Genomic DNA, 133,700 nt, shown 5'->3' on the forward strand with positions numbered 1-133,700 from the left:
TCCACGTGGCCCACACGTTTTAAGCACGTTTTGGGATTTTTGAAAGAAAAAAATCTTTATACTTCTGTATTGAACTTAAAATTTCTGAACCTTGCAAAATCTCTTAACCTAAGACCTTAACTTGGAACTGATTTACTTGAATGGATTTTAAATGTATTAAATATCGGATAATGTGCTTGAAAAAATATATATATATATAAGTGCTCAAAACGTCTAATCAAAACTCAAAAATGTAAAATAGAGGTATTATAATCATATAATATTACTTGTTTAACTTATCACCCAGGTTATCTTGTAAAGACTGCACAAATGTGAGTTAAATATGCGTTATTGCGGTTTTTTTTAAAAGTGAAAGGTGTTATACAAGCCATATATTCTTTACATATAAGCATACCGAAACTCACTAAATAAAAATAATTTATTAAAAGTGCCTGAGAGGCAAGCAAATCTCAGTCAGATGAACTATGAGCACATATTTATTCATATAGATTTAAATAAGCTCCTTTCAGATGACGAAGTCAGATTAACAGATGATGTAAGTAACAGAAATGACTCATTCTGGGGTGACTTGCACATATTACTTTATTTCTGTTTTGTCCACATGAATAAGAAAAGTGATTCATTGGTTATTTTCCCCGCATCATATGGTTATGTGCTGTCCAAGGTGCTGACGGGAGTGCCAGGTCTATAAGCTTCAAAACAGCTTGTGGCCACCATGTGAAGATGTGGTTGACGTCTACCTCATTAAAGATCATGTCTATAGTGAATACATCAGTATTTTTCTTAACTTAATTAAATTTGATTTTTTAGTTAAAGGGTTTATTTCCTACATAGAACAGTAAATGCATACATCATTCAAGTATTCGACATAAATAACTCGATCAAGTTTTTTTCTTATACATCCATCAAAACATCAGGCACATTTAAATGGATCTCCAACAATTCATATACAGACAGTGGCATTTAATGTATACATTCAAAATAGGAAATGCAAATCTTTGACATTTTGTATGAATGCAGAGAAATATTTCAATTGCTTCAATTTTTGTAAACATTTCACACATTAGTGCACATTATTCTTCACTTTACATAGCACTCGTGAGACAACACGTTGTTTTAACAGCCTACCTGAAATTTAACTAGCTAACCATCATGTCTTTCACACATATGTACAAAATCAGTCACAACCATCAGAAATTAGTGATTACTTGAAGGATGAAATGTTTCAGACGCACAGTTAAATCAATTAGTGCAAGTTTTCAATCCATCTCACATCTTCTTGTTTCACAGTGGACCATCTGGAGTAAATGCTGGATGTTGGATTCCTGAAGGGCTGTGATTGACCACCTCAGTTATTAATAGCTCCATGGCCTCAGTTTTTGCAGCAGATGTTGACAGTGATTTTCTTCCACACTTTTGATCATTGCTAGGAACCTGGTTACAGAGAAATGAAAACAAAAATGTCACTTTATGTAATCTGCATTACCACGCCTTGTTCATTCCCATAGTCATTGTTTTATGTTTTGAATTTTGACCTGTGCCTGTTATTTGGATTACATCTTTGGATTACCCTTTTGTCTTGTTTGCCTGGCGTTATTAATAAACTTCTGCATTTGGATTCTACCATTAGTCTCAGCATGTTACACTTTAAATAACAATACCACGTGAGTTGTCCAATTGATGTTAGCAATGTACAAAATCATATTTGCTATGGGAACAAGAACGATAATTTGGTTTTCATTGCTACACTGTAAAAAAAGAAAAGTTGATTCAACAAGTTTGCCTTGCAATTTTGAGTTAATTCAACTTAAAAATATTTGTTGATTTAAAAAATTTGTGTAAAAACCAATGTTTTAAAGTTGATTTACCTAAAAATGTTAAGGCAACCTGGTCCTTACTTTTTTAAGTTGAACCAACAAATCATTTTTACAGTGTACTGTATAATAGTCAGTGTATTACTATTTAAGTTAAAACAATATTTACATTATTAGCAGATTTAAGAATGACAAGCGATGTCTGGGTTTAATTGAAGCCTCTGAAGTATAAAATGTGCTTTCAAATGATGTTAAAGGGGTCATGGCACAAGACTTTTTTAAGATGTCAAATAAATCTTTGGTGTCTCCAGAGTACATATGTGAAGTTTTAGCTCAAAATACCATATAATTTATTATAGCATGTTAAAATTGCCACTTTGTAGGTGTGTGCAAAAATGTGCCGTTTTGGGTGTGTCCTTCAAAATGCAAATGAGCTGATGAAATTCAAACACTGATCACAATGATGGTGGTTTGTTGCAATTGAAACTCAGTTGTGCTGTGAATTATTTTCTCTCTCTCTCTTTTTCTCTGCACTAAATGGCAGTGCTGTGATTGGATAGTGCAGATAAAGGGGTGGTATTATAATAAGAGCTCCTTATGACATCATAAGGAGAGCCAAATTTCAACTACCTATTTTTTCACTTGCTTGTAGAGAATGGTTTACCAAAACTAAGTTACTGGGTTGATATTTTTCACATTTTATAGGTTGATAGAAGCACTGGGGACCCAATCATAGCACAATCAGATTTTCATGCCATGGCAAATAAAAATTTTGTGTGCCCTGAGTTTATGTTGTTTTCATAAACATTACTGCTCCTATCTAACCACCTCATGTTTGTTTGGTGACTGCAAATACCAACTTAACTATCTATATGCAGCTATCAATCCATTTTCAGATGAACATGTCTTATATTGAATATTCTGAATGAATGGTTCTCTTGGAAATAGCAGAATGAAACTGCAATGCAAAACACACGTTTAAGCCACACTTTGTTTTGATAGTTATTGTATTTTTCTGCAAATAGATGGAAGTGGTTTATGGGTTTGAATTGCATTGCAAAGGTTGAAGATTTCGGAGAGGTTGGAGTTTATTCTGTTGGAGTTGCTCATTTTAATGAGAACAATCAGGCATCTAAATCGCAGTGTGGGATAATAACGATCGGCTTTTCGTGTCTGTTATTTCACACTTTTACTACACCGCCACGTTCATTCAGTTTAGTGGTCATTATAGTCTTAAAGAGGATGGCATTTTGAGTATGGCTTCATATATTGATCCAATTAATGCAGTCAGTAAAACAAATTTGTCTAGTGCATGGTCGTGTATACAGCTATTACAATATTTGTAATTTCATTTGCTTTTAAAAGTTGTAAAAAAATCTGAATCTACATACTATGTGTTCCAACACCATTACCAGTTTTCCCAAATTATATGTAGAGAGGTTTCTGGACAATTTAATCCCTGCAGGAGACTTGGCAAAACCCTTTCTCTGTCAATTTTCACCCTCTGCCTCATTCAAACCCTTCTCTTTCTGCGCCTCCACAATGTGGGGTTTCTTTCTCTTTTTTATATTCCCTCATATCTTTTTTTTTCTCGAACCCCCCTCCCCAAACTCCTCAGACAGCATGCAGCTTATGCAAATCACTGGCCTTTTATTCCCATTTCTCGTCCTTAGCCTTGAATGAGACCTCAAGAAAACACACACAGACACACTCGCATTCATTCTCACGGCTTTATACTGTAATAGGGACAAAGTCATCCGTGACAATCTATGTACATATAAAATGACCACATGACTCTGGTAATTATATGCTGTAGGAAACAATCGTGTGGAGAAAAGTTTGTAAATCTACAAAATCATGGTTCGTCTAACAAATGCTTGCCTAATATTAGTTATAGAGAAGTTATTTTTTTACCAAAAGCCAAAGTCAGTGAACTTGCAATGAGAGCGGATTATGGCATGGAAGTGGACTAGACGGTGGAGACGAGGGGGGGCTGTTTACCAAAGTCACTCAGACAAGGGGAGGGGGGACTGATGAATATAAAGTGCTTGCCACCATTCCCAGGGTCTGGAACACACACACACACACATTCACACTGTATATATAAGTGTGTGTGTGTATAGAGGGGGAGCCAACCAGCCTGACTTCCCTCAGACACTTTGACAGGCGGGCCTTTTCACCAGCGCATTGCTGGGCCAGTCAGCCCTCGCTCCCTTAGCAACGGCACAGAGCGCAGAACCCCCTCCAGCCGGCCACCAAAACGACAGGGGTGCGGATAGGGTGTGGGTTACAGGGGGTGAGCTGGTTCACAGGGGTGGATGAAGAAGTTCCCAGCCTGGCGGGACTCCCACAGGCAATGAACTTGAACTTGATTCTGATACCAGTAATGAGGATCGCACGTCCTTATGCCCTATTTGCATATGTTTGGCGAGAAGCATCAGGCCTCATTTGGGAATTCCCACATGTAAAGTAACAGCGATGATCACTAACTAACTAACAAAACACAATATCCTCGATATGTTGACACTTAGTTCTTAAATTATAAAAGCTGATGACTTTCCTAATATTTCACATAATGGTAATTATCTGATTACAGATATAAAACAGAAAACGAAAACACAACCAACAGCCTTTTACAATGGTGGGGTCATGAAAAGGTTTAAATGACCCTGCGTGGGCTCTTTACTTTTTTTTACAGAGACTGCAGTTAGGATCCATAGAGAAGCCTCTTTATTTTTTCATTTTCTTTATTTACATTAATGCATTTGGCAGATGCTTTAGAAATGTTTATAATTTTTTTTTAAATCTGTGCGTGCATTCCTTGGGATCGAACCCAATGTTTTACCAAATAAGCTACACGTGGGACACATTTCAAAATGTGACTGTATAGAGTCATTCAAACCACTTCTTCATTATCCAAACATCATTGTCACTCTGACTGGTGACCTTGTTTTTTATTTTGAGGCTATGCCCTCAATACTGATGATAGGACTTTAATGACATAGACCTGAAAATCAAGGGCAAATCCTAGGAAAAAAATATGCACTAAACCAGTCTGACCTCACAAGAATTTGTACGCATTTTACGAGTTGGTTAATTCATATTAAGTTAATCGTACAAAAACATACGATTATCATAAAAAATAATAACCCCCCTCCAACCTCAATGCACAGGGGCAAAAGAAAATCTTACAAAAATGTACAAAAGTGGTTTACGAATTAGCCACCTCATAAAATATGTACGAAATGCCCTTGAAATAACATTGTCTGAACTGATTTAAAGACAGTTGCGTCTGCCCAACCACATCTCTTCATCAGTGTATTACATATAATAACTCTAGTAAATATAGAAATACACTTTAAAAAGTGAAAAGTTGGATCAACTTAAAGTCGCTGAAAACAGAAGTAGCGATTGTCTTTTCCCCGTGGTGACGTCTTTTGACATGAAATAAGCAGGACTGGACTTGAATTCGTCCTTCGAGAATTGATTGGTTGTTTGAAGTTGGGTCATGTTGCTAATTGCTAATCGCCACAATTTTTCCCGGACCCGCCCACCTGCCATACCATATGACTGGAAATAAAGAAAGATTGTTTCGAGGATGGGAGGAGATTTGTGTTTCTAATCTAAGATTATAGAGTTTTTAAATAATAACGCTCATAGATAAGTTATTTGTAAAAAAAATTACTTTATTCAACTTAAAATTTCACTTTAGTTTCACATTAGATGTGAATTTGAATTCTTTAGGTGTCACCAATTGAACTAACTTTGTAAATTTTTTACAGTGTAGGAGACTTTTTGCCATGTGTTTCTTGTAGCTTCATGCTATTCCGACTAGAGTCCTACTCGTGAATCCCACGTCTTTTCACGAGCACTCGTACGAGGAGGGGCCTTAAAAGGTGGGGGGAACTATTTTAAAGCTCCCCCGTAGGTGATACAAAGCTGAGAACGACCCTTTCCTGGATAATCATGTTTATCCCAAGATTAAGACGGGATCGACAGCTGAGGTATCCACGAGAGGGAAAAAAGGGCATTTTGCTGTAAAACACACAATCGCCTTAAACGCAAACCCAATAGATGCTTCTGTGATAAGCTGGGTGCGCTTTCTCACCCCACAGGGATTCGTAATTATCTCCCACCCTCGTTAAATGTCTTTGTTAACACTATATATATCATCAACTTGTTCTCTAAAGCGGGTGAAAAACAATAAATAACTTCTGTAAAAGATATAAATACATGAAATGGCCCAGTTAGTATGTTTGCTCACTTATCTAACCTGGCACAAAGTTTTAAGCACAAAAGCAAAGATTGAGATCAACAAAGATTGGGCCACGTTGTAGAAACAAATCTTTAAAATCGCACAACGCCAGACATAAAGATGACACATGACGGGGAGAAAACTGTTAGTATGCCAGACAAATATTCCCAGCTAGCCACCTCCCATAGGCCTTTGATATTAACATGCCAGCTGCAGTAAGAGCCTCATGGGGCCACAGATTGAGGCAGACAGTAAAGGCCCTCCCCCCCATTACACACCACATCTATTCTGCTCCAAACACTTTTTCTCATCAGTGATTTTATTAATGTCATTTGTTTATCGCACACTAACTTTCATGCATTTTCATGCATCTGTATCGGATTTGGAAAAGCTCATTGGCTCCGACGGTGGCTCATGGTTCTGTATATTTCCATCAAGACTTGCAACTGTAAGATTTTCATTTTATTTTATCCCATTCTCTTTAGTTTTTGTCCCAGTATAAACTTTCTTTCTGTTTTTCAGGCTCAATTTTATGTAATGGAGCTTTAATTAATAGCTGTCCAACTGCTGTGCTCCAGCAGCAAGTGTGGAAAGGAACAAACTATCCTTCGAATTTGCCTTGAATTGTTGGGATTGTGCATAATAATACACTCAGTTCTAGCAAATTAAAACATTAATACACAAAAAACTTGATGCATATATTTTCTGCACCATATCACATGAGTATAAAATAAAAGTTTAAAGTGCATAGGACACTGGAATCTTCATTAAACATATACGCTACTTCCAATGAACCCATGTGTAGTCTGCAGGCACACGCAATTCCTGATTAGTCTGCACAAACATGTACTCACGATCCAGTCGCATGCACCCAGAGAAAACTAAAGCCCTGTCGTCATTCATTCCCTGAGGGCCGTCTCTTATAGGGTTTTGGTGGTAATTTAGGCATCTGGCTCTGTCTGAGCATCTTTCTCAGCTTATTACCCTCCACTGTCTCTGCACTCCATCCATACAGACAATGGTGAGAAACAGGGGGGACCGTGGAACCACGTCAAGTGCTTCACATACAATGCTGCCATTGTAGAAGAGGAGAGGGGTCTGGAATAATAATGTGGGCACCATCACACTGTTTACCAACACGGAGCATGCAAATGCTGCAAATTTTCCTGTAATTCCCACAGATTAAACACGTTTTAAAAGCATTGTTGCCGGTGATCATTTTGTTTTGGGTGTAAAGAAGTTGGCCTATCTCTGGCATCATTTCACTTGCCCACACACACACACACACACATGCAATCTGCCTTGTCTTAAAATGAATGCAGATATATATATATTAAATAATCACAAGTCAGACCTACAAACTGACATATGCCATATAAAGCACTTTTAGATCGGCTGCTACTGCGTAATTCAATAATACGAGGAATAGGATTTGTGTTCATCTGAATCACTAGAATTCCTTGAATATGCAAAATCACTCAATAATTGCACATAGGGAAATAAAAATTGTTTTTTTGTTGTTGTTTTTTATCTGGTTAATGTTCCATTCAACAAAAACAAAATGTTTACATATCTATATACACTGAGGTGTGTTACGCAGAAAGGTGTATTGGTAAACCCCAAAAACAATACACAGTTCAGCGCACGATTTGCATATTGAAAACTGGAAAAATCTGGTATGGGTTTGGCACTGTGCCAAGCGGCATAATTAACACTTTCAGCCACTGCGCCGCAGCAGTCATATTATGCATTGACAAGCATCCACTCCCCCTGCCCGACTGCTTACGTACACACACACACACCAAACACATCAACATTTATTCTTGCATCTGTACATTCCTGTATTTTTGCAAGCCATAAATTGGTTGTTAAATCATCTACAGCTATGATGATTTGCTACCATTTGAGCAAATGTGGTTTTGCTGTACAACACTGCTGCATTAGTCTCTCGCTTCCAGTGTATAAAATGTGTTTTGTGGCCATGCCTGAGATATTTAAGCAGTGAAGGTCTTTTACATAAACCCTGAGAGATGCAGAAGGAGGAACCCCTCCCCCTCGCTGCAAGATACACTGCCTAATTAGAAATTCCCTATTAAAGGCACAGCCTCGCATTTACAGGGCACTATTTTGTACAAGGATATGGGTCGAGTTTGTGGCCATAAATGACATATCTTCGAACGATCAATGTATGCATGATATATTATTAAAATAACAATTGTCACTGACTCAAATGCCAGATTTCATTTTAATTTCCATGCCCACTAAAGGTCCACATAAACTTATTTATTTAAAATATGAGAATAATATATAATGTTGTGTGTGTGTGTCTGTGTGTCACATGCAAACATTAGAAAGAAATTGCGTTGCTTAAACAATTTTTTACGTGTTTGCAATACATCCTATGTTTCTTACGGAAAGAACCATGGTTAATTTTCCTAAGGGTTTAGCATCCTATCACATGTAGCCAATATCTACCAAATTTGAAGCATGCAAGCTTAAAACGAATATCTATAAACGCGTCTCAAACAAAAAACAAGCACGGTATTCGTTTAAGAATTCGAATATACTATCTTAAAAATCGAATCAAAAACCGTTTCCTCGCGCAGTTGCTTAAATGTTACTGCGCCTTTAATTGGGGGGCTCAGTCCTCGCGGCTTGTTCCTATGCAATTATGTTAATATGCGGTGCTCGTCTGCTTCTTTCATTAACACAAGCGCGTGCATCATTGTTTCCTTTATTTGTGAGCTCTGCGGGCGCCATTCGTACATTACTGATCTTTAAACACGTCTGTTTTGACGGAAACCTCATCTTTTAGGATAAAACATATATTTTAAACAAAACAATCTCATCTAAAAATCATTTTCCGTGATTGCGATGAATTTAAGGACAACGAGGTGGGGTTTTTTAGGCAGACGTGGTTTCCACTCTCAGTAAGTATGCAAAACCGCTTTTCTGCTCTTATATGAGGAGCCTCGTGGCTTTAAATATTCAATAGATGACGGCATGACGTTTTCATTTGTCTTATCCTTGCATTTTAATGCATGTAGTCAAAATCGTCGATTTTAAAGATTGTGTATAAAACTCAGAAACAGAAGCTTAATATGTTAAACGTGCACCACGTTTATTTGCATATCATCAGCATCACCATCATCAGTCCATTATGACGCAACCAGTCACCTTTCTGCACATTTTCGTCTTTCATCCATTTCATAAGGATGACTAAATTTTGTTTCCTCTTGACTAACTGACACATACTGTGTGTATTTTGAGAGTCTCCATACATTTAAACACACGGTACAGTTTCAATGCCACAGCAAGACATTAAAGTTGGGCAGGACAAGGTGCATGCTAACATTGTAATAAAAATTGCTGTAGTTATGCAGCTGTTTGCCAGTAACTTACTGTAGATTTACTGGCAACAGTTTGTTCAAAGTTTAATGAACATTAAACATTAAAAGGATAATAAAATAAAAACAGCCTCATGCAAAGCATTCTAGTTTCATATTCAGATTTTGGTTCACAGAATCTTTGCATAAGGCTGTTATTTAATAGTTTTATTCTGTAAAGATAAAGACTGGTTAATGTTTATTGTTCATTTAACAAACTGTTGCAAAAATATAACATACATTTAAATCTACAGTAAGTTACTGGCAAACAGCTGCCAGTAATACTGTAATTTCTACAGGCATTTTTAAAGTGTATTGTACATGGGACCCTTCGTGTAAGTGTAGCCTACCAATAAACAGCAGAACGAGTCCTTTTCAATACTATTAGCAGAGTGCTCTTCAGTCTATGTCGACTGTCTTGGTCAAGAGGAAGCTGTACATCAATTAACTTCTATAATTAGTTGAATAGTGTTCAAGCAGCTCTAAAAATGTGATATTGAAAACCTTTTTTCAACCCCTAGGGAGTCAGCTGACATTGGCTTAACTTAGAACTCTCTTCTATACGTTACATTATTATTATGCTCACCAGTACGGTTTAATCTTAGTCGCTGTACTCTGCTTCTTAAGTTGTTAATCGTTTTATCCTGTATTTTTTCCTGTTTTTAATGTAAAGGTGCTTTAAAACAATTAAACAATTGTGAAAAGCGCTATATAAATAAAAACATTTTTAATTGAACCTTGATGTAAGAGGAGCAGCTGTATTGTATTGGCACGGCTTATGATTTAGTTCATATATTTCATATTTATATACGGAGCATTTTTGTGGGTTATAAAATGAATAGCTGCTTTCACTCTCATCTCAAAGGTTTTTGTGTATATCAGAGTTTGTGCTACTTAATGTGATCATATTTCTTTGAAAGATATTATATAAATTAGTTTAAAGGGCTCAAAAACAAGGCTTAACCATGCTTTGCCAGTTGCCAAGTCATCACACTCGAGCGTAAGATTTTGCTTGGTGATTGGCCCATTCGTTTGCTTTACATTTAAATCGACATTGCAGAATGACCGATGGGCTAAAATCAGTGTTGCGAGGTCAAAATACGGCGGTGACTAGGTCTGATATAGGCAACGATGCAGCTTACCTCATGCCAACACAGCCATTTTAGGGAGCAGCAGGCAGTTTCTCCATCAAGATGGCTTCCTGTAAGCACACCCCTCATTCAGTGTTGCAGTCTCCCAGCATCTGGTGGTCCATGGCAACTGGCAGCCTCTTTGTCCCCATTGGCACTTGGGATGTAGAGTCTCGCTCCTTTCTTTTTGCTTTTCTCCGGGGGCACAGATGGCACTAAATGCTTCCGTTGACGAAGGGAAGGGAGGGGAGCTGGTAGGAGAAGGATGAGGGTTGACTATTATTTTTCTTTTCCTTTTCTTTCATTTGGACAATTGTGCCATTTTTCCTCTCCCCCTCTTACTCCAAAAAGGCAGCGTGTAAATGGCTGGCAGTTGCTAAGGGGAAACAAGAAAATAAAGCACAAAAAGCCTCTTTTATCACTGCCAAAAGCAGATGTCATGGCAACATTTCTTTAGAAAATTTGAACTGTAAATTACAATTCCCTTCATTAGTAAGACAAATATGTGCATTAATAATGTGAATTGTGCAAAGGTATTCACCCCTGAGTCTATAGTTTTATAGTAGCCGGCTATGTGATTGCCAAAGCTGGTGTGCTGAATCAGCCAACATCAATTGCTGTCCACCCATAATTTCATTGCATAACCTTTATTCAATTGTATTGGCTAACCAGTTTAGTTGGAAAAGATCATTGTTAATGAATGATGACAGAATTTCTTTGCTCGTATTAATTTTACATGACGTAATATGCAATGTGATAGTGGCCCATACATTCTTATCATTATTAAGATGGAGACGGATGTGTAATTTCCTCTTTCTGATCATTTATCGCATTAAATTCCTGGCTTAATGTCTTGCAATCACACTACGTATTCCCAACCATGTTCAAATATATTCTTATGTGGACTACCTTTTTTTTCAACACAGATGTAAACCTAATGCTTTTAGGGGACTTTTTTAAAGAATAATGCTAACATAGCATGAACCGCAAAAGCTCTTTCTGATATCTTAAAAGAAAAAACGAATAACATACAGTATACAGCATCATACAATATTATTTGTGACCTGCACACATTTTAAAGAAACTTATTCACTGGCAAGCAGCACTGATATTAGAGGAGTGCATATATGCTGTATCTGATCTATGGTCTATATTATATATAATTTGTTAAAGAATCCATACGTTATAGATATATTTATTAATATATTGTGTATATTTATGTGCTTAAGTTGTGATCTTTTCCATAGTTATTCTGATGAAAGATAGGCTAATTTTAATGCACAAGCTGAAAACTTGATTGAGGATTAACATTTGCATTTGGCTCCTTTCAAATGAATGCATTCATTAGCACTTTATGAATACTTTATGATTTACTGTGTGTATGTGGCTACATTATCAGATTAACTCTACAACTAATTGTTCTCATTATAATGTTGCAATGCAATAAGCTTTGATTGCACTTACCAGATGATGATTTTTAGGTTTAGTCCTCTGGTCTCTTACAAACCCACTTTACTTTAAGAGGCTGGAGTGAGTTGAATAAAGTAGAAATAAAGACACCAGAATTAGAAAATATTCAGGTCTTTTTCTTTTAGCTGTAATAAGGATGTAAATATTTTACATAATTTGCAAATGAATGCAGGCAGATAGTTACATTTGAAAGTATTACCAAGGTCTAAATTAACAGCACTTGACAAATTAAATGCATTCCTTTAAAAAAAATGAAGAAAATTCTCTTTTTTTAAATTCCTTTATTTAATTATTTCTGTTCAAGATGCATACATCCAGATATTAATTTGCTTTCATTAAGTTTACTGATCTGTACACTCTTGCCTTGTCTTTTATTTAAGATGTTTATTTTTATACTTTTATCTCATGAAAAACACCACATGTATTTTGTTTAATTTACTAATGGATCATTAGGTAAATCGAATTAAATTATTTTGGGCTATGCATTACTAAAATATCGTAACGGATGATGCATTGTATGTTGTTGTTGTTGTTGTTTTTTTTTTGCATTGCGTAAATAGATTTTGGACTAAAAAATGTTACGATAATATTAACAAAGTTTATTTTTAACAATGAATAAGGAGCGTATTGCCTTACAATACTGCGTTATGTCACACGAACAAACACGGGGACAAAATCTAGTACACTGGTTTTAAATGCGCTTTCATTTCGCATTAGTTCCAGCTTCTGTCTTTACCTTTGATGTGTACAGCCAGATTAATATGGCCATGCATAATGAAGCTGCTTCTGTATGATGTAACGTGTGTGTGCGTGTGTGTGTGTGTGTGTGTGTGTGTGTGTGTGCGTGCGTGCGTGCGTGCGCGCGCGTGTTGTGAAGAAAGATTTTGGGTGCTCATTTATAGTCAAGTTCAATGTAACCCTAGATTAGAACAATTAAAGTGACCCTGGCCTGCCCATGCACGACGCAACCAGTTAAGCGTGCAGTGTAGGCCTCATTTTTAGGAGTGTTCCTCTGTCAGGTAGCTAAACTAAAGGAGACAGATGTCTTATAGTGTTTAAGTTTCAGTTATCTGATTCGTTAAAACCTGTTGGGAAGGTAATTAAAATCTCATTTTGTGTAAAGTTAACAGCGCATAACACACTTGGTTTCGTTAGCCTCCAAAGAGTTTTCGTAAAATCAAATTCACCAAATGCTCAATTTTGATTTTGTCAAATAAAGGTAGAAAATAAAATTTACTGCGCATTTTTTCATTTAGAACAATACATATTCCTCGTTAAAATAATTATTTAAACTAAAATGATCTATTTCCATAATTACCTCTTTTTATTTTTCTCTTTTTAATGCTGTATTTGACAAAATTACACACACTACGGCAAATAACAAAACTGAACGTAAATTAAATAAAATATATAACTTTAACAACGTCTACACAATTGATTTAGCGTAAAGCAAATTCTCAATCCACGAAATATTTAGATATAAACGCACCTTCAGAAGAACACACCTTTTTGACCACGTTTAAAAATGTGTAAACTTTTCAACTCTGTCTTATTACTGAATATTAGCTGATCAGTATGAAATCTACTGTGACGTAAGCCAAAACACATTATATTGCAAAGATTTAATTGGCTAGTAGCTATTACTCGCTTCGTGTGACGTTTCATACAGTTTCCACTTACCGTAACTCTCACAATTTTCCCGCGTGATCACTGTTTCCCGGTAAACGTGTCTAGTGTGCCGTTAAGGAGGACGTTTCTACTTTCGGTTATCTAGCTTTATGAAGGAAGATAAACACTCATACAGCTAGATAACCAAAGATAGCAACCACCTCCCGTCAAACCGTTGTAATGCGGAACATCTCGTAAAGTTGACCTGATGAACGAAAACAGGGTTAATGCGCAATGAACCAGACAAATACACGAAAATCCCATTTAATAGACTCAAAGCTCTTTTTCATTGACCTGTAAATACTGTTAACAGGTCAGTTGTTGAATAGGCTTATGAGATTCGCCAGACCATCACCACGTGGTGAAAATGCTGCGTTACCTTCATTTATTATTCACAATATTGTAGGCCTGAAGCTGCAGTTTCTTCCTGGAAGTGTTATATATTTACCATTGTGTAAATATTGTCGGGTTTTCAGCTAAATTTTGTTCATTTTAGTTATTTATTGTTTTTTAAAAATCATGATAAGGTGCAAGAATGTTAATCTTGCTCTTAAGGGCCCAGTCATCACTACCACAAGCCTATTGTTTTATTTCACCTTATTCGCATTATAGTTCCTACACAAAGCAGGACATTTTATTAATTGCAATCTTGATAAATCGGTTTAATCTGTTAAATGTTTGTTTCAAGACATGGGAATAAATAGTAGAACATGTTCAGGTCGTCTGGTAATGTTTATTAACATTGTAAAACATATAAAGAGGTCTGTTTTTGATTAACGATATGAAAAACTGGATGACGTCACAGAGCTTATTATATATGTTAAGATTTAATAAACAAACCTATTGTTGTTTCTAAATATAGCAAGCCTTGGTGCATACACTTTTTCAACATTCTGTATTAACACACAACACACAGGACTACAAAACACCACTTCGTTGTTTTAAAATAAGCATGCATTACAAGAAAATATTTTCGTATTATTAGATATCAAAATAGACTAAATGTACACAAAGCTGTGTCAATAATTAAACGTATGCCAATATTTCTGAAATAAATCTGTGTTTTGCATACGTGTGTAATTCAAAAGCTAATCTGAAATGGCTACAGACAACCTACTTATATTAAAGGAGTGCACACTTAATATTTTATTAAGATTGTGGTACCAAAAAGTTTCATCACGTTCAGGTCTGGTTCGTCTGCACATAAGAGTGATCGAAAACGAAGGGCCACAGTTGCCATTGAACGTGGCCTTGTCTGTCACATGGGGTCAGTTATACAGGCACTTGTTAGAACTTAACATTTGCATGCAGTTTGCTTATTGTGCATTAGGCATTACATTAAAATGTATTAATTATCTTGAATATAGTCTACTGAAGTCAATATAAATCACAACACATGTACAATGAAAAAGTACAAAGAGAAATCATTTCACTAAACTGTAAAAGGCTTACTTTTTTAAACGACGTGGATATTCCTCTGTATTAGAAAGTGAGCTGCGAGTGTCAGTGTGTTGGGGACAAATAAAGGATCCCGTGCGTCTTGCGTTTAGGAGCACGACGCGAAATCTCTGCACAGCATCGGAGCGTCTTTTGTTAAAACCACACTCGCCTGTCCTGTCTCCCCGGTGATGCATTTCCCTTTTAAATAGTCGCAGTCCTTAAGTATTCAACCCTTGAATGTTGATCCACTGAACGGAAAAGGCACTTTTATTTCCAAGATGGGGAATTTCTCCCATGAGAAATGCATGGATGCAAGAGAAGACGCAGGCTTTTACTTTATTAAACCACGAATGCACGTAACCTGTGCGCGATGTTCTCGTTCGGTCGCAAGCCTCTGCGCTGCCTCTGAGCTCCGTGGATATGATGATCTCTCTCTCCAGCCTGGATGTGTCTAGTTTCTCACTAAATGCATCCTCCGCTGTCAGTCCTCTCCTGCAGTGACGTCACTCTGGCAGCAGGCAGCCAAGCGGCCAATCACATTTACGCGCGCAGAACGCACGCACCTCGCGCTCCCTTGCGCACTCTCTCTCTCTCTCCATCGGCCGCACGCTTTTCACAGTGACACAGAGCGATGCTATGTCGCCTATAGGTTGCACAGTTCCTATAGTAACCTATATGAATTAAACCCACTAGTTTTCAGCATTCTCAGTCGACGTCTCTAGAATTATTGATCTATTTAATACTTAATGGTTTATTAAAATATACAGATAGCCTAATTTACAGTGATGATATAAACAGATCTAATGTCATGTTGTGAATATTTCTAAAAGTCACTACTTTTTTTAATAGGAAGCCTACGGTTTTTAATAACGGAAAAAATAAGTGAATCCGCAAAATTGCACAAGATAGGGCTACCGTATGCAAAGGTTTTATCCAATAGAAAATGTCATTATTAAATTATGTAATATTACAACGTAAAAATCTGACAACTCGCCCTGGCCTGACATTTATTAAAACTATATATATGCTTTAAACACAGTCTGCTCTTAAGTCGTCTTTATATCGAGCCCAGACAGCAGACGACTCTGGGCCGGATCCGCACCGGATCAGCTCCAGAGCTGTTGACTTCGGCACAGATCCGGAGCAGATCCGGAGCGGATCCTGCAGTCGTCTGCTGTCTGGGAGGTTTTATTGCTAACATAAATATCCCGTTATTGAATTTCTTGAATGCAGTATTGACCAAAATGTCATAAATTATGAGTAGATGTTTGAATTAACATGAGGCAACTTTTCATTTAGATGGCACAGGTACGTCTGTAAGATGTTTTCTAAAGATCTGGAATATATCTACTGTGTAAAAACATCTGATTGGTCGTAGAAACATCGTATAAAATTTAGTTTTACATAGGCCTACATTCTGAATCATAAACATCTTACAGACATCTTCTAAATGTTTAAATGACATCTGACAGGAAACGTCTCAGAGATCTTGCAAATATAAATGCAGACATCATATAGACGTCTCCGAGATGTATGTGTGCTGTCTGGGTTAAATATAACTAGGAACTAGCCTTGATAAAAGCAAGTAAAAGATGAGTTTTCAGCACAGTTACCTTTCCAAAGTTAAAGTACACAATTTAATATAGCCTAACACAGAACAATTTTTTTTTAACAAACACATTTCCTGTTTGTTAAAATACATTTGTCAGATAAATGGTTTGTTTTAGCTTGATTCAATATCAATTCGTTTAAAATTAAACGATTTTTAAGGGAAAAGCAGAAACGACAGAAAACACAATGCGCGTTTGTGCGAAAGATTTAGTTAGATAACATAGTACTCTTTATACTTAACTATAGTTCTCTTCAAGCATAAATATTTTTACATGTATTTAAACCTAGCTATTAAATGTAGTTTAGGCTATTTTCTCCTCATCTGATTGTATTTCATTTCATTGCTGAATGCCATTCTGGATAAAGATCATTGCCTGCTGTATAAAATAATGTCGTTTTAGTTTTAAGTAGAAAGCCATTAGCATTGGTGTAGTGCAGGGTATACGCAGGTATACCCACTTCTTTATTTGATGGCATGGGGTATACCCACTTCTACTTAAAAAAAAATGAGGGCTTAACTTAAGAGTATACCAACTTCTCCAGGCACCACTACACCATTATTCTTTTTTATTATTTTCACAATGTCATTTTAAATTTTTACTAAGAAGTATTAAAAAAAATCCAAATGTCAATATGCATATTACACACATCGAGTGTCAGTTTATACTTGACCAGAGATGGTGATGAGGCTGACGACACTGAAATAAGGAGAAACCGGCTACCAAATGTCCATTCCGATAGTGGATGGAGATGTTTGCTTGACTTCGGTCTTTTGAAGGGTGTTTAAGAAGCCCGCTCACTTGTTTCAGATAGGTCACTTGGGTTAAATAAATGAATGATTCGTGACTCTCAATCTAACGAAATGTCCTCCAGCACTGTGGTATTTTCATATGGTATGGTATTGTCAAATAACGTTTAAACAGTAACTTAGCATTCAGTCATATAATTCTTATTTTTAAGAATTATATGACATGTGCTACGCGATGCCACCATGCCATTTTTTACTAAAACGGTTCTTCTACGGCATCGCTGTGCAGAAGCTTTTGTACCACCTTTATTATTTAAGTTTAGTCGTTTTTATTTTCATAGCCTAAATAGTGTTATTAGTTTGTTTAATTGTTAAATTTAAATAACTGGGAAATTTGGCTTTATGCACATATAAATTAGCTACATTATTTCCTAAGCTTTTTAATTAAGTCAATACAAATTAACGTGTATTTAATAATATGTAGGCTATTCATTTTTCGCTGCGGCTGGTTTTACGCATTTTTATTCTCAATGCTATTGGAGTTAATGTATATGTGTGGACACTAATGTAAAATGTTACTGAGGCGCTTTATCGCCATGTACTATATAATAAGGGTAGGATGGTTCCTATGTTCTTTGTTTGTATCTGTATGGTTCCATAAGAGAACCTTTAACATCCACAGAACATTTATGTTGCATAAAAGATTCAGACCAGGGTTAGGAAAACGGTAAGAAATAAATGCTTCTTTTAAAAAAATTGACTAAAATATTCTTTGGGGAATCTAAAATTATTCCTCATATGGAGCGGTGCAAATAACCCTATTTTTTAAAGTCTTTATAGTAAGTTTTTGCCAGCATTTATTGTCATGTTACATAGCAAAATGAAATGTATGTTCGACAACAGCGACTTCTAGCGGTGAGTTTGGTCATAATCGTTTACACTGTGTTGGGTGATACTTGACATGCAATTCCAAATAATACATGACTGCGTTTACATATGTAGCCGTGTAGAGGTCTATGTGAAGCTTCTTATTTTTGTTGATTTCTGTAAATTTACACTTACACATGATTTAGTGACAGCACAGGTGGGTCTATATAAGAACATGTTCTCGTCAATTTCAATTTAATATAGGCGTTATGGTGATAATGTTTTTATACATTGTATTTTTGTCTTATCTTTTAGGAAATATACTTTTTTAAGTAATTTCGCATCTGCAATGTAGCCATCCTCCATAGTTTTGTTTAATGCGCTATTGTTGTTTAATATTGAATTAAATAACGCGTTATGGCGCGGATTAGGTGTTGCAACACTGAGTGAGTTGGTAAATAATCAGTTTAGACTTACACGGGTAAAACATAAACTGATAAGCGTTTGAGAAGCGTCTGTAGAGTATATAAAAATTTGCGATAATGTTAATGAAAGGTAATAATCAGCAGGTTATCTTTATAAATGTTATAACATCATGGTTTAACTTTAATTAATGGATAGACTTCGTGATTTTTATGATTTGCAAATGTTCTTCTTAAAAATGAAATAAATAAATTATTTTAGTAATCACGATAAACTATATGAACATCATGTACAATCGATGTTTTCAATCTGTGTTGAAAAAAACACCACACCTACGTTTCAATCCACCTATAATGACTGTGGTTGTACCAACATCACTCTTTGTACTTGCCATTATTTACACAATATTAAAGAATATTTTAATTTGTTGAATTTCTTTTCAAATTTTGAGATTGACTCCGCAAACGAAACACATTTGGGTTACAGAGTTTGGAACAAAACAAGCATTGCATCAACACATGAGGATCTTTATTAGTTTAAACCTGAATTTATTATGGCTGTAATATATATCACATGTGATAAAGGTACACTGTAAAAAATGCAGCATGAAGGTAAACCAACAATTTTAAGTTTTGTCTTAACAAATTTAGTTAAACAATTTCAAATTGATTTTATACATTATGTGAACAATTTTTAAGTTAAAGTAACATAAAACAATATGTTGATTTGACAAAAATGCTGCGTATTTTTTAAAGTGTAATGTTTGAAATGTGCCTTTTAAGCAAATCTTTCATTAACAGCTATATATATTTGCAAGCAGATCATCTGTTAATAAAAACATTTACTAGAGCCTATTTCTGTTTCTCTATGAACTTTCAAAATACACAAATCGGTACCATTTACTGAATCGATTTTTCACGTCTGTATGTGTGTTTCTGTCTATCCAGTCACTCCTTCGATAAACATAGGCATCTTCAACATGTGATGTCCCTCTGTGTGTTTAAATAAATCTACTGAAACCAAGTTAATGCTGATATAAATCATTTTCTCATAGACGCCAATTTCCCCCACTCTTTAATTATTTAGCCCAAATTATTCAATTTTCCCTAGATAATTTTTGCTTTTTGAATTAACCTATACAAATATGCCTATTTTATTGTATATATTATCTGCACATTATCTTCTATTTCCAAACATTCTTTATCAAAGTTTCAGACGGAAAATGAAACGTCATTAAAGTGTTGTTGTTAAATGTGGTGTTATGTCGCCACCTGGTGGTTATTCCTGCGCTGCCATTCACTGGATCTGTAAAATACATGAAGTTAATAATAAATTATTTATTTTAATACAAATCAATTTGTCTTTGTTTGTTGTATTTGGCTTTTGTTTAACACGCTGCATCTAAAGAATATTTAAACTAGGTTCCTGCAGAAACTATGGTTTTCACAGTCTGTGGTAAATAAAACATTTTAATGAAATTAAGAGAATATAACGGGATGAATTGCTAGAACATTTACGCACAAACTCTAGTAAATTTTAAAACTGCGACCCCGGCAGGACTCGAACCTGCAATCTTCCGATCCGAAGTCAGACGCCCCATCCACTAGGCCACGAGGCCCACAGAAGCCACGTGGGAACATCACGTGTCACTCATCGACAAGGAATATTGAGCAAAAGATAGATTATTTTTAACGATAGATAGATAGATAGATAGATAGATAGATAGATAGATAGATAGATAGATAGATAGATAGATAGATAGATAGATAGATAGATAGATAGATAGATAGATAGATAGATAGATAGATAGATAGATAGATAGACAATGAAGATAGATAGACAATGAAGATAGATAGATAGATAGATAGATAGATAGATAGATAGATAGATAGATAGATAGATAGATAGATAGATAGCAAGTGTAGTAACAAGTGTTACTGTCACGCATGCACCAGCAGAGGGCGCAAACAGATCAATAAATACGAGTTGTTTAAATTAGATTATTTGAGTTTACAGAGAAAACCACACATTAACAAACGTGCTATTTTGTATTTCTTTGATTCAGTACTGGCCAAACCAAACAAAATGGCGTCAGATGTTTAAGATTGCGATAATCATCGAGTAACGTCTGTGCTAACGGTAACAGTTAGCATGTTGAATGCCATTCTAACGGATCGAGTTTAAATTATTTATGATTACACATATTCCAAGACATTGTGCTAAACAGTTGCAATTTATTTGTCGATAACCGAAAATATCGTCCCACAAACCGTTACCTCACACGGGCCAGTGGCGCAATGGATAACGCGTCTGACTACGGATCAGAAGATTCTAGGTTCGACTCCTGGCTGGCTCGATCGTTTTTTCCTCTTGTATGAAATATAAATGTCTTTTAAAATAATAAGAAATGCTTAGTAAATTATAACACAAATAGTTTTTTACAACTGGTTTTATTCCATCTCTTATAGAACAAGCCTTATAAAATTACTAAAATATGTCAAAGAGGGTCTGAAACTTGAAACAGCTCCATGAAAAATACTTGAAATCTGCCCAAATGAGATCAAACATACATTTCAAGGATAACGACTAATATTTATCAAAAACAACATATTATTGGTCTAATACACAGGTTGTCAACTGTACAAGGTTATGCAGTCCTACACCGGATTTCTTCGAACATCAATAATTGCTGAATTGTTATGAAGTGGTCCCGTATTGAGGCTGGATCTTCTAAATTCACGTCTGGGTCTCGTGAGAGGCAGAGAGGTTGTCCCATTCCAGTGTCCGGACTGAATAATTCTGTTATTATCACAGACTGCTCTCTGTCCTAGTTCCTCCACATTGTACTGGTCTTCTGTAGGGAGAGAAGAGCGCCTCCATGTGGGGGGTAAAGGGGCGTTCACGAGGTCCCGCATCTCTTCTCTAGACTTCTGAATTCTTTCAGTCTCATGGGAAGACCTGACCATGTCTTCAGCGACTCTGCCCGAGACCCTTTCCATAGAACCTGTGGGCCGACTGTCACAACTTACACCTAAGGAAAAGAAAGTGTCAGACGAGTCAGACATAAAATACAGCTAAAAGGACCAATTAGTGTGTACTGAAGACTATTATAAAGTAGACTAAATTGATTTGTATATTTAAACATTTAGGAAAAGTAATGCTGAAAGTCCACTTAAATGGTAAATGAACTGCATTTATATAGCGCTTTTAACAGATCTATGGCCATCCAAAGCGCTTTACAATTTAGCCTCACATTCACCCATTCACACACAAACGGCAGTGTCAGCCATGCAAGGCGCCAGCCAGCTCGTCAAGAGCAACTGGGGTTAGGTGTCTTGCTCAAGGACACCTCGACACTTGGGCCGGTTGAGCCAGGGATTGAACCACCAACCTTCTGATTTGCAAACAACCTACATGAACCACTGAGCCACTGGCTCATTGTAATTGTGAGTAAGTCCTACGGCATAGCCTCGCCATCGGTTTTTATTTATACATATGTAGACCACTAGTAGGCAGTATCCACTCGTGTAACCCACAGTAGCAGTGCAACAGCCAGAGAAGCAGCAACTTGGCCAGTATACCCACAAACGAAGAAGACGAAGCAGCTTATGTATGATTTGAGAGTTCAGCAGTGATGGAGGTAAATAAACAGCGACTGTTTGTCAACTTGGCCCATCTTTGTTGTTACTAGTGATGGGGACAAGACCACCTATGCCGAGTCAGAGTCAAGACCGAGTCTTTAAAGGGTCGAGACCGAGTCCGTTGGTTTTCAAATAGAGTCCAAGTCAAGACCAAGGCTGCGTTCCACTCCAGTTTTAAACAGGCACTCGCTAACTTCCCTAAGCACTTCCCCTCGGGGGAATCCCTGTCGCCATTTTGAAGTACGTTCCACTTCGTCAAGTGAACAAGGGAAGTTTATATGGACAGACCCTCGCTTCCTCAATTTTGACAGAGGGAGCGAGTCTACTTCATATGTACACTTCAGGCAGCTTCATATCCCACAATGCAACACGATTGTGACGTCACTTCGGCAGCTCGCGCTTTGTCCAGTTCAAATGATGCAGGGGCGGTCTCCACTTTCCATGTGATCAAGGGCTTAGGGTGATCCATTTGAACCTACTTCAAGTGTTCCAGCAGTAGTGGGCACTCGTACAACGTAAGCAATGACGTACATTCGAGTGAACGAGACTGAGGGAAGTTAGCGAGGGAAGGTCATAAAAAACGAACTGGAACGGAGGGCAAGTCTTTGAGGATGCAAGTCTGAGTCGAGACAGAGTCCTTTAGGAGTCGAGACCGAGACCATAAAAACATGTCAGTTTTCATACTCATGATTTAATATTACCCCAGTAAATAATCAACAGTAAGGCCTACAGACTAAGCTAGATTGGGAATTGTTTAGAGGAGCAGTCTTAACGTCTTAATATGGACTATAGTTTTAATGTCTTAAAAAAGTCCCTACCACATGCATTATCTTCTGCCTATTTTTCTAGAGATAAACAGCTCTGATGGCAGTATCTTTGCATTGCACCATGGGATGTCATTTTCAAATAATGCCCGTCAACATTGCATTTTATTATTAGTATTGTGTGTTGTGTGTTTTTTATATGAACATAAAAAATGCGTTGGTCTCGAGGACTTGAGTCCTTCTCCTCCCACTGTGGTCCGAGACAGAGTCTTTTTGAAGGGACAAGTCCGAGACAAGTCAGAGAAAGCCGAAATCGGTTTTGAGACCGGACTCGAGCAATACATCACTAGTTGTTAACGTTGCAAGTGGAAATGCCTACGATGAAATGCGAAGCAGATATTTTTGACCTGATAGGAGGGGTTTTTGTGGACCAATCACAGAACTTGCGGTCCGCGCAGAACAGACGCGTTGTTACAATTTTGGCGAGGTGTGCTTCAGGCTATGCACAGCCTACGCATAACCTACGGCGTGGATCTCACGCACGACTATAAATTACACTTAATACCAACGCAGTTGGATGCTTAATTCTGATTGGCTAAGAAACGTACTAATGGTGTGCATTATTTTTCAGTAAACACACACCTATAAAGTAGTTCCAGGTCTGTCGACCACATTACAGTTCCATATCACTGCTGGAAGGGACACTCAATTTTTTTTAAAAATTGGCTCATTTTACCGTTTTGGAATCCATTCAGCCGATCTTGGGTCTGGTGGTAGCACTTTTAGCATAATTCATTGAATCTGATTAGACCATTAGCATTGCGCTCAAAAATGACCAAAGAGTTTCGATATTTTTCCTATTTAAAACTTGACTCTTCTGTAATTACATTATGTACTAAGACCGACGGAAAATTAAAAGTTGAAATTTTCTAGACCGATATGGCTAGGAAATATGCTCTCATTCTGGCGTAATAATCAAGAAACTTTGGCGCAGCAGGCGCAATATTACGCAGCTCCCAAAAATAGTCCCCAGCTAGGTAAATTTGAATGTAACTTAGTGCCGGTCACCTTGAAAGTTACCTAGCTGGGGACTATTTTCAGGCACTGTGTTATATCATTGCGTGATTACTTAATACGTTAGTTCGGCTTGGCGCAAAAGTGGGGTAACCCTTATATAATATTTACACATTTGTTGAATTGGGGTGGTACTCACCTTTGCCCTGTTCTCCAGCCTGGTTTACGGGGTTGCACATTTCTCTCAGTTTAATGCTCAGCTCCTGATTGGCTGCTCTGCAGAGGTTCAGCTCTTTGCTAAGGTTGTGGATCAGACCTTCATACTGTCTCTGTCTACCAGCAATACCTTCATCCATTTGCTCTGCAGACACAATAAACAATCGAGACTAATTTTTTTGTCTGGCCAACATGTTTTATTAATTAGCATTATCTGGTTAAGAACTGAGCTTGCAGCATCAAAAAAGCAGGTTCAATCCTACAAAAGCACTTTAGTCACTTTAGATAAGCATCTTCCAATGGCATAATTGTAAGCCTATGATCTATAACCACAGCCAATGCCTGATCCACAGATATGTGTTTTATGTCTGGGTGTGCGCAACACCAAGCAATTGCAAATAACAATTATTGTGATAATCGTGGGGTGTGTAAATGATATCGAGACCTCGACACTGTTGCAGCAGTAGCTGGATGTTTCTCTCGTGTTCCTTCTGCTGTTGGGTGAGTCTGCGATCGGCCTCCAGCTGCTGTCTCTCCAGAGCTGCTTGCAGCCAATCCACCAGATTCTGCTGTTCCTCGACTCGGAGCTCCAGCTCGGCCAGAGCAAGCTGAAGCCTCCTCTCCTCCTCGCGGAGACACACCACCTGCACCAGCGCATACTGCGTTACAACCTCGATCTGAACTTTTACACCTTCACATTTAGGGTGACCACCACCCAACAAACCAAATGTGGGACAAGTAATAAGTTGAAACATTGAAAGATAACCTAAACCTGTGATACAATCTATAATAATATAATGGAATAAAAACATTTGGCTTTTTAGCTCATAACAATACTTACAGAACACACCAGCAGACCTTACAATAATATAGGCTACAGATTTCTTAAGGGTGAGGACTGCAGCATTTTTGTGATATAGTTGTGATATAGTATACTTGTAGAAAAAAGGTGTGTGTCTTTATATCAAGGGACGGAGAGATACAACCACTCCACAGTTTGATTGACGACCATCACAGTGCTCCCTGATTTCCTCTCAACTATTGGCAAAACAATTGGTTGCGGTATTTAGGTGTGTTCAGAATCATGCGTCGCCGCAAGAGCGATTTGAGAAATCATACAAAGAAGTCTGTTTTTAAATCAATCTTGCGGTACTTTGATGTCATCCCCCTGCGGCACACAGTAAAGTCTAATACCCCTATTTGATGTAGCGCTGTCAACTACGCCATGATTTAAAGAACGCATAACCAGCAGCCATGTCACCCCGTAGCCCAAGACAGCTTGCCCACTGAAGCTAAGCAGGGCTGAGCCTGGTCAGTACTTGGATGGTCACCTGGGAAAATAAGGTTGCAACTATATTTTATGGCGTAATAGCACTTTTGGGAGTACTTCGACTCGCCTGAAAAGTCCGCTCCCCTTCTCACTCTCATAATGGGAGAGGGAGGGTGTTACTGCGCCGAGTCGAAGTACTCCCAAAAGTGCTATTACGCCATAAAATATAGTTCCTCTTTTAAATCAGCTTAGAAAAGCGCTACATTTATTTTGTACCACCAAACTTGCTCGTATAACTACTCGTCTTAAATAGGAAAAACGTTGATGTGTTTGGTCACTTCTAACTTTATCTCTAAATGGTACAATTGAATGAATGGGGCTAAGCTAAATGCTATCGAAACGTCGCAGCGCGCTCCAGCGCTTACGTGCACGCACACAGATGATAGAGGGATGTATCAACAGTTCTTAGTTAAGGTAATAACATATTTTAATATTGAAAATGAGTAGACTATTCCTTTAATTTGCAAAAAAACTTTTTACGCTCGCTCTAGGTGGTTTTTGAATTGAGCGAAAAAGAGTAAATGCGAATAATGAGAGATGGACACGCATTTGCCGAATAAAATCTGACGTAGGGAACATTAAACCCACTTGATTGATCGTCTAGCTGTATCAGCTGTTGATGTCTTTACCATATATGGGGCTCTACATCACATCGTTGCAATGCCCTTGCTGCTAGTCTGCATTCCTTTTTCTGTGCATGGCATTCAGTTATAGTTGGCAATTACAAGCTGCACTTGTTTAAAATTAAAATTTTTAAAATTTAACTAAATGCATTCATGTCTCAATTTTTTAAGCATGCTTGTTTTATTTACTGTTGTTACTAGGTTACCAATACCACGGTCATTTGCTCGAACAACTTGATGGAAATGCACCTAATTCGACTTTTGTTTGTTTTTCTTTTTTTGCGAATTTTGAAAAGATTCCCTTCACATTTGGATGGAAACCCCACTACTGATAAAAATGCAGGACATTTTACCTAATATGTGATGTGCGGGACAAAGGCAAAACGCAAAGCAAAGCAGGTGGTCACCCTATTATTTTTGGCATTTCTGTTATAAAGTAGCAAGTAAATAAAAGCATTAACAACAAAAAGAAATTCTAGGCTTTCATCTGCATGATTATTAGCTAACTTAATATTAACATAAGGTTATAAAAAGCTGTCTCTTCCCTCGCCATAAGGGGGCGTGTACACCAAATCATTTACACCGGTGTATGTTTTAAATTGTTTCCAATGGAAGTGAAGCGCTTTCAAAAAAACATTTTGAGTTGAAAAATTTCAAACTTTAAGTGAAACGCTCAGCTTGTCAATGTCACTTTTCATGCCGCCCTCCAATCACAGTGGAAGAGGTGCGGGACAAATTTCACAACCACCAATAAACAAAGCAGAAGTATCACAGCAAACAAAGTGCTAGCTGAAAAACAGTCGGCACCCGCCAGGCATTTTAAGACGTGTTTAAACGCTTTGGTGTACATGTCCCCTACAGGCTAAATGTCTGTCAATAAACACCATTGGTTATAAACACAGGTGTTATTGTTTGTCAGGGATTTGGCAACCACAACAAACACACACATACTACAAGTTCATAAATAGCGGGGAAACTCAGATAACGACTGACCTTATCGAAGTATTTACAAAGCAGTGCTCGAGTTTCTGAGCCAGACAGGTAGCTGAGCTTTGCCATCAAGTTCATCTCCCACTGCGTAAGCATGCTTCCTGATGCCCGCAGCTGCCTCTGTCTCTGGGTGATCGCTTCGTTTTTGTACTCTATAGCTGCATCCAGAGCCTCGATGGCTTCGTCCAACTGGAAGAGAGTTCGTTCTTCCTGATGATATACAGAAGACAATACAGATTTAGTAGAGGTAGCCTGCTCAACTACTGGACTACCAACACCAAAGTCATTAAATGTTTTTTGCTCATCATACCAATACCCCCCGCTAGCAAGTTTATAATACCAAAGCTCATGTGCATCTTTTATCAATGCTAAAATACTTTTAATCCTAGCTTGTGCTAAAAATATGTGCAGAAAAAGAAAATGTGTGTCAAAGTGTAACTACATATAGCTGTTGAGGCAGTTGTCACTGCTTCTTTTACATGACATAACAGCTTCCAACTTGTAATTACGAGTTGGACGAAGATGTGAGTGGTTACAGGTTAGGATGTCGTGTTTATGTTAATATTGTCGCGCTGTAGACGCATCATTACTACAAATGCAAGAATGACACATTTTACTGCATGTAAACAAGATTTGAATAAAGCGCTCTCACTCCTGTCCACAATGTGTCAGAATTACAGTAATTATGACAACTCGGGAGATTTCATTCTAAGCCGCCCTGGTATGTTTAGACAGTGTTTGTTACCAAGGCAATGCTCATAATGCCAAAATAAATCAATGTGTGGCTTTAGTCATGTCCTCATCACATTTTTTGTGCTCCCAATCAAAGTCTTTTCATTTTAAGGATCATCTGATACCGAGTCCCGATCCAATACTTGGATTTTTCTAGTGCTAGATGCACACCTTAAGAACATTAAGGTTATTAAAATCCACCTAATGTATGCTTGACACAAATTTCACTGCAATAACAACAGTTGTTATTATCAGTTTTATTATGCTTTTTTGTAATTAAACGATAAAAATATACTTTCTCTAAATGTGCTTTATTTCATCGGGTGCTTCCATTTTGAGGTGTCTTATCTATATGACAGTATTAGACGGCACTTTGTTGCTATACTGCTTCGTAAAATGCTCGCATTACAGACATTACAAGCGTGTGTTGCGATGCTTTCACAATTACACAAAGCAGATAAGTTTTATCACATATTCAGTCGCAACGTGCACTCTCTGTTTCCAAAACTGTATGACAGCTAAAATAAATAAAAGATCGAACAGCCGATCCGATTAGGGATAGGCATTTTTTCTAATAATATAATATTTGAGCTAATAAAAAAACAGATATTTGAATATTCGTTTATCAAGGCATAATTATTTTACGTTTATGTATTTTTCATTGTCACGATTTCACAAAATGCTTATAATTGAGAAACATTAAAAAGACACTAAAATTATATTCTGTATGTGTGTTTTTAAGTTTTTTTATTTTAAAATCTTGACAAACAAACGGAGCGAACAAGAAGTCGCTACATAAAAGAACATATAGTCGGCATATGGTCATCTTTTTTATTAACTCTTTCCACGCCATTGACGAGTTATCTCGTCAATTATGAGAAAACACTTCCCTGCCAATGATGAGTTCTTACGGCAATCCGCACAACCAATTTTAGGGTTTACAAAGAATGGTGTAAAAAAAGGGAAAAACATCTAGTATGCGGCATTCCTGTGGGGGAAAATGCTTTGTTGATGCTAGAGGTCAGAGGAGAATGGGCCGACTGATTCAAGCTGATAGAAGAGCAACTTTGACTGAAATAACCACTCGTTACAACCGAGGTATGCAGCAAAGCATTTGTGAAGCCACAACACGCACAACCTTGAGGCGGATGGACTACAACAGCAGAATACCCCACTGGGTACAACTCAATAGGAAAAAGAGACTACAATTTGCATGAGCTCACCAAAATTGGACAGTTGAAGAATGGAAAAATGTTGCCTGGTCTGATGAGTCTCAATTTCTGTTGAGACATTCAGATGGTAGAGTCAGAATTTGGCATAAACAGAATGAGAACATGGATCCATCACTGTGCAGGCTGGTGGTGATGGTGTAATGGTGTGGGGGATGTTTTTTTTTGGCACACTTTAGGCCCCTTAAGTGCCAATTAGGCATTGTTTAAATGCCATGGCCTACCTGAGCATTGTTTCTGACCATGTCCATCTCTTTATGACCACCATGTACTCATCCTCTGATGGCTACTTCCAGCAGGATAATGGACCATGTCACAAACCTCAAATCATTTCAAATTGGTTTCTTGAGCATGACAATGAGTTCACTGTACTAAAATGGCCCCCACAGTCACCAGATCTCAACCCAATAGAGGATCTTTGGGATGTGGTGGAACGGGAGCTTCGTGCTCTAGATGTGCATCCCACAAATCTCCATCAACAGCAAGATGCTATCCTATCAATATGGGCCAACATTTCTAAAGAATGCTTTCAGCACCTTGTTGAATCAATGCCACGTAGAATTAAGGCAGTTCTGAGGGCGAAAAGGGGTCAAACACAGTATTAGTATGTTGTTCCTAATAATCCTTTAGGTGAGTGCATGTTTTGATTATTGTCCTTTACAAAAATGCAATTATTTTAGTTTTTAGCTCAAAATTTGGTATTTTTGAAGAAACCTACCTATATTTGAGAGGGGATAAAAGAGAACAAATGAAGATATTTTTTTTGTTTGAAAGCAGTCTGTTCTTTCATTTGATATATTGTATGTTTAAAGAGGAACAATGGGGAAAGAGTTAAAGGCGCTCTAAGCGAATTCACGCGTTTTAGACCATAAAACATTTTTTGTTACATACAGCAAACATCTCCTCACTATCTGCTTGCTGCCTGTCCGCTGATCAAACTGTAAAAAACGCGATCTCTGTAGACTAGGGTTGTGCCGATAGACGATAGTATCGACGATCTTCAGACATATCGCCAATGGCAGGTTTTCATGTCAATAGTCATGATGATAGTTGGCGAATGGTTACTATTATTATCATCATAATTTTATATTAAAACCGACAATGCATGCTTTTCCTCACATGAGGGTTTGTGGGCTTCACTTTACGCGGAGAGCTTGTAAAGAGAGAATTCCTTGTTACACGTACCTGCACTTAATGCGCGCGTCTTGGTCTCCTTCTACCACTAAATCCAGCGCGCCGCGTCATGAGAAGCTGCGCTTCTCTCTGTCTCACGTGCACGCGCTCTCGCGTCTGTCCGCAGTCTAAACATAAACTAAAGTAGTAATCCTTATTTGTTCAGTTTAATGCGTTTCATGCGAGCTGATGCAAACTTTACTTTTTGTTTAAAATATGACCCGCTGCATATTAGCGCCTCTCTCTCACTCTCGCGTACGTGCAGAGAGCTGCGCTCTGTCCGAAGTCAGATCACTAGGTATTAATCCTGTTTATGATATGCATTTCAATGAGTTGTAGCAACACGTCCCTCGTGTTTAATATATGATTGTGTTTAAAATATGATCGCGTTCCGCTGGACCGATGCGTTTAAAAAGGCACCTCATGAGAGCACCACTGCTTGACACGTGTAGTCTTCTGCAACAGCACTAAATAAATGCATTGAATAGTTTGTATGTGCGCGCACGTGTGTGTGCGTGCGCAGATGCATGTTTTTACAGTTATTAAGTAATCATGATAGGGTTTTAATGACGCGCTCGCTTTAATGGCATCAGTTTTAAGAAGGTTGCGGTCATGACGGTGTTACGGTCTTGTTTTTTTTGTCCACCCATCAAGTGACTTGTTATAATGAGTAAAAATTAACAAATAAAAAAAGAGTAAACTACTGCCACGCCCCCGATAATATCGTGTATCGCCGATCTCACAGGCTGACGATAGAACGATCTGAAAATAGGGCATATCGCCCAACACTACTGTAGACAGCCCAGGCTCTACAAACTTCAATATAAACACAGTGGCCAAACCTGCACCATGAAACAAAACAAAGTTTTCCAGCCAATAAACGCCAAGAAGGATTTGGGGGTTGGGTTTGGGCGCGTTCATGAAAGCACGGAAGGGAGAGGGAGGAGTTAACTACGCTCAGTTTGTTTGAAAACACATTTCAAAAATCAACACACCGATTCGCTTAGAACGGCTTTAAAGTTTGTAAAAAACAGTACAGATGAAGTGAAAAAGTATTAAATGAACATTCGATAGCAGTATGCCATAATCTGCGTTGACACAATTTTTATTTAAAAGCTTACATTTTTTTAATTTTCTAATAATTAATGGAGATTGAATATTCGAATACTCGACTAGTAATTTCTAATCCTGATCTGTTTAAAAATGCCTTGGTCAATTTTCATTTTTGGGTGAACTATTGCTGAAAAGCCTAAATATTTTGATAACTGTATAAGCAACATTTCAAAATTTTGTAGCGCACAAACAAACATTGCTTTGTTGCATGTACGCAATGTTGATCTCTCAAATACAATAAACACCAGTGGGATTTCTACCTCAGGAGACAGCAGGTTTCCCTGTCTCAGTTTATCGTCCAGCTCCACCCTCTGTTTGAGAAGCAGCTCCTTTTCTTGTCTGAGGTTAGAGATCTCTTGTCTGATCTGCTGGGAGTCTTGAGCGCTGCTGCTCCTCAGGAGACCATTCCTCTCGATGAGCTCCCGTTCCAAAGATTCAATTCGGTTTGACAGGGTCGCCAGATCTTTACTGAGAGCCTGCAGAGCAACAAAATCACAAGGTTATCAAACGAAATGGGTGTAAGTCATGGCAGGGCAGCAAAGTGAGAAAGTTAATGCAGACCTGACTCGATCGAAGCTTTTTGGATTCCAGTCCGCTGCGTTCCATCAGCAAAGCCTCCTTCTTGGCCAAGATCTCCTCTCTCTTGGTCAGCTCTCCTTCCAAGTCCTCTAGACCTCGCCGTTGATCCAAAACCTTCTCCATTTCTTCGTCAAGCCAGCGTTTCTGTTCCTCTATCTTCTGCTCGATGACATATAAATACTTTTACATTTTAATGAAACAACCATTTTAATATCTGAAATTGCCATAAACGATCATGAAGAAATGATAACAACATTCTTTCAAACATCTGTTAGTGTATGAAACACCAATATTATTGAAGGAATAGTCTACTCATTTTCAATATTAAAATATGTTATTACCTTAACTAAGAATTGTTGATACATCCCTCTATCATCTGTGTGCGTGCACGTAAGCGCTGGAGCGCGCTGCGACGCTACGATAGCATTTAGCTTAGCCCCATTCATTCAATGGTACCAGTAGAGATAAAGTTAGAAGTGACCAAACACATCAACGTTTTTCCTATTTAAGACGAGTAGTTATACGAGCAAGTTTGGTGGTACAAAATAAAACGTAGCGCTTTTCTAAGCGGATTTAAAAGAGGAGCTACATTTTATGGCGTAATAGCACTTTTGGGAGTACTTCGACTCGGCGCAGTAACACCCTCCCTCTCCCATTATGAGAGTGAGAAGGGGAGCGGACTTTTCAGGCGAGTCAAAGTACTCACAAAAGTGCTATTACGCCATAAAATATATTTCCTCTTTTAAATCCGCTTAGAAAAGCGCTACGTTTTATTTTGTACCACCAAACTTGCTCGTATAACTACTCGTCTTAAATAGGAAAAACGTTGATGTGTTTGGTCACTTCTAACTTTATCTCTAAATGGTACCATTGAATGAATGGGGCTAAGCTAAATGCTATCGAAGCGTCGCAGCGCGCTCCAGCGCTTACCTACATGCACACAGATGATAGAGGGATGTATCAACAATTCTTAGTTAAGGTAATAACATATTTTAATATTGAAAATGAGTAGACTATTCCTTTAAAGTAAACAGAGATCTATAAACAGGGAAATAGCTCTCTTGTCCGAAAACCTACCTGCTGTTCCTCTAATGAAATAACAGAGCCGTTACTTCCGCTCCTCCTCTGCCTCTGGAATGCAGCGATTTCCTCCGTCTTTATCCTCAAGATCTTCTGCTGCTGTTCGTTCTTGAGCTCCAGCTCCTGTTGAAAGATAATGAGATGGTCGGACACAAAATCTACTACTGTAAAAAAATAGGTGTAACTGAGAAACTTAAGTTGCATAAAGAATTACTCCACTTTCATAGAAAAAATTCAGATAACTTACTCACCCCCATGCCATCCAAGATGATTATGTCTTTCTTTCTTCAGTCGAGAAGAAGTAAAATATTTGGAGGAAAACATTCCAGGATTTTTCTCCATATAGTGGACCTCAACAGTTTGCAGTTTCATTGCAGCTTCAAATGGCTCTAAACTAGAGCTCCAGAGGTCCAATCCGTGCAGGTTGGGTCTAAAATTTTACATGTGCCTCAGACATGGGTCAGGTATAACATTAGCGGCATCTGGTCTCAGGTAATTTAAAATGAATGTGTTTTGTCAAATGGACCAGAGAAGACCCAAACTAACTTGTGACATTGTGTGGCTGACGGTAGGTTAATTTTCATTGAGCCAGACCTCTCAATCAATTTTGAAGGCACGTTTTAGCAGTTAGTGGTGTCGTCATCAGATGACAAATGAAAATAAATGGAGCAGCGGGCCAAATTGGTTGCGAGGCCACTGGGTTTTTTTCTGTTCGACTGGAGCGTGCAGGGCTACAGACTGCACACGTCTGTGCCATTTACATTTAGGTTAAAAAAATGCCACTGGGTCGGTCGGACTCAAGTCAAATTTTCTCAGGTTTGTCTCGGGTCGGGTCTTTCTTTTCTTTAAAAAAAAAATTATGCATGTCAGGTTCAGTTAAAATGTGATTCAGGTCGGGTACATTTCTTTGACCTTTACTCTAAATAATCCCAACCGAGGCATAAGGGTCTTTTCTAGCAGAGCAATCGTCATTTTCCCTTCAAAAAAAGTACTTTTAAAGGAAAACACCACCGGCTTTCAATATTTTACTATGTTCTTAGCTCAACTTAGATGAATTAATACATACCTATCTTTTTTTAATGCGTGCACTTTTAATCTTTGTACAGCACGTTGTGAATGTGTTAGCATTTAGCCAAGCCCCATTCACTCCTTAGGATCCAAACAGGGATGAGTATAAAAGCCACCAAACACTTCCATGTTTTCCCTATTTAAAGACTGTTACATGAGTAGTTACACGAGTAAGTATTGTGGCACATTCTTAACACGTTTCTCGTCTTCTATAGATGTTCTCCCGTTCTCTCTTTCCCTCATCTAATTAAACCCATGCGGGCGCGTCTTCTCGCGGTTCAGGGTGAGATGTGTTGACTTTACCCAGGCTGTGTAGATTCAATTGAGTGCATGTTGACATAAAACTTTTGACGCGTAATGCAAATGTGCATAAAAACCTGATCGTGCATTCCATATTTTTGTCATGGGTGCCTGCACATGCGCGAGAACTTCGTTTGTTGCCACTGACTGGACAGGGCGGAGTCACGTAACCTCACACGTGGTAGTATGTTTTAAAGGGAGTATTAACAGGATTAAAAAACGAAAATAAATGACAGGATAAAATAAGGTTTCTGAATTTCGGTTTTGATTACTTTTCAATTAATCGGCCAGCCCTATTCCACATACAACAATGTCTGAACGGTCCTCTTTCTCCACACTTGTAAACACTGGAGCGGTAGTTTCACATACATCATGAGTGACCTTCCAATTTTTTTAAACAAAATTGCTTTGCTATACAAGATCCTTATGCTTCAGGTAGGATCGTTTAGAGCCCTTTGAAGCTGCACTGAAACTGAAAACCGTTTAGGACTAAAGTCCACTATATGGAGAAAAATCCTGGAATGTTTTCCTCAGAAAACTAAATTTCTTCTCAACTGAAGAAAGAAAAACATAAACATCTTGGATGACATGGGAGTGAGTAAATTATCAGAATTTTTTTATGAAAGTGGAGTAATCCTTTAAAAAAGCAAAGATGAAGGCACCCTCAGGTATGTTAGCAAAAAAACAGGAATCTGTTTAGATGGCACACTCCTCCAATAATCTGACCTCCATTTAAAAAAAAATGTTGGTGCTACAAGTGGCATTAAGTGGGCTCACCTTGACTCTGTGTTTTCCCTTCTGCATCTCACTTTCCAGTCGTCTCTTCTGCTGGCTCTCCTCTCGCAAACGTCTCTGGAGCAGGTCCTGCTGCTGTCTCATGTTCTGCACATTTCTCTCCAGTTCCTGCACGCGCCTCTCGCTCTGCGCAGACAGACAGGCGAGTTGAGCGGTGTCCCGCTGCTTCTGCTTTAACACCTAAAATAAAACACATGAACATTTACAAGAATCATGCATGGTCGAGAGAAGAATTTTAAAGAGATAGTTCACCCAAAAACATTTTCTCATTCTCATGTTGTGCTAAACCTGTATGAATTTCTTTTTTCGACACAAAAGCAGCAGCCCACAGCTGATTGTACCCATTGACTTCCATAGTAGGAAAAACAAATACGATGGAATTCAACTGTGAGCTTACCATAATTTATCAAAATATCTTCTTCATCATTTATTACAATACTTCAATAGTATTTGATCTCACAGGCTGACGATAGGATAATCTCACTATGGGGCATATCCCACAACACTAACTTGTACAGAACACTTGTACATAAAGATGTGACAACCTTACAGAAATACAGAAATGTTCCAATTTCCATAATGATGCCTCAGAGGAAGCCGAGGCTGTCAGACACAGACCTGAACTTTGCTCTGTGCGGCTGCGATCTTCCTCCTGCACTCCTGGGCTTTGGAGCGGTCAGCGGCGTCACGGCTGCCGTGGACCTCCAGGTCTTGCAGCTGCTTCTGGGCCTCGGTGAGCTCGGCACGAGCCTGTTCTGCCTCAGCCTCCAGCTCTGAGATCTTACGACTGTACTGCCTGTTCATAGCCTGAGCATCTTTACCTAGAGAGAGAGAGAGAGAGAGAGAGAGAGAGAGAGAGAGAGAGAGAGAGAGAGAGAGAGAGAGAGAGAGAGAGAGAGAAAAAATAATTAATACAGAGTAATAAAAAGCAGTATATTTTTAAATTGATGCTACTCCACCAATTTGTTTTATTGGGATATCAATACAATTCTATTTAAGCAGCTAAATCAAATCATCACTAATTCTACCAATACCTCACAAATATATCAGCAGTTAAAACTATATAAAAAGTATATATAAGTCATAACAGAGAATTGTTTCTAACCACATTATAAATGTTGAAAATGTATTGCTAAAACACATTGCTATGTAGTACTTAAGGTGTTACACGGTAAACAGTTTTTCCCACATTTCTGTGTTCAGGACTATTTGGGTGGGTAGGGCTGTGTTGAAAAAAATCGATTCACCGATTCTGAATCGCTTTTCACGTTAATTTCTAAAGATCGATCCGTAACTCTGAGAATCGATTTAATAATTAATAACTTAAACTTGCCGCGTCATTGAATTCACGCATGCTCGCGAGGTGGAAGGACATTAAAACAACGAACATAGCGGTCAGTAACATTAAGCAAGCGGTTGTTTTGAAAACTCTAGAAACACTCAAAGCTGCGATCTATATGTAAAATAATCCACTCATAACAAATGAACGAGTTATTTGTGTAATTTTTATAATAAGCGCCATGCAGTGAATCCACCGCGGGTCTCCAGCGAAACTCTCTCTCTCTCCCTCCTTCTGTGCTCATGCAGCCGGTCTCTGAAGGGCAGAGGTTTCTTGAGGCGCGCGCAACGGGTCGCCAAATAAAGAGTTCTTCTTACACATAATGCTAATAGTTGTAAAGTTTTCTGAACTTTAAGCAAGCTAAGACAAAACTCGCGTTTATATCAGTGACACGTGCGCTGCTGGAGCGATGTCGTTTGACGCCTAATTTGCTTATAGACCCCTTCAAGGTTTGTAAACATTGAATGACTATCGGGTGCGCGCGCAGCATGGGGTCAAACTGTTTATACAATCGAGGCTTTATAATTTAATCTAACAGGGCAAAAAAATTATGACTTACCTTAAATTAAGTGAGCACTACAAACACAAGCCTCTTTGATATTTGCATTGTCCCAGTCTGCACGTTAATTGCTTGCAGCCGCAGATGTTGTATTTTTTTGTTTTTGAGATTCTGCATGAATCGCGAAAACTTAACGGAAGACCTGGTGCGATTTTCACAGCCCACGACGTAAGTAGGCATTTTTAACGATACAGCATAATAAGCAACTCAATCTGCTGTAATTACTTTTCTGACCCCGACATGCGCAGTGGGAACCGCCTGTGACGTGAACCGTGAAGGGGTCTATAGTATAAACATCTTTGATCAGAAAGACGAGAAAGAGACGCAAATGCTAATGTGCAATAGCAAGTAAAGAGCGTCAAGACCTTAAAACAGACTTCATCACATCATAGCACCCGTCATAATATCTATATAGAGATCTCAGTCTCTCATATACAGGTATTTATCCTGTCTGTAGGTTTGTGCATAAATTTATACCTGTTCATTTTACATACTGCCTATTTTTAATGTAATCTATGCATAAATACAAAATACAATGCATAATATAGCTTCAATAGTCTATAAAATTAATAACTCAATTAAAAACAAGATTCTGTGTATCAAGACTTAATCTGTTGTTATCCTCTGGGCATTTTCACTTTAACATTATTTACTTTAAATTGTCCATATTTTAAAACTGTGGTGAGCAGTTAAACGCTATAGTGAGTGGCAAATAACTGCACATTTTTATAATCCAAAAAACTGAAAAACATGTATACCATGAAATATACTGTTACCGTGAAATAAAATGACTCATGGAATAGATTTTTGGTCATTCCGTGCACCCCTATCTGGCACCATTTCTGGCTTTTTTCAAAAACACTTATCATCTAAATCTCGAAGATCGGATCAGATCGGATCGAATAGAACAATGATAATCGATTCAAAATCTTGAGAATCGGAATCGAATCGATTCTTGAAATTTGAATCGAAACCCAGCCCTATGGGTGGGGCTAAAACGGTGGCTCCAGTGCATCATCGAGACACTGTTTTAACCCCACCCAAATGGCCCCGTTCCTAATACAATCGCGAGCATTCATATTAAGCCGAAAGTATACAAGGGACGTCCGCGTATGCGGACCGTCCGCGTATGCGGACCGTCCGCGTGCAGCCCAAAATTTAAGACCGCGCGGACAGTGCGCGTACAGTCCGCGTACAACAGCGCATGCGCGTGAAAATATTTAGACACGACACTCCACTATAAACAATTATACAAAGGAAATAGACAGCATTTGCACACCCTATCGTTTTTCTTCTTTTACTTCTTTCATGAACAGAAAGCTGTGGAGCATGTTTGTTACCATAATGTTTGATTCCTGTTCGTTGTTGTCTTGTTGTTTGTTCTAAACTGTGTTTGCAATGGTGGATCAGTTACTTTTCTTCACCTATCCTAATGTTTTAAAGCAACACTATGTAGTTTTTTACCTTTAAATAATGTCTCTAAAATTATTTCAGTGATAGAACAACTTTTAACTGGACAAATTGTACTGTTGCTGCAACCTGAGCAGCCTCCTAGCTGCTACAAGCACACTCTGAAAGTGGAGGTGGAGAGTAGAGCACACAGCCCTGCCCCTCCCCCTGCCTGCAGAAGAGTGTCTGATACCAGGCACTGTTGCGCTTTTCAACCACATGGGGGAGCTGTAAGTCATTTTTACATGGAAACTACATAGTGTTGCTTTAATGTACTGTAAATGTCGCCAAATCACTGCTGCTCTGACGGCCTGTTAGACTAATAATTTGAATAAGAAATCATTTGTATTGCGTATAGTGTCGAACGCAGCCATCCGCGTGTAGCCGCGGGGAGTATACTTGGAAAGCTGCGCGGACGTGTGCGCGCGCGAGCCGGATGCCGAAAAAAGGTATACCCCGGCCTTTAGGTTGTGGCCAGGGTTTAATTTGAGAAGGAACACGCTGGAACATGTTCCGACACCTCCGACGTTGGATCCGGAACCTTTTTTATTGGATCCGGCATCTTCTATGTCACAATGGAAAATGATTCGCCTAAATTAAAAAATTTAATTACTATTTGTGTAGTGTTTAATGTTTTTATTAGGGATGCACGATATATCGGCCGATAACTGCTTATTTTTAATATTATCGGTTATCGGTCTGATAGCAAAATTAGGCCAATAAATGAAAGCCGATAAATGATGGATTATTTTGGTTTGTTGAACCACTTCACTTGCTTATTGCTGGCCATGTGAAGTTTTGATTGGTGCTTTCTGTGACATAGCACAAAGATGACACGTGTTGCGGGCTTAAGAAGAGTATGCTAGTCTAGCGCAAAGACAAGATGTCCGTGGTCTGGGAGTTTTTCATTGTGAAAATAATATGAATATTTATCGACCTATTTATATATATACAGTCTTGTTCAAAATAATAGCAGTACAATGTGACTAACCAGAATAATCAAGGTTTTTAGTATATTTTTTATTGCTACGTGGCAAACAAGTTACCAGTAGGTTCAGTAGATTCTCCGAAAACAAACAAGACCCAGCATTCATGATATGCACGCTCTTAAGGCTGTGCAATTGGGCAATTAGTTGAAAGGGGTGTGTTCAAAAAAATAGCAGTGTCTACCTTTCACTGTACAAACTCAAAACTATTTTGTACAAACATTTTTTTTTCTGGGATTTAGCAATGCTGTGAATCACTAAACTAATATTTAGTTGTATGACCACAGTTTTTTAAAACTGCTTGACATCTGTGTGGCATAGAGTCAACCAACTTGTGGCACCTCTCAGCTGTTATTCCACTCCATGATTCTTTAACAACATTCCACAATTCATTCACATTTCTTGGTTTTACAGCATTTTTGATATCACCCCACAAGTTCTCAATTGGATTAGGGTCTGGAGATTGGGCTGGGCACTCCATAACATTAATTTTGTTGGTTTGGAACCAAGACTTTGCCCGTTTACTAGTGTGTTTTGGATCATTGTCTTGTTGAAACAACCATTTCAAGGGCATGTCCTCTTCAGCATAGGGCAACATGACCTCTTCATGTATTTTAACATATGCAAACTGATCCATGATCCCTGGTATGCGATAAATAGGCCCAACACCATAGTAGGAGAAACATGCCCATATCATGATGCTTGCACCTCCATGCTTCACTGTCTTCACTGTGTACTGTGGCTTGAATTCAGAGTTTGGGGGTCGTCTCACAAACTACCTGTGGCCCTTGCCCAAAAAGAACAATTTTACTCTCATCAGTCCACAAAATGTTCCTCCATTTCTCTTTAGGCCAGTTGATGTGTTCTTTGGCAAATTGTAACCTCTTCTGCACATGCCTTTTTTTTAACAGAGGGACTTTGCGGGGGATTCTTGAAAATAGATTAGCTTCACACAGACGTCTTCTAACTGTCACAGTACTTACAGGTAACTCCAGACTGTCTTTGATCATCCTGGAGGTGATCATTGGCTGAGCCTTTGCCATTCTGGTTATTCTTCTATCCATTTTGATGGTTGTCTTCTGTTTTCTTCCACGTCTCTCTGGTTTTGCTCTCCATTTTAAGGCATTGGAGATCATTTTAGCTGAACAGCCTATCATTTTTTGCACCTCTTTATAGGTTTTCCCCTCTCCAATCAACTTTTTAATCAAAGTACGCTGTTCTTCTGAACAATGTCTTGAACGACCCGTTTTCTCAGCTTTCAAATGCATGTTCAACAAGTGTTGGCTTCATCCTTAAATAGGGGCCACCTGATTCACACCTGTTTCTTCACAAAATTGATGACCTCAGTGATTGAATGCCACACTGCTATTTTTTTGAACACACCCCTTTCAACTAATTGCCCAATTGCACAGCCTTAAGAGCGTGCATATCATGAATGCTGGGTCTTGTTTGTTTTCTGAGAATCTACTGAACCTACTGGTAACTTGTTTGCCACGTAGCAATAAAAAATATACTAAAAACCTTGATTATTCTGGTTAGTCACATTGTACTGCTATTATTTTGAACAATACTGTATATATATATATATATATATATATATATATGTTATCGGCCCCCAAATATAAAGAGTTATCGGCCAAAATTTCCATATCGGTGCATCCCTAGTTTTTATCTGTTTTGTTCGACTTTATTCCCCATTAAAGTTCAACAAAAATGTGCATTTACATGAGGTGAATAGGATAATTGCTGTTTGTGAAAACAACTGATGCAGTGTATTTATTTATTATTTTTACATTTCAAACCCATGCAGTGCATGTTCGGAAAATAAAAAAGTCATTGCCTTGATGTAGGCAACACACGTGTTGTTTATTTATTTATTTATTGAACAAATTTAAAGCCGCACCTGCCCGCCATCTGCTGAATGTTTTAATGCTTGCTAATGCTTTGCTGAAGAAAGCTGTGAGAAAGCCCTGTCTGTTGTAGAAAGTATACAGATCCATCCAATGCAACAAATATATTTAATGACTAATGTACGCACAGGCCTATGCTGAGTTTTATTCATTTATGAAAAGCAAGTGAACATGACGCGCCGGTGCCTCCATGTCACGGTTATTATATTGTCTGCTATATTTGCTTTTTATTTATTAAATACATGCAATTAGTTGATGCAATGTTTAAGATACAATTTATACAAAACGAAATTCAGTATAAAGCCATGTTATTTTTTATTTGCTAAATGAAATAAAAGAGGGATCACTAGGAAAAGTGTTTTAAACTTCTTATGAACCTTCATTTTTTGGCCTCCAGTTCTTTTCAGTGTCCTATGGCTTCTTAGGCTGGGATTTCAAACCACAAATTTTCAGCAGAGATGTCCATGGTTATATGCGACTGATTTGCGCTGCTCTTAGTAGACTGTAGGGGGGTGATTCTCACGAAACCATTGAAACACCACGGCACTAATGATTTTAGCTTTAAAATGTGTAAAATAGTAACATTAAAAAGCATCAGAATTAACACAATACTGTGTTCTACCTTGCACAATGTGTGATTTCAACATAAGAATTTATAATTGTAAATTTGATCTCAGTTTCTGCTGAAATTCTTATTACCGCAATGTTTCCGGCTGTGTTTGAACATGCGTTATGTTGTAATTTAATCAAATTAACACAAAATTATTAAGAAAAAAAATAAATGGATGTTTTGCTAGACTACTTTAGATGACAGAAAAATATTTACTGAATATTCATGTATAATAATAATGAGGGAAAAATTAGGAAAATGATGTGTCCATGCCTGATGTTCTCATCCTCCGCAACACTTTTTGAGAACAGTTTAAGCACACATACAGAATTTTAATAAAGTTTGATTTTGAGTGACCAAGCACATGGACCAGTTACTTCAAGATGGCTACCAGGTAAGATCCTTTTTTTTACAGTTAATTTGAAATATTGTCTTGTCAGAATGCTTACACGACATTTTGATTATCATTACCGCAACAGATGCTTATTAAATGTTAATTTAATTAATAGAAGCATAATACTTTAATTTTAAATGCATGTGCAGAATCTCCAAATTATGTTCTTTCAGGTTTGTCATGTCATTTTGAAAATATGTCAGTGTTGATGTTTTCTGACTGTTGCGGTAATGAGATTTCAGTGTTTCCCATACATTGATTTATTTGTGGTGGCCCACCACAGAATCAACACTGGCCCCCACAAATAGAATTTTCATGATTCCCATTTACATTTTTATTTCACTATTTAAAACAGCTTAATTCGGCTTAAAATATAATGTGATATATAATACAGATCAAATACAGATACAGATCAAAGAGTAAAAGTGAAACATATTTCAGGTGCCAACACTAGATCAAATGCAAACACGACATGATGACGTCACATATATGCTAATTGGCGTGTGATGTCATCACCACCACAGTCTCTCAAAATCCTGTGGGAAACACTGGATTTTTAGGACTAATTTTTTAAATTGTTACAAAAAGTGTTAAATGATAAGTAAAAGTTTTTTAATTAATGTTCCCATTTACTCCAGACTTTGTTTTTCAATGTCTGGTGGGAAAAAAAGTAAATTTAAGCAATTTTTACATTTTCATGCTTGACATGTTTAAAACCAAGTTTTCGTGAGAATCACCCACGGATGCTCATATCAGTTAATTTTCTCGACCGACAACCGTAGCTTCTAAACCGAACATTAACCGTTAACTTATAAGATTTTAATATGAAATTGTCTTGAGTAAAAATACAGTTGACGGTTGTCTGTGAACTAGTAATTTGAACGGGAAAACAGCAGCGACAGATCAACTACAGAACCAGGATTCATACATTATTAGATATTCACGCAACATTACCTTATTAAAAAGCACGCGATCGGTCCAGTGGATTAATATCCAAAAAGGGCAGATTGTCTCTGTTTCATCTACCACAGTGGTCATTTCTAAAGCAGGACGCATTTCAGAAAGTTTTGGTTTTGCGTCGTCTTTCTCCGTTTGTGCAAAAAGAGCTAGATGTTTATGGTTAGGGTCAGAGGCCATCAGCGAACGTCTGTCCGGATGTGCGCGTGACGGACCGCGTCATCTTGCGCTTCAGCTTCCAAACACGTACATAAATGATTTCTTATACAAATGATTACTTTATCAGACCGTCAGGGCAGCAATAATTTGTGTCATTTACAGGAAATGATTCACAAATTAAAGATAGAAAAGTGGTGAAATGTCTGTCGGCTCATGACGACAGGCACCATATATTAACAAATATTTTTTATTTTAACTAATAATGTTAATCGGTCATAAATTCTTACCTTTGGTTAACGGTTAAACGGTCAATGTGAACATCCCTAGTAGACTGCGTTGTTCATTATGAAAATCAGCTTTTGCGCCCGTGTCACTTATTTTGTGCCTTTTTAGTAAATAACCTGTAGATATTACCACTCCCATAGGCGTTTTTTGGAATTGCGCTCTCGAGTTAACTTGCCCTGTTTAGTAAATCTGGCACTTAATATCTGACTGTACACTGGCCAGTTTTTATCAGAATCAAAAGTCTGAACCTGTATTTTCCAGATCTTGTTTTAGACCTTTTTAACCACAGTTTTTTCTCTCTCGCTGCTGTCTTCGTCAATAAACGTGATGATGAAAACAAAATACATACCAAAACACCCAATGGACTGACCTGTTTTGACCAGCTCTTTAATAAGCTCCTCTTTCATACGAATGGTTATGGATAGTTCTCGGATCTTCTGCTGGGCTTGAAGCAGCCCTCGCTCAGAGTAAAGGTCCCCTCCAAAGCCTCTCACGCTCTCCAAGGTCGAGCTCTCACCAACGCTGCTGTTAGCTGGAACAGAATCAAAGTTAACATTTACAACATCAATCACAGGTGATTCTTCAAAAATAACCAGCAGAGACACAACACCAGTCATATTTGGTACACGTGTGTTTCTCCTTTCAACACTTGTGATCGGATTTCTAACTTAAAGGATTAGTCCATTTTCTTAAAAGAAAAATCCAGATAATTTACTCACCACCATGTCATCCAAAATGTTGATGTCTTTCTTTGTTCAGTCGAGAAGAAATTATGTTTTTTGAGGAAAACATTGTAGGATTTTTCTAATTTTAATGGACTTTAATAGACACCAACAATTAATACTTAACTCAACACTTAACAGTTTTTTTCAACTGAGTTTCAAAGGACTATAAACAATCCCAAACGAGGCATAAGGGTCTTATCTAGCGAAAAGATTGTCATTTTTGACAATAAAAATAACAAATATACACTTTTAAAGCACAACTTCTCGTCATGTAGATCCGGTCGTGATGCGCCAGCTGACCCCACGCAATAAGTCATGAAATCAAGAGGTCACAGAAGTCGAACGCAAAACTCCGCCCCAGTGTTTACAAGTGTCTTGAAAGAGGACCGTTCCTACGTTGTTGTATGTCAACTGATACAATTTAATGTCTTTGTGGCAGTTTATTGTTTAAAATGGTCCGCAAATGTGCGTTTTATATATGTAACACGTGACCTCTCTACGTCACTATGCATTTACGTTAGGTCGCGCTTGACCGGACCTAGACGAAAAGTTGTGGTTTAAAAGTACATCTTTTTTATTTTTCTTGTCAAAAATGACAAACGTTTCGCTAGATAAGACCCTTATGCCTCGTTTGGGATCGTTTATAGACCTTTGAAACTCCGCTGAAAAAACTGTTAAGTGTTGAGTCAAGCACCAAATGTTGGGCTCTATTAAAGTCCATTAAAACTAGAAAAATCCTGCAATGTTTTCCTCAAAAAACACAATTTCCTCTCGACTGAACAAAGAAAGACATCAACACCCTGGATGACATGGTGGTGAGCAAACCATCTGGACTTTTCTTTCAAGAAAATTGACTAATCCTTTAACTGCAGGCTATAATTATATAATTATTATGTTGCATACTAAATAATCATGATACTGACAGGAAAATGGTTGATAGACTGATAAACAGGTGATCTCTCACAAATATCAAGGATACATATTGGGTATGTGTAAATATTCACAAATAATTTGGATCCCATTCACACTTGTATTTATCTCTGTCTCTTAAGTGATTGAACAGTCCAAGCGTAAACATGCTCCAAATGACCGAACAAGATGGGCCTACTTGTGCCCTTACTAAAAGCACAAATACTCCCAAATGATGTTTAACTCACATGTACGTCTAGTGTACTGCACACCCGGAGGATGGCCGAGCCCAAGCATTTGAGACAAAGGTGCCCTGACCCCAGAAGAAGATCCTTGAAGTACTAAAGCATCTTTCTTTGACCAGGTTACATTGATGGATCTGTCAAGAATCATCACAGTACCAAATAGTTTAGACACTTCTTTTCAACAACAATGCTGGATAAATATTTAAAATGGCATCCGTACTTAAGTTTGTCTCTGCTGCCTTTAATGGGACCATCTTCAGAGTCTCGACTCACTCCTTTCCCGGAGGTGTCAAAGTGATCGTTTTCGAACCCGGTTTGCCACTGTGCGTGGTCTAAAAATGAGTTGTGGTCTACTGACACACCCAGTCCAACCTAAAAGCAGTTCACACAATAATAACAAATTCACAAAGGTTTATTAAAAATCAAATGTGGATCACATCACTGTCTGAATTCGAGCCAACACAGAATTACATGATAACCGTTTTAAAGGGTTTGTTGAATCCCAACAGCTCAGACCCGGTGGCGGCAGGTGAATTGCACCTTTAATTAAAGCTGACGCCCGTTTGAGGATGCTGTGAGATGAATCAAAACGTATCATTTACCTGTCTGTTGAGGCTTCTGCTTACATCTGAGTCGCAGGGAGGAGTCAGACGACCCGATGTGTCTGATGTTTGGAGTAAAGAGTTGATGGGAGCAGTGTGAGGTCTCTGACTTAAGTTCATTAGTCCTGCTCCACCAGGCTGGGCTAATAGACTGTAAAGTTCGGATATCAGATCCTGCTGCTCCTGTAGCTTATCACTCTAGAAACAAGACAATAATATTCCTTATAACCTTCTGAATGTACAAAAGATTCCTCTAAATCCTCTGGCTTTTATGCTGACACCGCTGTTTAACAAGCCACACCGTGTGTTATGTGGAAGTGTAATATTTATGACTAGAGGTTTTGAAGAAACTGTAACATTGGCTTTGCAAAAAAAAAAAAAACTACACCAAAAGGATAATAGCGTTGCAAATTTAGCTCAAATGAAGCTGCCGCTTAGTAGGCGTCATCTAGTTTGGACCACATGCTGGTTTGTATCTACTGTCCAAATTGTTGTAGAAAGACTCCAAACTGGTTTATTTATCATTTTTGTAGGAATGTGGGAATCATGAAGTAACAGGGTTGTGTGCAAACAGCTAAATATTGTGGTTTGGAAGCAAAATTTTTTTTAAACTATAATTAAATATCAATATTTTAGTCAAAATGTGACGCACCTCACAGGGGTCACTGCTAGCCGATGAGTGTACATAGGTTGTACATAATTGTGCAGCATTAGGGGATTTGAACAAGTGAACTTGATATTATCCATATATAATTTCGGACACCGCTACAAATGGCTATCCCTTCAAAGAGTGCACTATTTATTGCATTGGCGTGCATGAGATGGTGCCGGGTGGGGGCAGTTTATGGCATTTTATAATATGGGGGGGCATGAAGGAATGCACCATACACAATGGAGACGCACACCAAAAAGTTTGAGAACCGCTGATTTACTAATGCACAGTTGCACACGGGGGGAGGTGTGAGGTCGTGAATCGGACATGGTGGTTTTTAAGCTACACCTGTTAAAGAGCACCTATTGTCTGATTCATGATTTTACATTTCCTTTGGTGTGTATTATTTAGTACATGTATCATTAACCTAATTTAACCTAGTTTTTTTTTCTGTCACTACTGTTTTGTGCTAAAATGTAGTTTCTGCAAATCTGCATTGCAGCAATGTATAACTGTGAAAAGCACCATAGAATAAACAACAAATTCACAAAAAAATGCAATACACACGGCCACACAAAATGAAGTCTTGAGCACTCAGTGTGCACGACAGCTTACTTCGTGATAGCCTTATTTTTGCCACACACACCAACGCTTTCCTGTTACACCTGTTAAAGAGCACCTATTGTCTGTTTCATGATTTTACATTTCCTTTGGTGTGTAAGTAAACGCTGACGTGAGTTATCGTCTCTAACGTAAATCTCTTTTCTTGGACTACAACAAACACACAAATTGTTGGCAACAGTTTACTTTCTGGGATTGGTGATGTAGTAAAGACAGACATCATCATAATTCCTCCCGCTTCGGACTTACAGCCTGTAAATTAACTCCTGTTAGAAACCGAATCTTTCAAACACAGTAAGGAGCGTCACATTTCTGGCTGACGTCAGAGGTATTCAGACCAATCACAACGTACAGATTAGCTGAGGATCACAATCAGGGAAACAATGCTCTTCAAATATGTGCATTTCATCAAGAGAGTAAAATCTGGAGCTACAAAAATGTACTGTATGTGAAAAATAATGTGTTTTTTAACCATAAACCACGCAAACACATTGTATTACCAATACCAAATACACAAAATAAAGTTTTTTAGCAATGAAAAAGGTGACTCACACTATTTGGTCCAGAATGACCCTGCGTTATTATTCATTTTGAGAGGTTTTTATTTTTACTAAAACTTCAAACAAACCAAAAGAAAAATATTTTCTCAGTCCACATGTAAAATTACATTTATTAAAACAAATCATTAAATTGAATACATGTTTCAAAAGGCAGCTATACTGTTTAAAGCCCGGGATACACTGCACGATTATTAACTGTCCCAGACGAAAGATTGCCAACGTGAAACAATTGTCGCGATTTCTGTGATCGTGGCTCTTCATCGGTGGTCCTATGTCTTACACTGAGAGAGGCCATTTTCCTGCATCCAAAGATAGCCTACGATAGTTTTCTGACAGTGTCAGAAATTCGGCATGATCACCGCACAGTGTGTTTGCTGCTACGACCTGCGCACCGGTATTTGTTTACCATGAGCGCATGCTGGTGACGTTGCGCAACGTGTGACGCTGCTGCCGAAGCTTCCGTGTCATCATCGTACAGTCTACATGCCTCTCCTACCCGAGTTTAAATTATACATGTCGCACAGTGTGACAGTGTGATCTTATAAATCGTGCAGTGTATCCCGGGCTTAAGTCAAAAGCCAGCTAGGTTATTTGTTCATTTTTTTAAACAAGAATTGTAGAAAAAAACTAAATTGAGTTCATGTGACTTTATACATTAATGTTGTAAAATTAATGAATCCATAATAATCGTAATAATCATACAATCGTGATTATTCATCAGGCTATAATTGTACCTAGGGCTGTCAAATACGCGTTTTCTCAATGAATGAATTTGAATGAATTACGGTGAAATGCCGCCACATCCAAAAGCCAGAGGGCGCTCTCGTGCAGAAACTCCAATTGTGCCACAGAAGAAGTAGCATTACAAACGCTATTCCAGGAAATGTCTAGAAGAATATTTATATCTTCATGATAATAAATAATATTTTGAATGATTTTGTTTAACGAGTGTTGCTTTTTTAAACGCACATTATAAACGACTCCGACTCATAATGATTTTAGATTGATAAGGACTTTTTACTGACCAAAACGCCATAGTACATGCACAAGCTGTGCATGAAACAAAAATCGTAGCCTTGCAATTCAGAATTGATTTTAGACAAGTCTTTTTAATGGGACACGCTATTTATCATTAAAGCCCTAATTGTACCAAAATCTATCATCTTTGCATCCCTAACTTACTGTATAAATGTTCAATTACAATTTAACAGACAATCGTTTTTATGGATTTAAACATAACATTTATCATATTCCCGTTTTTATACAGTATCATTAACCTAATTTAACCTAGTTTTTTTTATCTGTCACTACTGTTTTGTGCTAAAATGTAGTTTCTGCTAGTGTTGGGCGATATGCCCTATTTTCAGATCGTCCTATCGTCAGCCTGTGAGATCGGCGATACACGATATTATCGGGGGGCGGGGCAGTAGTTTACTCATTTTTTTATTTGTTAATTTTTTACTCATTATAACAAGTCACTTGATGGGTGGACAAAAAAACAAGAGCAACACCGTCATGACCGCAACCTTCTTAAACCTGATGCCATTAATGCGAGCGTGTCATTAAAACCCTATCATGATTTTAATAACTGTAAAAACATTAATCTGCGCACGCACACACATGTGCGCGCACATACAAACAATTCAATGCATTGGCTTAGTGCTGTTGCAGAAGGCTACACCTGTCAAGCAGTGGTGCTCTCATGAGGTGCCCTTTTAAACGCATTGGTCCAGCGGGACGCTATCATATTTTAAAGACAATCATATATTAAACACGAGGGACGTGTTTCTACAACTCATTGAAATGCATATCATAAACAGGATTAATACCTAGTGATCTGACTTCAGACAGAGCGCAGCTCTCTGCACGTACGCGAGAGTGAGACGCTAATATGCAGCGGGTCATATTTTAAACAAAAAGTAAAGTTTGCCTCAGCTCGCATGAAACGCATTAAACTGAACAAATACATAAGGATTACTACTTTAGTTTATGTTTAGACTTCGGACAGAGGCGAGAGCGCGTGCACGTGAGACAGAGAGAAGCGCAGCTGCTCATGACGCGGCGCGCTGGATTTTAGTGGTAGAAGGAGACCAAGACGCGCGCATTAATGCAGGTACGTGCAAGAAGGAATTCTCTCTTTACAAGCTCTCCACGTAAATTGAAGCAAAACCCTCATGTGAGGAAAAGCATGCATTGTGGGTGTTAATATAAAACTATGATGATAATAATAATAATAACCATTCGCCAACTATCGTCGTGACTATCGCCATGAAAGCCTTCCACTGGCGATATGTCTGAAGATCGTCGATACACGATACTATCGTCTATCGGCACAACCCTAGTTTCTGCAAAGCTAAATTTGCAGCAATGTATAACTGTGAAAAGCACCATAGAATAAACAACAAATTCACAAAAAATGCAAATGCACGTGGTCACACAAAATGAAGTCTTGAGCACTCAGCGTGCACGACCGCCTACTTCGTGATAGCCTTATTTTTGCCAACGCTCTCATGCGGACGCATCAAGTATAAATCAGGCTTATCTAGACTCTGTTACGTTACCTCTTGTTTTATCTTAGGGGCGCAGTTTTTGCACGTCTTTGATCAATACAACATAAACCTGTTCCTGTAACTCAGTGTTTCTCAATTCTAGTCCTTTTGCCCGATGTCTCCTAGTACAAAAAAAGATTTAAACTAATCATCCCTTTCCCTTAAAAGGTTTGCTAACTTCACATGGTGCAATGAAGAACGATCAAGTGTGTGACATCACAGTACCACAAGAGCGTTTTGAAAGCATACGAAGTGGTCGCAGAAGTCATGGGTTCAATTCCCATAGAAAACTGAATCGCTTGCATGCGATGCAAGTTGCTTTGGAAAAAACCATCTGGCAAATGCATAAATGTAAATCACACCATACAAACCTGCTGTTTGTACTGCTCCATGGCATCTTCCAATGCAGCTAAGAAGTCTGTGTTTTCTTGTTGTAGTTGTTGAATCCGGGCCTGTAGTTGGGAAATGCCGTTTTCTTTGTCTCCGCTCCAGTCTTCTTCCACATGCTCCTTTAGTATGCATAAATCCCACTGCCATGATAATTATGAAGAGAATCAGACATGCCAAAATTTGCACTTAAGAAATGATGATTAGAAAAGAAGAACTTTCTTTTTAGCAACAGGCATAATTGTGATGCTAATGTTGAATACTTTAATATTTAAAAATGAACTTCCTGCAACATACCTGGTTATTCAAAGCAGCCCGTCCCTTTTTCAGTGCTGTACTGTCCTCCGTAGAGCTGCTCTCAATGCCACTGTCCAGACCCGATGCCGATGTCAGTCCGCTCCGTTCCTCCTCCACGGCACAAAGCCACTCCTTCACCCGCAACAACTGACTTGCGTTCAGCGTTCCCTCCCCCTGCAGCTCTGTAAAAAGCCTGTAGGCCGAATCCGTGCATGTCCTATAGTGGGCGCTCTCAGCCTGCTGCTTCCTCGCATCCATTTCAAAGTGCCGATGTCTTTTTTCGGGGTCGGAACGAGCAATGATGCGGGTTTCAGAGCGCTGGCGATTTTCAAGGGCGCGTCTCAGAGCTTTAATTTGGAGTTCAAGGCCCTCGACGCGGTCCGGTTCACCCCGGCAATTGACGGTCGCCCGGTTTTGGATGTTGCGGGCCCGCTTGGCGTAGTTGAGTGTGTTCAGGCTTTCATCGAAGTCTGAGGAGGAGGGGCTTATGCATGCAATCATGAGTGTCTTGGCATTGCCTCCGAGTGAGTCCTTTAAGATCCTAACAACAACAAGAAGAGACTCAAGACATAGCAACAGACTGACACACTTTGGGCTTAGATATAAGCAACAGTAACATCCTTAACAAGCACCTCTAATTTGCTTTAATACTTAGACTTGTTATGAATCTTAACTCTTTCCCCGCCAGCATTTTTCATGATTTTCACAAAAGTTTAATGCTTCCCAGAAAATGCTCTTTTTTAAATATATAAACACACAATATATTAAATGAAAGAACAGACCCTCTGCTTTAAAACGAAAAGATTCATCCTAACTTCATTACTTCTCTTTTTATCACCTCTCAAATCTGGGTAGGTTTCTTCAAAAACATAAAATTTTAAGCAAAAAGCTGAAACAATTCAATTTTTTTGAAGGACTTTTGATAGAGATCAGATGCAGAGCAATCCTCAAAACTTACACGGAAATACATCTGTTTGCCCTAGGGCCATACTTCCGGGTTTTATAAATGGCGGGGAAAAAGTTATTAATGTATAAATTAATAATAAATGTAGTAGTATCTGTACCTGGTGATTTTGGAATCTCTATATGGGATATGGGTGCCTTTTCTTTTGGGGTCTCCGAGAGCCCCGATGACATTTCCGAGAGCGAGCAGCCCGCTGTTGATCTGAATGCTCTCCTTTAGCCGCTCACCGGTGTTGCCGGTTTTGAGGATGCGCTCCGATCCAGCCAAATCCACAAAATGAAACTTGGAAGAAAGGATCTGCACGTTTCCCCCTGCCCCCCGAGAGGATCCACGCCTCTGGTCCATCAACACTGTGAAAATGGTATGGGATCGACTGGAATAGGGGTTCATCTGGGTGGCCCCTGTGTGGCGGGCCGTCATTCCGGACTCTAGGAGACTCAGAACCTCATCGAGCCCCTCCACTTCACATTCCTTCACACCGCACAGCACTGTGGGAAAACACAAAAGACTTCCTGAACAAGCTCTTATTAGTGAATAACTCTCTTTCTTTGGGAAACGTGCCTGTTGTATACTGGAACTGGTTTATATATTTTTGTTATGTTAATCAATACTCTTTTGTGAATGTTTATCCTGACATTCTCAAATAAACACCAGTAAGTAATGATGTTGTTTTTGTTTAAAGCCTTATTAACCTTAAATCCATGTAAAGTATTAACAGCTCTTGGCTTTAGTCACGACTTGCGGATGAGGGACCGAAACAAATGTTATTTCAGATGCAAATGACTTCAGATGCAAAACCCTCTAAGTGCATGGAAGCTTTTCCAATCCCACCCTCTCTCTTTCCAGCCACTTATCACTGTCCTTTCTGAATAAAGGTAAAAGGCTAAAAAAAATTGAATATCATAGTCATTTCAGTAAAATGGGTAAAAAAAACTTGCAGCTCGTGCCATTGTTGTGATTATCATCAAATTTTTGATGAAGGTGGCATTTAGTAGGGCTGCTTGATTATGGAAAAATCGTAATCCCTACTATTTTGGGGGAATCGTTATCCCGGCTATTTTGGAAACAATAATCGCAATAACGGTAATACTGACTACTGTCCCCCCCGGCAATAACCCTAACCCAGACTATTTTGAAACAATAACTGCAATCCAGATTATTCTAGAAACAATAACCGTAATCCAGATTACTCTCGAAGCAATAACTGTAATCCATATAATTTTGAAAACAATAAACGTAATCCAGATTTTTTTTGGGTAACAATAACCGTAACCCTGACTATTTTGGGAACAATAACCGTAACCTAGATTATTTTTGGGAACAATCACCGTAACCCAGATTATTTTTGGAAACAATCACCGTAACCCAGATTATTTTTGGGAACAATCACCGTAACCCAGATTATCTTTGGGAACAATCACCGTTACCCTGACTATTTTGGGAACAATCACCGTAACCAAGATTATTTTTGGGAACAATCACCGTAACCCATATTATTTTGGGGAACAATCACCGTAACCCTGACTATTTTGGGAACAATAACCGTAACCTAGATTATTTTTGGGAACAATCACCGTAACCCAGATTATTTTTGGAAACAATCACCGTAACCCAGATTATTTTTGGGAACAATCACCGTAACCCAGATTATTTTTGGGAACAATCACCGTTACCCTGACTATTTTGGGAACAATCACCGTAACCAAGATTATTTTTGGGAACAATCACCGTAACCCATATTATTTTGGGGAACAATCACCGTAACCCTGACTATTTTGGGAACAATAACCGTAACCTAGATTATTTTTGGGAACAATCACCGTAACCCAGATTATTTTTGGAAACAATCACCGTAACCCAGATTATTTTTGGGAACAATCACCGTAACCCAGATTATTTTTGGGAACAATCACCGTTACCCTGACTATTTTGGGAACAATCACCGTAACCAAGATTATTTTTGGGAACAATCACCGTAACCCATATTATTTTGGGGAACAATCACCGTAACCCTGACTATTTTGGGAACAATAACCGTAACCTAGATTATTTTTGGGAACAATCACCGTAACCCAGATTATTTTTGGAAACAATCACCGTAACCCAGATTATTTTTGGGAACAATCACCGTAACCCAGATTATTTTTGGGAACAATCACCGTTACCCTGACTATTTTGGGAACAATCACCGTAACCAAGATTATTTTTGGGAACAATCACCGAAACCCATATTATTTTTGGGAACAATCACCGTAACCCTGACTATTTTGGGAACAATCACCGTAACCTAGATTATTTTTGGGAACAATAACCGCAATCCAGATGATTCTGGAAGCAATAACCGTAATCCATATTATTTTATTATTTTGGAAACAATAACTGTAATCCAGATTTTTTTTTTTTTTGAACAATAACCATAACCCAGATTATTTTTTGGGAACAATAACCGTAATCCCGTTTTTTTTACAACTACCATAAACCTGATTATTTTGTAAACAATAACCCTAATCACAATTATTTTGGGAACGATCGTAATCCCGATTCTTTTGATTTTAACACGCTTACTTAATGACTTTAAAAACACACACACATGCATGCACAGACACATACACACTTCTTAAATCAATTAATTTGTTAAGCATTATTGAACCAATCCTTCTGTATTGTGCCACCTGCTCTTTCGCTATGCATTCTCTCACCAACAGAAATAAGCTCCTTAGAATCACAAACACTTCCTCAAAAATAATTGGTCTCACTACTCTCAACTTGTCAGTGACACTGCTATCATTTGTAGAGCAAGTACCATAATACAAAATCCCAGTCATCCTCTCAATTCATGTTTTTCAATGAAATGTGATCCAATTTGAGCTCTTCATATACACAAAGACGCTAACTTCAGTTTCCATCACCCAACTTACCTACATTACCCTTTTCATCCTCTCGAATATGTATGTCTTTACTAGCAGTCTCGACTTCCAGAAGGTCCCTGAAGACCTCTTTGTAAACCTCAATGTAGGAAACGCGGACAGAGAAGTCGATGAGGTCATTCTCGTCCAGCAGTTTGAAGATCTCGGCCACAGACCTGGGAATGATGCCCTGTTCATCATCTCTCAAAGCAGCTGCAGACAAAAAAACCAACAGGAAGTTAACTCTATACAGCAGAATGCTCAAAATCAAGATCTCAGATGGCAAGGGGAAGTGTGGCAACGGAGGCGGCAGAGGAGGTGTTGTTGGCAGCAAAAGTGTGCAAACTTATGAAAGCGTTTGAACTAGACACAGACAAGCTTTTCCTAGTCTTATGAATCACGTCTGGTCTAGATGAAGCACAATAAATAATATGCTATGAGGAACTGAAGAAAGGCACAGTTTTGATCTGTTTACTAAACACGTCAGCTGTCATGATACTCGATATACCTTAAATGAAAACATTGCAATTTAGTATAGGACCTTTAAAAGAGACTTACAAATGTCGGCTTCTCCAATGGTGTATGTTTTGCCCGAGCCAGTCTGGCCATAGGCGAAAACAGTGGCATTGAAACCATGAAAGAAGGATTCGATAAGTGGCTGAACGCAGTCCGTGTACACCTCCTCCTGGGTAGAGCTCTCCTCAAAGACAAAGTCACTGTGAAAGTGCCGGCCATTGCCCAGGGTGACCCTCCTCTCCTCAGGGTCTGCGGTGATGCAACTCTCATGGCTGTGCAGAATCTCTTTGGGTAGCAGCGGTCGAACCCGGACCGCCACCTGCACGGCGGTTTCCTCCACCTTGCTCTGACCGACTCCTTTTGGAGACATGGCTGATCCGATTAGCAGTCCCTCATTCTTTCAGAGGTCTGAGACAAATTTGGTCATCCGACGGCCACTGAATTTAAAAGAAGACATTTAAAGACTAAATGGAGTTCAATGGTGAAATAAAAATTTTTTGAGATTTTTTCCTCCAAAGTAAAATCTTTGCTTGCACACACATTTGATGCATTTTCATGTTAACTTTTACATATTAAAGAGCACCTATTTTCCAATTCACGGTTTTACCTTCAGGGTTCCCACACCTTAGATAAACTTTAAATTCAAGGACCTTTCAATGACTTTCCAGGTCCAATACCCTCAAATTCAAGGACTAAATGTGGGGACACTTTTATTAAAACTGAATGGTGAGGCTTAACAACAAAGAGAGGGTGACACGGGAGCCAGGAAGTATATCGCTATCTGAAATATTGCCAAAGACGGTGTTACAGGGACACAGGAAGTAAAGCAAGGGAGACGCAACGTCTCATTCCCTTGTCCAGGAACAACAGTTACATACGTAACCTGAGACGTTTTCATGTGTCAAACACAACAATGCAAAAAAGCATTTTGGTATGAGTCAACATTCGCATACAGAAGATAAAAGCATTTAAAGCAAACAGTTTAGCACGTTTGCTTAAAAAGTCTAAAAATTGTATGATATTATCCTACACTACACAGTAGTAGGGCTGTCACTTTTTATTCGATATTCAAATATGCATTCAAACATTACCTGAAATATCCGTATTCGAACTATAAATAAACCATCCGGTCTTTAAAATGCCATGTGTAGTGCGTTTTTTACAGTAACACCTTGTAATAGGAAGGAGGCTGAGAGGGAGACCGACGGCAACTTTGCGGTGGAGAGGGAATTAAATTGGACCAACATGAAGCTACTGTGCATGTCAAGATGGAATTATAGTTTGTATAGTTTTACATATTATTCTTTATATTGTTAAATATTATAGCAGAATAAAAAGCTTGTGTTAATATGTTCGCATTATGAAAATAGCATGTATGAAGATAATTTCATAATTTTTGCAACGCAATGTAAACTTTATATTAAACAACAACAGCATTTGTCTTGTAAACGGATTTGAAATGATCATGTGCTGACTGTTGCGTGTCACATAGACGACAGAGTCAGAGATCTGCTTAACTTAGCGGTAAGTTTAATTTCATCTCAAATATCAAATGGTTTGTGCTCTCTATCACGAAAAACGGTCAAGCAAACAGCACGCGCAGGGTTAATGTACTTGTCAATGACGGCTCACAAATGCGCGGGATAGGCTATGTATGTGAGCTTGTTGTCAATGAGATTACTTCTCACAAACACGCTCAAGTGCAGGATATGTGTGCTTGTCAATGGCGAGCAATAAAGCACGGATTCCGTTCTGGCTTTTTTTCTATTCCGTTTGGGCTTGCCTTACTCCTGCTGCTGTTTAAGTTGTCACGTTATTGTTTGTACCTATTCTGAATAGTTTTTTTCATATAAGTTGTTATTTATAAGTTGATAACCTGCTGTTTCAAACATTAAGTAAAAAAAGTAATCCAGACAGTCCTGTTTATGACTGTCATAGATTTGTGATTGAATCTCAATTATGGTGTTTTCTTCATGCGCGCGGGGGGCACCTATTTAAATATATTCGGATGAATTGCATGAAATTCGATATCAGTTCAAATTTGATTTTTCTCAAAAGTGACAGCCGGGAATCGATTCAGATGTTCCAGATCGATTCGATTTCAATTCACAAGCTATCAAATCGATTCAAGTCCGATTCCCGGCCCGATTTTCGATTCCGATTCCCGGCCCGATTTTCGATTCCGATTCCCGGCCCGATTTTCGATTCCCAGCCCGATTTTCGATTCCGATTCCCGGCCCGATTCTCGATTCCGATTCTCGGCCCGATTTTTATACCCGATTCTCTATTCAACTCAATGAATATAGATTATATAGAATATTATATTATATTATAATATATTAGAATATAGACTGAATAAATGAATGACAGGTTCCCCTCTTGATCCTTGGTAACATAGCGCAAGGCAAAAAAAGGGTGACATCTAGTGGAGAAAACTAGTAATTAGATTAACGTTAATCTTACGTTCAATGTTTGCGGAAAAAAAATTGATTCGTGGCTGTGAGAATCGATTTTGAATCAACCACAGAAAAAAAAGATTAATCGAAAAATTGATTTTTTTGCCCAGCCCTACTACACAGGGAATAATATGGTTTTTTTTAGGAAACCTCTTGCATAAAACGATGACGCGAGTTATCGTCTCCAACATAAATCTTTTTTCTTGGACTACAACACACACACGGATCATAGGCAACAGTTAACTTCCTCTGCCTGTTGACGTGGACGATGGCCATTATCATAATTTACCCGCTTCTGACTCACAGCCTGTAAGTCATCTATGTTTTCATATTTAAAGAATTTTACTACTGATTAAACCATAATTCAAACATTAGTTTTGTGCAGTGCACAGTAGCGCTTGTTGTTTGTTGTTTCTATGCTGACAAATGCAGACATGGTTTTATGTTTTAATATCCTTACCTTACTAATCTGGCAAAGTTGTTCGATCAGCTTGATCATCTGCATTTTCTGGATCAGATTCGGCTCGTATTAATTAGGGCTGGGTATTGGCAAGGGCCTCACGATATGCATCACAATACATGGGCCATGATACAATGTATCACGATACGGTACAATACGTTGCATGTTGCGATACATTGCAATGCTTTTCTTCTTTTTTATCAAAAATGTAAAAAATACAGCTGTTATTTATACTTTTTTTTAAGCCAAAAAGTGCATCCACACGAAAGCTGCAGGTGTTTTTAAATTTTCTGCCATTTTTCCCACTCCTGCTAACTTCTGAGACATTGGCCGTATATGACAGACAACTGGACAGCGACAACTACAGCAGCGGCAGAGGAGGTCCTTTGACGCACACAGAGGGATTATATCAAATGGTTTTAAAATATCGATAGCAGAGGTCGAAATATCGATACACTATCGTGGAAAAAGTAGCACGATAGTTAGCTGTATCAATATTTTTGGACTGCCCTAGTATTAATAAGGTAGTAAAGATGATATTAACTCTTGTCAGTATTGCATTGGGAGCTAATCTTTAAAACACGGTAAAGAATGTCACATTTCCGTCAGAGGTATTTCAGGCCAATCCCAATGTACTGGTTAGCTGGCCAATCAGAGGATACTGTGCTTTTCAGATCGATACAAAATCAACACGTTTCAAGGAGGCAGGGCATAGAGAAGCAACAATAATGTATGGAACGTGGAAACGAATGAATTTTTTTAACCATAAACCACGCGAATACATTGTTTTACAACAAATACACAAAATAACGTTGTTTTAACTGCTTCATAAAACGTGTTATTTCGTTTAAAAGCCTGTGCATGTATAACATTAATGGTTCTGTTTTGAAAACTTATCCCATATAGTTTCAGGGTGTTCCATGAGCTGTATCCTTTTTGAGGCAACAATGTCAACAACATTTTTAAGATGTTCTTTCTAGTCAAAAATGCATGTGCTTAATATACAGACTTTCTCAAAAACAAACTTTTCTGACGAATACAGTGATTTTAAAGGGACGTGGGCATGTTTCGCAAGACTTGATAACATCCAGATGCTGAGTAGGTACTACAGAAGTAACTGTTAACTGACTTAAAATACGAATAACATTCACCTAGGATTGTTTATTGTTGTGTTTATTATGTCGTTACAGTGTAACTGATGCTGCAATAGATTCAGATCCTCGCGCTCTCACAATAATTGTTGTTTTTGTGCGATGCGTTACGTTTTCTCTACACTAAACTACGAGACAACAATCACAAACTATGCGAAAAACAACCACAAACTGCATGACAGAAACTATGAGATACCATAATCACAGCCCGCAAAAAGCTTTGGTGTTCACAGACCCAACTAGTTTGGTAAAAAAAAAATATAACGTAAAACTTTACATTTTATTTTCGCTTATAAACAAAAACATCAACCCACAAAAATTAAGACAAAGGTGACGCAGAAACGTTTTGTTTTGAGGTTTAGTTTCATGTATTCAGATTAGCTCAACTTCTACAAAATTAGCCCGCTAGCAAACTCTTCAAAACTTCGCGTGTGTTTATCTTTAAAAATCTTGACCAAAAAAATCCGAGAACAAAAATTAAATACAACAAAACTATGAAACCCAGCAACACAAACACTATTGTTGTTTTGTGAAGTGATGTCCGTGTTAGTTTTTTTATAACTTACTTTTTTCTCAGAGTGTCTATCCATCCAATCCCATTCCTTGAGCCCGTTCCCTGGATTCAGAGCAGCTCACGACCTCGAGGATGCGCTGATGTCATTCAGTCGCCTTACAGATGCCTGAACAAAATAGCCTCCGCTACATTTCATGAATGCAAAAACGGTAACGTTAAAGCTAAACCTTTGCTCGTTCTCGTATCTTTAACACAATAATTAGGCGAAACTCTTATTTTTCAGGCTTGTCCTGACTGTACAAATTTGTATTTATAAACAAGTATGACATATTACGTGCAATTTTCATCTACGTTATCTGCAATCTTCATCTTTATAGCTTCTATTTTCTATTCGTCATTTACATATAAAAACATATCTTTAACACGAACATTAGCCTAAATCCTACCTTTGTGTTTATAAACAAGTAAGACATTTTATGTGCCATTTTAATTTATGGATGTTTAAAAACCGTATGCTGCGTCCTTTTACGGTTAAATACATGATCAAAATAGTTAAACTGTTGTTACCAAAATAACCACGACGTTACTACAACCATGATTAAAGCATGGTTAGTTAAACGTTCTTTTTTCCCATGGTAATCAATACGTCCCAAAACCATGCTTAACACAAATTAACCATGTTTTTGCCACAGTAACCATAGTTGAACCATTGTGTTATAGTAAACATATTAAAGTGTTAACAAATAATTGTGAACTAATCTAAAATAATTTTAAGATTTTAGGTTTAGTTTCTTATTTACTAAAATCTAAGAATGTGTTTTCACTGAATACCATGTCTCAAATAAAACTGCATGTGCAAACCATTTACAATTGTTCAAAAATGAGAAAATGACAGTTTTAGAGAATTAAAGTTTCATTAATATTAGTTACATGTGTGATGATGTAAATGATATGCGATAGCGCCACAAATCTTGGTAAAATTCTGGAATTTCATTTCAAGAAGATGTTTATTTTCTACTACACCTTAAGTCATTCAGATGAGGAGAAGTACTCAAGATAATGAAGATCATTTTCTTAGCTTGCAGCTCAAGTCCTTACCGTTTATATGTGATTTATAGTCCCAGTCATTTAAACCAAGTCACCATTTTATATTTCTAAAGGTGCTATTGACATGAAATTTTCACCAGATGTTGGTAATAATGCTTATTACTGAAATGTATTTATTACTTTGTACAAAAGCCTTTGTTTGTAAAGCTTCAAGATGCCTCCTGTATGGAGAAAAGACTTGCATTGTTCAGGTGTAATTTTCTGGTCTTCAAATCTTGAAGGTTCTGTGGGCCCTTTTCTATGAACTCTGACCTTTAGTTCTTTCCATAGATTTTCAGTTGGATTCAAGTCAGGTGATTGGCTGGGCTATTCTAGCAGCTTTATTTTATTTCTCTGAAAACCAATTGAGAGTTTCCATGGCTGTGTGTTTGGGTTAGGTTCACCCATCGTGACATGTTTCTTGTGTGACACCTTGGTAATGAGACACTATTTTATAGGCCATCAGTTGGGACTGAACCAGTTGTTATTATTTGCACTGACATTGGGAAGGATTGCTTTGGCTTTCCATGCTATTTTGTCTGTGTCATTTTACATGATTACACATAACTTGATTTGTTGACATCTCTGGTTTGATTTCTTTGCATGTGTGGATTGCATGTTTTTTCTTACCAACATCTGGTGGAAATTCAATTGCATCTTTAAAAAAATATTTACTACAAATGGTGAAGCGTTCAATACTTATTTTACCCACTGTATAATGGGTCTACGACAAAACAAGCTCTTTTCTTAAAAAAACAAACAAAATGTATGTCATGCAGGGACAATTACATTACAGTTTTTAATTAATTTTTTCACATTATTTTGATATCTCCAGACAAAATGTCAGGTGGTATAGTCAATTGTTGTCTATTTGCTAAGTTTTACTGCACTCCTTGTGTCATGCTGAATATTTGTTTATTTGATAATGCCATTTAATATTATAATCCTGAAAATAGCTTGAAAGTGTATAACAACTTTACCATAAAACTAACATCCGAGAATTATAATTTTAAGAACGACAATTTACAAAAGTATAGACAAGCTTAGCTTGCATTTATTAAAACGACAATTTTGAGCAAAATTATAAGCTAATTAAAATTTTGCTTAATGTTTAATTTCTTAGGGGCATTTATAGCAGTTGCACCCTTTGACTTTCTGGTTACACCACATGACCTCTGCAATGAATTTACATTCAGCTTGGATGCTGGTATAAGCTTTTCCCTGTGATATGAAATTCATAAATATACGTTTGCAATACAATAAAAAAAAATTCTAGTACCACCTGACACAGAAAGTGTACCCATGATGAACAATGTAATATCATGCTTACTGTTTATACTTGTTAACTTAATGTAAAAGGACCATGATTGCTGTTGTACTACCTTGAACATCCAAATTGTTTGACAAACGTTTTTCAATTAGTCTAATCCCAACAACTAATATTCGTAAAACTACTTTATACAATAGGTTAAAATAATGATTATTTTGAATTCTTAACGATTTAAACATTAACTTGCTAATTTGTACAAAAAGTATTCAATTTTACAAGTTTGGTATTTATTTTTTAAAATACACTGAGAATATATTTAAACTAAATGGTTTTTATAGAATAAATTGACACATGTGATAAATTTATTTTTTTATAGTAAATAATGCACAAAAATATGCATCTCGTGTCATTGACCCATGTCAAATAGACAGCTTGATAACTACAAAATCAATTGATTCTCTTGCCTTCTCTTCAGTTACATACTGGAATTCATCTTCTAATGCATTTCCATAATTGTTTTTTACAAAGTGGTAAAAATAAAGGCATATCTTTTAAATGAATTATTTATTTGAAGAGGAAAGCAGCACATAATACACAAAATAACAGTGAGTGAACCAATATTGTTAATGTCACATTAAATCAGATATCTTATGGAAAACAATGCACATTGGGAAAAGCACTAGAGAAACTGAACTGGATTTGAATAAACAATGGCCACTTCATTTTCATTTTATACTGACTGGTAGGATGATCCATCACGGTGAGAGGATTCTGGTCACTGAGGATGACTGTGATTTGTTGTCAGTACTGGTGACTCCACAACAACAAAATCACTAGTCTTCCACGGTGCCCAAAAACGAACAACATCTTCGATCTAAAGTACATGGATCACATATATTTGAAACCTTTCAGATCTGAAGAAAAAATATCAGCTGGAGCCAATAAAAGACTCATTTACTTAAAGACAGGGTCAGGAGAAAATTGTCTCGAGTTAATAATGTCAAGCTATTAGATCTCCATGCCTCCATCTCCATTTCAGAAGCAGTCTGGACTGTTTATATTCATTTTTATATCCACATGATATCAGACTGATTCTTCATTGCATTTCAATTCAATTGACCAGTTTGGTAAAAATAGATGCAAAGAGGATGCTTTCATAAAATATTTATTTGCTTTCTCTTCACGATAACGTTGCAACTTTGGTGTGAGGGTAAAATATTTTATGCTGACTTTCATGTTTCCTTCCATCTGCACAAGCAAACATACTTCTTACCGTAACAAATCTCAGTGGGGCTATATAGGGTTTACACAATCCAAATAGTGAGAATTGTATACCTCATTTCATGAAAAAGGTTCCTTTTACTTTCCAATCAACCTCTTGGCAGATGATGATAATAGTTATAATGCATTATTAAAATCTTAAGAAATAATGTCCTCCAATTGCCAAGAACTACATTCTGTACAAATTTCACTAAGGCATTGTGGATAAAAGTAGATGTGGTGGTTAGTTTCGTCCTTGTGCCGTTTGAATAGACACTAATGGTCATAATAAGCACTTGTGCAAGTTGGTTGACTTGCCACTCACGGACCATTTTCACAAACACTCTTAAATGAGACGGCAAACAATACAAACCACAGAAATATTGTTCTGAAAATTGAATCCGCTGTTAAAATAAACAACGGGCCTACCCATTTCAAAAGAATAACTTAATTAGTCCGTTTTGTGGGGAGAATAGATAGAAACTCTCTATAGACACTCATGTTGGACTGAATGATTGAATGAAAGGGAAAACGTAAGAACAGGGGAACACAATGATGCTCCACAAACCATGAACCAATTACTTATTTTACAGTCACTATTTCATTTTTAGATCATTAAAAGATTTCAGGTTTAGCGATAGAGAATAAGAAACCAATAGATGTTATTTTGTTAAATATTCCTTTTTTTGCCCACTGTAAAATAACATTTCTTTAAATTATTAAAAATATATGTTGTTTTCCTGTAAGAGGTTGACTTAATTATTTTCATCCTAAAAACAGTGTATATCCACATTAAATAAGTTTAACCGTAAAACTACAGAAACGACTTGGATAAATAGCAATAACAATTCTGTGAAAATAACGGTAAACTACTGTAATAGTGTTTATTTTAAAGTCACGCAGTATTCTCTGCGTCTACTGTAATTTGATTACAACGCCTCATCAAACAAGCTTATTACTCACAGAGACGTGAGAACAGCAAGGTCTAGCATGCTTTTTATTACATTCATTTCATTAATTTCTTCCTCCCGAGTGCCTGGTGACAATAAAGCATTTTACCATTGAACTGATTCTTTTACTTTAAACGCAGAGACGCAATCACATATAGGCTACACAAATAACAGCGCTGTACTGATTGCACACGGTCTTGTGTGGATGTTTGTTTAATAGAAGGCTGTCAGAACCCAAGGGGAAGCTAATCTGGGGGTGATCGGGTAATAAAAACATCTTATCGTCAATTACTGGATGCATAATAGGAACAATGAAGATACCCTTCTAGGCAAAAGGCGCAGTGTGTATGGTGTGTCCCATCCTAAAAAATACTCACATACACTTTGTATGTTATTTATGCAGCATAACAATGATTATAACATATAACAACAATAATACGTATAACATACGTATAACAACAATAATACATGCATTTGCTAATCTAACAATGTAATATGTGCTCTACAAATGGCATCTTTCTGTACCAGCCAAACAGATAAATAAAACCAAAAACCCCTAAAACAATTATTTGATAGAAGCAGGATTATTATATATATATATATATATACACACACACATGCATATATATATTCACGATTATGCACAAACAGATTTAATGTGCCAATACTAATTCTCTAGTAAATTAGATGTCAGCTGTGTTCTTAAAAGCTTCGAGTCAGTGATTCAGTCGAATCACAGATGGTCGTTTTCTTTAAAAATGCAGTTACTCATTACCACAACCTGAGCAATTCTAGTGTTCATATGGGAAATAATAGCCTAATGCTAAGACGCTATTATTTGTTATGGTTTAACATTTTCATCTAATATCTAAATAACACTGAATTATAGTAATAATACTCAAAAAACAGATAAATAGTCCGGATCTTAGCAAACACAAGAATCAGAAATGCTTGGATTATTTTTCAAAACCTGACTTTTTTCAATATATGAAAAGCAGAGGAGGATTTTTCCAAAGCTTTTCTATTTTATGAAATACACCAACAAGTAATTACTTCATAACAGCAGTTTCCAACATCAGACGGCCTTCACAACTTCTGACCGATGTGCATGGAGGGGAAACATTAATGATGTGTTACATGATCAACATTGCAATCTTATATTTACCGTATCTTTCCTATGATCCTATCACATTAATATTTTATTAGTGGTGGTTTCTTCTTGCGATACATAGATATAGTCCTGCATATATTCTGATATCATGCATTAACAGAAAATTTTACATAATTTTTCATTTTATTTAGTGGTCCATTTAAAATAATTGGCTGCAAAACAACATTTTCTGTTTTAAGCTTTTGATTCTCCTTTCTTTTCAAATAATGCACAACAAGGCTTAAAGTCTGATTATATTACATTAGTAGTACTGCGTACCTCCATCTGACTGAGGACAGGTGAGATCGGTTCTCCTCATCTGGGTGTCACCGCCGCTGTGAGGCTCGAAGCGTCAATGACTTCTCCTGTGACACATCTCCTCATTAAGGCCTCCTTCCGTGTAGCACACCAGATATGACCCTGAAATAAACCCTGTGACACCGGCTTGATCACATTATATGACAATTTTCTGAGTTAAAGTTGTTAAGCGTTTCTAAGCCTACAGTATCTATTGCTTAGTTTTTCATTTGTCAGCAACACAGAAATTAATCCTAGATCATACACGGCAATAAATTGATTGTCCCATTATTGCCTTTAAATTATAACCATTGCCGAAATGCAATCTATGATGATGATTTATCTGAACTGGTTAAAGAAAATATTATCCTCCCCTGGCATTCAATATTTCCCAGCATCTATCTGCAAAAATGTTTCAATTCAAATCCAATAACAGATTGTGGCACAAAGCAACCAAGGACTTGGCGTTCATTACATCTCCTTTTAAACGTGTCCTTCCTTAAGAGATGTTATTTATGAATCTTGCAATTGCATTCTTTCGGAAGAATGTGGGTTTATGAAAAGCCAGATCAGGTCCTGCCCTTGCAAGCTTGGGTTCTCCTTCAAAAATGACTGTAATGTCATGAAATGTGTCCCTGAGCGAGTCCTCTTTGTGTACATTCTATCAGGTTTTGATCTTTTTCTTTTTTTTAAGCCATGTGGGTTTCAAAAGGCCTGCTTCTTCAAAAGCAGGTCCCTTCAAAGTTGTGTGCACTTTCAGGGCAATGCCATATGCGAACCCAGCTATTTTCTAATCACTTATCTGTCTGCTGGTCTCCTGCTGAGTAACGGTAGGGAAAAACATACAGCACTGGACTTTGGGTGACAAGCAGAAATGCATGATTGTAAACGTTTCGATTAAGCGATTTTAGATGCAGAAATATTTGGAAATTAAAAATGATTAACATGCATATGTGTCAAATTATATCCATAATTTACCAGCTATTCTATGTATGTTTTATTGTTTATAATAAATTAAAATTGAGGCATTTCTACAATAACATCTACTAGTCTAAAATGGCATACTTGCAATTTGCATATTTAGACATTGGTGTTCAAAATCACAATATCAGCTATATTACACACTTGTTAACTTGATCTATTTGTTTTGTTTAACAGATAAGGCTGAAATAACCTAGAAATTGAAAGCCACTGTGGGGCCTGTAACTAGAGGTAAGCAAAAAAGCAAATATGACATGATGACCCCATAAACAAAACAGAAAGAAATATCACAAAAAATAACCAGAAAGATAAAGTGCAAATGCAAAACCAGACAAAAAACACTCACACGAGATCGTCATTCTGAAAGAAGGGTTAACGAACAGCCAAAATGTAAATTCACCAAATGGACCTAATCACTCAATCTGTGCAATGACAGACGTTGAATCAAAGAGGACGACACATATTCAAATCCTACATGATCCGAAACACTTGTTTGCATTTTAACAGCTCGTAATGAGCGCCGTGAATACAAAAACTACAGATAAAGTGCTAAAATGAAGATGAAATAGCACTGAATTGCAGCTCTCGATTTAGTCCAATTCGATTTATAATAGCATACAGCACGCGATATTTCTCTGAGAGCACGAAAAAGAAATCAATACTGTAATAAAAGCCGAATAAATGCTATTAATGCTAAAAACTACCTGTTGCTTGGTCCGGTGATGTCTGTGGCACTCACTCCCACGCCAAACAGACGGATGACATTTCATCAACACGGTTATTACAGTGAGAAAATGGGAAAGCTGCACGCTGTGAAAGCGACGTTTCCCCTCCCAGCAGAGCCCCGTTTTGATGATGTCCATCATAAGCAGCTCTTCTCTGAACGTCTCAGCGTGTTTCAGCACCATGTGCCGCGGACAGCTCCACTTCTCATCCTGCGCCGCGAGCTTCTTAAAGGCGACGTTCACTCTCCACCGACAGGTGGCCCGCGAGTTTCATGAGCGCCGGTGACGTCAACACGACGAATGGACGAGGGGGAGGGGCGACGGTGACGTCACCGCAATTGGGACGATTAAAGTAATAAATATTCATTAAAAACAAATGTAAAATATTTTTTGTATTTAACAATATAATGTATATATGTCTATAGATTTTGTTTGCGTTTGGCAGACATTTTGTTTTGTAGTAACCATGTTTTTTAGTGCATTGAGTACCACTTACAGTAACCATGTATTTATGGTAACCATTGTTTTTTAACTATAGTAAAACCATGGTTCATTTTTGTAAGGCTAAACTGTCTCTTCCCTGGGTATCAGACCAGTGTTAAAGGAATATTCCATTTTCTTAAAAGAAAAATCCAGATAATTTACTCACCATGTCATCCAAAATGTTGATGTCTTTCTTTGTTCAGTCGAGAAGAAATTATGTTTTTTGAGGAAAACATTGCAGGATTTTTCTCATTTTAATGGACTTTAATAGACACCAACAATTAACACTTAACTCAACACTTCACAGTTTTTTTCAACGGAGTTTCAAAGGACTATAAACAATTTCAAACGAGGCAAAAGGGTCTTATCTAGCAAAACGATTGTCATTTTTGACAAGAAAAATAACAAATATACACTTTTAAAGCACAACTTCTCGTCTAGATATGGTCGTGATGTGCCCGGTGACCCCACGCAATACATCATGACGTCAAGAGGTCACAGAAGACGAACGTGAAACTCCGCCCCAGTGTTTACAAGTGCGTTGAAAGAGGACCGTTCCTACGTTGTTGTATGTCAACTGATACTAATTAATGTCTTTGTGTCAGTTTATTGTTTAAAATGGTCCGCAAATGTGCTTTTTATATATGTAACACGTGACCTCCCTACGTCACTACGCATTTACGTTAGGTCGCGCTGGACCAAACCTAGACGAAAAGGTTTAAAAGAGCATATTTTTTATTTTTCTTGTCAAAAATGACAATCGTTTTGCTAGATAAGACCCTTATGCCTCGTTTGGGATAGTTTATAGCCCTTTGAAACTCCGTTGAAAAAAAAATGTTAAGTGTTGAGTTAAGTGTTAACTGTTGGTGTCTATTAAAGTCCATTAAAATGAGAAAAATCCTGGAATGTTTTCCTCAAAAAACATAATTTCTTCTCGACTGAACAAAGAAAGACATCAACATTTTGGAAAACATGGTGGTGAGTAAATTATCTGGATTTTTCTTTTAAGAAAATGGAATATTCCTTTAAAGGAATATTACACTTTCATTAAAAAAAATCAATTATGTACTCACCCCAACAGGCTTGTGCACAATTCAGAATTGAATTGAGAATGACTCCCGAATTCCAATTCAATTCTTGAATTTGAATTGATGTCAAAAACAGGATCAAGAATTACAATTTGAATTTGAATTAAATGAAGCAATTGCAAATCAATAGAAATTCAAAGAAATTCATATACATATTATACAGTAAGTGAAGTGTAAAAAATGAAGCTTTCAGTATTTGTCAGATGATTGCATTACATATTCTATAAATTATTTTAGTTTGAACTACTTGTACAGATTACATTAACAGGAAATGTTTTTCCCCAGAAATTAATGTTAAAAACTCTAGTCACATAACAAATAATTTTTGTAATTTTAATTTTATGGAACACGATGGAACATGACTTAATTTCCCAGAATGCTTTACTTTAACCAAGTATTTAAAATGGTTGCCAAACAATTTTCCAAAATAACTTTCCTAACACTGAATGTGAGATCCTTTCTGTTGTGTGACTGTGGAATTTCTTTGAATTGCCATGAATTTAATTCCACTTCCTATCATTCCAATTCAACTTCCTGTAGAGCGGAGTCAATTTAATTCAAATTCCAATTCATGAATTGAATGAAGGCCAATTCTGAAATTCTGTGCACAAGCCTGGACCTCAATGTGATCCAAGATGTTTATGTCTTTCTTTGTTCAGTCGAAAAGAAACTACGTTTTTTTTTTTTTTTGGGGGGGGGGGGTTTAGGAAAACATTCCCCGATTTTTCTCCATATAGTGGACTTTAGTGGACCTCAACGGTTTACAGTTTTAATGCAGCTTCAAAGGGCTTCAAACGATCCTAACCGAGGCATAAGGGTCTTATCTAGTGAAATGATCACCATTTTCGCAAAAAAGGTATTTTTAAACCCCAACTTCTTGTCTTGCGCCTTGTAATGCAGCATGACCTTAAGTAGCCTATTACGTAATTATGTCAAAATTTTGCCGAAAATGATGATCGCTTCACTAGATAAGACTCTTATGCCTTGGTTGGGATCGTTTAGAGCCCTTTAAAGATGCAATGAAACCAGGGCCGGCTCTAGCCCTTTGGTTGCCCTATAAGCAGGATTGACTTTTGCACCCCCCCAAAAAATGCTCCTAGTAACTCTAACGAGCAAATTATGACTTTAATGATACACTATTATAAATACAAAAATGCTACTAATAATGTTCAAGGATAAATATCAAATTATGACTCAAACAATGGATGAACAAACAAAAATGCGCTTATGGATACTGTACCACTACAAAATGAAGTCCATCTGTATCTCAAAATCAAATAATAAAAGCAGTTGTTTCTGGCATTACTACTAGTAACTACTTCCGATCTGATAGAGAAGCATAAAAACACTGAATTTCAGACTACTTGGAAGGCTTTCTAAAACATATCCTTGAACGTCTCATTGTTCTGCTTATGTACGTAAAACCTAGGTTAAAGTAAAGCAGCTCAGTCCTGCAATGGGTATATTAACATCACATAACGTGTCATTTGTGAAGAAAATCTCAAACACACACAGATGTTCTTCTGACTGTGTCTTTACTTTCACGTTCACAACACAAACTTGCCAGCATCTGCCTTTAAACAAGCAAACAGTGAACAAAAATGAACGTGTGTGTCTGTTTGTTATTATGTTTTTAGATGAATAGGTTATTTTCATTGTCATTACTGAACATAAACAGGAGCTTGATAAAATGCTGATTTTAGAATTTCATATGGAACTTATCTGTTTTTGCAAATCAATAATATATAATACATGTTTCTTTAAAAACATACTTATTTTTTATTTGTATAAGTATACAATCTTTTGGTAAGGATTTTAAATAAAATACAATCCTGTTTTTTATGTATTTTCTACACTTTGCAGTGAGGTGTCCAGATTTGTGTATAAATGAAAGACGTCACATAATGCTTTTCATTTCGTTTAGTTTTGTGAGGAAAGGATATGGAAATGTACAGATGTGAATGTGTTGTTTGGTTTACAGGATTTGCTTGCACAAGAGCGCATATGGCAACATACTCGGACAGTGTGTGAAATAGTATTACAATAAAGTGCCCATAGTTACCAAACTATTCATTAATAGTGTTCAAATAGACATAACTTACCGCTACGTGTTGTTTTATGTTGGAGCTTGAATTTTGTGACAGCATGCATCGCATTATGAAACTATTCTTTTTGACTTCCTGGATTGAAATCATAGAGCGAACTTAAAGGGGCCATGGCACAAGACTTTTTTAAGATGTCAAATAAATCTTTGGTGTCCCCAGAGCACGTATGTGAAGTTTTAGTTCAAAACACCATATAAATAATTTATTATAGCATGTTAAAATTGACACTTTGTAGGTCTGTGCAAAAATGTGCCGTTTTGGGTGTGTCCTTTAAAATGCAAATGAGCTGATGAAATTCAAACATTGATCACAATGATGGTGGTTTGTTGCAATTAAAACTCAATTGTGCTTTTCTCTGCACTAAATGGCAGTGCTGTGGTTGGATAGTGCAGATTAAGGGGTGGGATTATTATAATAAGAGCTCCTTATGACATCATAAGTAGAGTCAAATTTCAACGACCTATTTTTCCATGTGCTTGTAGGGAATGGTTTACCAAAACTAAGTTACTGGGTTGATCTTTTTCAAATTTTCTAGGTTGATAGAAGCACTGGGGACCCAATCATAGCACTTTAACATGGAAAAAGTAATGTTTTCATGACATGGCCCCTTTAAGGCAACGCGTATTCTGCCTCTGAAAGCTCGCACAACGCACACGCCTTCCTCTGCTCCTTTCATCTACGCGCGCTAAAGGTTATGCATAGCCACCTCTCGCACCGCACGCAGCCTCTCCAACGTCTCGCGAGACTTTCGAACAAGCAATAAAAATATATATATATATTCATTAATTATTACCATTTGATAGTAGCGTAGTAACGCCACCGAATGTAGCGAAGTAAAATTATTTTAGATCAATGCGCCAGCATAATGTAATGCAACTTCCCTCTCTAGCGTGACACTAGAGTGCGCCTGCGCCCCAACACATTTGTCGCCCTAGCCAACCGCCTACTCGCCTATAGCAATCGCCGGCCCTGACTGAAACTGTAACCTGTTTAGGTCGGGCGTGCCTCTACATCTTGAAAAGTGAAGCCACTGGCTCTTTGATCACCCCCGGTTGCTGGCTGCAGTACAAGTCATAATCTCTGCCCTCTCCATGCAAACAAACAGGATTAGGCTCTAAATAAAAAAAATTTACACTTCCAATAAAAAATTTTTAAAGATGTTTTTGTTCCTTTAAGGCAGTTGTTATCACACTGATATATGTCCAATTGTTTTTTTTTGTGATCAGTTTAATTTAAGCTAGTAATTTGATGCTATAGAAACAGGGCGTGTCGTTATGATTGGCGTGGTTGAATTGTGCGAGAGCGGAAGTTTGATACCGCGGCTCCGCGGAAGATTTCTTTTGCACATATCCTGGCTCCAAACTGACGTTTTTACGTAACATGGCAGTGCCTATGGTCAGACATTTTGGCTTCAATGCATTACAATGGAAGGAAGCAACGTCGCATCGTCACTGTAAAAATCTTCACTGTATTTCTGTAGAAATTACAGTATTAATGGGTTTTACTGGCAACTAGCTGCCAGTAACTTATTGTAGATGTTACATTTATGTTATTTACTGACAACAGTTCGTTCACAGTTCAATGAACATGAAACATTTTCTTTCTTTAACTTCTATAGTAAGTTACTGGCAAGCAGCTGCATAATTACAGCAATTTTTTACAGCTGCCAGTAACTTACTGTAGATTTTACATTTATGTTATTTACTGACAACAGTTCGTTCAAAGTTCAATGAACATGAAACATTTTCTGTCTTTATCTTATACAGTAAGTTACTGGCAACCAGCTGCATAATTATAGCAATTTTTTACAGCTGCCAGTAACTTACTGTAGATTTTACATTTTTGTTATTTACTGGCAACAGTTCGTTCAAAGTTAAAAAAACATGAAACATTTTCTGTCTTTATCTTCTACAATAAGTTACTGGAAACCAGCTGCATAATTACAGCTATTTTTACAGTGTGGCAACTAGCTGCCAGTAACTTACTGTAGATTTTACATTTATGTTATTTACTGGCAACAGTTTGTTCAAAGTTAAAAAAACATGAAATATTTCCAGTCTTTATCTTCTACAATAAGTTACTGGCAACCAGCTGCATAATTACAGCAATTTTTTTACAGTGTCTCAACTAGCTGCCAGTAATTTACTGTAGATTTTACATTTATGTTATTTACTGACAACAGTTCGTTCAAAGTTCAATGAACATGAAACATTTTCTGTCTTTATCTGCTACAATAAGTTACTGGCAACCAGCTGCATAATTACAGCAATTTTTTTTACAGTGTGGCAACTAGCTGCCAGTAACTTACTGTAGATTTTACATTTGTGTTATTTACTGACAACAGTTCGTTCAAAGTTCAATGAACATGAAACATTTTCTGTCTTTATCTTATACAGTAAGTTACTGGCAACCAGCTGCATAAATACAGCAATTTTTTACAATGTGGCAATTAGCTGCCAGTAACTTACTGTAGATTTTACATTTTTGTTATTTACTGGCAACAGTTCGTTCAAAGTTCAATGAACATAAAACATTTTCTTTCTTTATCTTCTACAGTAAGTTACTGGCAACCAGCTGCATAATTACAGCAATTTTTTACAGTGTGGCAACTAGCTGCCAGTAACTTACTGTAGATTTTACATTTATGTTATTTACTGACAACAGTTCGTTCAAAGTTCAATGAACATGAAACATTTTCTGTCTTTATCTTCTACAGTAAGTTACTGGCAACCAGCTGCAAAATTACAGCAATTTTTTACAGCTGCCAGTAACTTACTGTAGATTTTACATTTTTGTTATTTACTGGGAACAGTTCGTTCAAAGTTCAATGAACATGAAACATTTTCTGTCTTTATCTTCTACAGTAAGTTACTGGCAACCAGCTGCATAAATACAGCAATTTTTTACAATGTGGCAACTAGCTTCCAGTAACTTACTGTAGATTTTACATTTATGTTATTTACTTGCAACATTTCTTTCAAAGTTAAATGAACATGAAACATTTTCTGTCTTTATCTTCTACAGTAAGTTACTGGCAACCAGCTGCATAATTACAGCAATTTTTTACAGCTACCAGTAACTTACTGTAGATTTTACATTTTTGTTATTTACTGGCAACAGTTCGTTCAATGTTAAATAAACATGAAACATTTCCAGTCTTTATCTTCTACAATAAGTTACTGGCAACCAGCTGCATATAGCAATTTTTTTTACAGTGTATGGTTGAGGTCCATTAAAGTCCCCTATATGGAGAAAAATCTGGGAATATTTTCTTCCAAATATTGTATTTATTTTAATCAAAGAAAGACATAAACATCTTGAATAACATTGGGGGCAGCAAATTATTTGGATTTTTATGAAAGTAAAATTATTCTTTAACTGCAAACACAATGCTCTACTAATTGAGCTACAGCTGCTATAGCTATTGCTAATGAATATTAATTAAACATACAAATAAAACCTCTAAACCAATTTATGGTGGTCAAATGTCCTAGATCAATGCTGTGCAAAAACAGAAATATATTAACGTAGCCTAGCTGTATAATATAGATCATAAAGTCAAACTATACGGCACTTTTCTTTAAATTGCTATTTTACTCCTGTAAAAAAAACTTACTAACAAACTCTTTGCTAAAGCAGTAATTAAGCAATCAAGCGTGCATTATTTCCTGAAAATTTAAATGCTAATACTTATGAGAGGCATTTTTAAGATGTGTTTAGTTAGTTGGCTCAAGTGTTCTTGCTCTGAAAATTAGCAGGACCACTTTAATCCAGCACTTTAATCCACTAATTACCTTTAGGTCCCAAAGGGTTTACACTTATGTCCTCATTAATTTAATCAGAGCTTGTTTTTTCACCCCTCCTTGTGAATAATACAACTTAACAACAATAGCCTAACATTATATAAAAAAGGAATGACGTGGTGTTTGTAAAGGCAGTCCTAAAAATAAGTCACAAAAAGAAGTATTAGCGGCATATGGGTGCAAATGGTTGTTCATTGGAAAATGGGATTCTTGTTTTGAACGGGACAATAGATGGATATATTTTTTTTGTAGCAGCTCACATCGTTTACTCGTGTACTCATTTACATAAGCACGTAACTCTTGCCCTGTTAACAAAATCTAGCAAAGTACAAGGAGCAGGGCCGGTGGTCCACTTGCATTGGGGTCACCCCCCTCCTTCCTATTCCCCCTTTTGTTTGGTACCCAGAGAGGTAACCATGGCAACCAGCATCACAAAGCCACTTGTACTTTAAGAAATGCTGGCGAGTATCAGGAAGGTCTACATATACCAGCATGGGTGTGACCTATGCCACACTACAGAAAAATAAACACAAATAAATAAAAACAATTATGCGATCATCATAATTATAAAGATCCCTCAATATTCTGTGCTTGCATAAAAGGGCACGGCAGTAGGCAGAAGACTGTGTGCAATAAATGTACGTAAACATACACATGCACATCAGATGAGGGAACTAACAAGTGCTGTCACTATGAGTAGATCAAGCGATGCAACAATTCATGCAGTCTAGTCATGTTCCTAAGCAACAGAGACCTGTCATTTTGATGGCTAATCATCCAAGCAATCCCTCGTTGGACCTTTTAGACAAACCAAATGCTGCGTGTGGTGAGTTTGTTTTGCTGCCGCTGCCAATTTAAACCACTTGTGCAGGTGTTTTTGGTCACTTAAAAGAATATTCCACTTTCATAAAAAAAATCCCAATAACTTACTTACCCCCATGTGATCCAAGATGTTTATGTCTTTCTTTGTTCAGTCTAGAAAAAAATATATATATTTTTTTTTTGAAGAAAACATTCCAGGATTTTTCTAAATTCAATAGACTTTATTGGGCCTCAACAGTTTACCCTTTCAATGCAGCTTCAAAACGATCCCAAACGAGGCATAAGGCCGGTGACACACTGGATGTGTGGCGTAAGCGTCTCAGCTGCGTGGTGTGTCCGTTTTTAATTCGGCTCCCATGTTAAAGCAACACTATGTAGTTTCCATGTAAAAATTACTTACAGCTCCCCCATGTGGTTGAAAAGCGCAACAGTGCCTGGTATCAGACACTCTTCAGCAGGCAGGGGGAGGGGCAGGGCTGTGTGCTCTACCCTCCACCGCCACTTTCAGAGTGTGCTTGTAGCAGCTAGGAGGCTGCTCAGGTTGCAGCAACAGTACAATTTGTCCAGTTAAAAGTTGTTCTATCACTGAAATAATTTTAGAGACGTTATTTAAAGGTAAAAAAACTACATAGTGTTGCTTTAACAGGTTAGAGCTTGCAGACTACCTGCGTGAGACGCGAGGAAACCGCGTGCATGCTAGAAATAGAACTGACGCAAGCGTGTTGGAAGCGTTTCCAGGCTAAATAGAATAGGAAAATATGTTTACATGTCATTTTGTACACAAATACATATTAATTAATGACATTTTGTCTATAGGTTGACATATTATTATTATTATTATTTTTATTTTTATTTAATGTTTATTTGACAGGGACAAATGCATAAAACATTGCTTTATAAAAAATACAAAGTAGATGCCATGCATACAGGTTTATAGCCAAGACTAATTTGCAACCCCTGTCCCTGGTTAGGCTTGTAGGTTAAAACAGAGATTACAGAGTATTAAAGCACAAATTTATAGCTATTAAAATACATACAATAAATACATCACATACATAAATAAGATGTGGGCTTAAATAGATGTAGTAATCACTATAAAACAGAATCTAAACAAATTTAACATACAAATACATTCCTGTATAGTCAGTGTTCACAAAGTTGTTTCAGTTTCAGCCATTGCTTTAAATGTGTATTAAAAACCTTGAGTCCTTTCAGTGTTTTAATTTCTGATGGTAAAGCATTCCACCATTTTATGCCTCTTACTAAAAGTGATGTCTGACCAAATGTTGTTCTACGTTTTGCGTTTTACAGTTTCCACTTATTGTGGGTATATATTGTCTTATTAATCCGAAGCAGTTTAAGTTTGTCTTGACAGTTCTGCACAGTCTCTTTACATGACTATCCAACTTAAGATGAGAATCTAAAGTAACCCCTAAAAATGTAAATTCATGTACCTCTTTTATCTCCTTCTCCTCAATCTTTATTCTAAAATTTTCATTTATCTTTCTTTTTATTGAAAAACACATACAGACTGTCTTATCATAGTTCAGTGTCAGATGATTATTTCGAATCCACTGTGATACACCATCCAGTTCTTTTGAAAACATCTCAACTGCAATCTGAGGAGTTTTTGCTGAGACATATATAATTGTGTCATCTGCGTACATTTGGCATTTAGCCTTTTTGCAACTGTCCGGAAGATCATTTATATATAAACTAAAAAGTAAAGGGCCTAAAATTGAGCCTTGTGGAATTCCCATTAGACTAGTCCTAGACTAAAATAAATGTAAGAGCTGTCCAAACTGAAAGCAACTTGCACTGACATATCTCAGGGGCTGTTTACACTTGGTATTAAGATGTGTTTTCATCGATCAGATCACAAGTGGACGAGAGAGACACGTTACGTTTACACCTGGTATTTAAATCCGTCTCTTTTGTCCACTTTCGACCGCTTCTGTCCTGAATACTGTAAGGGAGACGGTGGGCGAGTCTCTCTGCTGTCATTCAAACCCGCGGGAGTAATTATGAGTTTATATGGACGCAAACTAATATTATGAGTCCACTGCTTGTATAGCAAGTAAACATGCTGCACAGTGTTTTGTTAGTGTATATGTTAGAGCTTTCTCTGGATTTTCAGCGCAATTGATGAAATAGGATCGCGCAACTTTCACACGCTTTCAAAACGAAACTACGGAGATCAGCCGCTTTAGTTTTATCAATGAAAGACTAAAGATAGTGCTGTTCACCGTATGCCAGAAGTAAAAAAAGACGTAAAACTTGTGTTTAATACCTTAGATTAGATAAATGGGCGGAGAGAAGGCGGTCGCGTGTGGCTGTTCAAACACATTCAACCACATGTGCGTTCCGCAACTCCAAAGCGATCCGATCGAAAGTGGTTTCGACTACTTCTGAATGTGGTCGAAAGTGGACGAGCTCAAAACATTTTGAACACCGTGTACACCTGGCATTAACGTCGTCCACTTGTGATGCGATCGACGAAAACGCATGTTAATGCCAAGTGTAAACAGCCTCTTACATATCTAGTTACATTTCCTAGTTAAACTAAGCCCTAATCCTGTTTTAAGATAATCCCTGGAAGCTAGTCCTGGAAACCACCCCAAAGACATTAATTACTATCATTCCACATACAATAACATCAGAACGGTCCTCTTTCTCCTACTTTTTAATGTTTTCCTCAAAAAACTTAAAGAGCACCTATTATCCGATTCACGATTTTACATTTCCTTTGGTGTTTATTTTTTAGTACATGTTAATGATATGCAAAAGGTACAAACCCCAAGCTAGACAATGACATGATTTATCGTCTCCAACGTAAATCTCTTTTTTTAGACAACAACAAACACACGGATTGTAGGCAACAGTTTACTTCCTGCGATTGGTGATGTAGTAAAGAACGACATTATCTCCCGCTTTGACTCACAGCCTGTTAATTATCTTCTGTCAGCCTTGCATTGTGAGCGAATCTTTCAAACATGGTAAGGAGCAACACATTTCCAGCCGACGTCAGATGTACTCAGACCAATCACAATGCCAATAAGAGACACTGTGCTTTTCAAATCGATTCGTTTTGTGCATGAATCAGTGCGTTTCAAGAAGAGAGTGAACTCTGGAGCTACAAAATGTACGGTATGTGGAAAATATGTTTTTTTTATCTTAAACTACGCAAACACATTGTATTATACCAAATACCCAAAATAATGTTTTTTTTAGCAATGAAATAGGTACACTTTAATTTCTTATCGATTGAACATAGAAAGACATAAACATCTTGGATGACATGGATGTGAATAAATAATCTTAATAAATAATTTTTATGAAAGTGGAATATTCTTAGTGATTTAGATGTCAAAATAAAATAGAAAATGTAAAGCTGATGAGCAATCAGATTCACTCGATTACATATATTGTTTACTAAGGTGATAAGGTTCAAAACTAGAAAAACTAGTAAATCAGATTACATTAAGCCAAAGATGTCATCCTCTACAGGAGAAGATAAAAGAGTGGACAAAAGAATACAAAAACTCCCCATTAATATAATGTTTCAACAATTAGTGCCTGTCTGTGGGTTGCGCATTATTCATAATATCATCTCCCAAATGTCTCACCCACCATTGCATCTCATAATGCTTTGTATTGCCGTAAACGTTCGCTAGACCCCATCGGCCGTACAATCTTGCCCTGCTCTTCTTCTCTAGAACAAAGATGCTATTCAGTGCAGCAGGACAGGTAAGAGCGCCCAAATGGAGCTCAAGTGGGCACTAGGCTTCTTGACTAAATAACCAATGAGCATTCTAATCTTCCATTCTCTGCCTCCCATTCCATTTTGATAATGTACCATCGCCAGCAGCTGCTAAAAGCCTGTCCGCCAAGAGGGAGGGGACATTTTTGGATGAAAACAAAAAGGGGAAAGCGGTCGTCTTCAAGATGCTTCTGTCGAGCCGGCTTCAGCATTTTGTAAAGGCCAGCACATTATGACCAACTCCTGTGGTTGAAAAAGGCAGCAATGCGCATATCACTGTTCCTCTAACATCTTTTTTTTTATTTTATCCTTTTTCACCAAAGCCCACAGCCTGCCATTACAGAAAATTACAACTTATATGTCTACATTCTTAGAAGCGGATAATTTGATGGAAGCCCATTATCAGGCACTCAAGTTATACATGGAACTGGATTTTTCTGCTTTTAATACCCTTACGCTAACCTATTTTAATTTTTGCCTTCAAGATATACGAGTACTGTAAAAAAAGAAGAAGATGTCCATCCAAATGTCTCCATCAGAAAGACTTTTCTTTTACCCATTTTTGTTATTGTGTTAGTTTGATTTTCACTTTCTTGGAAATCAAGAAAAAGAAAAGCCTCCGAATTCTCAGTACAGTTCTCACTACTTTTCAGTTTCATGCAATTTGCCTTTTTCAGTCCGCTGCAATGTTGATTACAAACCGAGGCTGTGAGATATGGACATCCAGAGCGGGCTCTTTAAACCTATTGTTTTGTATCAAGATGCATGGTCATTCAGCCCTCAAAACACAGAAAAACATAATTTTACGAATTTCCACCTCAGAAAACATGGAAAATGTTGAAAAACGTGGACTGCTAAATTGAAAAGGGACATATCACCTAATTTAAGATGAGAATAGTGCATTGTGATCATAATATCCGTTTTTGATACTAGCCTGTTGGCTAATCACTAATTTCTCACGTTGTAAACATGCTTACTTTTTTTAAAACACAGAAAATACATAATTTTTCAAATTTCCACCTCAGAAAACATGGAAAATGTGGAAAACGTGGATTGTTTTAATTAGAAGGGACATTTCACCTAATTTAAGATGAGAATAGTGCATTGTGATCATAATATCCGTTTTTGATACTAGCCTGTTGGCTAATCGCTCATTTCTCATGTTGTAAGCATGTTTACTTAAAAAAACAAAACAGAAAATGAATAATTTTACAAATTTCCACCTCAGAAAACATGGAAAATGTTGAAAAACGTGGATTGTTTTAATTAGAAGAGACATATCACCTAATTTAAGATGAGAATAGTGCATTGTGATCATAATATCCGTTTTTGATACTAGCCTGTTGGCTAATCACTAATTTCTCATGTTGTAAGCATGTTTACTTAAAAAAAAAACAGAAAATGAATAATTTTACAAATTTCCACCTCAGAAAACATGGAAAATGTTGAAAAACGTGGATTGTTTTAATTAGAAGGGACATTTCACCTAATTTAAGATGAGAATAGTGCATTGTGATCATAATATCCGTTTTTGATACTAGCCTGTTGGCTAATCACTAATTTCTCATGTTGTAAGCATGTTTACTTAAAAAAACAAAACAGAAAATGAATAATTTTACAAATTTTCACCTCAGAAAACATGGAAAATGTTGAAAAACGTGGATTGTTTTAATTAGAAGGGACATATCACCTAATTTAAGATGAGAATAGCGCATTGTGAGCATAATATTGGTTTTTGATACTAGCCTGTTGGCTAATTGCTAATTTCTCATGTTGTAAGCATGCTTACTTTTTTTTAAACACAGAAAATACATAATTTTACAAATTTCCACCTCAGAAAACATGGAAAATGTGGAAAAACGTGGATTGTTTTAATTAGAAGGGACACGTCACCTAATTTAAGATGAGAATAGCGCATTGTGGTCATAATATCCGTTTTTGATACTAGCCTGTTGGCTAATCACTAATTTCTCATGTTGTAAGCATGCTTACTTAAAAAAAAAAAGTGGATTGTTTTAATTAAAAGGGACATATGACCTAATTTGAGACGAGAATAGCGCATTGTGATCATAATATCCATTTTTGAGATTAGCCTGTTGTCTAATCGCTAATTTCTCATGTTGTAAGCATGTTTACTTTAAAAAAAAAACAGAAAATACATAATTTTACAAATTTCCACCTCAGAAAACATGGAAAATGTGGAAAACGTGGATTGTTTTAATTAGAAGGGACATTTCACCTAATTTAAGATGAGAATAGTGCATTGTGATCATAATATCCGTTTTTGATACTAGCCTATTGGCTAATCGCTAATTTCTCATGTTGTAAGCATGTTTACTTAAAAAAACAAAACAGAAAATGAATAATTTTACAAATTTCCACCTCAGAAAACATGGAAAATGTTGAAAAACGTGGATTGTTTTAATTAGAAGGGACATATCACCTAATTTAAGATGAGAATAGTGCATTGTGATCATAATATCCATTTTTGATACTAGCCTGTTGGCTAATCACTAATTTCTCATGTTGTAAGCATGTTTACTTAAAAAAACAAAACAGAAAATGAATAATTTTACAAATTTCCACCTCAGAAAACATGGAAAATGTTGAAAAACGTGGATTGTTTTAATTAGAAGGGACATATCACCTAATTTAAGATGAGAATAGCGCATTGTGATCATAATATTGGTTTTTGATACTAGCCTGTTGGCTAATTGCTAATTTCTCATGTTGTAAGCATGCTTACTTTTTTTTAAACACAGAAAATACATAATTTTACAAATTTCCACCTCAGAAAACATGGAAAATGTGGAAAAACGTGGATTGTTTTAATTAGAAGGGACACGTCACCTAATTTAAGATGAGAATAGCGCATTGTGGTCATAATATCCGTTTTTGATACTAGCCTGTTGGCTAATCACTAATTTCTCATGTTGTAAGCATGCTTACTTAAAAAAAAAAGTGGATTGTTTTAATTAAAAGGGACATATGACCTAATTTGAGACGAGAATAGCGCATTGTGATCATAATATCCATTTTTGAGATTAGCCTGTTGTCTAATCGCTAATTTCTCATGTTGTAAGCATGTTTACTTTAAAAAAAAACAGAAAATACATAATTTTACAAATTTCCACCTCAGAAAACATGGAAAATGTGGAAAATTTTGGATTGTTTTAATTAAAAGGGACATATGACCTAACTTAAGATGAGAATAGCGCATTGTGATTATAATATTCGTTTTTGATATTAGCCTGTTGGCTAATCGCTAATTTCTTATGTTGTAAGCATGCTTACTTTTTTTTTTTAAACACAGAGAATACATAATTTTACAAATTACCGCCTCAGAAAACATGGAAAATGTGGAAAAATATGGATTGTTTTAATTAGAAGGTACATATGACCTAATTTAAGATAAGAATAGCACATTGTGATCATAATATCCATTTTTGATATTAGCCTATTGGCTAATTGCTAATTTCTCATGTTGTAAGCATGTTTACTTAAAAAAACCCACATAATTTTACAAATTTCCACCTCAGAAAACATTGAAAATGTGGAAAAACGTGGATTGTTTTAATTAGAAGGGACATATCAGTTTTTTAGGGATTAATCAGTTTGTCCAGTAATGGCTGACAGGAAACAAGGAGCTGGCTGAAGTTCAGGAAGTAGTGCAGCTGGGCATAAAGCCTATTTAAGATGAGAATAGCGCATTGTGATCATAATATTTGTTTTTGATATTAGCCTGTTGGCTATTTGCTAATTTCTCATGTTTTAAGCATGCTTACTTTTTTTTTAACAATACAATATTTTATAAGTATACATCTCCAGTTATGTCCCATAAGAATATGTCCCATGTATTTTCTCTGTTACATTTTTTTCAAGACTTAATAACGTACCTGCTGAAAAAAAAAGCATCAAACCACCATGGGAATTATGCTGGTCTATGTTGGTATAGCTGGTGGTCACCAGCATACAAGAACAACAACACAACATATGCTGGTATGACCAGCATGGGATGCTGGTGCTAATGCTGGTTTAGCTGGTGCTAATGCTGGTTTAGCTTGTGCTAATGCTGGTGGTGATGCTGGTTTGATGTTGGTGTTCACTAGCAAACCAGCACCAAAACACAACATATGCTGGTCTTGGTGGTATGCTGTTTTTTTCAGCAGGGATGTGAATGACAAGCTATTTACGTGATAGCTCGTTGTGTAAGTAAAAGCCCATTTGAACCCCCAAAGTTGTGTACAAATGTTATTTAGTCAGAAATGAATCCTGCTTGTGTTGATTTCGATCAATGTCCTTAAAAAACGTACCAATTAAAAGTTTTTAACCTATTCATTCCTTGCGTTTTTTTGTAATCCCTACGAACTCGAGATATGTAGCCTACTTAGTTATAGGACTATATTAGTGTTATAAAGAAAAGTAAGCATGATTACAACATTAAAAATGAATGATCAGCCAACAGGCCAATAACAAAACAGATCCCATGCACACACTATGCTGCTCTCATCTTAAAATTAGATCAAAATGTCCCTTCTAATTTTAACAAACCATAATTTCTGAGGTTCTTTGTCCTGTGAAAAAGATGTATTTTCTCTGTTTTGATGGCTGAATGACCAGCATCCTGATACAAAACCATAGATTAAAGCGCACGCTCTGGACGTCCATCCCTCACAGCCTCGTTTTGAAATCAATATAGCTGCAAATTCAAAATTGAATTTCTATTTTTTTTTCAGACTTTTCGAATCCAAAGTGACGTACATACAGTGCATTACAAGCTACACATTTTATAATTTTATCACTAGGATCAAACACATAACCTTTTGCGCTGCTAACACAATGCTCTACCACTGGGCTAAAGGAAGACTACCATAAAACAACAAAAGTAAATCACATTGTGGCATAAAACTGTATAATTCGGCTGTAGGTCCATTATGTTGTACGCTTTTATAATGACAATAGTGCAATAAAAATGATCTGAGGTATTTGCGTAACAGATCTGGGGGTTTGGGTAGTTTCGGTGCATAGGAGGAGGTCCACTTGAAAGGTTAGTTAGGTAGGTTGTCACACAGAGCTGTTGAGTAGTCTGACAGCTTGTGAGAAGTCTGGCAGTTAAATGAGGAGATGGTGGTCACAACAGGGTTACAAAAGGTGTATAATGTACTCCTCACACCAAGCTCATTTTGAAATATGGCTCCATACTGAATATTTGCGTTTACAGTGGGATTAATCTGACTAGTAAAGTGACTGTTTGAAAGACGATTTTAATGTCCATGGATTTTCACCATCAAAGCTTTTAAAGCTTTAATTTAGCAGAAGACGTTCTGAGAAAAACAATAATCACATTTCATCATTTCTCCACAGACAGAAATTTAATCGGCAATTGCAAACCACACAGTATGTTTACATGCAAAATTTTGTCAATCCGAAAGAATTTAATCTGATTGAAGGTTACGACAGTAAAGTTTTTCATGCACCCTAAACAAAGCAATCTGATTAAAATGTTTGTTTACATGTACATTATACACTCACCTAAAGCATTATTAGAAACACCTGTTCAATTTCTCATTAAAAGCAATTATCTAATCAACCAATCACATGGCAGTTGCTTCAATGCATTAAGGGGTGTGGTCCTGGTCGAGACAATCTCCTGAACTCCAAACTGAATGTCAGAATGGGAAAGAAAGGTGATTTAAGCAATTTTGAGCGTGGCATGGTTGTTGGTGCCAGACGGGCCGGTCTGAGTATTTCATAATCTGCTCAGTTACTGGGATTTTCACGCACAACCATTTCTAGGGTTTACAAAGAATGGTGTGAAAGGGGAAAAACATCCAGTATGCGGCAGTCCTGTGGGCGAAAATGCCTTGTTGATGCTAGAGGTCAGAGGAGAATGAGCCGACTGATTCAGGCTGATAGAAGAGCAACTTTGACTGAAATAACCACTCGTTACAACCGAGGTATGCAGCAAAGCATTTGTGAAGACACAACACGCACAACCTTGAGGCGGATTGGCTACAACAGCAGAAGACCCCACCGGGTACCACTCATCTGCACTACAAATAGCAAAAAGAGGCTACAATTTGCACAAGCTCACCAAAATTGGACAGTCGAAGACTGGAAAAATGTTGCCTGGTCTGATGAGTCTCGATTTCTGTTGAGACATTCAGATGGTAGAGTAAGAATTTAAACAGAATGAGAACATGGATCCATCATGTCTTGTTACCACTGTGCAGGCTGCTGGTGGTGGCGTAATGGTGTGGGGGATGTTTTCTTGGCACACTTTAGGCCCCTTTAGTGCCAATTAGGCATCATTTAAATGCCACGGCCTACCTGAGCATTGTTTCTGACCATGTCCATCCCTTTATGACCACCATGTACTCATCCTCTGATGGCTACTTCTAGCAGGATAATGCACCATGTCACAAAGCTCGAATCATTTCAAATTGGTTTCTTGAACATGACAATGAGTTCACTGTACTAAAATGGCCTCCACAGTCACCAGATCTCAACCCAATAGAGCATCTTTGGGATGTGGTGGAACAGGAGCTTTGTGCCCTGGATGTGCATTCCACAAATCTCCATCAACTGCAAGATGCTATCGTATTGATATGGGCCAACATTTCTAAAGAATGCTTTCAGCATTTTTTCAGCAGTTCTGAAGGTGAATGGGGGTCAAACACAGTATTAGTATGGTGTTCCTAATAATCCTTTAGGTGAGTGTATATAACCCCAACCGAACGTCTGCGTAAGCGCACAGCCAGGGTTGCCAGATTCGCGAATCAAAACCATCCCAATGGACATTCAAAACTAGCCTAAAAGCATCCCAATGACTATTCCCAGCCCAAATGCCAATAACTAATGAACGAAATCCTTTCATGTTTAACACGCAATAAAAAAATCAACTTGTTTAAACAGTAGACCAAATCTGAACTCGAAAAAAGCAGAGTACTTGGCAACGCTGCGTCGAGTAAAGTGTACAAATATACAAAGCAAAGCTAAGTTATTTATAAGAAGTTTTAAAATAAATATACCTAAATATGAGATAAATATAAGACGTGAACAAGGTATTTTTGCATCCGATTAATAAAATGAAACTATTTATGCATTTACGTGCATACATTTCTCCTAATGATCGGTTCACAGATCGGACTACACCACTCATTTCAATACGATCAAAATTTGCATCAGATCGACCTCAGTTGAATTGATTAAGGTGTTTCCTTGAAGGCTTTTCCATCCGATTGAGCCATGAAAACAATCACATACAGATTATTTGGTTGCGTGTAAATGTAAGGTTAAAGACGACTATAAAGGTTGCCAGTTCCAGTCCTGTTAAAATGAGTCAACTTTAGATTTCAAAAGCACTGCGATGCTTCATGCAGAGAGAAGGGACCTGATGAACACACGTTTGAATGTTTCAATCACTATGTTGCGCAATTACTTCATTGACAAGTAAATTGCTATACGTCCACAAGCAAATGCATTTTTTTTCAGATGCTGTTAAAGGCATGCTGCGCAGTTCTGTAATGTGGCATCAAAACGCTTCATGTCTGATTTTTAAAGATTGGACAGCGTGAAGTAACAGCTAATTTGTTTTTAATCAAATCCACAAAAAGAATTTATCAAAAATAAAATAATTTAATTGTCATTGAAGCTCAAAGTATTAAATATCATCATTGATAAGAGGAAAACAGGAATGGACTGCCTCAGGATAGAAACATTTGATTTATTATTCGGGGCCGAAATATATTATTCTACATTAAGAAACATTAAGAGGTTAACACAAAAAACATGATTTATTGTTTTAAAGAAGCAGTGCCCCAAAAACTAGAAATAATCTTGCATCTCATGAACACAATCTTCGAAAGTAGGTGCGTTAAACAGTGTTACCAGAGTTGCAATACGTATAACATGAGTCCATTGCTCAAAAAAATCATTTTAGGTAAAATATGTACAGTATGTGACTTTCATATGATTACCTCCTTTAAATAAGTGTGCTATTAAATATAAAATGCACATTATGATTGCAAGGCAGATATCCTGCCGGGTCTCCCCAGCAGTAAGAAAGTGTGTGCTACTAATATGTGCAAATGGATGCCCGAGTAGCTCTCATTATATGGCTCCTAGGGTTACTAGGGTCATGCACGCTTTCAAATGGATCTGTAATATTTTAACCTGCTTCAACCCCTGGCTCTTAAGAAATTTCGAGGCGAAGATAAAATATCATGGATTGATTTCGAGTGAATATCACAATGCAACACAAATTATTCAGTTACATAAACATTGTAATAAGCTGTGTCTTTTAGGTGATCACATGTGTTGGTTTGATTAAGACCTTAAAGACAACAAAATTCACTTTTACAAGATGTTTGGACATAAATGTGTCAGCAGTGTGTGAACACAACGGAAAAAAATCACTCCTTTTTTAATCCTCATTAAACAAAAGCAGTTTCATTAGACATGCTGTTTTGATTCTTTTACCAATGTGATGTCACACTGATAAAGCCCCGCCCACAGCCACTGACTGACAGTCCTGCATTACCATAGTTTCCGCCATCAGTAAGTTATACACTTGTCTGCTATATCTTAAAAATGAGATACTTTTGTCTTAGACAGGAAACAGATTTATTGTAACTGAGAGTTCACTGGCTGCATTACCATCAAGCACGGAGTATAGTCTGTTTTTTATGTGTACACTAACGTACGCGCGCAGTTGAGCACATGCACGACCTACGCGTACAATGTACGCGGGGTTTCAAAAATCCGGCGGTGTGCTTAAAGTAGGCACACACACTCTTCTAAATGACGAAAATTGCGTAACACGCACTGTACACAGACCCTCGCGTTCACATTAAAACAGACTATACTTCGGCCTTTACCCTTCAAATTGCACAAATGTAAATAGCAAATTGAAAATGCCCCTAATGGAAACACTGCAATTGTGCATACATTTTCATATGTCGCAAGTTTTTACACTTGGGTGAGGTGTTTATTTTCATGCAATTAAAAAAGGAATATATCGCAAATGTCTGAAGGTGAAAAAATTAAATCCTTTTTTTTCCAGTTAACATTTATTGTAATAAATAAGAAAATGCAATAAAGTATATAATTTATGCATAAAATGATCACAAAAAATTTGGTTTGTGTTACACTTTTACTGGTTTTACCAACAACGGCCACTAGGTGTCAATGGTTTGCTGCATACTCTTGTCACAAATTAATAAATTACTGTCGCTGCATTATTTTTACTGCTAAAAGGTTTTGATATGAAACTACATTCTGAGACCTTTACAACGATATATAGTTTTTCGTAATAGATTAAAATTTACATGCAAAATATTGAAGTAAACTTAAATGCATGTGGCGTCACAAGAACCGCCAAGGGCATGACATCAATACAGCGAGAGTGATTCAGGAGTCGACTGCTCTGTATGGTTTGCAGTATTTTGATGTCATCTGCCCAACACTGTATGGATTTTGGAATGATTTATCATGAGACAACAAAATTACATTTTAGTCGTATAACATAAATAGTTTATTGTCGACAATTAGAAAATAATGCTAAAGTTTTGCACAAATATTGGAAACACAACTACTGTCTTTTTTGGTAAACTAGTGAAGAGCTCATTTGAATTTTACATAAATCTATCACTCATTTTCTCAAAACCTTAAACCCAATTGCAATTTGTCAAACTAAATACACAAAACCCCTGACTCTTACAGCAGAATCGAACAATTCCTTCAAAACCATTTCAACTGTACTCAAAATCAAACTAAGCTTTCAAATCATACACACATAAGTCTATAATATAAAACACTACTGAGCATCCATTAGACACTAACTTAAAAAATGGAAGACACAACATCCAGGACATCTGCTAACAGAAAAATAAATGTTATTGTATATATAACAACACACTTGACAAATACAGTTAAAAATCCCTATTACTGTAATTACAAGTTTAGTTCAGTGAATATAGTGAATACTTAACTGTAAGTACTACAACACTGCAAAAAATGATTTTCAAGAAAAAAATTCTTGGTATTTTTGTCCTGTTTTCAGCAAAAGTATCTAACAATTCCCAAATGAAGATGCCCTTTCCTGATGAGCAAAACGACCCAAGAAAAAAAGTCCAGTTTCCAGACCAAAAATATCAAATTCAAGTGATTTTGCGCATAAAACAAGCAAAAAAAGTCTGCCAATGGGGTAAGCAAAAAAATCTTGAACATTTTTCTTAAACACTAAATTCAAGAAAAATTCAAGAAAATTTAGCTTGCCCCATTGGCAGATTTTTTTTGCTTGTTTTATGTGCAAAATCACTTCAATTTGATATTTTTGGTCTAGTAACTAGACTTGTTTTCTTGGGTTGTTTTGCTCATCAAGAAAAGGCATCTTAATTTAGGAGTTTATTTATATTTTTGCTGAAAACCAGACAGAAATACTAGGATTTTTTTCTTGAAAATCATTTTTTGCAGTGCAATAGTAAGTTTTCAATATTACTATAAGAAGCACTTGTATTTTGTAAACAAATTTTGCCAATTGAATCGTCTCTGGTGTCCTGCTCTTCATCATACTCTTCATCTGCCTCTCAAGACTGTTTCCAACCCATACAATTGGTAAAAAATGCCATTTGAAAAAAGTGTGTAGAATTGAGATGTTGTGTTTACTGGATGATAACTGTGTTGTAATTGTGTTCAACTTTTGCCGCCTGTGTTTAGCATTTATAAGTGCATTGCAGTGTAAAATGCGTGTTTTAGTGAGAAGTTTGTGTTTTAGAGTTTTGCAAAAAGAGTGCATAATTTGACAAATAGGTTTAGGACACTACGAATTTGGTTCAGAGATTGGGAGTTAGTGTTTTAGCAAATCAGAAAAACTTTAATAGGTGGCCTTTAATACGTAATATAATGGATATAAGAAATTTCATGCAATCCCTTCACTTATTCACTTATTGCTTTACTTAGCAGCAAATTGTTTCCCGATGTAATTACACAATAACCTGCTATTTTAAAGAGTAATTTGTTGTTCTACGGACATTTTTTTTTAAAAATTTAACAATTAATGGTTTTAATGCAACCCATAGTTGAACTAAATGCGATGAAATAGTTGTTACATGTCAATATCTATTATTTGCTATTTATTAAAATAACCTTCCCCAGCCATTTGTGCTACAGACGTAAAGGATAATAAAAACTGACAGGTGATTTTCTCCTAAAAGACTATGGGGTGGTTTCCCAGGGATTAGCTTAAAACAGGACTAGGCCTTAGCTTAATTAGGTATTATAACTAGTTTTAACAAACATGCCTAACTAAAAACATTACTTGTGTGCATTTTAAGGCAAAACAAAGGGCACTGATGTATTTTAAGTTATGTCAGTGCAAGTTGTTTTCGGTTTTCAATTTATTTTAGTCTAGGACTAGTCTAATCCCTGTCTGGGAACCGCCCCTTAAGGTCTTATGTTTACCTTGGATCGCATAAATATCCAGTTAAAGCATTTGAAGTTATACAACAAATAAGCACACACAAACAGGAATTCAATCGATAGCTAAGCTAAGAAGTCACATAATGCACCAAGCATGCTTTTTTCAAGGCCAGGGATACTTTCCGATGTAGAAATCACACATATATAGCGAATAAACCATCAAACTGTATTCAATCAAATGCGTTGGCTGTAGTTTCTAATCACTGCCCACAAAAGCCCAGCAGGGAAACTTTGCTTTCATGTCGGATACACACAGGCTATCCGAGGACATCTGAAATGTTCGGCCATCTGGGTTAAACGCTGGTAGGAGTCACGCTTTGCCGTAGAGGAGACGCGTTTTCGTGGAAAGCAGGATAAAGACAGCTGTTGCCGAAAAAGGGATTTTTTCCAAAATGCGGCAGTAAAGTACGCTAGTCGAGCAAGCATATTGTTACGTCTTTGAAAGGGTCACACACTTACATGCCAGTCTTTTGTTTTAAACCGCCCCTTTTTTTTTATTTATTTCCAGCCCTCGAGCTATAGCGCGCACTAAAGCTGGGCTTGTATAAAAGCAGATGTGCGTTGCAGGCCTGACCTTGGTTGCTATGGGTACTAGGGACAGACTTATATTCAACCGCCTGCCTGAGTTCCTGCTAATTGCCGTTGCCGTAGCAACGAAGCACCTGATGTAATGGTAGGAAAGGGCAATAATCTTACAAGGGTCCATTTATTTATAGGGAGCTATTCCACCCCGAGCCTGTCAACTTGAAAACGGACGTTAAACCTTAATGTTTGTTATTTGAAATATGTATGTATATTTAAAATGACATACTTTCGAGGAATTAAATTTCCTGAAACAATCAGTCACATTTTAATGCCTTTATGCATTTATCAGGAAGTACTTGAGATTTATGCCACATATGACCTAATATGAAAACAAACGGATAGCATGAGGTTAATATTTAACTCTTTAATAATTATCAAAAAGGTAAATAACATATACATATCATTGGAGATGGAAAATTATTGAAAAATTGAAAAAAAAAATACACGCTGAACTGTGTTGACCTTCATCATTCAGCCTGTATCACTGATGGAGATACTGCGCAGAAAACGACAGTCAAGACGTCTTGGTTTACAGGGTTTGTTCCTCCTCACATCCTTCGTGCTTTGCGAGGGCGACAGCCATTGTGTGGCACCGGGGTGTTGTCGGTGATAGAAACAACCTCCAGTCCTCCCATGGTTAACCCTTTAATGGCAGACTACACACAGAGGAAAAAGAAATCAATGTAGGCCAAGTATGTTAGCTCACAGCTAAAGGAGAAATCCAATGACAAAAAGACCACCTGGGTCCAAATACTCCGAAACCTGTTACATATGTAAGTGTTAATTTTATATAAACACACAAAGATGTAAAAATTGGGCATTGCATATATAATAAAAATTAGAGCTGCATAAAATGTGATAAGATAACTTGCTAAAAATGCAATATAATAATGCTTTAAATTTGTAAAATCTGATTAAAGGTCCACTGTGTAGATTTTTAGCGGCATCTAGTGATGAGATTTTGAATTGCAACCAACGGCTCAGTCCCAATACTAACCAACTGCAGAAACGCAGAACCATACGTCATGACAGGATAACAGTGCCAGCGTAATGCTGCGTACACACCAAACACAAGTCATTGCGTTCCTCGCACTAGATTACTCACGGACAAAGATGCGCTTGAGGCGAATAGTGTTTTCGCTGTAATTGCGTTGCCCAATTCGCAACATTCACATCTGCCTGTGCAAGTTTGCGTCTTTGCATTGACTTTGTACGTAATCTACTCGCGCAAATCGTTCAATTTGTGTTTGGTTTGTACGCCCTATAACAGTTTGAGGCCGGAAGTGGGCAGAGCAAAACACGCTACTTTAAGAAAAACGCGTTACTATCAAGCAAGTTATTAAAAAGATTTAAATGAAAATATAATATGATATATAAGATGCAATTATATTATATATATATATAAAGGGTGATTTTAGAATAAATTAGACACTTTTTGCCATTGAGGTGTGTGTGTCCGGGTGTGCATAAAATAATATAAAAGGTAGACAATTGTTACGTTTTTTTTAGTGCTCGGCACAGATTAATCGTATACTAAATAAAAGTGCATTTTTGCATAATATATGTGTGTGTAATTATTTTGTATATTTAAACACACACACATATATGCATTTCAGAACATTTATATTTATATATCAATTTTTTGATTTGTTTACATACACATGTAAATGTTTCTTAAATGCATACATGAACGTATATGTATTTATATATACATAATAACTACACACACTCATATATTATGCAAAAATGCACTTTTATTTTGTATGCGATTAATCTATGCCAGCACTATTTTTTTAAGTTAAATGTTTATTATCTATCTGTTTTGTTGTGTCATAAATGATTAGCAATATAAATTGGACAAAAACCTTAAATAATAATAACAATAACAAAGTGAGAATTTGAACATTTGATTTTTTTTTAAATTAATACTCCATTTCACAACTAAAGAAAAACTTTTTTCTCAAAGACCAATACTATAATGATCAATGATCATTTAAAAATATTTGAGTTAGATTTTTCTTTTTCTTTTTACACAATCAACACATACAAATGAACACTTAATGTTTGTATGTGGGACTTGCTGTTATCGTACAATTACACCGAAAGTGACAGGAGTGCAAACGTTACAACTTTAAACCCAAATAATTCAATAAATTTCTGTCTATATACTAAAAGTGGATATTGTTTATATATCTGCCTATAATAGATATCCACACATTCATCCATCCATGATCCTTCATCTAACCATCCTTGTATTATGCATCAATGCATAGAAATATGAAAGGACAAAAATATCATTCTTGTGAGTTATATCCCTTGATATTATATTAGCGTTATCATTTTGATGAATAGTATTTCCATTGTTTTCATTTCATTATCATTGTATACCTGAGGCTTAATTGTAACACTGTGAGCACTTGGTTCGACCTCGGCGTGCAGTAACATCATCCTCCTCCTGACTACTCCTCCTCTCGCTCAAACTTCCGTCAATATTACTGCACCTGAGGTTGAAGTGCTGCAAACTAAGTGCTCTTTCGCCATACAATATAGTTCTCATTTTTATCTGCTTAAAAAAATCACGTCTTATTGTGTGTCACCATACTTACTCGTGTAACCACTCATGTAACAGTCTTCAAATAGGAAAACACGGAAGTGTTTGGTGGCGTCCAAATTCATCTCGCCTGGATCCCAAGGAATGAATGGGGCCAGGCCAAACGCCAACACATCCACGACACGCTGCACAAAGATTAAAGCCCGATTTACGCAAAAATTTTAACAGCCGTCAGTTCTACGCAGACCGCAAGTGCTGTGATTGGCCCACCAGAACCCCTCCCGTCAGGTAAAAAAACTGCGTCATAGGTATTTTGGTTTGCGACAGTGAACACAAAGATGGGCCAAGTTGAGGAGTGATTTAACTCAAACTGCAACAAAAGTCACTGTTTATTTACTTTAATCACTGCTGGTCATCTGAAATCATACACAACAAGTTGCTGTTTCTTCTTTGTTTGTGGATTAACTTGCCAAGCTTCTTCTTCTTTGACGGTCACGCTGCTACTGTGGTTACACGCGTGGACACTGCATACCAGCGGTCTGCGTGTGTGTTTGCACATCGATGTGGACGACGACGCAAAAGTATAAATGAAAACTGACGTGGAACCTACACCGTCGTGGATAACGAGCCCTTAAGTTCGACCTCGGTGTGCAGTAACATCATCAGTCCTGATTACTTCTCAAAGTAATAACTGCTGCAAAGTAAGTGCTCTTTCGCCATTCAATATAGTTCACTTTTATCTGCTTAAAAAATCTCCACGTTTTATTTTGTGCCACCATATTTACTCATGTAACTACTCATGTAACAGTCTTTAAATAGGGAAAACATGGAAGTGTTTGGTGGCTTCTAAATTCATCCCTGTTGGGATCTCAAAGGATGAATGGGGCTAGGCTAAATGCTAACACATTAAAGACGTGCTGTACAAACATTAAGTGCAGGCATTGACAAGTTGAGGTAAGAACATAGTAAAATATTGAAAACAAAATAACAATTGAACAAAATAACATAAGACACCTCAATTCTAAAACATAATTGTCATCTTTCTACTGTTAGGGCTTGTGCACACCAAAACTTTTAAATGCGGCTGAAAACGCCTGGAGGACGGCGACTGCCAGCTGTTTCTTAGCTAAGGACTTTGGTAGCTCTGATACTTCTGCTGTGAGCGGGTTGGTTGCTGTGGTAATGTCCCACCCCCCTCCACTGTGGTTGGACGGCCGTGTGAGAACTGACATTGACGAGCGGAGCTTTTCACCCAAAGTTGAATATATTTTAACTCTCGGCGCTCAGTACTGAGCGCGGAAAAACGCAGAGGGCTGGTTTTCAGCGTGGAAGAAAACCGCTAGCTGCTGGCTTGCTTGCAAAAGCAGCTTTGTTCACTATGCTTACTGTTGGTTCCTAGGGGAAAATGTTGAATGATCTCTCATTTGTGCGGTTGCTTTGGATAAAAGTGTCTGCCGCATGAATAAATGTAAATTAATATTTCCCTACACTGTATTTTTTTTTAAGTTTAATCAATAACAATAAATTTTCGTGACTAATGAGGATTTGCTATAAATTATAAAATAAATTTAAAATAACAAGCTAATTCAACTTTTTTTTATAAATAAAGTAAATTCAAGTTGATTAAACTTAAAAATGTAAGACATTTTTTACAGTGTAAACACAATGGACCTGGCATAAACCAAGGTGAACTTTTGGCCTCTATTAGTACCATGTAATCAGATATATGCAGTATTCAGGTGAACACGTTTTACATCATCAGTTTTCGCCCCTGCATTGACCGCTGTTTGCCTAAATGCATCTTTAGTCTAGAAGTTTCTGACCTGACTGAATAAAGCAGGTTAGGTAAAGGAGTCATGCGAGTCTTAAAGCCCTCCTGATGCCAGCAGCTCTGGAGGGGATCATTAGATCCTCATCCAGTCTTAATGTCCTCCTCTGGCTCAAAGTAAAAGCATGTGGACCACAATTGAGCTCGGGGAACTCATTGGTCAGTTTCAAAGTATTGATTGAACACCCCTCCTTCATAACTGATGTTATTGCTATACTGAAATGATAAATGCGACTTGGATGATAAACCACAGGTGGAAGTGAATGTAACTTTTTTATATAAATCACATAAACCATTATTAATCTTTAACCCTATTCAATGGTACTGAGATTTACTGATGCATGTATTATTGCAATTCCTGCTTCAAACCTGTTCTTGATTATTTTCGATAAATGTTGAATTTCATACAACCACTTTTATTATACTATATGTTTCGTGTGTTTTCATGTGTTTTCTGTTATAGAAGTGTTTGCTGATGCAGTTGCTCAAGCATAGGGTTAAAAATCTCCTTAAATAAAGAGTTCATGAAGCTCTCAAATTACTCCTCAGTTTTGTGTAAAAGATTATTTAAAACATTTCAAAATGTATTCAGTGAAATTGATTGTAATAATTTCACTCTTTAGATTGTCACGGTTTTTCAAATGTGCTAATGAAATATTGTGTTAATATAAATCAGGCTCTTGGGACAGAACATGTGTCTGTAGTTGAAGCCCCAGTTTGTGAAAACCCAGCTTATTTGTCATTTTTTCATCCTGCATAATGTAAAGAAAATTATGTTAAAATATAACCTGTAAGATCATGTCAAACATTGAAAACAAGGTGAAATCAAACTTAGATGCTCATCATTATGAGACTTTAACTTGGACAAACCAGGCATTGGGTAAAAATTAACCCAGAAAATCTATATTTGACCTAACCATCTATCAAAGGGTAAATTACAACCCACAGGTTGGTTACATCCCTTTTTGACACCACAATGGGTTGAAATAAATGCCAGCATTTTTTACAGTTTTATGTTAATTAATATTGCAATACTTATCAAACTGCATAATTAAATCATTTTTTATTTAGTCATTATACTTCATTAAATTGAAATGAAAATTATAATAGTGACAGTTACAGATTTAAGACACCCCATTTGCTTTCACATATACAGATTAGAGCCTGACCGATAAAGGATTTTGAAGGCCGATACAAATGTTTGTTGGTTTTAAAATCCGATGTTTTTTTATTATTTCAGAAACGCGCAACAAAACATTAACAGATTTCCCTAACATTGGTTATTTGTAGTTATTTATGAGTTTTAAAGGTGCAGTGTGTAATTTTTAAAAGGATCTCTTGACAGGAATGCTAAATAATATACAAAACTATATTATAAGGGGTGTATAAAGACATTTTAATAATGAACCATTATGTTTTTATTACCCTAGAATGAGACGTTTTTATCTACATACACAGAGGGTCCCCTTACATGGAAGTCGCCATTTTGTGCCGCCATGTTTCTACAGAAGCCCTTTAAGGACAAACTTTTTTTTACTAAATTTTCTCCATCGATGACATGTTTTTCCAGTGGTAGCTACTGTAGCTTCTCTATGCGTTTTAAAAGCGAGGGAAGAGCAGTGGACTGAGCCATGGGTTGCAATTCGCAAAATTTACACACTGCACCTTTAACTATAATAATATGATAATGCATTTTAAAAAGAAACTTGTTTTTTTTATTGTCTCGTGACCAACTCACCATGAACTCACTTAACCGTTGTTCTCTCTGCCCAACTCTGGCTGGATCAGCAGGTTGCAGGATGTGTGACGCGTTATACATGAGTGTTGCCTACAAGGTGGTTGTAAAGTGCCCTCTGGTGGACAAACTATACAACATCAACACTCATGACATGGTTTAAGGCTGTTTCGTCTGGTTTTTTTTGTTAATATTCATTTATCGGCCATTATGAATGCCGATACCAATACTTTGGAAAATGTCTAATATCGGCCGATAATGTTGGCCTTCTGATATATCGGTCGGGCTCTAATACAGATTCATACAGTTTTTACAGGCAAGGGAACTACTGGCACAACTACTACCATGTTTACTAAGAACATCTCGCTCATTTCAAAAATGAGAATGTTTTATGCTCAGAATGCTAGAAAAATTGTTTTGATCCAAATTAGTTAAAATTATATTGTCACAAATTAATAAATTACGGTTACTGCATTGTTATTCAATTAGGTTGTCAAGATTTTTAAAGATTTACAATAGGATATAAGTGTTATAAATATGTTTTAACTTATTCCCCGCTATTGACAAGTTAACTCATCAATTAAAGTGCACCTATTTCATTACTACAAACAACCTTATTTTGTGTATTTGGTATAATACAATGTGTTCGTGTGGTTTATGTAAAAAAAAAACATAATTTTCCACATACCGTACATTTTTGTAGCTACGGATATCCTGCCTTCCTCAAACGCTTTGATTTTGTACAAAACGCATTGATCTGAAGCGCTGTGTCCCTGATTGGCCAGCTAATCTGTACGTTGTGACGTCAGCCGGAAATGTGATGCTCCTTACCATGTTTGAAAGATTCGGTCACAATGCAATGCTAACAGAAGTTAACTTACAAGCTGTGAGTCCAAAGCGTGAGGAATTATGATAATGTCGGTCTTGTCTACTTTACCAATAACAGAAAGTAAACTGTTGCCTACAATCCATGTGTTTGTTGTAATCCGAGAGATTTACGATGGAAATGATAACTCGGGTCATCGTTTGCTTTGGGGTTTGTACCCTTTTCATAATACACACTTAAACACCAAAGGAAATTTAAAAACGTGAATTGGATAATTGGTGCTCTTAAAAGGAAAAAGCTTTCCTGCCAATGACGAGTTTTTTCGACAATCCATATTTCCTCTATTATCCACCAAGTGGCACTCCCACCTAAGCATGGGCCGGTATGAGATTTTGGCGGTATGATAACCTTAAGCAAAAATACCACTGTTTCACAGTGTTGCGGTACTGCCATTGCAACACTAAAATGTGTTATTTTCAAATGTCTGCATATACAAACAACAACTTTTCAGCTGGACACAATACATTTTATTTTTAACCAACATACAACATATATGCCAGGCAAAAATGTAAAAATTATTAAATTAAAATGTATTAATATGAATAATATTAAATGTAAACATCAAATCAATTACATGACTTAATTATTTAATTTTATTTTGTGTAAACACAGCTTATACCTTGAAAACGGTATCACATAAAATTTTAGGTGTTTTGAAACCTTTTGACTTTTTAAAACCTCGGTATACCTTGAAAACGTAATCCGGCCCAAATCTACTCCTACCCAATATATAAAACCCGGACGCAACCCTTTAGGGCAGTACAGCAAACAGTCTGTATGTTTTGATCATCACATATTTTATAGGGGATAAAAAGAGAACAAACGAAGGCAGGATGAAAGTTTAAGCTTTTTTGTCTGAAAGCAGAGGGTCTGTTCTTGTATGTTTATATATTTAAAGAAGAACATTTTCTGGAAGGCATTATACTTTTGTGAAAATCCTAAAAAATGCTGGCATTTTTTTAAACGCTGACGGGGAAAGAATTAACAAGTGACCTTTTAGAAAATTGCTCTTAGAAAATCTCATTCTTTTCTCAAAATGGTGAAGAAATATGAAAACTAGGTTCTTAGAGCTTTCCAACGATATACAGGTTGTTAAGATTATTTTAGCTAACAGTAGTGGGACCCATTATACTTTTTAAGATCAATGATATTGGACCCACTCTTTCTCTTATTTAGGGCAAATGTATGTTCACTTTTCATAGTGCAATCACTTAAATCCATTCTACTGGAGTAATGCCCTAATAAATTAAATTCTGTTTCGCGTTTCAGCTACAACTTCCACGCTGCTGCTTCTAGTGTTGTAGTTCTCCAGACCGGCGTCTTAAAATATCCAAGACCACTTTTTAAAGGTCTTGTTCTCGTCTTGGAATCGAAAGCATTTTTAATCAGTCTAGTCTCGGTCTCAGACAAGGAGGACTCGGAATTTTATTTCAAGACCGGTCAAGACCACAACTGATGGCACATCACAAATGAATTTTTTATCATTAATTTTATCCAGTTTATTCAGGTTTGGTATATGTTGTTGGCATTGTTTAAGCATTACTTAAGTTTCTCCCAATAATGACAATTTTTCTAATTGTATTACTAAAAACACCTGCATTGTGTTAAGTTGATGGCAAGCCATGGAAAGACAGTTCAGAATAAATGGTTAAGTTGATTTCAGCTCTTTAGTATTTGTTCTCTTTAATTTGCTTATAGGCAAAGATAAATTCCCACATATCTGCAATGCCTTTGATTTTTTTTCAACTTCTCTGATGGCACACACACACGGACAAGAAGTGCCTAATCATATGCATATTCCACATTGAAGTGTTTTAATGCAGTGACTTGCACTGGTCTTGGTCTTGACTTGGTCTCGCACTGTCTTGGTCTTGGTCATGACTTGGTCTCAGTTTGGTGGTCTTGACTACAACACTAGCTGCTTCCTCAAATCCATTCCAGTTGACTCATTTAAAGTCCATATAAATTAAACTCCATTTCGTGTTTTCACCACTTTCACCTGCCGCACTAGAGGTCTGCGCGATACTGTTTTTTCGTCCCTCTCACGCATTGTTCTATTCCCACCCACCCGCTTGCGTCTTAAAATATCTGAGTCACTCTGTGTTCATACACTATCAGCTAAGAATGCTTTTTCCCCCATTTAACTTAGATCCCATTTAAAATATTTAAACATTGTACTGTCAGTGTAGTAGAGAAAAAGTCACAGAGAAAAATAAATAAAATACGACAACTGTCACTCAAAGTATTTGCAAAATATAAATGAAGGAAACCCGCTGACTTATGCAACAATGAAATCGCCTTTTAACTGACATCTTTTTATAAAAAGTATGTCCCGCACCATGATATGCTCAATCTATTTTAAAGCTCCCATTCTTTCTGTGTTTTTGAAGCTTTAATTGTGTTAATAGTGCGCAATATAACATGTGTTCATGTTTCACATGTAAAAAACGCGGTATTTTTCACACAATTGACTTATCTGTATAGCGCTGTTTTCACTGTCCTCAAAACGGGTTGATGTCTTCCTTGTTCTATGAAGTCCCTCCTTCAAAAATACGTATCGAGTTCTGATTGTGTAGCTTGTTTAGTGTGTTGTTATCCGATAGCAGCTTAGCTTGTCGTTAGCTTAGCGTGCGACTGACGTATTCCTGTGGGCGGAGTTTAGTCAAAAAACTGTTCTACTGACGTCATTAAAGCAGGAAATAGAGGGCTGTAGTTCAAACCGGCCGTTCGCTGTAGGCTTTGAAAGGCGAATTCTGTTAAAGAAAATATATCGCCTGGCAGTGAACTTTGAGCTTTATTATTTTACAGACATTATTTATGCAATTATAGCAACATTACACACTAACTAGGGTTAAAAAATCATGAAAAATGCTGGCAGGGAAAGAGTTAAGGGGTTAAAAGCATTGGTAAGGGTTCAAGCAGCATTGGTACTTTTACCCATCATTAGTCTCATTTACCTTCTGTTGGTAGTTAAATTTGAGGAGTAAAACTGAAATGCTGTTGTTCGCCAGCTAATGCTTTTTCAGATCGGTCTCTGCTGAATTAAAGCTTTAAAAATGGTTATTTTCCTTTTTAGGATAGTGTTGATGATGTTTAGAATATTTTTGCTTTGGTCTCTATGAATGCCATTTAAAATCTGCTTTCGAACCCTTTTGGTTTCAAACGCAGCTACGGCACATTGTAAACACATATAACCGGAAAATTGCGTGATGTACGATATCAAGTCGGAAGTATGTCACAATGTCTAATGGCTTGCCGTGAAAGTCATATTGCAATCAAATAATAAACTGAAAAAGTGTCACAACAAATATTAAGTCTAAATGTATGATTTATGTATGATAATATTGTATCGCATCTCAAACTGCAAAGACCCAATACTGCCCCTTCTTTCAGAAACAACTGTGGATGAAACCAAAAACTACTCACCAAGCGTCCAGGGCCGAGTCCTTTAACCAGCACACGGACATACGTGACCCCCTTCGCCCTCGCTTTCTGCTCAAGACAAACATGCATAAATTCAGGACATTTAGCATAATAAGGAACTAATAAATCGCTAAAGAAAACAAAATTGCTGGGGTTTAGAATCTGAGGTTTGTCTGAAACCACTAATTTATATCATAACGCTTGTGTCCATACAGCAAATAAATGGTTATCAGCGAGAAGTCATATACTGATTATACATACTGCTGTGAGTCAGCCTTCTCATTAGACTCTTCATAGCGGACGCTGATGAAATTACAAAAATAGCATGAAAATAGACAAGTGGATGTATAAACATGAAACGGAAATTCTGAATGTTATTTCAATACGCGGACGTTCTAATTATCACTATAAGCATCAACGAAACAGTCGATCGCATACTAATGATCAACATAATCTCAAAAGAAAAACAAATAAAAACTTTATCACATACATAATAACACAAAAAAGCTAAACATGCAGGTATATGGACATGAATTATATGACACTACATCCCAAAATTGTGTTTGTTTCAAAGACAAGCACGCAAACATTCGGGTGATTCTCGCGAAATTAGACTTATGGGGTGTCATGAAACATTTTGATAAAAAAAGTAAATGCAAAGTAAGAGTATCAAAATAAGAAGCATACAGTAACAAACATCTCTTCATTTACTATTTTGTACATGATTTTAAATTATATCATACAAACCAAGTTTGTTGTTTTTTCCACATTTAAGAGGAAAATTGTCATTACCGCAACGTGTCCGTGACTGGATTTGGGTTCTTTGACATGGAAATATTTATAATTATAAAATCTAAAAAATAAAAAGCTTCAGTGCATGTTATACTATAAACATTTACAGTAAAGAAAAACATGTGGCATGTGGTGATCATTGGTATTATTACAATAATAAGGAATATAAATGTGTCCAAGACCAATTTGCTCATCCTCCGCAACATTTTTTTTGACTGTGACACTCAAGATGGCTACCAGGTAAGCAGTTCTTATTTTTTCTCCCCAGATAAAAGTTGAAATTTTGTTTGTCGTATTACCTAGACAACTTTTTAGTTCTCATTACCGAAATATGAGTTTGTAAATATATTTAATGTAATATCATGTTGTGGTAATGATCATTTTTGATAATGATAATCTAAAAAATTTAAATAATTCTATAGGAAATATTTTTTAAATCCTCTAAACATAATGGTTATAGTAAATTCAGACCTTAATCTTATATGTGCAACCAAAAAATTGGCTTCAAGGGCTTTATAAAAAATCTGATGCTGGACACACCTTCTAAGTCTGGATTTCGTGAGAATCACCCAAATACGACTCCGGTGCACCCTCGTGGACTCGTGTTAAGGGTCCCTAAAGTCTGCACTACATGATGTCCACAAGTCCAGATTGTGCCATTTGGGACAGGGCCTAAGTATGATCACTTTGCTATGACCCGTATGTGCTATGTAGGGGCGCTAAAAAGTGCATTTAGCCCCGTGGATGTCTAGCAACATTTGTTCGCTTTGATTGCGTTTCAATTTCATTATTGCAATGCAATTTTTTGTTTAAAAAGTGTAGTTGTAGGTGTCTAACTATTTTTGGGGCTCCCTAAAACTCACAAATTATTCTTTTCTTGACTGGCCATGTTCCTCATATTTAAAAAAATGATAATGATGCATCTGTTCAGACAGGCGGCATGTCTTTCAAATCCAAATAAAGCAGGAAAACCAGTCCAACAGTACCTCAAGGACATCTCGGTGTGCTATTAAAGCAAAAAATCACTAGAAAGCAATGTGCTGCCATCCAATGGACAACATTAAAATAGCAAACATGGTATTGTGACAACAGAAATGAAATGCATTACTGCATAAACATTTTATAATTCTTCACATTTAGGCATTTAGCAGACAGTTCATCCAAAGCGACTTACAAAGTTTAGGAAACAATAATCCTCCAGTTATATATACAGCCACGGGAAAAAATTAAAAGACCACTCCAGTTTCGCCTTTAATCATCGATATGATATTACGACCTTTTCTGTCCAGTGTCTGTTGAATTCCAACAAAAGCAAACCTCATGAGCAACAAAGTCATCCAAAAGCAATGTGAAAGACTTAGTGGATACAAAGACACATTAAAGATGTGATTAAAAATTTGGGGTATTTCATAAAAGTTATAGTTCAGAAATTAAGAAATGAATTTGAACTAAATCATGTTTAAATTAATTTCTCTATTTGTGAAATATAAATTTCTCTGCAGAACTCTTTATTCTCGTTTTCTCCCCATTTCATTTTTCAGTAAATAAATGCAAATAATAATACAATAATAATAACTATTTTTATTACGCACTTGACAGAAATGTTGATAGTTGGCAGAATTAAACAAAAAATGTTTGCTTAAAGGTGCCAAAAAATGCATTGAAATAATATGTTAAATTGTTTTCTAATACCTACATTTAGTAGATACAGTGAGGAAAATCAGTATTTGAACACCCTGCTATTTTTCCACTTGGAAATCATGGAGGGGTCTGAAATTGTCATCATAGGTGCATGTCCACTGTGAGAGACATAATCTATAAAAAATCCAGAAATCACAATGTATGATTTTTTTTAACTATTTATTTGTATGATACAGCTGCAAATAAATATTTGAACACCTGTCTATCAGCTAGACTTCTGACCCTCAAAGACATGTTAGTCTGCCTTTAAAATGTCCACCTCCACTACATTTATTATCCTAAATTAGATGCACCTGTTTGAGGTCGTAACATACATAAAGACACCTGTCCACCCCATACAATCAGTAAGAATCCAACTACTAACATGGCCAAGACCAAAGAGCTGTCCAAAGACACTAGAGACAAAATTGTACACCTCCACAAGGCTGGAAAGGGCAATGGGGAAATTGCCAAGCAGCTTGGTGAAAAAGGTCCATTGTTGGAGCAATCATTAGAAAATGGAAGAAGCTAAACATGACTGTCAATCTCCCTCGGACTGGGGCTCCATGCAAGATCTCACTTGTGGGGTCTCAATGATCCAAAGAAAGGTGAGAAATCAGCCCAGAACTACACGAGAGGAGCTGGTCAATGACCTGAAAAGAGCTGGGACCACCATTTCCAAGGTTACTGTTGGTAATACACAAGACGTCATGGTTTGAAATCATGTATGGCACAGAAGGTTCCCCTGCTTAAACCAGCACATGTACAGGCCCATCTTAAGTTTGCCAATGACCATTTGGATGATCCAGAGGAGTCATGGGAGAAAGTCATGTTGTCAGATGAGACCAAAATAGAACTTTTTGGTTATAATTCCACTAAACGTGTTTTAGAGGAAGAATATTTCTGTGAAGCATTGGGTTGGTAGCATCATGCTTTGGAGGTGTTTTTCTGCACAAGGGACAGGGCGACTGCAATATATTAAGGAGAGGATGACCGGGGCCATGTATTGTGAGATTTTGGGGAACAACCTCCTTCCCTCAGTTAGAGAGAGACATTGAAGATGGGTCGAGGCTGGGTCTTCCAACATGACAATGACCCGAAGCACACAGCCAGGATAACCAATGAGTGGCTCTGTAAGAAGCATATCAAGGTTCTGGCGTGGCCTAGCCAGTCTCCAGACCTAAACCCAATAGAGAGTCTTTGGAGAGAGCTCAAACTCTGTGTTTCTCAGCAACATGCCAGAAACCAAACTGATATAGAGAAGATCTGTGTGTAGGAGTGAGCCAAAAATCCCTCCTGCAGTGTGTGCTAACCTGCTGAAAAACTACAGGAAACGTTTGACCTCTGTAATTGCAAACAAAGGCTACTGTACCAAATATTAACATTGATTTTCTCAGGTGTTCAAATACTTATTTGCAGCTGTATCATACAAATAAATACTTACAAAAAATCATACATTGTGATTTCTGGATTTTTTTTTAGATTATGTCTCTCACAGTGGACATGCACCCACAATGAAAATTTCAGACCCCTCCATGATTTCTAAGTGGGAGAACTTGCAAAATACCAGGGTGTTCAAATACTTATTTTCCTCACTGTTTGTGGCTTTATTAAGTGCAAAATTATCCAGAAACAGTTTATCATGTCCATTTACAACCTTAGGATTTGTCTTTAAAATGAAATGGTCTATTATTACCTTACTTGGAAGGGTCATAAATAATAATGTTGAGCTCTGCTCTGATTGGCTGTTTCTCAGAGCAGCTCATTCAGTAGGTGTGTGTGTGTGTGTGTGTGTGTGTGTGTGTTTGAGCCTGTATCAATGGACATTTCTGAGTGGCAAGTTTGTGTTTTTTCAGTATGGACCTGCAATACTTAATTGGAACGTCAATAGTAGAACTTCAGCCTAAATTCTGGCATATCCCATTCACTAGCATATAGCACTAACTCAGCAGTTACAACTTTGTTTTTAGCATTGTAACAACATTGTAATTAATTTAATGTGTAATTTAATATTGGGGCATACATCTCGACTGTAACATCACAGTTGGTTTAATGTTGAGATTGGTCTGTTTTCCAGCCGTCTTTTGCATGCATGATGTTTACATAAGAAGGAAACAATTGTGTTTAAGGCTCACGATATGTCATTACCATGTACACAACTCTTATTGTTCATCTATGCCTATTTAAATACAGTTTTACATTCTACGGCACCTTTAAACACATACCTATAAATGGTAAATATAGAATAACTAAAATAACCAATAATCTTGAAATGGTCTCTTAATTTTTTTTGCGGCTGTATATAGATAGATAGATCTAACTCTGTATGATAAATCTCACCGCAGCAGCAGAAATCCCAGCAGTCTGTGCAGCAACAGGGGTGGATTTCTTCACATTCTTGAAGCCCTCTGAGCCGCACGAGGTTCGGACCATGTACAGACCGGCGCTGTCTGTCACCTGAATGTGGGTGTTGGTGCGAATTCAAATCAGAAGACAATGTCAAGTTTATCACAACAAACATGTCTGACCTAAAGCTAACAAGGACAGTTGGATTTATGTATAGTAATTCGTATGATTTAATCTGTGCCAGGTAGCTTACTTGTTGTATGTGGCTTTGATGTGTGCGATTGGTAACTCTTCATACTTCTTGCTGTCCCATCTCAGCGAGCTCTCCTCACCAGGAAATGGAGGGAAGAGACTAAATAGAATAAAATACAAGTATTTATATTTGACTATCAATTCTTAAAAACTAATTATATCTATACTATTCAAATGCATATGTATATTTTCAGGGTTTTTTTTCATTTATTGTTACAGAAAAAAAATTAATAGTTAATATGTCCAACTGTACAGACAGTGTTTGTGTATAAGACATACTCCTTCAATCTTGTTCTGATGGGTGCCGATGGGTTATTTGTGTCCACGGGTTTGACTTCAGCCTCTTGTAATCGGATGGCACTGCATGATAGCGGACGTGAAAGCCTCACATTTCCTTCACTGCAAGAGACAAGCAATATGTGGGCTTTAAGGGAATACAAAAATTGTATATGGGGACAATTCAGTGGTATTGAAAAGACAAGGAGAGACAGATTTTTTTTCCTTCAAATAACTCTGTGTTTTCAGTCATGTACATGCATGAGGATGGCATGAGGGTAAGTATTTGTAACTATTTCTTTAATCTTGCTTAATCATTCAGAACATTCTAAGTGCTAGTTAGACCCCACATGTGGTAATACAATAGTGCATTTATGAAAACATGGTAATACCATAGTACTATAAAGGTTAAAATATGCTATATGAATTAAAATGTTTATATTAAACGTGCATGTGCACTGTCAGAAGATACATCTTTAACGTTACCACAGTTACGTACACAATTCCTTAACGTATTATTATTATTATTAACATCGTATTACGTCCAATTCCAGCGTGACTTAAAAATAACGTAACGCTTAAAGTAACCGTGACAGACATAACATCACATCACACAAATGCAAAGTTAACTGTAGCTATTAACAACCACACAGATAACTTACATCAATCGTCCCGACGAATTTAGTGTCTCGAGCAGCGGCTGGCATGAACCTTTAAAAAGATTGTATAACCTACGATACATAATGTGTGTGTTTATTTCAAACACTTTATCCAAACACGCGCATGACTTTACGCTGCTCTGCGGACATTGGGGGTCATGTGAAACGGAATATTACACTGTTTCAGAGGGGTGTATTACTTACTTCGTATCTTTGTAAAGTAAATAAATATGATTTTACAACGCGAACAAATGCAGTCTATTATACTTAGGTTACATTTTTATCTCCCAAAAGTGCACTTTCGTGCTAATCTACTGATATAAACGACCACTCACTCCTATTTCCAAATGGTTGCGTCCGTTTTGCCAAACCCGCAACGCATTGTGGGAACGCACGTGCGGTCAACATGGCGGCGCCCTTTAGGAGCGTTTATCGGCCGCTATGGAGAATAATAACAGGATCTGGAAGATTAACGTTAGGGATGAGACATATTTCTTCTAGTAAGAATCTGTGGTGCGCGAAAAATCTCAAAACTGCGAGTGCTGCGTCTCAATGGTCGCTACACGGCGCAGTTTGTCTGCAAAGGCTGCCTGTCATCTCTCAAGACAGAAGCCCCATAGAGGAAGAATTCATGGAGCTATTGCAGCAGGTAAATATACTAAGTACTATCAGACTAGTTTTAGTGAACATTTTAAGGAGAGGTTTATTATGAGATAAGTTCATTTTTTGGCACATGCTGTTATTGTAATTCATGCAAAATGCAGTTCATTCAACATATGACGTCAGGTGACAACATGCCCCAATGGGAGGTTAGGTTGACAGTGAAGCCTGCCACTGCATACGTTATAAGTTTAAAAACTAAACTAGTTTAAATTGTGTTATTATATATATGCATGTACATGTCTAAAATGTGGCCACTTGCCCTGACATAAAAATTTGTATTGTCCTGAAACCAAAAGTTTAACTAAACCACCTTTGTTATCTAGATGGACCTGGCATTTATAGATATAGCCCAGGTCGCAACATGAGCCATGACCAACATGTTGTTATTTCAGATGGAGTTAGAGAGAAGTCTACTTTCAGACCACGAGTTGAGGCTCTTGGAAGACGCAGCACGTATGAGTCGGAAACAGGAGGAGGACTACGATTCGGATGAAGAGAAGGATTATGGAGATGAAGAAATCGTTACAGCACAGGATCTGGAAGATACATGGGAACAGAAATTCAAGCAGTTTCATCCTGCACAGAGGTCCAAAGGTGAGATGTCAGCAAAAGTGTTTTTCAAGGTCAAATTTGAAAAATGTTAATATAGTGTTATGTAAAGCATCATCTGTAGATCGGCATCTGATTCGCAAATATCTCCAAAGGTGACAAGCTCGATGTGAGTTCTTCAGAGCGTTGTTTAGCAGACAGCCTGATCTTGTTGGTCAAACAAGATGTTGGAAGTCAAAAAGTTTGGCTTTTGCCTCAGATTCAGTGGCAGGCTGGAGAGACTCTTCGACAGACAGCTGAACGTGCCCTTGGAAATCTGCCAGGTGATACTTTTTATTGCATTTTCTGTTTAGAGTTGTTATTTTTGTACATCCACAAAGTATAGCTCAGACTCATTTATGTGGCACTGTAACATTGAAAATCTAACATCATTACTTTACCATAACTAAAAAACATAATTTACTCACCCCCCATGACATCCAAGATGTTTTTGTCTTTCTTTGTACAGTCAAAAAGAAGTTAAGCTTTTTGTCGGAAAACATTTGAGAGTTTTTCTCCATTTTGTGGACTTTAATGGACCTCAATAGTTTCAATGCAGCTCTAAACCAGTGTTTCCCAATCCTGGTCCTCGAGGCCCCCCTCCCAGAAAGTTTTAGATGTCTCCTTATTTAACACACATGATTTAACTCATCAGCTTGTTAGGGAGACATGTTTATCATTTTGGAAGGAGGCTGATAAGATGAATCGGGTGTTTTAAATAAGGAGACATCTAACAACTTTCTGTCAGGGGGGCCTCGAGGACCAGGATTGGGAGGCACTTCTCTAAATGATCCCAACCGAGACCTAAGGGTCTTGTATAGCGAAACGAAACGATCGTAATTTTTACCAAAAAGATGAGTACTTTTTGGGCACAACTTCTCGTCTTGCACTGTCCGTGTGACGCGCCAGCGTGACCTTACGTTTTACGTTATCACGTTTAAAGGTTGTGCCAGACGTATGCGAATCTACCGCTCCAGTGTTTACAAGTGTGTAGAAAGAGGACCATTCTGACATTGTTGTATGTGGAATGATACTAATGAATGTCTTTGTTTATTGTTTAAAATGGTCCGCAATTGTGTTTCACATATGTGACTTTTCACGTGATTAAGTGGTACGCAGGGTTGCGCTGTCGCTTCGCACGGCTAGTGCAGGGCGAGAGGTTGTGCTTAAAAAGTACATATTTTTTATTTTGTTGGCGAAAATGATGATCCTTTCGCTAGCTAAGTCCCTTATGCCTCGGTTGGGATTGTTTAGAGCAGTGGTCTAAAACTCCCGGCCCGCGAGCCATTTGCGCCCGCCCTCCCCCTCTCTGCGGCCCCCGTCACCTTTCAAAAATATAACATAATCTGGCCCGCAGAAAGATTTTTATTCATTTTGTTTTATATCCGTTTGATTTTTTTATTTAAACGTTCAAGTGATCATTCACATGTCACGTCTAACAATGCGTTAAAACGAGTCAAAGCATTACTTTCCAAAGTGCTCGGGAGCGGAAGTTGCGCTGTGTGGCGTCACCCGTTGCTACGCAGCCATGAACCGTGCGCCACGTGATGTCGAGGATAACGGAATGCGTGATCGGATTTTAATTCCCCAATTGAACCTCGCGTCAATCATACCATTGTCACCATGCGATCAGTTAATCTGGTCGGGACTTTGTAGCATTTGTCCAGAGAAGATTTGTTACTTCCGGGTGGATACTCAGCTGTTACTCAGAGAAGAGCTACGGTGGGGTTCACATCAACAAGTCACATCTTCTAATGGAGATGTCGCATAGGGAGGCAGAGCCGTAGATGTAATGCAACACATAAACTACAGATAAGAAAAAGAGCCATCAAAAGGCCCAGGTTACAAAAGAGGAAAGATGAGAAGATGTGTACAGAGGATAAAAGTATGTAGCCTATACTGCTATAATGAAGTATATAATGAAGTATAATATATTATTATGTAGCTTGCTATGCAATTACACATAGAGCAGTATTATACATTTTTTTCTGTTTAACTAGCTTATGTTACATTGACTACCCATTCAAAGGTTTTAGGATCACTTTTACTTAATAATATTTTTCCACCAAGTCAAAACTATGACTGAAAAAATCCAAAATAAATCAAAACACAAACACTTACTGGTGGTGATTCTTTTTAGTTTATAAATGTATACAGAAATTTAATTTGTTAATTTAGTGCAAGGTTTTAAGCCTTAGTTATTATAGATAAGGTTAAGAAATAATTTACTTACTTTTATAAAATAATGTATATTTAAAAGATAAAAAATCCTGCTTACATATTTTCAAGTATTATTATACATTAAATAATAGAATTTAAACAGTACATTTACACAAATATTGTACGTTTTTAAACCAAAAATAGCTCTGCAGCCCTCCAATGAAATGGCCCCAAGCCAGTTTGAGTATGAGACCCCTGCCCTAGGGCAAACAGCTGTATGTCCGTCTAAGTTTTGATGATCGCTCTGCATCTGATCTTTATCAAAAGTCCGTTACAAAAATGGATTTATCTCAGTTTTTTGCTCAAAATTTTGTGTTTTTGAAGAAACCTACCCATACGAAAGGTAATAAAAATAGAACTTATGATGAGAACTTACAATGAAATATAAGCAGAGGGCCTGTTCTTTCATTTAATATATTGTATGTTTATATATTTAAAGAAGAGCATTTTCTGGGAGGCATTAAACTTTTGTGAAAATCATGAAAAATGCTGGTGGGGAAAGAGTTAAGTCTGATGTACTCTTATCTTGTAGGTGCAGATCTGAAAGCTACTTTCCTTGGCAATGCACCTTGCGGATTTTACAAATACAGATACCCAAAAGACATTCAAAAAGAGGGCCGCGTTGGAGCCAAAGTGTTTTTCTTCAAGGCCATGACGTGTAGTCCCAAGCACTTACCTCTAGAGAAGAATTCATTTGCCTGGGTTAAAAAGGATGAACTTCAGGACTTCCTAAAGCCAGAGTACCTGAAACAAGTCAATCGCTTCATCATGGGCTTGTAATATAATATGCAGAAAAATGTACATTGTCACCATGGCTTTTTACTGTGTATTCATTTCTGCTGATTGCTCTTGCTGTAATGTTATGAATGAGACCCTCGTACCCTGACTGTTAATGTATCATTAAATTGCCAGTTTTTCCACTTGTAAAACCTAATGTAATTTTTATATTCCTCTGATTAGTCTCTTATTATTATCGCTTCATATTTAAAATATTACACCATATCATTTTCACAGTCCTAATAATGCCATAATAAAATGGATGGCCAAAATGAATCATAAAAACAGTAATCTTTTAAAATATTACCACTTGAGGGCAGTAGTAGGACAAGGAATGGCATATAGATTATTTGAAGCATAAAGAACACCCACGCACCCCCCTCTAAACACATCATTTTATACTGTATGATTGGCCAGCATCTAATGTAAATGTCTTGTAATTTGGTTTGTCTTGTGTACTTATAGTTCCCCTTTTCGCACTGTTGTCACACAGTCCTTGACTTTTGTGCTGTGCTAGTGGAAATGGGGATTAGTAATACCATGAATTATTTAGGTACCTTGTTAATGTAGGTCTGTAAAATTGGCAGAGTCACAATTGTCAGTGTTTTGGGATTTGGAGAAATTACTTTGTGGTAAAAATTCCAAAGTCCTCATAAATAGTGCAGCCGTGGACCCTACAGTTATAAGATGGGTAACTTCTTATCTACTAAAGAAACCAACACAGAAATTCGATTTAATCAGATTTAATACAAATTCTGATTGATTCCATTACAATACTATTATGAACCATTACAAAATCCAATTGTGTAGTGTGTTTTGGGCCTTATGTCAATAGGATTTAATGTTGTTCTATTGATTCCGATCCTCCAGATAACATCCCAGCAACAGAACCCAAGACATTACCATTAGAGAGAGACCATTATGGTTTACTTTAAAAACAATACTATTTCCATTATAACCATTAAATCCATGGCGATTTCTATGATTGTTTCTATTGTGTTATTTAGCAGGGTGATTTTAAGCATCTTAAAAGAGGACATCTGACTTTTTCCATGTTTAAGTGCTATAATTGGGTCCCCAGTGCTTCTAACAACTTAGAAAACGTGAAAAATATCAACCCAGTTTTGGTAAACCATTTTCTGCAAGCATGTGAAAAAATGGGTTGTTGAAATTTTGCTCCACTTGTGATGTCAGAAGGGGATAATACTGCCCCTTTATCAGCATTATCCAACCACAGCACTGCCATTTAGTGCAGAGATCAACTCATTTGCATTTTAAAGGACACACCCAAAAACGGCACATTTAAATTATCTATATGGTATTTTGAGCTAGAACTTCACATACGTACTCCAGGGACACCAAAGATTCATTTGACATCTCAAAAATGTCTTGTGAAATGTCCCCTTTAAGACATAAATGTGCAACTGACAAAAATCATATATTATCCCTCAAAAAGAAATTATAAAGAAAAAAAGGTCATTTACGGGCTATTGGCATTTACTATTAAAAATTGTGACTTTTTCCAACATAGTAAAACCTTTTATATCACTGGATATTAAAACCATGGTATAATAAATGGTTACTGTCATTGTGAGTAATGTGAATTATAAAAAATTCTCGAAAGTTAAAATATGAAACATCTGAAGGTGTTGCTAGTAATAATATGCTTCAAAGATATGTGCTTGCAAAAGCAAAACCTGAAAGTTCAGAAAAATTAAGAGCTCAGAAAAAGCGTCTAAACACCGCCACCTCAGTCAAAAGTTATGTATTGTGTCAGAGCCGATGGTGTAGTGGGCAGCACTCCAAAATATAGTGCAGATGTAACCCGAGTTCGAGGTCCTTTGCCGATCCCGTACCCCTCTCCACCCTATCCTTTCCTGTCCTCTCCTATCATACTGTCTATCTAATAAAGGCCAAAAACTGTAAAACATGACAGCCTAATTGAGTTGTGTGTAATTACTACTTCTATTTATGTCAAATAATCATGGTACCATACTAAGCCGCACCAGAGTATAAGCTGCATCATTCAAAAATGCATCAAGACGAAATAACATATATAAGTCGCAGTGGACTATACGTCGTGTGTATTTGAAAAATTATTTCACAAAATCCCGAAGAACAGACATTTAATCTGGAGAGGCAAGTTATTCAACTAAACAATAGCAGACAGAAAAGCAGGCTGACGTTAAAGTAATATTATCAGTTATTTAAACGATAAACAATAGCATACAGAACTTACCTGAAAGTTTGAATAGGCAAAATTAACCGCGAACAAGCCAACTAGCGTGAAGTTCGCATACTCGTCATTCCGCATCACTGAACCCATTGAATTACATAAATACAGAAGCAGTACATGGCGGACTCTTGCGGCTGTAGATGGTAATGTTATCTCTTGCCTCATAAATGTCAAAATTAACTCAAACTGACTTACAAGGCGCACCTGACTATAAGACACAGCACCAGCCAAGTTATGAAAAAAAAACGCGGCTTATAGACTGAAAAATACGGTAAGTTTTAGATATTAAACTCAGGTTTGTAAGTTTCCAAAGGGTTAAACTTAAAGTTACACATGGTCTCAACCAGTGTTGGGGAAAGTTACTTTTAAAAGTAATGCATAACAATAAAAGTAACTAATTGCGTTACTTAGGGACTTTTTACACCTGGTCACTTCATGCGTTTTCTCTGATCAGATAGCCATCCGATCGTTAAAAGACCAGGTGTAAATGCCCTCCGAAACGTTTTCGAGACGGATTTAAATCTGATCGCTCAAACCACTTCAGGAGGTGGTCTGAGACGCATTTCAGACGAAACTGGACAAGTGTAAATACATCTGGTTGATGAAACCACATCTTTCAGTGCATAACTCCTCCCAAACGTAAGCACGTCACCCGAAAGTTAGCCGTCAAAGAGGTAAACAAACAAAGACGACACACTTGTTGCTTTATGGAGCGACGACAGCGGGTAAAAAAGCTTCCTAGAACCAATAAAGGAGTCTAATGACAAACTCAAATGATATTATACAAAGAAATAAAACTTTGAAAGAGAGTTTTGTGAACGATTTTCCCGTCATGGACCTGTACGTTAAATCACCGCTTCGTCACTCTCCTGCTGCGCTGTACTGCGAGCTTCAGCTCATGCCGAGCAAGGAGACGCGCGTCCCCTGCCCAAAATAAAGTACAACATACAATTAAGTGCTGCCTTCTGTTGCATAAACGTCGTCTTAAGTTTTTTAAGGCGGAGTAATCAAAAGTGTATTTGCATTTTGGACGGGAGTAAAAGATCAGATTCAAATCCGTTTTGCCAAGACGCATTTATGTGGCCAAATGTAAATGGAACAGTTTTAACAAATCAGATAGCTATCCGATCAGAGAAAACACATAAAGTGACCAGGTGTAAAAAGGCCCTAGCTTACTTTACATGGAAGTTACTTTTAAGTTACTTTTGCGTTACTTTTTCTTACTTGGCTGAGGCTTGATCTCTTTCAGGCCTTGCAGGTGTTTTTTATGATCACAAAAATGTCAAGCCCTGCTCTGCCATCTCCATTTCTGACTCAAACTTTTCCCGCTCAGGCGCACACAGTGTATAATTCTACGTTAATATGTTCAGTTTAATTCAGTACATTATTTTATTTTTAAATAGAATTAATTAAACTGAAAAGTAACTCGCATTACATTTTTAAAAAAGTAACTCAGATATTAAAGGCGGAGTTCACAATTTATGAAAAACACTTTGGAAAAGGGAGTCGGGCCGACTTCAAAATCACACTTGTAGCCAATCAGCAGCAAGGGGCGTGTCTTCTAACCGACATCGTTGCCTGGGTTGCGTAGGCTATGTGTGGGGCGGGTCTATGAAAAGAAGGTTCAGATTCTATTGAGGTAGTGGCGTGTTTGTTTAGGTGATTTCAAATATCAACACTGGCTTTCAAACATGCACTCCGCCTTTAATGTGTACATTTATAAAGTAATGTGTTACTTTACTCATTACTTCAGAAAAGTAATATTATTACGTATGCACGTAACTTATGCGTTACCACAACACTGGTCTCAACTACTTGTGAGTTAAAACAACGCATATCTTCAAGTTAATTTAACTTTATTTTTAAAAAAGACACATTAAAAGACGTATTATATGTTCTTTCACTTCAAATCCACCTAATCCCAGCCTTATGCTATTCAGAAATACCACTTTGTTGGCAAAATCCATTTATACATTTATAAAGTAATGTGTTACTTTACTCGTTACTTCAGAAAAGTAATATTTTTTAAGTAATGCGCGTTACTTATAATGCGTCACCCCAACACTGGTCTCAACTACTTGGGAGTTAAAACAAAGCATATCTTCAAGTTAATTTAACTTTATTTTTTTTAAAGACATATTAAAAGACGTATTATATGTTCTTTCACTTCAAATCCACTTAATCCCAGCCTCATGCCATTCAGAAATAACGCTTTGTTGCCAAAAGCCATTAAAAGCCAAAATGAGTCCTTATGTATTTGACATAATTTAATGTAAAATGGTAGTTGTCCTATTTTAAGACTAATTATTATCCTAATAATAGGCTAATATTATAGTATAATGAATATATTACATAATTTATGCTTGAAATGAGGTTATATTCAAGCCTGGGAAAAATTCCATTTTACAACGAAATTTAGACTTTTGATAGATTTTTGTAGATAAATTCAACATCCTGAAAAATACCTCTTCACGTTTCAACCCAATTTTAACGTTGTTAAGACGTTTGGAAACGTTGTCTTTTTAAAAAAGTTTTTGATTGGTGGGCAAAGGGAAAATTGCATATTGGGGAAATGTGACAGTCAAATTTGTTAAATATGAAGAGACTAAAGTGACATTTGTGAAAGTAAGGCATTTCAGTTACTGACTTATAACATTTGCATTGCCAATAAAGGGAAATTACACTTATTACCTAAACAAAAGAGACTGATAATAATGCTCATTTAGAGCAAAACATGCCTGTCACTCTTAGAGCGTTTCACATCTGAGCTCTTCAAATACATTTTACGTTCTTTATAAAAATATGATTACCTGGACATGTTTTTGTGAATCCAGACATAGTGTTCTTTTTTAATTTGATCCACGTATACATCTAGTGCACTTAAGCATACTCAGGACATTAGCTTCTTAGCTAATAGCAGCGAGATAAAGAACATTACGCATGTTTGTTGCAGAGACATTTCGACCCAAATCCCATTTCAAATTAAATTGTCCGCATTTAGCTCATAAACACGCTATACCTCAACAGCTTAATTTATAATTCGTGGGTTAAAATGGGGCCTCAGAGGTCTTAAGAGACATTTAAATGGAGCCCGGGAAGCAATAAATGGGGTGTAAATATGAACCTTTCCTCCATTTAAAGAGCACAAGCGCTGAGCTCAGCTGTATAAGAACAGGTGAAGTTATTGAGAGGATGAACCACAATTAGCTGATCAGCATCTTTTGTCCTTTCAGACCTTCTTCGCTGTGCTTTGTCATGTCTAAGAGGATTACACAGTTGCTGACAATATTACTATTGATATTTCCACTCAGTGCACTTTCTAATCCTCTGTTTATTTTTTAAACAGGCCCAAAAGTCCCATTTTGGAAAAAAATGACCAACCATCCCTTAAAAAGCAAAGCCCAGAATCGATTGATTAATTCACATCACTACATGCTTCAAAAATTGACAATGGGATATTTCAACTCCAGTTAACCTTATTTGCTTTCTTTTTAAATCATCCACAAAAGGCAGTTTAATTTTCCAGGTAATAAACTATTGGCATTTAAGACATCAGCAAATTCCTCATGTTTAGTCCACAGGGCACGTTTAGGAGATCCACAACCTGCTTTTGTTTCCTCACTTCAAAGGAAACGTTTTACCTGTTATACCGAATGAGCTACATAATCAAATATCTGATAAGCTGCATGCGGTTTATTGATCTGAAACAAACACGGCATTTGCTTGTTGTACAAAGTAGATGCTTTGTGACTGACTAAAACCTTTAGCATCTTGGCTTGAGTGCTCAGAAGTTTCAGATATGTAGGTTCACAGTAAACCCGACACAGGGGCATGTGAGCCCTCAGTTTTTTGAGCCAAATGGATTTTGCATGCATCCTTCAAATCAAAGAAGCGCTCATTAATCTGTTACTTGTCTTTTTGTTGATTTAATATGCACAATATTATTATTTGATTTTTTCCTTTTCCTTTATTTAACTGACAATCACATACAGCTAACATGACAAAAATCATTACAGCATACAAAATAGAAAAAATATTGGTATGAGATCATTATACAAATAACGTAAAAGCTTGACAAAGGGACCTAGTGCATTACAATTTTCATAGTAACTATAAACTTTTTATCGGACACACGTGCGTTGTCGCGGTTATGCATCTGGATGGAACTTATCTTCTGTGGCCGGTTGCATAAAACTTTAAGACTAGTCTTAAAAGTTAGTCATGAATTTTTTTCTTCAAGACTGATCATATAAATGTTTTAAGTATGTTACATAGAAAGGTAGATTGGTCTAATTTAAATCCAAATAATACGACTGATTAGCCCTAACTAATTGCTAGTTAGTCAGAATCATTCTTAAGACGCAGTCTTAAAGGAATATTCAATTTTCTTAAAAGAAAAATCCAGATAATTTACTTACCACCATATCATCCAAAATGTTGATGTCTTTCTTTGTTCAGTCGAGAAGAATTTATGTTTTTTGAGGAAAACATTGCAGGATTTTTCTCATTTTAATGGACTTTAATAGAGCCCAACATTTAATACTTAACTTAACACTTAACAATTTTTTTTAACAGAGTTTCAAATGACTATAAACGATCCCAAACGAGGCATAAGGGTCTTATCTAGCGAAACGATTGTCATTTTTGACAAGAAAAATAAAAAATATCCACATTTAAACCACAACTTCTTGTCTAAATCCGGTCGTGATGCGCCAGCGTGACCCCACGCAATACGTCATGACGTGAAGAGGTCACAGAGGAGGAACGCGAAACTCCACCCCAGTGTTTACAAATGTCTTGAAAGAGGACCGTTCCTACGTTGTTGTATGTCTACTGATACTAATTAATGTCTTTGTGTCAGTTTATTGTTTACAATGGTCCGCAAATTTGCGTTTTATATATGTAACACGTGACCTCCCTACGTCACTACGCATTTACGTTAGGTCACGCTGGACCGGACCTAGACGAAAAGTTGTGGTTTAAAAGAGCATATTTTTTATTTTTCTTGTCAAAAATGACAATCGTTTTGCTAGATAAGACCATTATGCCTCATTTGGGTTTGTTTATAGTCATTTGAAACTCTCATTAAAATGAGAAAAATCCTGCAATGTTTTCCTCAAAAAACATAATTTCTTCTCGACTGAACAAAGAAAGACATCAACATTTTGGATGACATGGTGGTGAGTAAATTATCTGGATTTTTCTTTTAAGAAAATTTAATATTCCTTTAACGTCACGGCTATGTTTATGCAACCGGCCACTGGTATCTGTTGAATGGTTTGGCTACTAGTGGCTAAACTGAAACCTGGAACAAGAAAAAAAAACATTTTTGCTTTCCTAAAGACGAAGGAAGATGGCGATCACTGAAGTTAACACGGAATACATGATAAAGTACACATTTTACACAGTAACGTAGCTTAGTGTAGTTTTTTATATGCTTTAGACATGAAAGTTTTTTCATTAAAATAAAGTTGAAAATAAATGAAAAGTGTAGATTACAGCATTGCTTTTGCAGCGTTGAACATTAAAATCAATAACGTAACTTGTTTATATAATTTATATACTTTATTTTCATTGTTTATATAGTTTATGCATTTTAATTAATTAATTTACATTCATTTTATAACATAACGCAGTCAAACACAACATAAATAAACATAAATTTCATCTGCCAATATGCCATTATTCTGATTGAATTAATGTATTTAAAGTGCACCTATTTCATTGCTAAAAAACCACGTTATTTTGTGTATTTGGTATAATACAATCTGTTTGTGTGGTTTATGGTTCAAAAAACGCATTATTTTTCACATACTGTACATTTTTGTAGCTCCAGATTTCCCTTTCTTTCTGAAACGCACTGATTTTGTACAAAACGTATGGATTTGAAAAGCGCTGCTGCTGATTGGCCAGCTAATCTGTACATTGTGATAGGCGTCACAACCTCTGACGTCAGCCGGAAATGTGGCGCTCCTTATCACAGGGCTCGAAATTGCGACCATTTTGGTCGCATATGCGACCGAAATTGAATCTATGCGACCTTAAAATATATTTGGGAGCATTTGTGCGACTGCCCATTTTGTTGTGGTGCGACTTGATTTAGATTGAGATGCTGCGTGCTGGCGCTGTCCCAGGTTCAGTGTTCTCTCCAACGTTACATAACCAATCAAATTTCACCATTAAGTTCTTGCGTTTAATGAAGACCGCAGATTGGCTAATATGAGCGTCAGTCATTCCTAGTTGCCGTGCTACGTTGGTATGTGAAGCGCGGAAATATGAAAAGAAGAACCACGAGCATGACGAGAACGAGCCGATTACAGCCAATGTTACTACTGTAATAAATGACGACGATCCGGATTCAAATGCAACTTCACCACCGGAAGATAAGACTTGACGTTAAACCTTTCGGAGAGAGTGGCTTAAAGATTACGAGTGGCTCCGCTATGAAAATGGCTTGTTGTACTTACTGTGTTTTATTGTAAATCCTGTAAAACGGTGTTGGTGGCGGAATCAAAATATTTTAAGTGCCAGACCTTGATTAAACATGCCGAAAGTGCCGAAAACACAAGACGTGTCGTGACAAATGTGTTCATTATTAATGGAGACACCGACCTGTCTGTCAAAGAGTGTTTGATAGTGTATGTGTGCGCATGCGCTGGTGAATGGACATCCAACAAACATCCTTGTGGTCCATGTTGATGTGGAACACGACAATGCTGATGGTATGTTTTTGTTGTATTTTTTAAAACATTGCCTATTTAGTAGTAATAGCATCCTGGTATGCAGTTATCAATACCAATATATATTAGCCTTCTATATTAAGGTCACTTTTGTAATGTCACAATTAATCAGTGTTTTACGTGTTTTCTATTGTAATCATAATTATGTTACCTGTAATTGTTAAATTATTATTGCTGCTATACTATTTCAACAGCATTTCGGTATTAAGTTAGGAATCTATGCAGCAAAAAAATAAAAAAATAAAATAGAAGACCAAATTTTAAATGCTGGCCAGAGGATGTGTAAAGCCTGGATGTGTAAAGAATAAATTTATTATCATTTACATTGTAGTTGTGGTGTTTTATAATTTTTGGATGGATGCGCCTACATTTTTGCTGGTGCTCCTAACTCTTTAAAGTTGGGAGCACAAGTGCTACCAAATAAAAAAGTTAATTTTGAGCCCTGTTATCATGTTTAAAAAATTCGCTCACAATGCAGTGCTGACAGGAGTTAACTTACAGGCTGAGTCCAAAGCGAGAGGAATTATGATAATGTCGGTCTTCTCTACATCACCAATCCCAGGAAGTAAACTGTTGCCTACAATCCGTGTGTTTGTTGTAGTCCAAGAAAAGAGATTTAAGTTGGAAACGATAACTTGCGTCTTTTTTGCATACCGTTAACATGTACTAATACACACTTACACACCAAAGAAAATGTATAAATGGGAATCGGACATATGTGCCCTTTAACAAAAGTTAGACACATTTATTTTTGTGGTTTTCACATCAGGGCCGTATTTAGCCATTTTGACGCCCTAGACGAAACTCCTATTGGCACCCCCCAAACAAGATCATACAATTATACATGCAATATTACATACAAAAAAGATCACACATACCACCTTCTGTCTGATGCTGGTGAAATATTTAGCTGTCCATTCAGTGTTAAACACGCAACATTCATAGTTTACCTTTAATTTTGTTGCAGTGCTCATTTTTCACTCATTCAAGTCGGTTATGCACCAGTCAAAATGTATATGCGCTCTTTGGCGCCCCCTGGACCCGGTGGCACCCTATGTGACCATCTAGTTCGCCTATGCCTAGAAACGGCCCTGTATCACATGAAGGCAGGGGGGCTCTTTAGAAATCCAAGTGGAAGTGCCAAGGAAAAAACTCTGAAATCTTTATGATGTTTCTTTTAATATCTGTTTATGCAGACATTTCTGTGAGCTGTGCACACTGTGCCCCCTTAAAAATAATTGGTGCATGACGCCCCCTGTTCCCACACATCGGTAACATTTATTTTTGGTGGAACAAATGCTTTGATACGTTGAATGTATCACAAAATATATCACATCACATAATAAGCAATCCTAAAGAAGTAGTAGTAAAATCCACAATATTGCTGTGACAGATTACCTGTCCAACTGTTCTATATCTTTAATCTCTTGATAGCTTTCATAAATGATCAATTGATGATTTTGCATTTTATAACAGCAATATGGCACTCAAGGCCATGCTGTATTGTAAATATGATCTGCTTGGCTTTTCACCTATAGGCAAGGTTATATGCTCAATATAGCACAAATAAATGTTATATCTTACTTAGTGTATTGGTAGGAACTATCTTCAGTGAAAATAAAGGTTCAGCCCCTACAGAGCCCTGATCTTAACATCATTGAGTCAGTCTGAGATTACATGAAAAGACAGAACAAACCTTGAAAATCTATAAGAGAACTGTAGTGAATTTTATCAAGGAGCTTGAAACAACTTCTGTCTACTACCTTTAAAAACCATGTGCAGATCTGACAAGAAGAACGGATCTTGTTTAGAGGACTCAGTGGTCACACCAGAGGTACAATGCACAGCACTCTACATTAAATGTTTATATCTCTCCACATGGTAAAAATCAGTCAACACATTTCCAAAGTTTGCAGTTTGCACTAAAGAGACTTGAGGCATCAAAGATTAGGCACCATCCTTTCACTTGTGTTTGATCAGTTGGTTCATAAATGTGGTATTTAAGAAGTGCCTTGAAATGGCGAAGAAGTGAGATCATGTTAGATTTGTGTTTAAAGTATAGAAGTGTGTTTACTGTTTTGCAATAAGGGGAGGCTGAGAATGTGCTTGTAGATCTGCAGATCTGGGCTTGAGTTGTTGATGCACCTTTTGAAAAGTCATTACACTTGTGAGAAAGTAAGATGGCAAGATGACCCCCTTGGCAAAATAGAGCATCTGAAAATTGCCCCATCCATCATCATTACACCTGTTGGGCAGATCTATGGAAGACAGGGTGGGGGGATGTGTACCGAGCCCCTTTCCCTGACCTGACACAGAGAATGAAAAAAGTAAAATGAAAATCTATTTGAAAAGAGAACAAATAAATATATCTATTGCATCCATCTCGTTATTTGAACCACATACAGCTTCATGCTCTCAGTCTCACATTTAAGCATAATACTGTATGTTAACAGCTACAGCTAGACTATTTTGAGGAAGCGTTAGCAGGTTTACAGTGTTTTCACTCTTCAAAAACAGGTTCAGAAATAGCCACAAAAGTGTCGCTGAACTCCAGAAATGGAGTAGCAGAACTTGTGTACCCGTGACTGATCTTTTAAGGCATTGACACACTAAAGGACAAAAGTCATTTTCATCGATGCTTTGTTTCGAAATCTTGGTCAAATATCCAAGTTCGGTGTAAAAGGCGAGTTCACACTTTTTGAAAACGCCGGCAAGCCAAAGCAATTACGCTTTATAATTTTCAAACTAAGCAAAAGAAGTCAGTGGAAGGCATCGCAGGTTACCAATGTGTTGTAACAGAACAAATTCGCCTATAAATAGGCCTGTGTTTGTCTCTAAGAAACGTGCTTAGCATTTTGAGGCAATGTGAATATTTAGTCAGCGTATTTCACAGCTGACCCAACAGACTTTAACTCTATTTGAGATTTCAGCTTAAAGGATTCTTTATATTTTGTTTCATCCTCCTTTGATGTACCAAAACGAAGAAACAGTTCATTTGATGTAACAAATGCAAAGAGTCAAAAAAGCAGTTGGGTGTGTGTGAGTATTTCTGGGCAAAATCCACACCTCCTCTTTTCTACAAGTTTCAAAAAGTTTATTTTCGAAAAGGGGAACCCGTTATGTGTCATTGACCCCATCAGGCCCGGATTGGCCATAGGGAGAACCGGGAGGATTCCCGGTGGGCCGGTCTGTTTTTTTTGGCCACGAGGGCCGGTGTTGTCATGCCACTTGCGGGTGAGAGATGTCCCCGCCGCTTTATGCACAAGTTGATTGTGTCCCGAGTCCCGACCACTTATTGGAAGAATTCTTGCATTAGGGTGCATTGACATCTAAAACGCATGGGAAACGCAGGACGTGCCGCTGTCTTCTGGTTTTCAAAGCGCTTACTTGAACACGAGTTTTGTTTCAGACGCGTCTATATTGAGTGCGCTTGCCGGCCGCGCGTCTATATTTAAAATAAACTTGAGCGCGTCTTTTGAGTACGCTTGCCGGCCGCGCGTCTATTATATTTTAAATAAACTTGAGCGCGTCTTTTGAGTGCGCTTGCCGGCCGCGCGTCTATATTTTAAATAAACTTGAGCGCGTCTTTTGAGTGCCCTTGCCGGCCGCGCGTCTATTATATTTTAAATAAACTTGAGCGCGTCTTTTGAGTGCCCTTGCCGGCCGCGCGTCTATTATATTTTAAATAAACTTGAGCGCGTCTTTTGAGTGCCCTTGCCGGCCGCGCGTCTATTATATTTTAAATAAACTTGAGCGCGTCTTAATACAAACGGGCTGGCCTCTAAACGTATTTTTTTTATCCAAGTCATAGATGAATTCTCTATGAATAGTCATTAGTTTCAAAAGTATATCCATGAGGTTTTTTTTTTTTTAACACAATGTAGGCCTACGTTATTTAGCAATAGACATGATCTAAGTACTAAAAAAAAGATACAGATTTTTTCCATTTGTTTCCAATGCATACTTGATAAATCTTGCTTGTGTATTGTATATCAGGGGTTTCCAAACGTTATCAACCCAACAGTTAATCTCAAGACTCACCATTTTTTAGAAATAGAAATATAGAGGAAAATACAAACACATTTGTTTCCTTTAGTTTTTGAATAAGTTTACTTTAGTTATATATGGTCTTATGGTAGGGCTGCATAATTATGGCAAAAATTATAATTGTTTACTGCATTTGCACGGAATATGAAATTATATATTTGAAAAATACAGTGAATTGCAAGGCTGCAGAGAACAGTGCACTACTGCAGACTTATACTACTGAGGGTTTAAAAATATTATTTTAATAGTCAGTCGTGAACTAAAGTGGGCCGGTCTAAGGCATGAAACTCCAGGGCTGAAAATGAGTCCCACTCCGGCCCTGGACCCCATATTCCTGTTATGGGCACTTCCCCCGGAAAAGCACACCCACACGTCAATTAGAGTGAGAGTGAGAACTAGGACACTCATTAGTATTTCTCCTTCGAGTAGAGGTCACAAGCGTCACTGCACACAACAGTTTTGTTTTATATCAAGACTCAGCAATGCCACAAAAGAAGAAGTGTGTTTTTGGATGTAAGGAGAATAAATCCTTGTTCAGCTTTCCAAGTAAGCCAGCCTTATGGAAACAATGGATATAGTTTGTTTATCCAGGGTAGCAGCAGAGTTTTGCGTGTGTGTTTGTTTAACGCTGAATTTCGTTGAAATGGGGAGTTGCAGGCGGTAAGTAAAACTGCATGAAATGTCTGTTTTGTTGGCAATCGGCGCGTAAGTGCATATAATGTAAACAACACAAACATGTAGTGAATCATAAGTTATCTAGAGATAGTGGGATAATATTTCATGTGTGTTGCTTGCTCGTGACTTGCTACTTCCACCGGACACCTCCGGAATCGCGTTCTTGTCCGGAAACAATCGCTAGAGCTGATCTGTCTTTTGTAGCTTGCGCGCATTCCGGTTTTGGACTACCAAAATGGACTACCTTGTGAATCGATGCCCCTCAGGATAAGCTTATTATTACTGCAAGAAGATTGTGCATTTGTGATTTTAATTTTGGGTCGTTTGTGGTTACAAAAGTACAGTACGTGTGTACTATTCGGATAACACTGTATGCTGATCATTGCGTATGCGTAAAAACTATACATAGGCTTAAATGCTGCGTTTACACCAGCCACGGTAGAGGCGTCAAGCGCGAGTGATTTCAATGTTAAGTTAATGTGAAGACACACGCGGACGCACATCTGGAGGTCTCGCAGTGCAAATGAGGCATTTGGCGTGACGCGGTAGAATGGCGCGAATTGAGCGTCTGCCGAGGTACACACGAATTGTGCTTTTATGCATTTTGCATTTGACGCGAATTTGCGTCTGATGCCCGAGTTGAAACATTTGAACTTCAACGGATTTTCGCACCGCGTTAACCAATCAGGAGCCTGCTTGCTGCTGTGGCGGCAGCCCCGCCCGGAGGCACTCATTCAACATGGAGGAATGCTTGATATTGTCCGTGAGCAGTCACCCAGAGCTATACGACACACGTTCTTATTTCTATAGAGACAAGAATAAAAAGGACCTCGCTTGGAAGAGTGTCAGTGAGGACATTGAGCAACCTGGTAAGTTGTAAATACACATATCACTTTTGAGTCAACATCAGCCATCTTGCAAACAGACAACCGCATAGCACTTGCCCCTCCCACAAGAAGCAGATTTCGCCTCTGACGCGTGTCAAATGCTTGCTTTTTCCGCGTGTCTACTTTGCCCTATAACCCACGTTAAGGCTGATTGATGCTCTTCAATTAGACCTTCGCCGTAGCCTCTATGTTGAATGATACACATTAGCATGCATGAGCAGTGATGACGGTAAATAAACACCAACTTTTGTTGCAGCTTGAGTTGTTCTATCGCTCCTCAATTTGGTTCATCTTTGTTTTTAAATGCATTGCAGATTTTTTTTAACCTGAGGTAGGGTTTCTTCTAGCAGACCAATAACAGCGCTTGTGGGCCTTGTGGAATTGATGTGCATGCGTTAAATGCCTGTGTACGAGAAGTAGTCAAATGAGGTATACTTTGTACCTTATGGTTGTTTAATTTTACACTTTATTTTTTACAAAGACATAAGCCAACCTAATTTTACCTTAATAGACTGTGCCATTATTCGACAGTCAGCATGGATTAGTTAAAGCTATTGGTCTTTCTGTTTAAGTCCCCATATGCTCTGTCAAATGATAATGCATTTTGCTGTGCAGGATGATATTAGAAGTACTCAATATAGATATCAAAGTACACGATGTTCCTAACTTGTGCAATATTGTCAGTTGTGGGAAACCATTTGTTTTAATAAAGTAACACTGCAAGGCCCGACAACTAAATTGAACAGCATGTAGACATTTTGAAACTTGCCAAAGTATATTTACAGTTTAATGGCAAGTTTAATTGAAATTGCCCTTTATATCATTTTATTCTCTGTTTTAGTTTTAATCGGCTTAAAATGAACATCAATTACCTGAAACGGCCTCAGGTGATCATTTCTTCATAAGGATTATCTATGAGGAGTCCTTGAGAAATCCACTTTCACGAGAAGGAGATGGTAATTAGATCTGTCCCTAATGTGTTCATGATATGGGTGACACAAGGTGTTAAAACCATGTGCACATAATCACCGATTTCACTGCCTTTTTAATGGGCCACTTTCTTTAGTGGCCTTGTTTCCGTTCCCCATATGGTTATATTGATTAGGTGGCTGTCGGGAATCAATAGATTGTTGTAGATTTGAATGATTGCTTTGTAGAGCTCTTACCTGCTGCTGCTCCATCTTGTAGCTTTTGCAAGGAGTGAATATGATTTGATCTGAAATAAGGTGTTTGTTTAGATTTTTAATAGAAATGCTTAAGAATTGCTTAAGAATTTGCTTCCATCAATGACTATAGTCCAAGCATGAAGGAAACAAGGTCAGCCACGTGTCTCTTCTGATACAGAGATAAAGGCCTCACTAAACGGTTGCTAGGGAACTTTGTTTTGTTGCTAGAGAGAGAATTGGCATCCACCAATGATTATGGCTGTTTCTCAATATGTGTTTCTTCAGGGATCTTGCATCTTTGTGTTCTCGCACTACGCCATCATTAACCGTCGAAGTTCAATTCCAATTCTCAAGAATGCAAGTACAGAGGATGCATGAAAATACCTGGATGTGTTCTAGTTATCGAAGATCCATCGAGTGCAGACGCAAAACAATGGCGGAGGTCAGGTGACCAACAGGAAGATCCAACCTGATCTCACGAATTTCCGTGGCATAGTCACGGAATATTTTGCTCATTTTTCTGTGGCATTCTCATGGATTGGTTACTCAACTGTTTTGTCCTAATTTCTTATCATTGTCATTTCGGTTTAGGGTTAGATTTACATAAAATGACATCCCTACCCAAACCCAATTCTAACCCCAACGCCAGGCGACAATTGATTAAAGTTTATTATACTTTAAATATAAAATATAAAAAAATACATCAGAAAAAAATAGTATAAACCAATACTTAAAGTGACATACTAACGCAAACACCAAATCTAACCCTAAAACGAAACGACAATGGTTTGAAAACAGGAAAAAGCAGTCGAGTCACCAATCCGTGAGAATGCCACGGAAAACAAAGTGCATGGCAGGGCCACAGAAAAATGCGGAGATCCGTGAGAGTGCATGGAAAAATGAGCAAAAAATTCTGTGACTATCCCACGGAATTTTGTGAGATCATGTTGGAAAGATCGCACACATCTCAATTCTCACAAGTGCGTTCTGTGTTCTCGCGACCTTTGTTCAAGCTTGTTCTTCCAAGGTCACCTGGCAAGAACAATCTCCACAAGAACGCAAGTCTGTTCTTTGCGTTCTTGTAATTGAAAAACAGCCAAAGCTTAGTGAAACAAGCCCCCCCCCCCGCCATGTCTCTACGATGTATAATAATAGGTAATGCAAGCACCGCTAAGTTTGCAATGATTAAAATTATTACAGTTATGGCAATATTTTTGGTGAGTTTATAATATTATAATTTTTTTTATTAAAGCAACACTATGTAGTTTTTTTACCTTTAAATAATGTCTCTAAAATTATTTCAGTGATAGAACAACTTTTAACTGGACAAATTGTACTGTTGCTGCAACCTGAGCAGCCTCCTAGCTGCTACAAGCACACTCTGAAAGTGGCGGTGGAGGGTAGGAAACATAGCCCCGCCCCTCCCCCTGCCTGCAGAAGAGTGTCTGATACCAGGCATTGTTGCGCTTTTCAACCACACAGGGGAGCTGTAAGTCATTTTTACATGGAAACTACATAGTGTTGCTTTAAATTATCAGCTTAAATTTTTTATCACGTTTTGAGAAAATTATTACACTATGAACATTTCAGTTATTACATTATGAGTTGCTACAAGCATCATGTATAAAAATATTCCAGGGCACAGTAGTTTAATTTTATTCAGTAGCTCAGATCACTGCAGACAGATTCATAATATAGTCATAACCTTTCTGGCAGATTGTCATTTGGCATCTCTGGACTGGCAATCCACCCGTTTTGTCTCAGCCGTTTCCTCGGGCCGGTACAGAGCCGACAAGCTAATGAACCAATTATCTGTCAGTCTCAAATTCTACATGTTTCTGCACCTTCGGATTCTGCCAATCACAGAATTATTATCATTCATGACTTTCATACACCTTTGTTCTAAACAACTAACCCTAAGTCTCATACTTAAGACTATATCAAACTTCTAACCGTGTTTATTTTTGGGAAAAAGCTATAGTGGGTTTTTCCACCGTATAATGGAGAAAGATATCCTTTAAACCTAGTGATACTAAATATATTTTACTCAAGATACGTGCTATTGCTTAGAATTGGGGAGATGGTAGTGGTAAATATGGCCGCTCTACCAAAGGATGTCCCGCCTTACAGTAAAAGAGACAAGAGAGTTAGTACATCCTTTGGGGAAGGGGCTCTGTACAAACTCGACTGTTCTTTGCGACAGTCCCTGACGATTGTTTGCGCATGATAAGTACAGGTCTCGCAAACATAGCGTGCAGTGACACGACTTCCTTAAAAGACTTTGGTGACGCGTTGCGTATTTAGCATCCAACAAAACAGGGTAAATTCAGCAAAAGTCAGTCCAATTTGACACCTTTTTGTGTGTTCTGCATTTTCCTGTAAAATTTAATTTGCATTAGATATAGCAATGAACATTAAATAAACCATTTTTCTTTTAAGCTGTAACCAATGTTAATGTGTAGCTGTCAATAAACGTTAAATGAAAGAAAAATATTTTGTTGATCTTTCTTTTTTCTTACAATAAGATCAGGTAAATGACTTGTTTAAAAATGTTTTCATGCTACAATAGGTTAGTTTTGTTAGAGAGTAGTTTATAAAATTAGTTTTTGATATCTCAAAGGAAATACAAAAGATCATATCACCACTGTGTAATAAAATGAGTGTACTGATACTCATGAAAAGTGCCATGTACTGTCACAGAGAGGTTTGGGAATAATTTATGAAGACTCCAGAAGATTCGTGGCCAACAAAAGCTCATTAACCTCAACATGGACAGATTCAAACAACCCAAAGGTCTGAATAAATGGCAGCTTGGCATCGCCCTCTGTCCAGTTAACATGACCAAGATAACACTACAGCGAAATGACAGGGGACATTATGCAAATGCTATATTCCCCTAACCGTGACCTGTCATCTCTGCATATAATTGCTGATTTATTCTTTGCTATCGAATTTGAATTAAATTATTTTATTAAAGGGAATTAATACATGAAACTGGTTAAAAAATAAATTAAAGGGGGAAAGCTGAATTATTAAAGGAGAGATCAGTAGCAATTTGGGTTAATGATTACTTACATCTTGATTTTAATCATGCAGTCTTGCTACATGAAAAGACTGCATAGAGCTATTCACATGGATGACAAAGATCTGGCCAACAACGTGTTTTAAGTGTTTTCTTCAGGGACTAGAAAAATATTATTTACCGCATTACCACCTTGGGTGTGCAGTTTTTATTATAACTCAATGGCCTGTCGTCAATTATTCCTTACTCATTCTTACCTTGAAATGTAACGGTTGCTTTTCAGTTGCATCTATTTCATTCGCAATAAAATCTGCCTCTGCTGACGTTTGTGGTTGACTGGACTGCGAGATTGGTAAAGTGTCCGACTTAAAAGCTCTTTTTTCACTCCTCCCATCACTGCAGTAGTGATCGACCGATATATCGGCCGGCCGATAGGCCTACATCGGGCCGATTTTAGCAGGTTTTAGGTGTATCGGCATCGACCGATTCGCGGCTGCGTTCGCCGATAGTTTTTCCCCGGCATTAATTACAGACATGCGCTTACAGGCAGCTCTGTGTTGCTGGAGGCTGCCTGCAGCCCGTGCATTGCCCCTCCCCCCACTAGCAGAGCGGAGCGCTCCAAGCCCGCGCTGGTAAGTTTTAAACTTCAAAGCATCTTTTAACTGTTTGACTGAAATATTGCCATATACTTTGAAAGTGTTAACACGTTGCTCTATATGTGCGTGCAACCATAGTTAAGAAAGTTTGGTGGTCCTAATGGAAAACGCGAATGCCTATAAAACTGCTTGCCATTGTATTTAGGGAGCTTCAAATAGGCTAACCGTATGCATACGGCAGCTGTTACGAACACTGGTCATAGGATTAAATAATGCTGACGTTGTTCCGTGATTTCGTGGTATTTATAGGAGTTTTATTCAGCGACCACCAGTCTGACGTTTGAACGCGACGCGTGCTCATAATGCCGCAAGCGAACGCAGGTCATGTTTTCAGCCAAACAGCTGATCATAGCTGGACAGGGTGGGTTTTTAATTCTCATCTCATAAATATATGTAGTAGTAAAAGGCTAAAAATCAATATCCATTGCTGATAGTTTCTCTTCATTGTGGAGAGCGCAGTTCATGGTTGCATACGTTTATGGTTGTTAACGTGGAGTTTCGCGGAATTTTCGTCAGCGAAAAAAATTAAGAAATTCGACCCAAAGCACTTAGTTCCAAACAGTTCCCACATAACTTTTATGTGACCGGAGAAGTGTTTTTTTGTAAGTTTTGTCAACATTTCCGTTCACTGGGAGCGCAAAGATACATGCACTCTCTCATCCATGTCTCACTGCACCTCTCCCACGTGCACGCGCTTTACTATCTGACCGGAGTCCGTACACAAATCCTCATGTATTTGTTCAGTTTTATGCGTTTTAAGCGAGCTGAGGCAAACTAACTATCCCTCGCATTTATTATAAGGCACTAGGGTGTGTAAGGTACAGAAGTGGGGCAATTGGAATGTTATTCAGAATTCTTTTTAAGTTGTTTTTTGATCAGTATTGCTGTTTACATTTTCCTTGTCTTCGTATTAAAGACATTTGCTCTACAAGAGATTAAGTTAAGTGCACTAAAACTTAGACCTAAGCATTAAATAGGTTGTAAATAGTTGGTTAATTTCATGAATAAAGTAAAGTGTTCCCCTTGTTATGCTGCTTGGTTGCTGCTACTGTGTGCAATGGTGTAATTATTATTTTATTTATGTATTTTAAGCAGCACTGAATTTTCTTACTTGTTCTACCTCACCTT

General features: G+C 37.2%; 3 protein-coding genes, 1 long non-coding RNA gene and 2 other non-coding genes across 6 annotated transcripts; 2 read left to right on the forward strand and 4 right to left on the reverse strand.

Moving 5' to 3' along the window:
- Positions 1 to 1,295: 1,295 nt before the first annotated feature.
- Positions 1,296 to 15,643, reverse strand: LOC129428452 (uncharacterized). Its single transcript, XR_008639027.2, has 5 exons — positions 15,176 to 15,643; positions 13,736 to 13,928; positions 12,050 to 12,110; positions 10,598 to 10,961; positions 1,296 to 1,434 (listed from the first exon to the last, which is right to left on the reverse strand). It is a non-coding gene; the product is annotated as an uncharacterized lncRNA (long non-coding RNA).
- Positions 15,644 to 20,357: 4,714 nt separating this feature from the next.
- trnar-ucg (transfer RNA arginine (anticodon UCG)) lies at positions 20,358 to 20,430 on the reverse strand. Its single transcript has one exon. It is a non-coding gene; the product is annotated as a tRNA-Arg (tRNA).
- Positions 20,431 to 21,095: 665 nt separating this feature from the next.
- On the forward strand, positions 21,096 to 21,168 carry trnar-acg (transfer RNA arginine (anticodon ACG)). Its single transcript has one exon. It is a non-coding gene; the product is annotated as a tRNA-Arg (tRNA).
- Positions 21,169 to 21,280: 112 nt separating this feature from the next.
- On the reverse strand, positions 21,281 to 60,827 carry kif7 (kinesin family member 7). The gene is made up of 19 exons (XM_055185251.2): positions 60,674 to 60,827; positions 56,083 to 56,477; positions 55,537 to 55,737; positions 52,719 to 53,106; positions 51,655 to 52,195; positions 51,342 to 51,500; positions 46,589 to 46,786; positions 46,207 to 46,358; positions 45,990 to 46,120; positions 44,478 to 44,639; positions 36,078 to 36,280; positions 35,442 to 35,639; positions 33,294 to 33,419; positions 32,199 to 32,375; positions 31,898 to 32,113; positions 27,394 to 27,600; positions 24,893 to 25,091; positions 24,431 to 24,592; positions 21,281 to 21,843 (listed from the first exon to the last, which is right to left on the reverse strand). The coding sequence occupies exons 2-19, from the start codon at positions 56,408 to 56,410 to the stop codon at positions 21,470 to 21,472; spliced, it is 4,122 nt and encodes a 1,373-aa protein (XP_055041226.2). The 5' UTR covers positions 56,411 to 56,477; positions 60,674 to 60,827; the 3' UTR covers positions 21,281 to 21,469.
- A 31,989-nt stretch (positions 60,828 to 92,816) lies between these two features.
- On the reverse strand, positions 92,817 to 109,125 carry mrps11 (mitochondrial ribosomal protein S11). Its single transcript, XM_055185359.2, has 6 exons — positions 108,899 to 109,125; positions 108,240 to 108,359; positions 107,962 to 108,060; positions 107,703 to 107,832; positions 102,894 to 102,959; positions 92,817 to 93,123 (listed from the first exon to the last, which is right to left on the reverse strand). The coding sequence occupies exons 1-6, from the start codon at positions 108,976 to 108,978 to the stop codon at positions 93,016 to 93,018; spliced, it is 603 nt and encodes a 200-aa protein (XP_055041334.2). The 5' UTR covers positions 108,979 to 109,125; the 3' UTR covers positions 92,817 to 93,015.
- Positions 109,126 to 109,263: 138 nt separating this feature from the next.
- mrpl46 (mitochondrial ribosomal protein L46) lies at positions 109,264 to 113,295 on the forward strand. The gene is made up of 4 exons (XM_055185261.2): positions 109,264 to 109,544; positions 109,951 to 110,152; positions 110,263 to 110,430; positions 112,899 to 113,295. Exons 1-4 carry the CDS (start codon positions 109,302 to 109,304, stop codon positions 113,144 to 113,146), a joined length of 861 nt encoding a protein of 286 aa, XP_055041236.2. The 5' UTR covers positions 109,264 to 109,301; the 3' UTR covers positions 113,147 to 113,295.
- The last annotated feature ends 20,405 nt before the right edge of the window (positions 113,296 to 133,700 follow it).

This window comes from Misgurnus anguillicaudatus, chromosome 21 (genome assembly GCF_027580225.2).
Source record: "Misgurnus anguillicaudatus chromosome 21, ASM2758022v2, whole genome shotgun sequence".
NCBI classification, from domain to species: Eukaryota; Metazoa; Chordata; class Actinopteri; order Cypriniformes; family Cobitidae; genus Misgurnus; species Misgurnus anguillicaudatus.

Coding starts and splice junctions, on each gene's coding strand:
- kif7 (XM_055185251.2), bottom strand. CDS start 56,410: ATGTCTCCAAAAGGAGTCGGTCAGAGCAAGGTGGAGGAAACCGCCGTG. Junction 32,376..33,293: donor TTTCATTAGAGGAACAGCAG/GTAGGTTTTCGG, acceptor GTCATCGAGCAG/AAGATAGAGGAACAGAAACG. Junction 27,601..31,897: donor GAAACCTGCTGTCTCCTGAG/GTAGAAATCCCA, acceptor GTATATCATCAG/GAAGAACGAACTCTCTTCCA.
- mrps11 (XM_055185359.2), bottom strand. CDS start 108,978: ATGTATCGTAGGTTATACAATCTTTTTAAAGGTTCATGCCAGCCGCTG. Junction 108,061..108,239: donor ATCAGAACAAGATTGAAGGA/GTATGTCTTATA, acceptor TATTCTATTTAG/TCTCTTCCCTCCATTTCCTG. Junction 102,960..107,702: donor CTGGGATTTCTGCTGCTGCG/GTGAGATTTATC, acceptor TGTCTTGAGCAG/AAAGCGAGGGCGAAGGGGGT.
- mrpl46 (XM_055185261.2), top strand. CDS start 109,302: ATGGCGGCGCCCTTTAGGAGCGTTTATCGGCCGCTATGGAGAATAATA. Junction 110,153..110,262: donor TCCTGCACAGAGGTCCAAAG/GTGAGATGTCAG, acceptor ATATCTCCAAAG/GTGACAAGCTCGATGTGAGT. Junction 110,431..112,898: donor TGCCCTTGGAAATCTGCCAG/GTGATACTTTTT, acceptor CTTATCTTGTAG/GTGCAGATCTGAAAGCTACT.